The 123,834-nt window shown below is 40.8% G+C and overlaps 7 protein-coding genes across 16 annotated transcripts; 5 read left to right on the forward strand and 2 right to left on the reverse strand.

The window, feature by feature from the left end:
• The first annotated feature begins 462 nt into the window (after positions 1 to 462).
• shc1 (SHC (Src homology 2 domain containing) transforming protein 1) lies at positions 463 to 32,280 on the forward strand. 4 transcript variants are annotated; one of them, XM_042489674.1, is made up of 14 exons: positions 463 to 679; positions 9,936 to 9,980; positions 18,297 to 18,461; positions 18,688 to 18,758; positions 21,005 to 21,068; positions 22,060 to 22,179; positions 25,085 to 25,138; positions 25,510 to 25,561; positions 27,207 to 27,333; positions 27,433 to 27,580; positions 27,878 to 27,935; positions 28,130 to 28,246; positions 28,839 to 29,095; positions 29,823 to 32,280. In XM_042489674.1, the coding sequence occupies exons 2-14, from the start codon at positions 9,969 to 9,971 to the stop codon at positions 29,949 to 29,951; spliced, it is 1,374 nt and encodes a 457-aa protein (XP_042345608.1). In that variant the 5' UTR covers positions 463 to 679; positions 9,936 to 9,968; the 3' UTR covers positions 29,952 to 32,280. The 4 variants fall into 4 exon arrangements, with proteins under 4 accessions (XP_042345608.1, XP_042345609.1, XP_042345607.1 ...); XM_042489675.1 differs by lacking the exon at positions 9,936 to 9,980; XM_042489672.1 differs by lacking the exons at positions 463 to 679; positions 9,936 to 9,980 and having other exon boundaries at positions 16,608 to 18,461.
• Positions 32,281 to 36,388: 4,108 nt separating this feature from the next.
• pbxip1b (pre-B-cell leukemia homeobox interacting protein 1b) lies at positions 36,389 to 49,483 on the forward strand. Of its 6 annotated transcripts, none has more exons than XM_042489893.1 (11): positions 36,389 to 36,472; positions 39,168 to 39,244; positions 39,649 to 39,724; positions 40,446 to 40,513; positions 42,407 to 42,824; positions 43,765 to 44,010; positions 44,187 to 44,210; positions 45,716 to 45,768; positions 46,110 to 46,223; positions 46,377 to 46,611; positions 46,786 to 49,483. In XM_042489893.1, exons 2-11 carry the CDS (start codon positions 39,194 to 39,196, stop codon positions 48,279 to 48,281), a joined length of 2,781 nt encoding a protein of 926 aa, XP_042345827.1. In that variant the 5' UTR covers positions 36,389 to 36,472; positions 39,168 to 39,193; the 3' UTR covers positions 48,282 to 49,483. The 6 variants fall into 6 exon arrangements, with proteins under 6 accessions (XP_042345827.1, XP_042345828.1, XP_042345831.1 ...); XM_042489894.1 differs by having other exon boundaries at positions 46,789 to 49,483; XM_042489897.1 differs by having other exon boundaries at positions 46,377 to 46,467.
• Positions 49,484 to 52,010: 2,527 nt separating this feature from the next.
• LOC121945557 (protein S100-A13-like) lies at positions 52,011 to 55,773 on the forward strand. The gene is made up of 3 exons (XM_042489793.1): positions 52,011 to 52,167; positions 52,336 to 52,492; positions 55,548 to 55,773. Exons 2-3 carry the CDS (start codon positions 52,364 to 52,366, stop codon positions 55,680 to 55,682), a joined length of 264 nt encoding a protein of 87 aa, XP_042345727.1. The 5' UTR covers positions 52,011 to 52,167; positions 52,336 to 52,363; the 3' UTR covers positions 55,683 to 55,773.
• Positions 55,774 to 56,549: 776 nt separating this feature from the next.
• Positions 56,550 to 64,533, forward strand: si:ch211-105c13.3 (uncharacterized protein LOC325758 homolog). Its single transcript, XM_042489792.1, has 3 exons — positions 56,550 to 56,724; positions 63,881 to 64,002; positions 64,103 to 64,533. The coding sequence occupies exons 2-3, from the start codon at positions 63,883 to 63,885 to the stop codon at positions 64,253 to 64,255; spliced, it is 273 nt and encodes a 90-aa protein (XP_042345726.1). The 5' UTR covers positions 56,550 to 56,724; positions 63,881 to 63,882; the 3' UTR covers positions 64,256 to 64,533.
• A 3,699-nt stretch (positions 64,534 to 68,232) lies between these two features.
• Positions 68,233 to 70,002, forward strand: s100t (S100 calcium binding protein T). 2 transcript variants are annotated; one of them, XM_042489791.1, is made up of 3 exons: positions 68,233 to 68,303; positions 69,277 to 69,439; positions 69,528 to 70,002. In XM_042489791.1, exons 2-3 carry the CDS (start codon positions 69,278 to 69,280, stop codon positions 69,690 to 69,692), a joined length of 327 nt encoding a protein of 108 aa, XP_042345725.1. In that variant the 5' UTR covers positions 68,233 to 68,303; position 69,277; the 3' UTR covers positions 69,693 to 70,002. The 2 variants fall into 2 exon arrangements, with proteins under 2 accessions (XP_042345725.1, XP_042345724.1); XM_042489790.1 differs by lacking the exon at positions 68,233 to 68,303 and adding an exon at positions 68,374 to 69,127.
• Positions 70,003 to 73,316: 3,314 nt separating this feature from the next.
• On the reverse strand, positions 73,317 to 104,076 carry chrnb2 (cholinergic receptor, nicotinic, beta 2). Its single transcript, XM_042489788.1, has 6 exons — positions 103,777 to 104,076; positions 89,332 to 89,477; positions 87,564 to 87,608; positions 82,606 to 82,715; positions 77,035 to 78,163; positions 73,317 to 73,488 (listed from the first exon to the last, which is right to left on the reverse strand). Exons 1-6 carry the CDS (start codon positions 103,835 to 103,837, stop codon positions 73,336 to 73,338), a joined length of 1,644 nt encoding a protein of 547 aa, XP_042345722.1. The 5' UTR covers positions 103,838 to 104,076; the 3' UTR covers positions 73,317 to 73,335.
• An 8,209-nt stretch (positions 104,077 to 112,285) lies between these two features.
• she (Src homology 2 domain containing E) lies at positions 112,286 to 122,635 on the reverse strand. The gene is made up of 6 exons (XM_042490490.1): positions 121,735 to 122,635; positions 121,152 to 121,278; positions 117,925 to 118,179; positions 117,341 to 117,689; positions 115,466 to 115,585; positions 112,286 to 113,426 (listed from the first exon to the last, which is right to left on the reverse strand). Exons 1-6 carry the CDS (start codon positions 122,179 to 122,181, stop codon positions 113,234 to 113,236), a joined length of 1,491 nt encoding a protein of 496 aa, XP_042346424.1. The 5' UTR covers positions 122,182 to 122,635; the 3' UTR covers positions 112,286 to 113,233.
• Positions 122,636 to 123,834: the final 1,199 nt, after the last annotated feature.

Here is a 123,834-nt window from a genome sequence, read left to right on the forward strand (position 1 = left end):
TTTTTACCTAACAAAGGAGGTGATTATAATAGCTTATGCTCTGATTTTTGAAAAATCATACTAAATAAATATGCATCACATAAAAAGAAAAGAACAGCCTACCGCTGTCATTACCTTCTTTCTTATTTTACTTAAAACGTTAATATTGAGGTGATGATTATTGCTTGTACTGTGATTTTTCACCGTCCAGTGTAGTCTTGTGGTAACCAAAGAAAACGAAACTTTTCTTCACATGTGGTTGTTATTAAAGTGACTTACGTATTAATGCTTTTGGCTCGCGCTCTGGGCTTTCTACTTTTGCGCAACGTGCGCTGAATGGGCCAGGTGCAAAACAGGGGGCCAAACACACGCACACACACACACACACACACACACACACACACACACACACACACACACACACACACACGGCCAGATGACGTTGCCATTTGTTCGCGGAAGTGGCTTCTGTCGTGACCGTGGATGGGGGGGGAGGCAGGGGGAGGAGGAAGGGAAGGAAAGGGAGAGGAAAGAAGAAGTTTTTAGACTAATCTCTCATGAAGTTTTTGTAAAGCGTGAGGCGCCCGGCGGACTAATTCACCAAACCTTTGCCCCGTTTGATGAAATTAAGCCCGAGTTTGTGCAGCAGCAGTTTGGCGGGCAGGAGGGGCAACTCGAGGCAAAGGGAGGAAGAGAGCTGGTAAGTTCTCGTTAAAGTTGACCACACTTTTTGGGTGGGGGGGGGGTCACGGTTTGTGCTCTGCTGCGTGCTGTGCGTCAGTTCTTGTATCAAAAGTTTGAGAAAATTGTTCACTTAGCATACTGCCTTTGTGGAGGAGCGTTGTTCTGCGTTGTGGTTTTATTAAGACGACGCACTGAAGTGTAGCACGTCGGGTTTACTGTAAAAAATGTGATCACACTGGGCTGTGCACACATTAGCATGAATGTTTAACTTTGTGCTCGTCCTCGCGCTGTCAGACGAGTTTTCAGCTTTTGTGACTTGAGATTTACGTCTCAGGAGCCGCCAGCTGAGCAGCATTGCAGAAATACAGTCACTGTGAAAGTATTGCAGTGAAGTTATAATAAGCGCTGATGTGAAGTCAACTGAGTGGCCTCGAGCTTGTGATTCGTTCAGGACATGATTTCAGAAAAGCTCACTGTAATGCCTTCAGTTATCTGCAAAACACAGGAAAATCCTTAAATTGAGTCGGAACTACAATGTAAGGATCGACAGATTACTGATCTGGCCGATTATTGGCTTTTTTTATTTTAAGTATCGCTGATAAAATGAATTATTAAGTGTCAGCGTGGGAGGAACTTTTACCTTGTAAAACCTCAAGAGGCTATTTTTATTAATCTATTTTTATCTGAATTTTCACTTGACTTTATCAAAAAAGAAGTTGCTGGGAACTTGCTGTATATGATGTTTGATTAAACATCAGCTAAAATCATGTAAACAAAGTTGGTTATATTCCAAATTCTAAATATTGACAGAAATGTATTCATTTTCACTGTAAATGGATACAATATCGGACTCATTAGCTGCTAATAACCTGTATCAGAATCGGCCCTGAGAAGCCAATATCGGTCAGCCCCTACCACAATGATTAATCAATGAATCAATTATAGAAATTACAGTATTGGGCAACTATTAAATGGTGAATTATCTGTTTCTGATTTTCTTTGTCTGAGTCAACTGAATGTATTTGCATCTTGGACTGTTGGTCACACAAAACAGGTCATTTGAATAAGTCACCTTTGAAAAATGATGATTTTTCACTCTCATCTGACGTTTTTATTGATAAAACAACTAAGAAGTAATTGGCAGATTAATTGACAATTAAAATAATAATTATTAGTTTTATTAGTGCAGCCCTTAAAGGGACAGTTTACCCCAAAAACATATTTTTCCTTGTACCTGTAGTGCTGTTTGTGAGTCTAGATTATTTTGGTGTACGTTGCAGAGTGTTGTCTCTTACAGGTGTAAAGATACATCTGACTCAGTGATCGGTGATCCAGTATCATTGATGCAAAGTGAAAACATCAATACATGTTGTCATCCTTAAGATATGCCTTAATTTTGACATTCCCAAAGCATGTTTATGTCACTTTTTTTCCCCAAAAACTCCTCATTTCTTAACATTCAACAGTGCTAGCAGCAGAGTACCAGGCAGACTATGTTACGCAGCAAAGAAAATGGAATTGAATCCAGTCAAAATCATTTCGAGGCAGACTTCATAGTGTTGTTTTCCAAAGAATTTATATAATATTGTATCAAGATAAAAGTTTGGACACACACCCTTACAGGCTGTAGAAATGTGTGCCTCTCAAGTATCACGGAAGTAGATAGTATTCAGATTGTGGTGTTCAAATCTCCAAAAAGAAAAAAAAAAGATTTTAACAGGCACACATTAGAAATAGCTGCAACCATGTATGTGCACGCATCCATGCATTAATGCATTCACAAACACACAACCTGTCAAATACTTTATGAGTTATTAAAAATGGCAGAATGGTGTGTGTGCATGTATGTATGTCTGCCCATATGTGTGTTACTTGTATGCAGATAAAGTTTGTTCATGTCATATATTAACCTGCTTTGAGGTCATGCAACATTTTTGGCAAGCTATGTGCCCTGTTATCCTATTTGCATGAACACAGAAACTCACCTTCATGCGCACACAGTTGACCTCCATGCCAAATTTCAGCCTCCTAGGGAAAAATTGCGGCCGCCCAAGGGTGGGAACATTATTTTTGGATTGACCAACAAACCAACAGAGTGACCCACAGAGCCCCTGGTTGCGGCTAAAAACTCAACGGCAATGTTTCTTTCCAGAAATCACGACCTGTGATTCAAAATAATCCGCATGCCTCGTTGTGAGTAGTTTCATGTAGGAACTATTTTCTTCGTACTGACCTAGAACCACCGGTCGTATCACTACGCGGACGCTGGCAAACATTACAGCTCAGCCGAGCAAGACGCCATTAATGTTCAGGAGCACAAGCCCCTCGTCCATGAGTAGATGCACGCTTCCTTCTGAGAAGTGATGCGGTTGGCATGTTGGTAGAAAGAAAATAGTTCCTAAGTTGGTCTGTGGATCATCTTAATAGATCACGATTTCTCTAAAGAGACATTGCTGTTGAGTTCAACTGTGTGGTTTTTTTTTGCGCTTTCAGTACTACAGGCTGAGTGCCATTTAGTTTCATTATGTAAATGAAAGAATTAATTATTTTATTTCAGTGTCATGGCCCATCCCCCATGGGATTATATGACACCTTTACAACAAAGAGAACAATAATCCTGTTTAATGATACATTTCATTAGATGAAAATAACTTCCAGTGTTGCTTGTCAGATATCACAATTACAGCTGAACAAAACATTCAAAATATTATTAAAAAAAATAAATAGGCAAACATTTTATTTTATCTTAAAGAATGCAGACATCTCTCATATCTCCAACACTCGACAACTCCCACCAAAGCAATATAGACTGATAAAAATCACTAAAAAGGGGTACTGGTTGACTGGTTGAGTCAGAGTTGAGCTGAGTCTCTTCAGGTTGTCATAAATAGTAATTGAGATAAGCAATCGAGCCTATCGGTACACACACACACACACACACACACACACACACACAACTCTGCACTCAATCACACAGCAAACTTATAGCTTTGTTCCATCGTTTCTTCTGTGTCGAGCGTATCCACGGAGACGGATCAGCAAAACACACCTCAGATGTGTTGAAACAGGGTCACTGTGACAGAGTTAAAGTTCACCGCGAGCGAGTGAAGGACAGACAGACTATTATGGAAACAGACTGAAGGGTTATGGGGGATGATTGAGGCGACTGAAAGCAGTGGGCTCAGTGCTCTTATCAGGGTCAGCCACACCGCTCAGACCAGCAGCCCCTGACATGATATTATATGGTGGAAGTTATCTGTGCTGATGAAACGGAGGGGAAGAGAGGGTCCAATCAACAGCTGATCCGAAAAATGGTAGATTCAGACACGTGTCAGGAGCCGGACAAACAAGACACGCGTGCACTTACACACACATACACAAGGACAAAAACAACACAGACGGGAAGGACAGTCCGAGACGCGATGTGTCAGTCAAAGCGCCGGAGCATCTCGGCCACTCTATCACAACACTGGCACAATCCAAAATCCACTTGATTAAAATTGGATCTGTCCAATTCTGCTCAAACCGTATCAATCAGAGGTGAAAGCTTTCGTCCTGATTGACGGCACAGCGTGATGCTTGTGATTGTTGCAGCTTCACTTTGACAGGTGTGTGCACATAGCCATGCAGTCACCAACACACACACACACGTTTTTTATTTTTTCGTAAGCAGCAGGGTTGTCCCGATCAAATTTTTCACCAGTCATTTGATACTGAGTATCTGCAGATACAGAGTCCCAATCCGATACTTGCATTTACTCGGATAATACAGCTGCACAATGCACACTTCAACTACTTTAAAGTTATTAAAAGCAATCCAGTTTTTAAGCTTGACAGTTTAATAACTCTGCAATGCAAGACAACAAAAAACGACGGCATCCGAACAGTTTCTTAAGGGTTTTTTATTTTTATTTTTACAAAATAAAAGTAAAAAAAACTAAAAATATTTTTAAATGGCTCTTATCACAATGCAACCTAGCACAACATAATTTTTTTTATTTATGTATTTTTTAGATTATTTTTGGGGGGCTTTTATTGGCTTTTATGGACAGGACAGTTTAAGTGTGGGGGGGCGAGGATACAACCTCTGTCTGAGCCACCAGGCGCCCCTAGTTTTTTTTTTAAATAACTAAGTCAATGGGGAAGAAATCAAAGTAATAATTTCAGACAGTTTAAAAATATGTTCAAAATGAGATTTTTTGCGAGGTACAGAGATGAAGGCTGGGATGTAAACCACGCTAGTGGTGATATTGTTAATAATGATCGTCTTCTTCAAGTTGGGTTTGTATTGTTGATTATATTCATGAAGAGCGTGAACACAGTGGTGTAGATGTCGGGATTGACACTTGAGCTGAGAGTTGGTTTATGATTGCAGAGACGGCCAGTCAGTGGAAATGTCATTTATTGAAAATCCGTTATATGCTCACTATTACTTTACTTTGTGTTTTCTATATGTATAGTATTTTATTTATTTATTTATTTTAAATGTTCAAAATAAAGCATATTTATTTCAATTCAAAAATAGCCCTAAAATCCGCTTAGTGCAGCATTTATTTTTTACAAACAAAAAATCTGGCGGGGCATGTGCTCAAAATATCCGATCCAGACCAATTAAAAAATGCATTGATCGGGCCAAATACCGATCTTTATGCTACGATCAGCACATCCACAGTTAGCAGTGAATGTGTGCAGGTATTAGCCTTGAATTAGTCTCGTAATACTGGTCTACTGATAAAAACTCAGTGGTGAGGTACTAAGCTGACGGTGTGTGTATCTGTCCATGTGAGCATGAGTTTGTCTGATGTGTGTACTTCATCTGTCTGCTGGCGTCGGGGTATGTTTGTCTGTGTGTTTGCGTCTGGTGTGTGTGTTCTGGAAACAAACTGTGGGAGTTTGTTTTTTTTGAGGTCGTAGCATGTGGTTGTCCGTCTCTACCTCGACACAATGGGACCGAGCCTCAGCTGTGTTTCCTCCTGCGCTGCTCGCTGGAGTGCAACATGCTCAGTGCATGGTACACTGAGTGAACCGCAGATTGATTAAACGCCTGGGCTGTGTGATGTTAAAAATGAGAAGTGAGCGCAGCTCGGATGCAATTTACAAAAAGCAGAACTTAAGACCGTTGATGATTTGTTTATATATATTTGGATAGGCTGTGCCAGATTTGAACATTGGCTTTATCACAAACAGTTTATCAGTATGGATCTTTCGTGTTATATCGTGATGTCTTTATCATTGTGGTTAATCTCGTTTTCTGCAGAAAGCTAAGACTGCATTTTAACTGCACTTTTTTTGCACATCAGGGCTCCTCCACTCATGTCTAGCCTTTGGTAATGTGCTGAGTGTGAAATAAAAGCAGCCCCTCTGCCAAAAAAACGTCACTTCAGGATTAAGTTTACATCAGGTCTGAAGCAGACAAATTCCGATTTCCTGGTCTGTTTCTGGTAAAGCTGTTGTCACCGTTTTATGCTCGAGATTATTACTCATGCTGATTTCAGAGAACAATAAATCACCTCTACACTTATGATCAAACTCTGAAATATTTCACTCCTTTGGCAATACTGAGTAACATAACACTTTAAAGACGCAGAGAGCACTTGATTTTAATTCTGTAGATAAAAATGGACATTCAACAATAAAAAAAAAAAGCAGCGAAAAAAAAACAACTTCGTCACGCAAGCAACTCAAAAAACAGACTTGGAAGCCTGTTTTGCTCAAATAAAAGCTGTGATGCTGCAATATGTGCTCTAAACAGACAGGACTGGACAGCCACAGTTGTCAGGTTGCCATCAGTGGCAACCACTTTGAGGGCTGCATGATGTGCAAGAAAAATCCTGTTGCAATTATTCGACAGATGTTGCGATAGTGATGCAACTCACAATGTTAGTGGGATGTTAATTTCTGCATTTCATTTTCACTGAATAAATATAGTGTGCAGACCTAACCACTTTTTAATATACAAAAACTAGAGACAGCAAACAGCAATATGTGCACCCCAAAACAAATTCATTGCGATATTAAATGCATTGGTGATATTTAAACATTGCTGCTGCAGGTTGAGCTGAATCAACACTGCACATGCATGGGTGTGTTCATTTGTGTGCACACAGGCATTTGGTTTAGAGACAAGGGTGAAGCAGATAAAGAGCACTTAAGATTCAAACTCTGTGAAGTGTCAGTTAAAACACAAATGCAAATGGATGTAGACCAGGGGTCAGCAGCCTATACAATCAAACCAAAAATAATTTGAAAAACCTGTCTGGGGCCGCAAAACATAATTGAGCCTTATAGTTAACCTAACACAGCCTATTAAGTCTAAATAAGTCTATCAACGTTATTTGTCAAAGTATTTATTAATATGTTTCACAACAGTGTGGCTACTCTACAGTGAGATATTCATGATTATTTGATACTTTAACTTTGTTAAAGTACCAAATAATCACAATTGAGTTGGCAGTTAAAGCATACAAATCTTTTTATGTACTGTTAAATTCTCTGTTTTCCTCCGAGACTTTTGGATTTGTAGTACATAACTAGTCTAGCAAGGGAAACTCGAGACAAGCCACCATCAATGAGGTTTGAAATTTAGAAAAAAAGGCGCCAGGCCATAGATGTTTGACACAAATTTTTAGTTCGGTTTAATTTTATTATTCAGTGGGTTTTCTAAAAGTGAAAAATGTAAGTATTTATTTAAACCTACAACAGAAAAAAACTAACATGTGAAAAAAATTTATTTCCATAATTTCTGTTTTTTGTGTCTCGAAGCCACTAGAGAGGGGCTCCAGAGCCACAGGTAGCCTACCCCGATCTAGACTTTGTAATCGTTCCTATTGGACACTTTAATGAGGTGGCGTCCATCAGTTTTCCTTGAGCAGGATCGAGCCTCGAGCTGTGTTAATGTTCACCTCGTCCTCGTAAAGGGAAGCCCGGTTAATAGTTAATGTGAAAGGACGATAGGACTGCGTATCATCTGACATTTTTTATCCTGGTCAATACAGCAAATGTTAGGTGGAACAACAGGTGTTGAGTCGGGCTTAAACTAATGATTATTTTCATTATCGATTCATTTACAGGTTATTTTCTCGGTTAATCATTTTGTCGATACAATGTCAGAAAATAGCGAAACAGGCCTTTTGTAATATTTCAAGGTGACGTCTTCAAATGAAATGTTTTATGCAATCAAAATTCCAAATCTGTTCAGTTTACTATCATGTATGACAATAAAAAGCCTTAAAATTTCACATTTAAGAAGTATGAAAGCAGCAAATGTTTTCCTAAAATGATTATTTGATTACCAAAATAGGTGCCAGTTCATTTTCTGTAGATCAACTAATTGATTAATGGACTAACTGTTGCAGGACAAGTGTTGAGGTGTTTTGGATAAAAACATCTGACAAGTTAAGAAGTGTTCATTAGGGGTTGACAGATTTTCGGCCTTAACGATTATTATTTGGCTTTTTTTTTTTTTTTTTTAAAGTGCAAAGAAATTGTCAGCATTGGAGGAACTTTTACTTTGTAAAACCTCAGGAAGCTGTTTTTATTTATTCATTTTCTTATTACATTTTACTTGACTTAATAAAAAAAAGTTGCTGGGAACTTGAAGTTTTGATTAAACATTTTCTGAAGGCATTTGAACAAAGTTTTGTATCAGAGTTTGTTATATTCCAAATTCTAAATGATGACAGAAAGATTTATGTTTTTATTGTAAATGCATATCGCTTTCAATTATTGCTTATCGGTTTAATTGTAAATAATCAGTATTTGTATCGGCCGTGACAAACCAATATCGGTCGACCCGTGGTGCAAATGCATCCAAACTTTGATATCTATACAAAATCAATACTTGTTTTAGATGCCGTAATTTGAGGTAAACTTTTGTGCACAAAACAGGCTTTTAAAACACACATCTGCTTTTAATGTTTTTGCACAAGCAGCCATACACACAGGAACCTTTTCTGATGTAAAACAGTGACAAAAATGCAAAATTATGACTCAAATGTTGAAATATCTGATCTGAAAAGACATCATCAAGACCTGTCAAAGCATTCAACAGTTTCAGCACTCAGCGCTGGTACTCGCAAAGTTTTACTGGGAACTTAAGTGAAGTAACACAGTGAAATACTACTGTTTATGACAAATAAACCGTTGTACCAAGGGGGAAGTTGTAAGAGTAGAGAGGCAGAGAGTGGCAGCAGGAAGGGAATGATGGAAGGAGATAGAGATGTGGGAGTGTGGTTAGAGGGGGGGGGGGGGGTGGCCCGACCCAAAATAGCCGGCTCACATGTTTGCTGTGTGCATGGTGAGCTATGAAACCAGCAGAAAGGCCTCCTGCTGAATGCCTGTCTAATCTAATGTTCACCCTCACCAGTAATTTTTGAAAATTTGATTGCCAGTTTTCTGTCTGTACGCACGTGTGTATTTGCACGTCTTTTCCAATCACAGAGGCTCTCACTTGTCAGTTACACCCCCCCCCACTCCTCCCGCTGTTCCCTCTGCACTCATTGTCTTCATCATTGTCTTTCTCGTCTCCGTAATGTGAACTGATGTTAGACAGTGTCTCAGGCTGGCAGAAGTCCAGTAGGGAAAAGGTCAGTGACTAGGCCCGTTTACTCATCTACGCTCATTTTTTTGGGCCTAGTGTACGTAAGGGGGTGAGTGAGGCGGGTCAAATCAGATTACACACACATACACACACACACACACAAACACAGACAGTAACAGAGCAGACAGCAGATATGGCCCTGCAGCGTGTGCATTAGATCCAGAGCTCTGTCTCGACCCGTCTCTGACTGTTTCGTCTAATATCCACTGACTAGCCGCAGCTTCCACAGTTGTTTCTTCCTCTGCATGCACAGAAACAAAACTCGCCGACTCGCGTTGGGCAAGCCGAGACACAAGCATCCTACACATGCGGTCCTTTCAGTTAATTCCTTTCATTCCACAGTGTGTTTCAACACGCATGCTGGATTATTGCCTCTCTCCTCTCACTCGTGCTCTTCCATCCTCTCACTTTCTTTTACTTTTCTCTCCCACTCGATCTCGCTCTATCAATGTTGTGTCTCTGTGTGCTTAATCAACCGGGCCGTTTATATCAAGGAGGTCCCATGACCCTCTCCACAGCTGATCCTGGGAGCAAAGCATGCTGGGAGTCAAGTAGCTGCAAGGGCGGCATTGAAGCACGCTGTGATTGGCTCCTTGACTTTTGTGTGAGTGTGTGTGTGTGTGTGTGTGTGTGTGTGTGTACTGTATGCTGATGTGCAGTTTGGTGTTTTTAGGGTTACAGATTCACAGGCAGCCTGTGTTGGCCAATGGAATATATGGTAAGACATTCAAATGATACACTAATCAAAAACGCAGCATGACACAGTGGCAAAAGGGTTGTTTCTCCTCAAATACAATGTAATGTCACATAGAACGGTCAAAACGCTCATATGCAATATTTAAATCAGTGGTTGTAGAGCGATTTAGAGGTTTAAATGATAGATAGAAATCCGTTAACCTTCCTGGAAGTCATCATTTGGCCATTTATCTTCAAAAAGGTTCAATACTGACCTGAGAGTTAATGAATTGTAAATTCAGGGCTGCATGATTACAGCAAAAAAAAAAAGAAGCTCTAAATTAGTTTATTATGACTGCAGTTTTCAGCAGGGGTGTAAACTCATGACTCACTTTCAATATATCACGAAATAAGTCTTCTTGGGACGTTCCCTACGTTTCTTTTTTCAATTTATTCTAATTCAACTCTATTACATTGTGAAGTTTAAGGCTTTGAAATGAAAAAAGCAGAGCTTTGTGTGACCCATTTAGATTGGTTTCTCAGCAACAGCACAGAACAGGACCATTATTCAGCAGATTCTGAACAAAGAACTGTATACATTACAGTGTTGCACCCCTACAGATGATTTGAGGAAACAAACTATTTTAACTACACATTCGGCATCTCATTTGAAACTTTTCCGCCTGCAGCGGTCTCAAATGAATATTTGAATATGGCAAGGATGCCAGTATTAACAGTCATGTGAAACTGGAAGCTAAAGTCACAGTGTGTAGTCATGCATGAGTAATTGTGCAGCCCTGTCAAATTTATTGTGGTTTGAGTGAGTTATTAACAACTACACTCAGTTGCCACTCAAGGCCCAGTGTGCAGGATTTATGGGGATATAATGGCAAAAATGGAATATAATTAAATAAGAATGTTTTCATAAGTGTGTAATCACCTGGAAAAAAAAGAGTTGTGATTTTGTTACCTTAGATTGAGCCATTTATATCTATATAGGGTGAAGGTCCTCGTCTGTGGAGTCCGCCATGCTCCACCGCCATGTTTCTTCAGAGCAGATAAACCAAACAAACCCATTTTCCACCAGATCAGCTCTTGTTTTTGAACCGATTCCACTCAGGACTCTTCAAACCTTGGCGCTATCAAGTGAGCCAGCTGGCATTTCCTCCAGTTTTGCACAGGACCATTGTAATCAAGGATGTGTCATCAACCCAGGGCGTTGTACAATAACAGAAGTGAACAGTTGCAGCTAAATCAGGATTACATTGATTACCTGCAAAATTTTGATCTGTCATTACAAAATTGCAGACATATACAGACAAAGTGCTTACGAGACCACTGCACGCTCTTTGTTTCCCGCCGATTTCTGGCTTTATTCTTCCCAACGCTACCATCATCCTTTATTTCTAATCAATTGTATTTGAGACGCTCACTGATGTCGTCATGGCTGCTATTTTTTGGCTTCAGCTGAGAGCCAACTTTTTGGGTTCTGAACCAAGTTATTTTTGATCCGAACCAGTTCCATGTTGGTGGAAAATGGGTAATACCGGCTCTAGATAGAGCCCTGAGTTTTTGCGTCAGCAACCATAGTTAGCAGCAATGAGCAGTGTCGGAAAAACCCAGAATTTTTCATTTTTTTATTCTTTAAACATGAAACTGCTTAATTCAGTGTTTTTACTGGTTTAAATCACCTGGCTTTGGAGAGGAAGATACCCGTGCGGATAAATCGATTCCTTTCTAAATGCCTGGATCAGAAAAAAGGCGAGCTGCAGTTAGCAGGTGCTCATTGCAAACAGGCTCAACATTGTTAGAGAAACACTGATTTGTAACGTGAAACGTCTTTATTCACTCTACTTGCCGGTTTAAATAACCTGGTCCCTTTTTTTGGAGATGAAGACACCACTGCCAGTAATTTGGTAGTAGTTAAAACCTCCTAAAAAATAACCATTAAAGACTTTCTAACCGGAACAAGTTTAAGTTGGTTGCTATCTGCAGTCTTCACCACTAGATGGCCCTAAATCCCCCTAAATCTTACACACTGCTCATTTTAAGTACACCAATTTAAAACTAATGCAGTCTAATACAAAAGTCCTGCGTTAAACCCTACCTTCACTAATGTGGTAATGTTCGTTTTTTTGTCGGGTCTGTTTTAAAGAGGTGTTGGTTGAACTTTATGGAGGCTGCAGTTTGCAGACTCTTGCATTAGACTGCATTTGATTGATGCATCTAATAAGCTGTCAACTAAGTATTTTTTTTAACTTAAATTCAGGATAACACTTCAGTTATTAATTTACCCAAAAAATATAAAGTTCTTAAAGAAATTTTTTTTTGTCATCAACCCAAAGCCACAGTGTGTTATGCGTTTTGTTAGAGGCATGGTGCAGGCTACAGGGTGGAGGGGTGGCTGTCCTCAACCATCACTTTCTTACCCATCTCTGGGTGGTTTAAGGTGATGGTTTTTACCTCAAATGACACCCCAGCTCTCTGCAGTTCTCTGCCGGTGTAGTGGTCAGACGTAGTACTGCAGGGACTGTATATTGGGGTGTCATTTGAGGACTCCTTGCTATATCCACTTCGCCGTGTCCCCGTGTCACTCTTTGGGTGGTTCCTTCTGCTTTCCGCAACACTGCCTCCTCATCAGATATGCTTGAGTGTCGGGACCTATCTGTGGGATCTCTGCTTTCCGTTTGCTTTTCCAGAGTCACTCGGTTTTTATTGTGCTCGTCTTGTGTAATTACCTGTCCTTTTTTCCCCCTAGAGAGCACTAGTTATGTAGTAATGCAGGGAATGGTTATTATGTGAATGATTTTCAAATATTTGTATTTGTCCACTTTCATCAAGGTTATTTGGAGTGACCTCGTGTCACTCTGCACAGCCCGTAGAATCCCTCTGTGTGTCTCCATCCTCTCTCTCGCTCTTTTTGTCCCCCTTTCACTCTGTCTCTCAGGTTACCAAACATGAATAAGGGAGGAGACTTGAATAACCAACATGGACAACAACCCCCCCCCCCACATGCACATACAAACATACATACCCCCCCCCTCCCCCTCCTTTTCCATCCCCTCTTCCTCTTCCATCTCCATCTCTCCTTGTGTGCATTAACGTGCAGGAGCGCAGCATCTTGCTGTGCATACACATGTACACGGCTAAATGAGTGAGGCTGCAGAGAGGTGGGGGGAAGGGGAGGAAACAGGAAGGAGGTAGGATGGGAGAGAGGGAGGTGGGGAGGGCAGAGGCAGCAGCCGTGAGTGTGAGTGTGTGTGTGTGTGTGTGTGTGTGAGAGAGAGATAGAGAGAGAGAGAATGGGAGGCAGCTTCACCCACCCCAGACTGGGAGGAGGGGGAGGACAGACAGCGTGCGCGTCCCTCTAACAGACAGAGGTGAAAGGAAAGTGGGAATGAGAGACAGACGTGAGGGGAGAGGAGGCGCACAATGAAGGAGTGCCATTGTCCATCCTGGCAGCACTGCCATTTCACCATCTGCTGAGAGAGAGAGAGAGAGAGGAAGAGGAGGAGGAGAAGTAAAGAGAAAAGGAGGCAGCCAAACGGAGGAGAGGATAGATGGAGAGAAGCTGCCGGCAGTGACTTTGTGAATTAATCGAGCGGAAGAGCGGATCAGAGGAGAAGCACGTTTTTCAGGGAGTGGACGGACGGAGCGCCAGAAAGAGGAAGGAGAGGACGGATGACCGGACTGTTTAAACATTAATGTGGTTCTCATGTGAATATGGAGCCCAGCTTTAGATGAATCACCATGGATTATCAACTGTATGCTTTTTAAACCAAAACAAAGGGAACTATTTATGCTTTGCCATTCATTAAAACAAAGAAAGAACTCTTAGGGAAATTAATTAGACTCACTTTATACAAAACAGTTTGACTTGTTTGTTGTTTTTGTACCGATAGACTCTCTTTGTGACTTTCTATTCTCTATGAGCATACTCTGCAGGATGTTATACAATCATTTGTTAGCTGCTGCACAGAATATTCAGGTTGTTTTTATGCAACTTTTCTAAACATCTGTCTTGTCTTTGAAAAGTGACTTGTTCCGTGTAGTTGTTGTCGTTTATACTGTCATTAGGCACGTGATTGTTGTCCTTTTGAAATAATATCAGACGGTTTTACATGCCCCAGGTGGAGACAGTGCATGCAGCCGACATGGGATGTCAACATTGATTGGGTTTTATGGCTGGCGCGACGCCGGTCAAACTTTGATCATTTCCTGAAACCTATTGATCTCTCTAGGAGTCTTTAGTTTTTGCTCCTGTTGGCTGAAAGAAAAATCTCCAAAAAAGGAGCCTTTGATGCAGCAACTAATTGCTGTCTTGTGATTTGACAAAGCAACTATCTCTTTGTCTGAAGATTTCTGCGGCTGTCGGGACTTTTCAGTGTATATCCTCCGCAGGCATCTCTTTTTAATGTCTGTTGCTATAGCAACGAGCAGCAGCCGCAGACTGAACAAGATGTAAAGTTCTTTTTCCTTGTCTTATCTTTTTCAAACTGGTGCTTTTCCATTAGGTAATTGTATATACTTAGTAGATAAGAAGGAGTGGAATTGAGAAGTCCAAGGTTGTGTGCAGTTTTTAGACTTTTTCATCCTCAGACAGGATAGTGTTGTTTTTTTTTTTTGTTTGTTTTTTTTTCTTTACTAGACAGTCTTTGTCTATGCGGAGCTCGGGAGTCTCCGAGAATCAGGGTTGTTTCAGGTCACCTGTCTCCCCCTCCCCATTCTGTGCGTTAGTCTGCGAGGCGGCGCAGCTCCGCTTGTCCTCATCTCACCTTTTATCAACGGCTACTACCATCTTCATCAGTCAAGCTGATGTGCCATTATCAGGAATGGCTGGATAAATTAGATTATCGGACTGGTTTCACTTGTACATATCACTCTGTGCAGCTGCGGGGCCCCGGGGCCACTAATCACCGATCATTAGGTGCGCTGTGTTAGTGACAGTCTGGTCTTTTTGCCGTCTGTGTGGAGGTGACTCAGGATTTCTCCTCATGTAGAGGGTCATTTCCTCTGCAGTCGCCTGACTTGACCTACACTGTGTCCTGTGCACTAAAACATCCCCAGCAGGGCGAGGGTTAACTCTGTTCACTTCAGCAGTGTATGGGAACACACCTGCGATTTTCCCACTCTAGTGTCAGTTTCTGTTGCCTTTTTTTAAAGTGCTAATTCCCTCCCAAGACTTCATTTCTGGTTTTTATTAGGAGTGTGACTGTTTGTTCTGCATGCTCTCTGATTGTCCAAATACAGCGTGTCTTTTTGTGACTTTTCCAGCCATACTTCTTTACAGCTTTTCTGGAGATCATCCCAGCCTGTCTGGCAGTGCGCGAGTGTGACTGGATCCTCCATGGTGCTTTTTGGCCAAGACCAGATGGATGACTAGCTAGAATCGCTAGACAATCCCTCTGTGGTGCTAGACTGGTGTAGGCGACTGTTCCTTTGCCATTCGTCCAGCGCCCACTACAAGCTGGTCGGCTGTACTTGAGACTCAGTTAAGTCCTGAAATGTTAGTGTGTGGAAAAATCAACCTTCTCACTTTGAGTCACTGAAACGTCGGTGCCAAATTTACAGCATTGTGTAAGCTGTCTAGGCAAGGAGTGTGTAAACCTTGCTCTGCTTCGAAGGGAGTAAAGGGCAAGAGATTGTAAATATGACTAGTGCCTGAACAGCACTGAGGCCAGCCAGCTTGCTGCAGGACTGTAGGTGTAGCCTTGCCTCCTCCTGAGGTCAAACCGCTGCAGACTGTTTTATTTGTGGGACTCTGCAAGAGACTGTTACTGTAAACAGACTGTTGTTTGCCTTCTAGGTTGGACTATGCAGAATGCGAGGTGTCATGCGGCGTCTGTACGGTAGTTTGTAATGGAACTGAGAGCTAACCTGCTGCTTGACGAGCCCTGCCTTAGATAAGGAAGAGTATAACACTTGGCTTGTTCATATCATATGGGGCTGTGTCAACGCTCTTCTCTCAGGTAACTGACTACAATCTGGGCTTTGTTATTTGAACCTGGCAGATATAAACTAACAGGGTGAGAGGAGAGATCAGCGTAACAACAGAGTGCAGTTTTAATTGAGCATTTCCAGCTGGGTGAGCGAGATCACGCTCAACTCTGACGAGCCTCCAGCACCATTCAGGGAACCCTGGGCTGGGAGTTCAAACCGGACAAATCAGGTCTCATTACCATCACAACAAGCCCACCGGTAGTCGTCATCAGCCAATGACCTACATTCTCTGGTGTTACATCACCACCGTGCTACTGCAGTGTGTGTCACTGTACCAGACGTAGACAACATCTCAGACTACCACTATCTAATGGTGCTCCAGTAAAAAAAAAACAAAAAAAACCAACAAAAAACGAGGAGGCCACTTGAACCAAGGCAGCCTCGCTTGTGTTAGCCATATCAGGAACTTCAGTCAGGAACGGGCCCCAACTCTGCCGGCCCAGTCTTAACTTTACTTTTTTTTCTGTTTTTCAACTGGTGTCTAAAAAAGGTGACCATGCCTGGCCTCTAGCCAAAATCAAAGTTCGAGAGGCGGACAGACAGGGATCACCATTAATTTATTAGACAGGGGGACTGTTAAACAGGACAGCCTGGAGAACGGGAGAGCAGACGAGGGAGGGGGTGAGGGGGAGAGAGAGATCATCTGGAAGAGGAGAGAGGAAGTGGTGGCGCGGGAGAGGGCGGAGGCATTGGAGAGACAGAGATTGGCAGAGTATATCGTGTGGAGGAAGAGAGAGGGCTTCCAGGAGAAGAGTAAAGACAGAGAGAAGGGAGGCAAGGGTGCAGAGAAAGGGAACGAGGCTGTGCCAGAAGTGATCTGGAAGAGGAGAGAAGACGAGGAAGAGGGGAGGGAGAGAGCGAGGGCCATTCAGAGAGGACATGAAATCATTTGGAGGAAGAGAGAGAGGGAGTAAAAAGAGGAATCCGCTGAAAGATTTGAGATGCCCTTGAGAAGTAGGTGTTTAAGGGAAGCGTGCGACGTTGGATACTAGCCATACGTCAGTAAGCCTCCTCTCTCTTCTTTAGCAGTTCTGGGCTTCATTGAGCTCTGCAGGTGCTCACTGTACTATCGACCAATTGGAGACAAGCATTGTGTGTGTGTGTGTGTGTGTTGCTGCCGTGCTCGTGCGCAGCCCCCTTACGATCCCCTCGTTGGCTGCTAATAGGATTTTTATGGGCCCGTGTCAAGCAGGATAGAGCTGCCAAGGGGAGCCGCTTCACACATGCACGCTTGTGCGCACGTCAGCACACACATACACTGATAATCTGAGAAGCATTGTGGGAAGGGAAGGTTTATACTGCCTCACGCATGTAAACACATCAAGCGCGCACCCCTCAGTGCAGTAGGACACATATGCGAGGGGGGCGTTGAGAGACAATCACTTGTGTTGATTCTCCATGGTGCTGCCAACAGCTGGATAGCCGGCCCTCGCTGAGAGGCTATTAAGTCGGGAGAAGATACTCACAGATATTGTTTTACATTATGGCAAAAACACCAAGTTGAACACTTTCTGGAGAGCTAAGACCGTGACATCATCATCATCAGTCCCTGGGAACACAATGAACTGTGATGCAGATTTAAAAGTGAACTGACGACAACATGATCCGCTCTGGTGCACTACTAACAAACTTTTTTCATCTGCATTCCACCTTTAACTGGGACACCCCACTTTTCCTCTCCGCCTCCCCTCATTCTGCTCTCATTGTGGGTGAAGCCGTTTTTAAAGCAGTTTGGTTTCGGCCGCCCGGTGATGAGCGGAGGACAGACAAGCAGACAGATGGATGCGGCTCTTATGCAGAGGGAGACAGACAGATGGCTGTGTGTCCTTTTCGAGAGAAACTTTGAATACTGAGACAAAGAGACTTTGATTGAATCACTAGAGCCTGTGTGGACTTGTGCGGATACAAAAACTGACGCTGCAGATTCATTATGGAGCTTGTCCCAAAAACCAAGTACACCCACTTTCGGAGTGAATCGCTGAGCTCGACTGATGAAACAAACTCCAATCCATCACCGTTCCCTCCTTCCAGTCCCGCCACCCCGCTCACTCCCTCCCCCGGGTTACCTTCCTCTCTCTCCTCCTCGTCTCTCACTCCCATCTTGCCCCCCTCTTCTCCCCGCCCGGCAGAGAACAGCCCCACCACCCTCTGCTCCTTCTTCCCCAGGATGGGATCCCTTCGCCTGGGTGTCTCTGCCACCCTTCTCCCAGGACTCAAGGCCTCGAGCAGGCCGCAGCAGCCTCAGGCGCCTGTTGAGTCCTCCGGGGACGACCGGAGCAGCTCTAGCTCCTCCCCTCCGTTTCATCACCCAGTTCCCACTTTAACCGCTCCTTCTCCCCCTCCCCGACCTCCTCTGCAGGACATGAACCGGCTGGGAGGGGCGTCCAGGAGGGCACGGGTGGAAGGAGGGCAGCTGGGAGGAGATGAGTGGACGCGCCATGGCTCCTTTGTCAACAAGCCCACCCGCGGCTGGCTGCACTCCGACAGTGTGGTCAGCACCACCGGTGTTTCCTACAGCGTACGGGTAAGCGACTGGCACACTCTCGCTAACCCCCGGCTAGAATACATAATTACACATCTCTCTTTCCAGGCAGTTTCTCTGCACATATACACCCTACTCTCACATTTTTAGAAACTGACACAGACGAGAGGAGAGGCTTTCTTTCATCTGTTGTGCTCCATCTGTCCAAAGGGACTGTGATGCAGGAAATGTCTCATGCTAATGTGTTGCCTTCCTGTTTCCTGGGCAGTACATGGGCTGCGTGGAGGTGCTACAGTCAATGAGAGCGCTGGACTTCAACACCAGAACTCAGGTCACCAGGTAAGATTACACACTGTGCACTCTCTTAAAACGATAACGTGTAACAGTTTTTAATGGCTGTAAAACAATTTAGATGGTACGTTGACTTGTAATTAAGGGATCGACCGATATTGATTTTTCAGGGCTGATACCGATTATTAGTACCTAATGAGACTGATAGCTGGTATTTGGAAGCGATATGCATTTACAAAAACATGAAAATCTTTCTGTCAATACTTTGAAATATAGAATATAAAAAACTCTAACAAACCTTTGTTTAAATGCCTTTAGCAAATGTTTGCTCAATCTGAGACTATTCAACATCAGATACAGCAAGTTCCCTGCACCTTTTTTATTAAGTCAAGTAAAAATTTAAATAAATTAAAACAGCTAGAAAGGTTTTATAAAGTAAATACTTTCTTTGCACTTATTAATTAATCCATTTGGCAAAATGCCAAATGCTAGATATTGACCCCAATAATTGGCTAGACTGATAATCTGTTGACCCCTTGCTGTAATACAATTTAGATGGTACACTGACTTGTAATAGGGAGCATGGCGCCTCTTTCATTCTCCATGACCTGAGCGTCTGCTCTTGCACGATGTAATTTACATCGTGCACAATGTAATTTACATCGTGCAAGACTAGCTTAAGTGTCTCAATTAAATTGAGTGTAAGAAAGACAGAAAGAAACAAAGCTAACATAAGCTCATTATTCTCGGTATGAACATCATGGCAGAGGTGAAGAAACCAAAGAGGCGTCAGTGTTGCTTTCATACTGCCCCACACAGTCACCACTTCAGCAACCAACTACATGCAAGAGCGTTCCCCTAAAAAACCCGTCACTCCGGGTAATCAGTCACCAACATTATCAGCTTTTCCATCTTGTCTTCTTTCTGCTTCCATGATAACAGCTTTTTATCAGCTATAATCAAGTGGCAACAGCCAGAAGTTTAATACAGTGAATTCTGCATGGCAGAGCAAAATCTGTGCACGTTCACGTGGGCGGCGACTGTTTTTTAACTGCCACGTCCGAAATCGCTTCCACTCTGTGGCCTTCCCTTCATAGAAATCACTGGAGGCAGCAGTTTACCGTGAAAATGCCTCATAACTAAAGAACCGTTGTTGTCAAAATGTAAACCTCACACACCACTAGTAATGCATCAATTATACCTTGTAATTAAGTAAACTAATGCACGGTTGTACTGCCCTGATGCAAGCTGCAGTGATCTATTTCATGGCTAACAGGAATACAACAACAATGCAGAGGTACGTTAGTGCAAATGTTGTTTATGAAACATTACGACATAAGCTGCATTCTTATTGCCGTCATCTCTGTCTCACAGAGTTTTGCAGTTTATCCAGTGTCAAAAGTCACATACAGATTCTTAGTAAACTAAGTATATGGACCGACAATGCTAGCACTATTTCAACAAAACTAAAACTCTTCAAAGTCATTTTTGTTTTTATGTTCATTTTCAATGCCACAATTAATTAAACTATGCAGATTTGTGTAATATCCTGTAATATAACTCTCCCCTGTCAGTTGACAGGGGTCTGTTATGTCATAATTGTCGGGTACAAATCCTTCAGCTTGTCAACAAATGCATGTGCAAAGCTGTCCACGAGATTCTGTTAGACAGGAAAGACACCGGTAAAGTTACAGCCTACGTCGCAGTCTTGCATAAATAACATCAGCAGGGACATACACACTACTGTCGGATTGTTGTTGTTTTCTCGTTAGAGGTGACACAGATCACTACAACGTCAGGGCAGTGTAAACAGTTTGCCACCCTGTATTTACGAGACTCACCGAAGGGGCACCGAATAGAAAAAATACTAATTCATGCATAATGTTGCTTACATTTCTCACTTGTGCATGTGTGGGCGAGATGATCAAAGTGCGGTCAGATTTAGAGAAGCACAGTTCACCTCTCACTTATTTCTTTGTCTGTTCGCTCTGTCACTTGCACTCTCTTTTTGTCTCACTGTATCAGCTTATATATGCATGTGTGTGTGTGTGTGTGTGTATACACGCCTGCAGCTCTCCCAGCCCCTAAATTAGAATGTCCTGGAATCCTGGTGGTTTCCTTCTGGTTTCCGTAGTGATGTTTGTCTCTGTGGTAAAAACGAGCAACAGTTAAGGGACGATAAATTCAATCACCCACTGCCAGATCTCATTTATTCCGCATAATTGCGAGTCCGGGAAGGTTCAACGGTTAATGACATGCTACTGCAACTAACTTGCACGTTGTCACTGTTTCAGGGAGGCAATTTCTGTGGTGTGCGAGGCCGTGCCCGGAGCCAAAGGAGCCCAGCGCAGGAGAAAGGTACACAGCACACACACGAGCACACACCCTTACAGTGCATTATTTATTTATACGGCTTAAGTGGGCGGCAGTGGGGAGGGTTTTCTGCATAAGAGCTAGATTTAGCTTGATTGTCCACTCTGTGGTCAGTTGGCTATTCAGTCACACACACGTATACAGATCTTGATTTAGGCTGATTGTACACTTCTGCGGTTAGTGGGCTACTCGCAGGTAATTACCAATCACTCTCTGGTCTCTCTTTTTCCCGCCCTCTTATCACAAGGGAGGCTGGAGAGGTGGAGTAGTAGCTTGTGTGGAGCCAGTGTCGGGCCAAAGAGGCACTACAGATGATCAGACAGTCTGCTGTGTAAAGCCTGCGTGTGTCTGCACACAGTATTTCTGTAAAACTCAAAACATCCTCCCAAACACTTCATAAAACAGGTGGCTAAATCCAGCGGTCTGTTCCTGTTGCAGGGGTTGACCAAGGAATGTCTGGCACAGCAGACAAAACACAGCTATAGCATGTAAACTAGAATAGATTCAACTAGTCTAGTCCCTCTGATTTGGCTGGACTGAGGTTAATGTGGCTGAGTATGTGCATCCTGCCCCGATGCAGTTTCTCTCACAGCTTACGCCAAATATGCCGGAGTAGACATGGACGAAAGCCATGAGAACAGGAGGAGGATTGGGATAAACGGGCTGGCACAGTAGTGCTGGCGTGGTCCGCCTGATGCTCTTGGCCCAGCCTTCAGTATGCGAACTGTCCTGTCTTCTCCCCATTGGTCACAGTTGGCCTTGGAGACAGGATCACTTTCACAATTGCAGCTGTTCTTCCACTCCCACACACACAGGCATTTCCACACATACGCCCACAGGCTCATGCGCAGGCCGGGAGGACTCAATGGACTACCGTGCCTTGTTGAAGTTAAACAAAAACAAACAAAAAACCTTGTCTTGTGTTTGTGCACCCTGTTTGTTTGTTACTCATGGACTTTATCTCCGTCCCTCACAGCCCTCCTCTCGCTGCATGACCTCCATCCTTGGGAAGAGTAACCTGCAGTTTGCCGGCATGACAATCAGCCTCACCATCTCGACCAGCAGCCTCAACCTGCTGGCCTCTGATTGCAAACAGGTTAGACTGAAAACCAGCTCTCTCTCGAAGCCGCTCTCGTCTGTGTATTTTTCCTCCAAAACTCTGTGTTTGGGAGATTTGTCCCTGACCGCCAGAGATTTGACTGTGAGTCAGAGATGCATCTGATTGTCAGAGCTCTGTTGTAGCCAGAGGTATGTTTGGTATCCAGAGTGCACTTAGCCTGTGCAGTTTACTGGAGCAGAGTAAACCTGAGGATCTCTCTGCTTGAGGGATTTCATGTGGATTTAAGGATTACACAGACACACTTTTTAGAGATTGACTTAAGGATGCCAGTTGTTAATGAAATTCCAAATGTTTTTGTTTGTGTCATCTAAATTTTTGTTTCATTTTAGACCGTTTAAATCTTTAATTCTAAATATTTATATTTGTCTTTCAAAGCTTGTTTTGGTGTGTAAATTACATAGTTTTTGCTCATTATTAATATATCTATGAAGCTGAAGTACTTGTCTTGAGATTATTGGCAGGGTTCTTACAAATCCTTAGAAAGTCTTAAAAGTCATTAAATTTATTAATCTAAAAATAAAGCCTTATGCCATGTTATAGCATGGAAAGAAGTTTTTTTTGTTTGTTACGATGCATTATAAAATCTCAACATTTTTGGTAACATCTGTTGTTTTTTTTTAAAGTAATTTACCAAATGTTTCTCACATTAACGTCACGCAGAGCAGGATAGTGGAGCTAACAGTGCTCATTTTGTCTCCAGCTGGGATGCTCAGAGCAAAGGACCCACAAGGCAAACAAACCATTGCAACGGCTATCTGAACCCTGCTACAACGCGATTTTGCAGTGAGAATATATTAGGCTAAATTGAGCAAAAATCCACATTATAAGTAATTTTATATGAAGAAATGATTTACATCACAAGTAACAAGATTTATCATTTACCCTAACTTTAACCGCCACTTCATAGCTTTAGAGCTAGCTAATTGCTAACTTAGCATTTCTGCTTCCGCCTCCGGGCCAAGGGGTGAACGATATGGCGTACGAGTCATGTAGCTGGTTGGCCGGTCACACAGCTGTTCCGGCTGCAGCTATGCCCTCTAACAAATTATACAGAAAAATTGGCTGTTAGACCAAAATTTTTGGCTGAAACTGGCACATATGATGCTTATGAGGCTCCGTCATACATAGGGAGGTCATACATAGTCTAAGGTTCAAAGGGTAAGTACATAAACCATTTCACATATAAATTACATTATGAACACATAATGATGTAAACATCATTCAGATAAATGTACCAATCCATTTGGCAACAAGGCTTTCCTCCCCTCTATTTTTCTACCTTTCATTTTAGGCTTGGTACATTTTCCTGCAAAAAGTTCTTTAAATCTCAACATGATGTGAGTCAAGACAGTGAAATCCCACAGGCTGGTTAGAAACACAAAATTGGCAAGAAAATATGTCAGGTATAAATCTCTTCTCTGGATCTCCACCATGCCCAAAGTGCTACATTTTTTTTCAAAATTTGAATTAGGTCATCTAACTTTTTACTCGACCAAAAAAGTAATGTTTTATGTTACAATAAACATTTGAAAACCTTTAGTATTCTAATATCGGTTCTTTTTTCTGCACCAGTGATAGCCAAAGCCAGCGGCAGTATGTTTTCTTTTTCTTTACATTTTGGTGGTCATAGGTCAAGGTTAATATCACTTTGCATCCATCTCAGTCTTGTGTACATGATATCTCAAGAGCACCTTGAGGGAATTTCTTCAAATTTGGCACAACCGTTCACTTGAACTCAAGAATGAACTGATTAGAATTTGGTGGTCAAAGGGCATGGTCACTGTGACCTTGCGTCCATCTCAGTCTCTAAATTCAAGGAGGCCTCTATAGAGTTTCCTCAAATTTGGCACAAACGTCCACTGGACTTAACAAACACATGATGATGAACAATTACATGATTAGAATTTGCTATTGTTTCCATGTAAGTGCAACTTGACAGGTTTGCAGTAGCGTACAACCACAAGTCGGTAATACTAGATTTTTTTCTAGGTTTAATTTGGCTATTGTAAAATTGGTTTTAAATTTCATTCCAGGTGGCGTTTTAAAAAATCTTTAAAAGTCTTGCCTTAAGCAGTAGGAACCCTAATTGCAACAGACATCAAAATTACTCCTGCTCTTTTCACTCAATTAATGATGTAATCAGATTTAAGTCAGCTGAAATTTTACAGAAGGTTGGACCTAAATGATATGAAAAATACATTTTAAATTGACTCTGACATCAAGGAAATATCTTAACAAACCACTACCTAATTCAAGGTATTATTTCTTGTGATGTGATCATTAGCGCACTGTGCCTTGTGACCTTCTGGGGATGCCCAGATAAATTTAGACCTCCTCCACTTTGTTTGCCTCATTTATTCTGAATGCAGCGCAAATCACTCCTAACCATCGTCCTCATTTCCACATCGCCACGGGGCAGAATGTGATCCTCCTCCTATGAGTTAATAGCTGCTGAATGATGTTTATTTCTTTGGGGAGATGGTACACAGCAGTGCAGTTCACCCGCATTAAGACGTAGTGCAAAGAAGCGTGCCCCTTGCATATATCCATTCACAAATAACGCCTCGGATTTAGACCACACATTGTGCACGGGGCATTAGCAAGTGTTGATGGTGTTATTGATCCGTCGCGGGCGGTTGTTGCAGACTGTTAAAAAGGTGTTCCATCCATCGTCCCACTTAGTTTTTATCTCCGCTGCAGTTGATGCCGCTCAGTGGAGGGGAAAAAGCACATTTCTCAGTAATGATTCCACATTTGTCTCTCCATCCACATGCTTTCATCTCACTTCCCACATACTTCATGTCACCCACGTGCTCTCCTTCTGTCTCTCTCTTCCTCTCTCTCTTTTTCTCTCTCTCTGTTTCTTTCTTTTTCTCCACAGATAATCGCCAATCATCACATGCAGTCCATCTCCTTCGCCTCTGGAGGAGACCCAGTGAGTCACTCTCTCTCCCTCTCAGCCCAGATCTCACTCTGGCTTTTTTCCATCTTTCTTCAGCCTGCATATCCTTCCTTCCTGTCTTCTGTCATTGTCTATTCCTCTGAATGCCACTCACTCTATCGCTGCCTCGCTGGGTTTGCAGTCCGTCTCTTCCAAAGCTCGATCTCGTTACTTCCTGTCGTTTCTCTTTCAGCTCAATGTACGTTTTTAACTTCTGTTGTGACTTTAAGACTGAAGCTTTTGCTTTATCTATCTCTCCTTGTTCTTTTCAACTTCTCTATCCTAAACCTCCCTTCCTATTTTTCTTCCAATCAATTTTCTCCCTTCCCCCTCCTCCCCTGACTGTCTTACCCTGTCTCCCTCAGGACACGGCTGAGTACGTAGCATATGTGGCCAAAGACCCAGTCAACCAGAGAGGTGAGCAGAAACAGCAAAGTGACACCTTCACTCAAACAGGATCTGACAAAATACACTCTTTAAAAAAAAATCCTGTCCAAGTGATGTTGAACTTGTTCAGCAGAGCTCAGACTCCGATCTTTTGGTACATAAGTTACAAGTTTTCTCTCTTCATTCGGCCCCAATGGATAGTGAAACTGCAAATACTGCAAATACTGTAAATAAATAAACAACTTATTTTATTAAAATATAAATGAATCCTGTTATATAAATGATATGGCTGTTTTTCATTTTTGTACCCTTATTTGAATTTGACACATCGCCCACTGGAGCTGAAACATTACAGACCCAGTGTGCAGACCGAAGGAGGAAACAGTTCATTTATCACTAAATAGGCATAGCAAGTAACAGCACTGTTTTTAATTGTTTGGCTGATGCTGCTTTTATTCATGCTTATGTGTTAACTATGTGAACATGTGGGTTGATTTTCCAAGCAATACTGGAAAAAGGCACAGTACTCAGTTTTGCATTCACAGAGCTCAGGAGCAGCTGAAAAAATGCACTCAAAACGTGATAACGTAGAAAATTCTATCAACATGTAAAACCACTTTAAATATTGTATATGTTCCCCATGTGATTCTGCTATTTAAAGAGCACCTATTGTGTTCATTTTTCAGGTCCATTCTTGTATTTTGGGTTTCTACAAGAACATATTTACATGTTATAATGCTCAAAAAACACTTTTTTTCTCATACTTTCTGTGCTGGTACACCAGCATTTACCCTCGGTCCGAAACACTTCTGTTCTCTTTAAGCCTCTGTTCAACGTTTCTGACGCTTCCATAGAAACGTTGAACAGTGGCATAAAGCAGCAAAAAATCACCAATTAAAGTTTCTAAATGCAGCTGCAACATGATTCAATATCAGGAGATATTAACGACATTAGCAACCAAAATGACACGTTCCCTTAATGTTAGCATAAAGCTACAAGTAGCGTTGTACTCGCAGCTGGGAGAATGACTTTAGTAGTATTGTGGCACTTCTTACTATGATAAATCACCAATAAAAGCTTCTAAATAGAAATTCCACATCAAACCTGCACCAGCAGAAATATGACCAGAATCAGGAGAAAAGTAACAAAATCGGCAACCAAAATTACATGAGACCCTGATGTTAGCATGTAGCCACATGTAGCAGTGTACGTAATGGAAACACTTGCAGTAATGGACCTGGAGCAGATGACCATATAGAGATATCCATCAAACGGGCACATTACTTTAACATACATTTAACCCATTGTTTGAAAATTTAGCTACATTTGATATGAACTTCTGTAGCATTGTAATATGTATATATATATATATATATATATATATAAAAGAACCCCCCAAAACTTTATGACAAAAATGAGAAAGAGCATGCTCCACCTTTAAGGGAAAACTAAAGTGGGTAAAGTGAATGCACTCTTTCTTTGTCAGTAATTGCTCCCCATATTGTCCTGTAGCCAGGCACATGTAAATGAAAGTATTGCTGCTGAAAATGCACATGCATACACAGTCTGATGCTTTGCCTGCAGGTCGATATATTTGTCTGAGTGAGTGCATATTTAATTCAAGCGCATAATTCTGTAGCTTCCTTATCAGTCATGTGTGCCTCCTCTCCTTCAGCATGTCACATCCTGGAGTGCTCAGAGGGTTTAGCCCAGGAAGTCATCAGCACCATCGGCCAGGCCTTTGAACTGCGCTTTAAACAGTACCTAAAGAACCCCCCTAAACTGGTCACACCTCATGACAGGTAAATGTGAAAAATGCCTCTCACATGAGCCGAAAAACACAAGCTTGTGTTTTTTTTGTCACCCATAATCTGTTTCTGCTTTTGTATCTTTTCTCTCAGAATGGCTCCGTTTGACGGCTCTGCATGGGAGGAAGAAGATGATGAGGCTGCTCCACCTCCCGACGTCCCTTACTATAATAATTTTCCCGGAAAACAGCCTCCCCCTGGTGGACTGATTGACATGAGGGCCCGCCCAGGTGCCACGCTGGTGAGAAAAGTGCACACAAACACAACAGGAGGATGAGATACTCATGCTACAACATGTCCAAACATACTGCAGTGAAGAGCTGATACACATGTAAGGAATTTAACAGCTGAACAGTATGTGTCAGAATTTCCTAGTTCTAAGTCTAGACAATTAAAAAGGCAGTAGTAACCCAGCTGGGATTGCTCGACAAATCATCTTCCACCTTTTGTAACCATTTTAATAGAAATCTATTTGTGTAGTTACAGGAGTGTATACCCACATGTGGCTGTGACTCATTGTTTGTTTTTGTGTTTGCAGCCGTATGGACAGCCAGGTCAGAATGACATTCACAAGCAGCCTCTGCCGCCTTTACCAGGTGAGTCTCTGCCCGTCTATCCGTCATTCACAGTAAATCTAGAGACGCTTGTCATCCAGACACAATTTAGTCACACTTTTACCCCACTCTTTGTTTTGTTTTATCTTGTTTCAGCTGCTTAAAAAGCCATTAAATGTACTGATGAGGAAAACGGAAGATGTTCCAAGGTCACTGATGTTTTTCTTTTCTTGTAGTGGGTGCCAAAGAGGGGGGACGAGAGCTATTTGATGACCCTTCATACGTCAATGTGGACAAACCCCGCCCCCCGGTTGCAGCTAATGGAAATGCTCACAGAGATGCTTTTGACATGAGTAAGTGCCTCGCCCGCTCTCTCCATGTTGTGTTGTGAATATCATATTGATAGATAAAGAAAAAAATGGACTGCTGTACAAAAAACACGCAAGTAGTGCAGACATCTAATCAGCTAAATAACTGGCAAAGGTGATTTCTGGTAAATGATAAGATGCGTCATCAAAATGACTAGAATTACTGATAAAACATGTAATTATTTTGCCATGTGGAGGGAGTCGGGGTTAATTATTGACTGAGGAGATGAGCAGAGTAGTGTGTACTGTACATTCCATATGACGGGCTAATTGAAGAGTGGAGCTGCCCGCAGAAGGCTGCCTTGGAGGAAGATAAGGGAATTAGAGTGCCTTTGTCCATTACAGGGGCATTTTATGTAACATGATTGGTTGGCTGCGTAAAGCCTTTCACATTAAAGACACAGTCCACTATCAGTGTGCAGCACGCAACTGTCAATTTATGTGGCTCACTGGGATAAGGTCCATTCATTTTGGGTTCAAACAGGAGGAGGATTCTTCATTTTCTATACAGATATGCATGTGAAGTTTGCAGCAGAGAAAAACAATAATATAAATGTGCGTGTATTTGTTTTTCAAGAACCATTTGATGACGCCCTGGGAGTGTCCGGGCACGGTGGCCCGGGCTCGGTGACAGCAGCGCCCCCTCTGGTGCAGCAGCTGCAGTGCGAGGCCTGGTTCCATGGTAGCTTAAGTCGCAGGGAAGCAGAGAGGCTGCTGACCCGCGATGGGGACTTCCTGGTGCGAGAGTCCGGGACCACGCCCGGACAATACGTGCTCACAGGACAGCAGGGGGGTCAACCCAAACACCTGCTACTAGTTGATCCAGAAGGAGTGGTGAGTCGGGGGAGGACATCCTACACAAAAGAAAGATTAAACAGGGGATGGAGAGGCATGAATGAGCAAATGATATATTTGAAGTAGTGTTTTCCTAACATGTGGTTGTATTAGCCATTTGTTTTCTCAAATGTAGAACTTCTGTATTCCTATGCAGCGCAGCTGATCTGCATCAGGGTTTACATTAACTGGCATATGCTGGCTTTCTGACAGTATCACGTCCATTTGTCTTGCAGATGAAAATATCATTGATCAAAATGTGCAGTTGGAAGCATGCCAAATATATAAATACGTTTAGCAATTGCATATTTATTAGCCTAATGTTTTGTGACCTGTAAGAAATGTAGCAGTAATGTAATTTTAATGAATTTTTAATGAACTTATTCTCATATTGTGGCTCTTACATTATTATTTGGCTATTTAGAAATATGTCCAGTTGTTGATCTGTACGATCGGCATTGAACTGAAATGTGTTACCCTGCCAAAAGGTGTTTCCCTACTGTTAATGCATATTGCTGCCTACGTGGTTAGGGTTAGAGCTAATGGTTTGGCTCTGGTTTGTTTTGTCAGGCTTTCAGCGGTTTATGCAGGAGACAACATATGCAAAAAAATTTTTAAAGAATCTGTGATTATGACAGCAATGAAGAAATGCTGTCAGTCCAAGCTATTCCTTTAAATTCGCCTTAAATTTTATTTATTTATTTTTTCTTTTCTTTTTTTCTTTTAGGTTCGTACAAAAGACCATCGGTTTGAAAGTGTGAGTCACCTGATCAGCTACCACATGGACAACAGACTCCCCATCGTATCAGCCGGCAGCGAAGTGTGTCTGCAACAGCCTGTAGAGCGCCGGGCCTGACATTACACACACCAATGAAATACTCCACCAAATACACACACACACACACACACACACTCCTGCAGCAACTCAACACAAGACAAACAAGCCTCCATTATGCTACGATACACACAGCAACACTACACTTTATGTACACACACATATATACATGAACACACATGTACACACCATTGCAAAGAAAGCCAAAAAAAGAAAGAAGAATCACCAGTTTCTCTGTAAAATCATTCACTTGCTGCTGTTGCCACATATTCCTGTCCTTTCTGAAAGCCAAACTGTGACCTGCAGTCTTCGGCCCCCCCCCCCCAACAACTATCAGGTGCGTCCCTCCGCAACAGAGGAGCACTGCTGCAATTTCTCCACAGCCTACTGTGAACGAAGGAGGAGCCCTTTCAGAATAGGGCAGAAAAAAATACTTTTTTACAGAAAAAAAAATCCTACCATGCAATTTATGAAAAAAAGGAACACTTTATTAAAACATGGAATCTTGTGAAAAAAGAAAAGTGGAACTGAAAAGTGAAGACAGGAGCACAAATGGGACATTGGAGTGAAATTTTCAGTGCTTTTAAGCATGTGGGAAATGATTTCCCTCCTCAGACTGTTGCTGGAGCATATTTGGCAAAACATAAACTGGATGGCGATGGTTCTTTGTTTGAGAGACTGAACTGGGCTCGAACATAAACTCTCCCTTCACTGGAGCAATTCAGCAGCAAACCTGACTTTGAAAAAAAAAATCTGCCTGGTGAATATGCATAAAAGTGTTTGCTTCCAATCTTATCAGGAGGGCCACCCTACCCGCAACCATCTACTCCCCTTTTCATGGACGTTTGGACTTTAACCCCTGGAGTGATACCTGGTGTTGATGAAAGCCTGTATGCAAAACTGGGGGACTGCTATGCCAATGTTCTTTTATTTTTCTGTTATCTTGGGATTCATTACTTGTCGGACATTCTGAGTTTAGGATAACTGAAACAGCTGTATCTCCCACATCCCTCCTTAAACACAGATGCACCTTTACACACACACACACACACACGCGGTCTGCACCACCTGTCATGCCAAAGATCATGAACTCGGGCGCCAACAGCAGAGAAAGCCATGACAATTATCAGCAGTTATCTGTCTTGTGTGCTTACAGCATTGGGGGTTTAGATTTAGAATTCATATTAAAATGGGCCTGTTTTAGAGGGGAGGTTTAAAGTGATTGTGCCTGAATACATCAACAAAAAGGAGGATTTTTAAAGTGCGTCGATGTCACCCACAAACACAAGAACGAGTACGTGTAGAGAGGCAGAGCATTTTCACCTGTTGCTTTTCCTTAGTACGTGTTTGCACTGACAATCTTTGGGTTATATCTTTAAAGAGGATCCTGACTGAATGAAAAGGAGAGCATTTAAAGAGGAGGAGGACCCCTTTAAGCTTTGGCCGATGAGAAATGTTGAAACGTTAAAGGGACTATACATTATTTATCAGAGTGAGGGGGTGGTTGTGGTGGTGGCTGGGGTGTGACTTCGTTTTTTTCTCCCCGGAGCTACAAATATTGTTCTGTGACTCTCCCTGAGTGACTAGGGGAAAATAAATGACCCTTCCTTCATCATAGATAACCATATTTCACTGTGGCTATAATAAATGGTGTGGTATAATTATTTTTAAAGAAAACGTGCATTTAAAACCAACTTGTGGGTTTTGGGGTATTTAAAATAAATACAAAATATAACCATTTTAAGGTGAATAGCCCTCCCCTAAGCTAAATCACAAAATAACTCTCTCCCTAGTGCTTAAAAAAAAGAAGAAAAGAAGTGCCTCCCCTGTTTTGCACAACCCCCTCCCCTCTCATAAATAACAAGCAGTCCCTAAGTGCGATGAATTCCCCTCTGCAAAAAATGATGCAAGATATGTCATTGTAATGGTTAGGTAATTATGTGTATTGTGATGTTGCTTTATTTTTTAATCACTTGAGGGAATATTATCCTTTAAAAAAAATTAAGTGGTTTTGGGGGAACATGAGGACGTTAATGTTTTTGGAGCATTGCTAAGCCAAATGGTGCTCCTCAGTGTGCTGTTTTCACAAACTTTTGAGGATTCTGGGGGGGAGAAGTTCCCGTTATTGTTTCTCCTTTCCTCTTCCTCCTCCCTCAGTTCATGATGTTGTTTTTTTTATATATATGTGTTTTTATTGTGCCTTGTTTCTTCAATGCAGTCACGTCACTTCAATGCAGTCACCTTATGTACTTAATTCAAATGTAGTGGACTACAGGAGAATCTCACACAAGCCTCTCAGTTAAACAAAGACTCTGCAAAAACGACACTCCAATAAACACACACAGACAGATCCAGTGATGGCAATCTCCTCGGATGCACATTCTTGCATTCAGCTTATAGTCACAGATACTTGATGTCACCATTGGGAGGGGGGTATTTCCTCACCATCTGTAAATAACATCGACTTTTTTGACTGGTCATATTAGGATCGGATCATTGTTTTCATATCTTTAATGACTCGTTTGATCAGAAACGCAGCACTGAGGTAGCTCTTAATAAACCAATTGAACTTGTCAAAGAAACTGAGGCCAAATTCTTGAAACATGAGAAGGGACGTTTCAACCTAAACCTGAACTGTCAACTAGTCTGTAGACCCCGAAGTGGGCTCATATGTAATATAACATGCACACACATGCCAGAGTGACAGCTGGGTCAGTCAGGAGCTCATACTTCGCCTATTCAGTTGTTTGTAGGTCAGATAGAAAAACCAGAGCTTTAAAGGGATGCTTCGGATTTTTTTAAAGTGGGGTTGTGTGGGATGCTTATCTATTGTAAGTGTATTATATATAACAGATAGCGGTCAGCGCACCCCCAGTTTGGAGAAGCAGACTGGAGTCCGATACGAAAGCTAAGCAATGTATTGCTGTGATTGGGGGCCAGCAACAAAATGCCTTTTAGCCACCTAAAAAATGTCCGACATGAAAAAATCTATATCAGTTTAGGTGTATGCTAAATCGAGTGTTTTTTCACTACTTAACTTTTCCTTCAGACAACCCGTTCTGAGAAGAAAGTGGCTTCAGTTCCCTGTCTGTGCTCTCATCAAAGCCACCAGACTCCATTGACAAAAATAGCAATTTTACCTCACTGAACATGGGATCTGACGGTCTTTTGCTGCTTGATCAGTAAATTAGTTTTCATTATTGTGTGACTTTGGTTAATCAGACCTAAACGTTTTAAACACTGAAGTCACACAGTAACACAAACAAACCAACGGTTTGAGGCAGCGGTGGACCAGCAGCTCCTGTGTTCAGCAGTGTAAATCACTGTTTTTCTCAGTGGAGTCTGGCCTGGAAGAGAGCAATATAACAGCTTTATTTTCCTGTTGGAAATCACTGTCTGACATTCAGGTTAAGCAGTGAAAATATTCAAATATAGAGTACACTTAGACTGATATTGATTTTTTCTAGGGGGGAGTTTTTTAAAGGCGGATGTAATGCTTTTTTTTTTTTTCAAAATTTGCTGACCTCTTCACAGCATCTTCCATGTCAGGCTCCAGCCTGCTTCTGCCAACTGGCAGAATACCAACTGACATCTACTGTATGTAATATGCTCTCTATTGATAATTGTCCCATACAACCCCACTTCAAAACATCCAAACTATCCCTTTAAGTTCCGTGTATGTGTGCTGAAACCGACCCACCTGACCCTCTGCATCATAGCGAACCAGTCCCGTGTTACCATTCATCACAGATGCCTTTGTTGCATGAAAATCCTTTCAAAGAAATGTGTTGTTTGTCGTCGTCGTCGGTGGTGGTGATAGTGTTGATGATGCTGTTGTACTTTTTAATTTTGTGAAAGCCAAAGGTTACTTTCAAAACAGCGTGCACAGATGTTGATTTTTACTTTATATGTTTCTGTTTTAATACTTTTGTTGTTTTTAGGGAAACATTTCTGTTTACACCTGTATCTGAAAATATAGATTGCATATATAAATACATATATCATTCATCTCTCGTTGTGAGTCCGGCTTTTGATATGATAAGTGTGTGTGTTTATCACTTTGTTGGATGTGTTTTTTCCGATCTCTTTAATTTTTTTTTTATCAAAGTACACCAGAAAACTTTCAAACAACAAAGCGTGCACTGCCAGAAGGTATGATGGCCTGTCACATAGTGTCCTGAACAAAGAGTGGGTTGCAGTGGGAGTTGTATCGGAGCTGCTGGAACTCTCTTGTTTGTGAACAGCATGGGGCTGATTCAGGGATTATTAGAGCCTAGGGAGAGCCTGTGTGTGGGGTGCTATACAACAGAGGGGAACAGTGCACAGCAAAGGTAAACAAGGCCTTTAATCAATCAGCGGATGTTTGAAAGCAGGGAACAGTCGAGAAAAAGCAGGATGTGAATGGCCTGCAGTTCGTATAGGAGGTTATAAGTAGAGGAGCTATCTGTGCCGGGAATACCGAGCAGACCTCAGCTGTTACAGCGGCCCAGTCTGATCCAATTTGTCAGACCTCACCTCTTATTTCCTCTCATCGACTGCCCTCCTTGCTGCCTCTGCCTTCGTTTTTTTTCCCTCTTCCGGAGCCATGCATCCCCAGCGTCCTCTTCCCCAGGCCATGCCCTCTTCCTCTCTGGGACAGCACCTTCGGGACATGGCCATGGGTTTGGGAAGAGGCAAAAACTTCCTGGGAGGAAACTTCGCCTACAGTTTCATCCAGTCCGTCAAAGAGTGCCTGTATTTCCTCCTCTGCTGCTGGTGCATCAAAGAGATCCTGGACTGACAGACTGAAGGAGAGAGAAGATCAAGTGGTCAAACATTGATTTCCCCATTTTTCTCCGTTGGCTCCAAAAGCATAATTTCAACCAGCTATTATTTCATCGGGAATGGAGTGTTTGATCAGCGGTGCTGGCAAAGCTTTGGCAAGTATTAGTCTTGTCTCATATGATAACAAACTACCACTTGAGCACTTAGCGTACTCTTTCTAATGCGATTTTGTATTGTTTAAAGGTCCAGTGTGTATGATTTAGATATATTGGCAGAAATGGAATATAATATAATACGTATGTTTTCTTAAGTGTATAATCACCTGAAAATAAGAACTGTTGAGTTTACATTACCATAGATTGAGCCATTTATATCTGCATAAGAAGCGGGTCTTCATCCACAGAGTCCACCATGTTGCATCACCATGTTTCTACAGTAGCCTAGAATAGACGAACCAAACAGCGGCTGTAGTGTGTTTTTGTGTTTTGCGTCTGCCAGTGTAGTTTGGCAGCCTTTCTGCAACAAATGTGTAGAAAAAATACTGATTTTTAAAATTTTATTTTATTTTTTTTTTACACGAAACTGCTTTATAAAGGCCCATTTTACTGGTGAAAATCACAGGGTCTGTGGCTCCTGGTTAAAACTTCCTGAACATCTGGATCGTGTTACATGGGCGCACACATCAGCAGGTGCTGGGCTAGCTGCCTGTCTCCTACGTGCCAAACACCATAATAGAAACACTGATTTGTAACTTGAAACTGCTTTATTTAGCATTTTTACCCATTTCAGTCACCTGTTGCGTTTGCTTTGGAGAGGAGGAGACCTCTGCAGATAATTTAGCTTCCGGTTAAAACCTCCTGAACACTGAAAGAATTCTAACAGGGAGAAATTTCATCTGGTTGTAATCTTCAATCCTCGCCTCTAGATGCTACTAAATCCCGCAAAATCATACACACTGCTCCTCTTTAATCTTACAAAGCAGCAATTTCAATGAGATGTCCTGAATTTTAAAATTATTTTATATGTTCAAAATATTTGTATCTCTGTTTTTCAGTGTCTGTAGGATGCTCTTCTTGGGTTCCATGAAATACACTTGAACATTTCCAGAAACTACAAAGGTCCGCTGGGTTTTCCTGCCTTCAGCTGAGGAATGGCACCCCTGATGTTCACTGTACAACACAAACTGGTGTGCACTGAATAAAGGAACTCATGAGTAGAAAAAGAATTTCCTTTATGTCTGCATGTTTGTTCATTTTGTTGTGGTTAATCTTATAATTGAGCTATTTTTTAATCATATAAACTATTTGATTTAGCTTTTATGTGACTGTAATGAGACTTTCAAGTTTGCAGTGTTTACAGAGGTCAAATGTGTGATTTGTGTATTGAACATAAACAGGATACATTTTACAAGCTGTTTATATGGGAAATGAGGATATCGTGACCAAAATATTAACCTGGAGTCAGCCCAAGCCTGTGGACTATCACGCTGAGGACTGCTGGTGTTATCATATGTAAGATGCATGTTTCACATCACCTGCGTTTGTCAATCAACTTGGAACCTTTCCCAGCGAAGAACAGTGACGCCGCATTCCTATTGGTCGAGCTGCATGGAGAGGGGCGGGACTAGAGCGGACGCCGGCTGTGATTGGACGAGAGGCGTGTGGATCATGCAAGTTCAGGAGGCACTTTCTAAGTTCGCAAGTTGGATGGTGAGACTGAGAAGTGTCTGCTGTTTCTGTGACAGACTGTGGGGGTCTAAAGTAAAGCGACGGACCACGGTAAGGCTGACCTAAATTTGCATTGAACTTAATATTTTTACTGCAACGTAACAGCGTCTTTTCTGTTGTTTTTTTCTTCCAAAGCGCCGCCAACGTCGTTTAAGTCACTTTTTCCTGGTTGCTCGTGTGACTGTTGTAACGATTGAAAGTTTTGTTTTTACCGTCTAATGTTGACATTTGGCTCTTTTACTTTACTCGCAGTGACATTCAACACGTTAAAAAAGGTGTTTTCAAAATTAAACTCGATTTTTATTTTATTTTATTTATCAGTGAGCCCATCTACATATGACATTTCCTGTCACAGGCGTCCTCCTCTGAGTCTGACTAACTAAGCTAAGTGCTAATTTGACGATGTGTTGTTTTGTTGATGATGCTGTGTGTGAACATGCTGGTTATGGTGCGTTTACTGACAGCCTAACATTGCTGCTCAAGTGGCCTGTCCTGTAGTTTATTCTCTTGACCTTTTTTGGTAATTTTTCCACGCTGAGACCAAGATAATAAGACGAGGCGTGCAGCTTTAATCATACATTTGGCTGTTTTTTGAAGACATAATATGGCCTATTGCAGTTTTATGTGGCACATAAACTAAACTAGGGAAAGGCTTATTGTTTGCATAAAAAGATATTAATAAACTGAGATCAAGCAGGGTGTCAAGTATCTTTTATTTATATGACTGCTATGAGGATATGATGTAACTCAACCTCCCTAAGCTAGAGCTTTGCAGGTTATATTAGATATTTCTCATAAAAATCAGAGAGAAAGTACACACTAGGAATTGGATTTTTATTTTTTCTCTGTTAAAAGCCATCGGCTTTGTGATGCTGTTAAAGTAATCCTTTTAAAACTGTCCTTAGAATAAATTTTTGCCTCTGTTGTGTTCCCCATGGCCATCTTCTGCATGCTCCCTCTTCTGTCTCTAGTCAATCTCATGGTGGCTATATTTAGCTGGTATCTATTTAAGCCATTCCACTATATGCCCCACAATGCTCCTAGGGCCCTAGGCTAGATTCAGTAGACTCCTCTTGGGAGGCACTCGATTAGGAGACCTAAATTGCGGAGCTGGGAGAGAATTGAATTTGGGGAGTGAAGTGTGTCATTACCCAGACAATGTGGTGTTAATATAAGTGGTTAGCTCTTTCTGCATTTGCTGAAGAAAGCCAGACTACTCCTGATAAATATGCATCTTCGCCATGTCCTCCTCTGCTGTTTGAGAGGAAGGGCTTTATACAGCTGTAATGCCTGACACTTGTATCTGACCAGGAGGTGAAATTGAAATGTCAGTCTGTGTTTCCGCTTGAGTGATCTCAGCCTGGAAATTGGTCACTGCTGCAGAGATTCAGGAAAACGGTTGAACCATACATTTATCTTCTTGTAAACTCTATAATTCCCAACCAATGTGCAAAAATGAATATGAATATTTGCTATGCAGTTGAAATTGGGTGATTTACAGAGATGAACAAACCAGTGGCTTTGAAATGGGAAACCCATTCTGCTGTCCGTATCTCCAGAATGGTGCCGGCCTTAGTTACCAGCGTCCCGTGCCAAAACATGTCTCAGCTAGTCAAAAGCCAGGGTGACCAAAAGCCCCACAACACACACAAACTACTAATGAAGAACTGAATGGCCCCTGGGAGCTGGACTTCCTGCACACATTACACACATGTACACACACACACACAGAGCGATGTGTTACAGTAGCTCCTTTATTGGCAGAATGGGTGAGGCTGAATAGCAGAGGCATGTATTCAAATCCTGTGCTTGGGTAAACAGAAAATGTAAATTTCTTTCGGCTGCAGTACTCAGCCTGTCTACCTAATTGCTGACTTGCGACAGGCTGTTGAACAATACACCTGCTCACTTAGGTAGCTGTCGTTTCAGTGACAAGTGCATTGTTAATAAAACAAAATTCTATTTAATCTATATAATTTAGGAATTACCTTGTTGAAAAATCACACAGCCAGCTTTGATGCAGAGTGAAGATATACACAACATTTACATTTATTTTTTTATATAGTTTATTTGATTGTTACGATGTGAATTAACATAGTACAACTTCCACCTGTTAGAAACAAGCCAATAAACAATAGACATTATAGCTACTGCTTGTTTCCAACTCCTGTTAGGCTATTTTTAAAGAAAAAGAAATAAGAGAAAATCAAGGTTACATACAATAATGTCCATACAATAACAGTAATGGTTAAAAAAGACATAAAGGTTAATATTTACATCAAGATTACATAGAATTACAACACAGAGTTACAGTACAAACGCACAAATATCAATATTATGTACAGTTACAACACTCAACTAAAAAACAATCTAAAATAGTTAAAAATGCGGACATCTCTGATTTTCCTTCAGCCAACCTTTAACACTTTTGGTAAAAATCTTAATATCTTGTGTTAATTTTATTTTGGTTGGAAGTGTGTTCCACATATAAGAGCCTTTTGTGGAAAAGGCTGACTTCCCCGAGGACATCTTACAGCGTTTGATTTTACAATTGCTGCTTGCTGTGCCCAATGTTCCTACCACTACTTTGCCTGCCGATAAATTTGCATAAAATATTCGGTGCTAAATGTTGACGGCATTTAAAAAAATCAGATTGAGGGATGAGATTATAATTCTAATGTGACTTCTTTACAATAAACTACTAATAATCATGTCATCTGTTTTGTATGTTTCTCTTATGTTGCAGGAGACAGGCAAAGCCTCTAGGGGGCCATGTCTGGTGGCAGCAGTGCTAACAACAGCTGGACCATCCTCACTCCTGAGGTATCACCACTCTGTAAAGAGCATAGGAAGTCGCTGTGCATGACCTCGTTGAAAAGGCATTATTTTTAAAAAAAGAAAACTCTTTGTCCCAATTGATTTTCTTTTGGGTCACCTGGATATGAAGTAGGTTTCTGTAATAAGACTGTCTCTGTTTCTTTTCTTTTTTTATGGTTTTAACTGTTTTGCAGAGAAGTTAACTGGCATGATGTCTAGACTTAAACAAACACACCCACTGGCTTTTTCAGTGGCATTTTGGCAGGAGCTGTTGTTTAACAGAGTGACAGTCCGTCACTACTGGTGCTCAGACAGAAGACAGTAAAAGACTTCAGGTTCCAGCAGTAATATCTAAACGGTAATATTGTCTGTGTGTTAATGTCCTTTGACTGTATGTTGTTTTGTTCTAGGAGACTGTCGCTGAAACCCTGAGGCCTTTGGCAGAGCGGACAGAGCACCATGAAGAAAGCTCCACATCTGCAGCAGGTGTTTGTCACAATACATTTGAAGATTGTGAGATTACTTATGGCACTTACTGTAGGAGCCAATCATGCAATTATTTGTGTAAATGATTTTGTTTACATGTTTATTTATTTGATTATTTTGGTTAATTAGTCAGGTGGTATGGGCAGGTGATATAGGTCACCGGTAAACAGGAAGTGATGTGACATAGGTGGTGGGAACACACGGTTCTTACTGTAACCATTATCGCAAGCGTGAAGACATTAAACAAGCTGGATTTATTTTCATTTTTATGTCCTCTTCACAGCAAATAATTTACGTTCTATTATTCTGCAATAAATGGGAACGAGAGCCAGTATTCTGGAAATTTGTTTTATTGGATACACGTCAAGACCTTTCCCCACCTATGCAGGTGACTTGAAGTTTGGTCATTTGGACCTTAGTCACTACTCTTGCAAAATGTATTTCTAACACTATTATTATGTTCAAGTTCTTATTTTGTACCTACTTACTGTTTGCTGTCTGTTTGCCTTAACATTTGAACTTTGTCAAAAAAAGGCGTTCCCCAAACCTCTCCTCGAGTATCACTCCTGAAGCTACTTCCTGACAGACTGATCAGTTAATTCAGCTGTGCTGCAGCAAACATGCAGGACAAATGGTACTCAAGGAGAGGTTTGGGGAATACTGTGTTAAACTATTGTTCTTAAAGTCTTCTTGCCTCTTGTTTCTGGGTTTGATGAGCCAGATTCTGGGGAGAACCAGCCTGCAAATGGTGCAGAGTCTGCAGAGGGGCTCCCTGTGGAGGCCCACCTGGTAAGACAAAAATACACATTGTTTTCCATAATGTACTTTTTGTTACACAGCATAGCTGAATATGTAATTAGGATTTGCAAATGTAGGCATTCTGCTGTGCTTTATTTTGTAATTATACCATGCTTTGGTTGAACTGCCTTTAAACTGTTTACACCATAGCCACAAGGGATGCTTGGTTCTGATTGGCCAGTGGGTGTCTAGCCACAGTATCATCCAAGTATTTTTACCTTGAGGATGACTCATGTCAGCTGTTACCAGGCTACAGCTTCTCCAAGGTTCTGTATCAGTTGTTCAGAACAGTGATTTCTCAGCAAACAACTTTCTGCTGTGTAAAGACAAAGTGTAGTTATGGTGTCCTGTGCAGAGAAAGAAGTCACGCTGTCTGTGTGTGTTGTAAACTGAGCTTCTTTGTGGTTTGTTGTCGTAAACTGATCCAGTAGAACGTGCATGTTAGTGCATGTATGTATCCCACAGGCTAGATCATTGCTGTTGCTTTGCACTTTGCTGATAGGTCAGTTTACTGCTGATATTGGGGTGGTGGTGGCGCAGAAGCCTTTTGCCCAACTTCTGGTTCCCCCGTGGTTAACACCGTTAGCTCTGTCAGCCCCGTTGCCATTGTTTAGCACTGTTAATGGAGCTAACACACGTCCATGTTTAGAACTGTGTACCGACAACTCATATGTTCTGAATTTCACATAAAGCCCCTTCAATAGAGTTATAAATATTTTTTCATTTCCATTTAAAGAAATTTTATCAAATGTACATTCTTAATTTTTTATTAAAGGTAGGTACACAAAATGCATAAAATTGCAAACATATCACTTTTACCTTTTTATATATTTTAATTAATAGGAATTTTGGAAAATACACTGGTGTATATTTTGGCAGAGAGTTAGATGAGAATATAAAAACCACAGTAGGAATGTCTGTCTGTGAGATATAAGGCTACAGCCAGTTAGCTTAAAGACCAGAAACAGTTAGCCTGGCTCAGCTAGAAAGTAACAATACCTCCTTGGACTATTGTGGACTATTTCTTGGCTGCGACCGTTCACGTCCTGGAGTCTCTGCTGGATGCCTGGCAACTGGTCCTAGCCAGGAAATAGTCCAACACATAACCCCTTGTAAAATGGCAAACACTTGTTTTACAAAAACTAATGTTTTTACACATCATGTCTTCTACAGATTAAACAAAATAAAGAAATATATAATGCTAATTATTTAAGATGTTGGGATGCTGGTAGTTCCCTTCCCTCTGTTTCCATAGAACTTCTCATCTCACACAGCCCAAAATGTCAACATTTAGGTGCATTTCTTGATTTTAAACCACAAATGTAAAACCTTCAGGAATTTTGTCTAGGGGTCGACAGATTATTGCCTGGCTGATTATTGGGGCCGTTATTTGGCATTTTGCTGATTATCTGTATCTGCGTTTTATTTCAGTGATCGCTGATAAAATCAGTTAATAAAAAAGTGTGCGTATTACACTGAATCAACACCAGGGAAGGCAGTCTGCAATACATGTAAAGAAAGTGTCAGCATGGAGGAACTTTTACTTTATAAAAAGTCAGGGAGCTATTTTTATTCATTTATTTATTTTCACTTAAGTTTATTTTAAAAAAAAAACGTCACTGGGAACTTGCTGCATATGATGTTGAAAGTTTCAGTTTTTATTAAACATTTGCTAGAGGCATCTAAACAAAGATTTGTGTTGGAATTTGTCATCTTCCAAATTCTTAATTTTGACAGAAATATTTTCATTTTGATTGTAAATGCATATCAATTCCAAATATCGGTTATCGGTCTCATTCACTACTGATTATCAGTGTCAGTATCTGTCCTGGTAATCCAATATCAGTCAAATCCTAATTTTAATGACCTAATTCTTTAACCCAGGAAGAAGAAAGACCCGAAGAAAAAACAGCAGAGCTGGGTGAAGACACGAGCGCAGAGCAGCACACCTCTGTGCCCGCTGACACCCCCGACGCCGCTGTGCCCACCTCTTTGGAAGTCTCCGGCAGCTCCGTCCCACACAGTGATGCACTCCTCAGCCAGTCAGAGGGCCTACCTGAGGGCCCGGCACAGTCCAGCCATGACCCGGAGTCATTTTCTGACTCCTACACCCATGTAACCCCCTCCTCTGATGAGCCGCCAGCCTCAACGCTGAGCACAGAGACTCTGGGAGGGGTTGAGTTTACACAGGAGGAAGAGAGGCTCCCAAAGGACGGGCTACTGCATCCGCTAAACGGGGAGGAGCACCAACAGGAAGAGGACGAGTCAGATCTGAGGACGACTGACTTAGGTAAACAGGCAGGTATGGAAACTTACGTCCAGTCATTATTACATTACCATTATAACAATCTCAGCAGCAGTTTTTATTATGTGTGTGACGTTAGATCTCCACTTGGTATTGCCTTTGTTTTGGGAGACTTAACAGTGTGTATTTGTGTTTAAAGTGTACTTGGTGGACCAGCTGGTTATGGAATTGTTCAGTATCTGGGCCAGGAGGTTGTCTGGAGAGGCTGTGGTTGGTACGAGGCAGGGAGCATGATGTGACAGCCAAACTTTTAGTTGCATGACACCCTGCAGGAGTAAATTGGCTTCAGAGGGACCGGGCCTCTAAAGTTTTTTTGCAGTGTGGTGTTTTTGGTCCGCAGTTCTTTTTCTCGCTACAGCATTAAAAAATGAGTCTTCTTTTGCTTTGTTGTGCTTTTTTTTTTCTTCACACACCTTTTGTTTAACAACTAGCTCAGTATCAGAGTTCTCTATAGTGCCACTGCTCTTTTTACGAAAAAAATTGTTATGTAAATACTTTGGAAACTTTGGTGCCAGAAGTTCCAAAATGAGTCACTTGAATCACTTTCCAGACGATTTATTCAAGATTTAAGCCTTATCTATGCAGTTAAAAAGAAAATAAGGAATGGCAACAGAGCAAATTAACCAGCGTGCCATCTTATCTCCCACGAGGAGTATACTGCAGCATCAGACCATTTACAGTGCCGGAGCTGCTGTGCTATCTAACATCTACTTTGTAAGTGCAAGAGCAAATTTGTGCCAAATAATGTGCAACAGCTTTACAGTAATAAATATGCCAGAAAAATTGTCCAGTTTATAGCTACTCATTAAATAATCAGCTGTTTTAGCATATATGCTTTGGGGGAACCCATTAAAGGATTAAAACTGTATATTTCAAAGTAAAAGTCAATATATACTGTGACAGCAGCTTTTCACACTCTTCCCCTCCACTGCTCCAGACTCCCCTGTGGATTCACAGGAGGTTGAGGAGACAACTGAGAAGACGGGAGAGGAGGCAGAGCCAGAGGTGAGGAGACGGAGGTCTCTCTTGGCAGTTCTGGAGCGGATCGGAAGGACAGAAGAGGAAGAGGAAGGAGAGGAAGAGTTTCAGCTGCCACAGCGGGAGGAAGAGAGTGGCTTCTCTGTGAACAAGTGCATCCTGGGTGCCGTCATCCTGGTAGGCCTTGGCACCATCTTTTTTTCAGGTAGGCATCCCCATATGGCCGTATGAAGTGGTAAACATACCATTTGCCTCTTCCTGTGTTAATGAATTTTAGATGAATTTTAAGATGTTAAAGTGCAGCGAGTTAGAAGAAAATGATGTTAGAAGCAGTAAAGTAGACAAAGGGTGCTCTGAGACTGAGGTGTATTATACCTGCAGGTGTCTTCATGGACCTGGATGAGGGTATGTTATGTGTGTGTGTGAGTGAATGAGTGCTTTCCTGCCCACAGCATGTATTTTGTATGTGTGACTATGCATGCAAAAAAACTTTTATGCGTCTGATGCCTTTTTTAAAGGAATACCTCACCCACAAAATGGCCATTTGTCTATCAGCTACTCACTGCATGTAACCTTGAATTCATAAAGAAAACTTTATCTTGCATGCCTCCGCAGAGGACGGAGAATCCAAAAGAGGCAACCACTTTAAAAATGGGCACAGTGTTTAACAACAGGAAATCTATATCAAAACATTGATATAGAGCAATAGACATTTACAAACTCACAGCAACTTGTGCAGTATAATCCAAGTGTCATTTATCCTGTCGTTAACTCGTAAACACATGAATCTTTGTAAAAACATTATGATTTAAAGCATGCCTGGGCACGCACATGTTTTCGAATTATGCTCAGGCTGAGCTCATACACACGCACGTGCCCAGGCATGCCACTTGTAAGCCAAAGTGTTTTTTTATTGCACCAATTTAGCAAAAAAGTATATGTCTGGGAAGCACTGAGCACACAACTGGATAAATGAGACTTGAATTACACTGTACAAGTTGTGAGTACGTACAGAGTTGTAAACACATATTTTTTTTTAAAGATTATTTTTTGGGGCTTTTTGCCTTTATTTAATAGGATAGCTTAAGTGTGAAATGGGGAGAGAGAGACAATGACATGCAGCAAACGGCCGAGGCAGGAATTGAACCAGCAGCCACTGCAGCGAGGACGCAGCCTCTGTACATGGCGCCCACTCCACCAACTGAGCTACTAGGCGCCCTGTAAACAGATCTTTTGATACAGTTTTGCTGTTGTTAAATGCAGTCCCCATTTACATCGATTCATGAAGAAGTTTGCCTGTTTTAGATTCTCCATTCACTGTGGAGACGTGAGAAAAACAACGTTTTTTCATAGATTCTGTGTTCCATGTAGTGAGTAAGTGATATACAAATGGTCATATTGCAGGTGAACTATTCTTTTAAAAGTGAGTTTTAAAAACCCTGCACGCTTCTAAATTTGTGCGAGCGAGAAAGAGAACGATTTATGCACTTTTGCAATGAGGCTTATTTGCTGTTGTTGAATGAACATTGTGCCACATCACCACAATGTAAACCAGTAATTTTGAGCTTGACCACCCAAACCTTTTCCAGTTAAACCCCCAAATAGCTCCTAGCACAGTCTCTGTAAAAACTGTGAAAGAACATAGAAAAAAAGGTTTTAAACTGATAAGTTGCAAAATTGTAGATAAAAGGCTTTCAACCATCAATACATTCACTGTCCATAAACTTTTATTTTAGATATACAGAGTATAAATGGCTTTTATCTGCTCGGGAGTGCGCATTTTATGATAAAAACCTTAATGGTTGTTTGGGTAGGTGGCATTTATTCCATAATATGAAAAGCTTTTACTTGTGTTCTTTGACAGTGTATTTATTCACATGAACATTAAGCTTTGCATAATACATTTGCAGAGAGCGACTATGGTACAGTGGAGCTGAAAGATGCAGAGGTACCAGGAAAACAGGTCAGTCTGACGTCAATTTTTCGCTTCGTTTTTGTCCTTCTCTTCAGTCTGTGTTCTCTCTAAATATTATTCATTATAAATACCATTTGTGTACCGAGTTTACAGCATGATGAGTACCACCGCATGAATTTTTAGTATGATGCCCAGCGGGAGACCACCCACAACACTGGCACCATTACTGCTATTGTCTACCAACTGTGCTACTCTGGACTTTTGTCCTTTCCTGTCTCATCAACATGTGCTGTTCTCTCTCTTCTCCTCTACTGTGTCTCACAATAGTAATTTTGAGAAGTCATCTAAATTTGCCATTGTGCTGTTCTGTGTGTGCAATTTGTTGACAGGAGTGGCTTAATCCAGAGGTTCCTCCACCGCCGGTAGATGCTGACAATACAGAGCTTCTAAATAAGTTAGCCGAAGGGAACGAGCAGATTTATGTGCTACAAGCCCAACTTCAGGTGTGACTCCATTCTGTCTCCTTATCTCTCCTCTGAGTGTGTGCGTGAGGTATACATATTTACATAAATGTGTGTCTGTGCATAAACGTGTCACTGAGTTTGTAATATTCTCACAGGACCCTCTTTTCCTGTTCTTTTTTTTCTCTCAAACAGGCACAAAAAGAAGAGCTAAAAGTAGCCAAGGGACAGGCAGCAGAGGGAGCAAAGGAGCGTCTGCGGTGGGAGGAGGTGGAGGAGGAAAACAGTAGGTTGAAGAAAGAGATGGCATCTCTCCCTGTCCTTCAGAAAGAGAACGAGAGGATGAAGAGAGAGCTGGAGTCTGTCCCGGCCCTACAGAAAGAACTAGAAACACTGAGATCCACTGTGACTGAATTAAAACTCTCCTCAGGTACAAAGGGACACAGGGAGGAGGTAGGGAGGGGGCGTGGAGGAGGGTAGACAGATGATAGATATGAGACAGCCAGGGAGGGTGCAGTGTGTTTCTTCCTTTTGCTCCTTTTCTGTTATTCTCACTTGAATGCTTGCTTCTCATGTTTTTACTGACTTCTTGTGTTTTCTTTAGCAGCCAGTGAAGCACTGGTAAAGCCCTCTGCACCGCCCTCCGGTGGCCAGCCAGAGGACAGCACCCACGGCACAGCCGGATCCACAGAGAGACAGCCGAAGAAGACAAAGGGTGACCAGAGGGAGAGGAAGAAAGATGTGAAGAAGGAGAAAATTAGCGAGAAGACGGAATGGAAAGAGAGAGATAAATCTGAATGGAAGGAAGGAGGGAGAAAGGAGTGGAAAGATGGCGGTAAAACAGAATGGAAAAAGGGAAAGCATGAGCAAGGAAAGTTTGATAAGGAAGGTAAGCAAAAGAAGTACAGTGATGAGAGTAAGCAATGGAAGGAGAAAGAGTGGAAGAAAGAAAAGGGTAGCAGAGGTGATGAAGGGAAGCCGTGGAAGGATAGGGAAAGTAAGAAAGAGTGGATAGAAAAGAATGAGAGAAAAGTAAGAAAGCAGGAGAAGGACTGGAAAAAAGCAAAACATGAGAAAGTGAATGAGGGTAAACAATGGAGGGGGAAGGAGGAGAAGAACGACTGGAAGGTAGGAAAAGATCACGGAGAGAAGCACAAAGGCAAGGATGAATGGAAGAAAGGGAAAGATGGCTTTAAGGAAAGTAGCAAAGAGAATTGGGAGAGGAAAGAGTGGAAGAAAGATGGTGACTGGAAGAATAAAAACGGCAAAGATCATGGTAAAGAATGGAAAGGAAAGGGTGAGAGAAAACAGTGGGAGGAGAGCAAAAATCATGGAAAAGAAAGGAAGGGAAAGAATGAGAGGAAACAGTGGAACGAGTACGAGCGGAGGAGTAAAAATGGTAGAGATGATAAAGAGTGGAAGAAGAAAGATGAGAGTAAACAGTGGGAAAAGAAAGAAAAGTGGAACAGAGGAGGAGAGAAAGACAAAAACCACCACGCAGATTGGAAAAATGAAAGATCGAGCTCCCCGAAACACAAAGATGAGCACAGATTTAACGGCCGCAAGGAGGAGCGCCTGTGGGGTGACGGGAAGCCGCCTCACACACACAGCCGACCCTCCCTGGATCAGCCCGAGTACTGGGCCCAGCAGAGAGACCGCCTCCGGCAAAACCCCAAACCACAACAGCAGTGTGACTCACTGGAGGCCTGCGCCCATGCCGAGGGGCTGCTCCCTGTCCCCTTCCCCGAGTTTGAGGCCATCCTCCAGACTTACCTCGCCAAGGCACAGGAGGCCGGAGTGGATGACTCCAAAAGAGAGGAGCTCAAAAAGCTAGCTGCCGAATTCTTCAAGAATGAAGTGTTCGTCCACGACCAGACGAGCTTTCTGGAGTTTGTGGAGGACGTGGGAGATATTTTAGAAGACATGGTGGAAGTAGACGACAACGGGGAGGAGGAAGAGGAAGAGGACAGCGCTTTAGAGGAAGAAATGGAAGAGTTTGAAAAAGAAGTCATGAAAAAGTTTGCAGCGCCAGCAGCAGAAGAGAAAGTGGAGAGATCCAAAGGAGAGTGGAGGAAGGAGAGCGGACGAGGACGTGGCTGATGATGTGACAGAATTGATGGATCTGTCAAAAGCAGCTTAAGAGCGGTGATGACGGATGAGAGGTTATTCAAAGGGAACATTTCATATTGGACCACAAATGCTTACAAGAATACATTTATCATCCTGTCACTCCTTTTAGAGGATCTTATTTTACCCCTTACATCTGTTGTCCAAGAAGTTCAACTCGTAATTTCATTTCACTGTTTTGGATTGTTTATGTATTTTATCTGCACATGCACACACACATGTTTTTAATAGTCAAGAGAGCATCTAGTGTTCATGTTAAATCCATTGAAAAAGCCCACATCTTTTTTTATTTGTGGCAGAGCAGCTGCAGCTTACTGCAATCTACTGGTGTGAAAGTCATTTCCGCACATGCTGCTTCTTTCTCCCTTTTGCATGAAGGAGATTAAATCTATTAGATTGAGTTGGATGCTACTCTGCTTTGACTCTCATGCAGGAATAGATACTGAAAAGTCTTATCCAGACACTGCCTCTCTTCCTCTGCAAACTGCACTCTGCACTGATGAAGTCTACTATTTTCACTGATCTTACACTGTACGGTATGCCATCTTTATGTATTAATTGCTTTAAGCTCGCTCTTAACGTCAGACAACCTTTAAATCATTAGGTCTTAAAAAGGGTGGAGTGAAATTCTGAAAATGGTTTAGTGGATATTTTGTGTAAAATTAGCTATGATTTTTTTTTTTGTTTTGATTGTTTGTACATATTGCATTGAATGTGTTTTAAGAAGTATGCTGAAATGCAGACTCATAATTAACTTATTTTATTAAGGTTGGCGTAATATAGATACAAATATAATTGGTTGGCGCATAATATATAAACATGTTGAGCATGTATGTTTCTTTTCAGGTACAGAACTCACATTGTGCACTAAAATGTCCTTTTTTTTGTTTGGTCATGAGTGTAACATTTGTTTTTATGGATTAGATTTGTCATGGCACTGAGGTTGTGGCAGGTAGTTAAAAAAAAAAACATGTTTTCCTGGCTAACTTATTAAAAGTTGCAGATTTAAGGGTATGAAGCCACATAGATTAGTTTTCGGACGGTGTTGATGAAGAAGTGCGTACTGCGTGGGTTTTGTGGCAGCTTAGAGAGCTCTGTATGTTAGGGTGTTCATATTTGGCCCTGTTACTGTCACAAGAGCAGAATAATAAATTTGGTGCATCCCTGTGATGAAATAGTTTTTCTGTCTTTTTTTGGACTCACTTTTAAAATGTTTTCCTCAAAGAATTTCACCTGCATCTTCTCATATTACCGGACTGTGATTTCAGGTCTTCATCTGAAGATTTACACGTCCTGATGATGCTGCAAGAAAGAAGGTGAGCATTTGGTTTTATTGATAATAAGTTCATGGTTGTTTGAACAGTTGCCCAACCAACTTTTGTTAAAAGTCAGTGGAATCTGTACCAGGATGCATTTGCTGACAGGTCAGTACAGCACGAGCGATGTATTACCTTGGATTGCCTTTGCCAAAGTGATGTTGACTCCTCTTCTGGGATACTTTCTCTGATGTTCCTTCCTTTTGTTCTCTCTGTGTCTGGATGGGTGGAGCAACAACTTGGCTGATGATGGCAGAGGAAAAGAGGAAGAAAAAGGGGTGAGATTGACTACAATGACTTCACGTCGCTCAGTCACTCAGTGTTTTGTCGGTCAATCATTGTGCCCGTTTTACACTAGAAACTGGAGTACAGGCCTGGTTAAATGTTGAAACTTTTGACAACAAACTCCAGAGTATAAATGCATTACCACACAGATCATTCACAATAAGAATCTCACAGACAGGTGAAGTGAATAACATTGATCATCTTGTATAAATTCAGTGTTCTGCTGGGAAACGTTGGGTCCCGAAATTTATGTGGATTCCACCCACCCAAGCATAGGTGCAGACCAAGTACCCCTCCTCACTGCAATGACACTACCTGTTCCCTCCAGCAAGATAAAGCTTCACAATACTACACTTGAAAATCTTCAAAAATGGCCTGTTGAATGTGACATAAAAGCTCAAGGCGTCAGACTGGCCTCCAAATTCCTCCAATCCCAATCCAATCGAGCATCCAGTGAATATACAGCAACTCCAGAGCCAAGTCTGATCAACTCTGCGACCTCTGGGGATTGGGTTTAGTTCTGACCTGTTGAGCCGTGGACACGGGAGCCGTGGAGGATTTCCTTTGGTGTCTTGTACCAGGGCGTTGGTGGTGGATTGTTTGAGTCCTGTTGATTGTTAGGTAGGGAACCGGCATGTCCTGCAGATCCTCGCTCAAGAGAGCTGAGGAATTTAGAGGCCACGTTAAGGCCTTGAGCTCTTTGTCACATTTCTTGGGTCATTAATGAGCAGTTGTTGCGGCTTGGCATGCATTCAGGAGCTGCTGTTGCCATGAGGGGCTGTAACTTGGTCTGTAACAATGTTTGGGTGGGTGGTGTGTGTCGAGTGGCATCCACATGAATGCCAGGACCCAACCTTTCCTATCTAAAAATTGCAGTGTAACACAATGATCCCTGTCAGTAGCTTTAATATTGTGGCTGGTCAGGTGTAAGATCTAAGAATAATACGTGCAGTTCTCTGCATGTGAAAAATGTTGATAATTAGCCCCTCACAACAAAGTAAGGTGCCATTCCTTCTCCTAATATTGTGAAACTATTCTACTGTAGCTTCAGTAGTAATGTCACACACAAACAGAAACACAACATATACTGCCACCTCTGTGGAAAAGCAACGTCTTCAGCTGCTTCCCCAACACACCCTCTTCTGTAGTGAATAACTAACTCATAAAGTCTGTGAAAGCAGACACTGTAAATCAACCTTGTATACGCAAATGACTTTAAGGACCTCTTGAGTTTTTCCCACATGTTTTTTTTATTAATGTGCATCAAACATTTAAAGCATGCATCTACTGTGAAGGCTGGATTAGTGGCTGCAGCCGGCAGTGAAGGAATTCAAGAAGTATGGATCATGTTTTGAAAAATAGATCAACAAATCCTTAGACACAAATACATTAATCATAAGACAAGTAGCAGCATTGCCCCACAGAAAACCCTGATGCTTTTATACCACTGTATGTGATTTCTCCGCTCTGTAAGTCATTTATTTTGTCTTAGTAGCTGCAAACTCCTCTCTCAACGATGGCCGGGGGAATGGAAGCAAAAGAACTGAAGACTGCTGTTTCAGGTGTATGGGGATAAAGGTGTGTGTGTGTGTGTGTGTGTGTGTGTGTCATGCCATGCAGCTGAGACAAGAAAACTAGGTGCGGGGATATTTGGATGATGAAGTTATTGTGCTTGTCAGCACTAACTGCCTCCCTAATACGCCAATTGTGCACATCCTGTCAGAGCTTCGGCTTAAATGATACGACTTTTCCGAGGTGAAACCCAAGTGCCTCATTCTCAAAAGTTTTTGCAACACAGACGGTGTAATTATATCTGATTTACTGCTTTCTTTTTGCTCTCTGCAGCTTTTCGCGCGCTCGCACTCAGCAAAGGAAAAATGGGAGACTATTGTCCATGCATTGGCATGAACTGAGCAAAACATTAAACTGTTTGTAATATGTTTAAACCGTACTAACTCCAACTGTTAGTCTGTGGTTTCCTGAACGAGGTGATTCATCCAGCAGCCCATATCCTGCCAGAGAGGAGTTACACGCTGAGATTGCATCTGAAAATGCAATTACGTCATGGAAAAAGGTCAGTGGTGTTTGGGAAGCATGGTTTACATTTTTACCGGTTGCAAAGAACAGTGTTCAGAAAACACAAGCTGTAAATAAATAGAGAGAAATTAGTGAATGATTTATCTTGTTTAACAGGAGAGGTCGGCTACAAAAAGACCAGGAGGACTACGTGTCCTCACAATTCATCTGCACCTGACTTGGTGAGTCTCTCTGATTTATGTTTCCAGATTAAATTCTTGTAAATTGCTTTTCCTCTATTCTGTCTTTAACTTAATCTGTACTATTAATTCACTATAATTAGGAAATTCATTATTTATATGACCAACAGCATTTCTATTTTTTACCTCACCTTACATATTGGCCTGAAGATTCTCCCCATCCGTCTCTTGATTTGTAATGGAGTCTGCTGTTGGTGTGCTGGTGTCCCAGTTCAAGGCGTATGCTGGCAGCGACGGTTCCTCTGACACTCTGAACAGGGATGAGTTCCACAAACTGGTCACATCAGAGCTTCCTAACCTTGTCAAGGTAAGGCTCAAAGGTTCAACAAACAACAACACTACTGTAGTGTCGTTGTTAATGTTTATTTATTGCTGTAATACAACGCAGTAAGTGGAGGGTTTTCACTCCAGCATCTGTTGCATCCGTGGTGCGATTCTGAGATAATGGGCCCCTGGGCACAGACATGCAAAGGGCCCAAACATCGCACCTAGACAGGGGCAAAACACAGACTTGTGGTTGGTTTACAACTATTTGTTTTTTGTTTGTTTTTTTTAAATCTTGTTAAGGTAATTTTGTGTCTATTTGTGGTTGTTTTGTGTGTCTTTGTAGTCATTTTGTGTCTTAAAGGGTAGTTTGTATCTATTGATCGTTTTATGTCTCTGTGTGCAGTTTAGGAGTTATTTTGCATCTCTTTGTGGTCATTGTTGGGGGATGACACTTTGGGCCCCTGTACCCATTCAGTTTTGCACTGAAATAATTAGCCAATTTACTATTATCATTATTCTTCTTTTTTATTATTATTATTATTATTATTTATCATTATTTATCATTTATTGATTGCTCCAAATTGTACCATATATGTGCTGGTTTGCGCTGCAGGAATGTTGCCTGTTACTCTGGTCGAGTTGCATTTTTATTTAATTTGTTTATTTTCACTTGAAGAATGATACAATATATGTTTTAGATTCTTTCTTCAGTCAACAAAATCCATGTAAATACCAAACCTTTTTTAAGTCCAAAACCTGATACAGCTTCTTCCTTTGTGCTGTATAGCTCCATTGTTGTCCAAATACACATCGGTAAGCCACATGTTGCAGATTATGACATGGTCCTTCATTACCATAAACATTTGATGCCACAAACAACATCCTGCTGCCATAAATATGCACTAGTGCACCAAATGGGATTCAAAGCCCCTGAAAATACTCCCAAAGTGCACCTTTTTATTCCTTTTTTAATAAAAATGCTAAAGCCTGCAGTGCCAAGCAGTTTAATAGAATAGCTTGTGACGCCTGTTTTTAGGAGTAAAAGTATGTATTCAGGCCTGAAGATCTTTATCTTTAGAGCTAATGGGTCAGTGGCTCAGAGTCACAGAAAACCCGGGGACATTGGTAAAGTATTTAGAGACAAGACAACACTTTGTTTGTCTTTTCATGGGATTCATTGACAACAACAAAAACCACAGAATATCAGCAGCCTTATCTGTAGATTTTGATGAAGTTCTGCCTGTTTTAAGGACAAGAGTCACCTACAGTAAAATACAGGACAATCAGGGGCCGTATTCACAAAACTTCTCAGAACAAAGAGTTGCTCCTCGTGACGAAATTCCAAGGAAAGTCTTGGCAGGAGGAGATGCGTTATTCACAAGACAAAACTGTCAGGAGTAGGGAGGAGGACATTTAAGAGGCCTAAAAGTTTCTTCAGCAGAGGAGAAAATAGTGGAAAGACAAAGAGAGTGAGGACGAATACTCTCTAAATACTGAATGGCAGTAAGTTAATGAAATGCTGATGCTGATGATCTCCCCTGTTAATATCAAATAGATTTAGTACCATAATTACCACCATGAAAAAAAGTAAGCAGATGAATAGAACAACTATCAGAATGTGATAACAGAGGTGTTCATTACACAAAATAGCCACAAGCCACATGTCTTAATAGAGACTAAATTCTGTGATTAGGCCTGTTGTTTTCACTTTCCATTTTACATTATTGAGACACAATCAATTAGGGAGGTGAGAACAGGTGAGTACACTGCAGAACTAGTGAGCGGCAGGTGAAATTAATCAGGGCGGGGCACACAATCAAAACTGGCAAGAAAACACAAGTGCAGGAAGTGAAGTGATCTGGAATGAGAGATGTGAGTAACAAAATATAACAAAGAAGATTTAACATGACTGATGAAGAGAATTAAACACAAAAAAACATGACCTCAAGAAGAAAATGGCAGATCGTGATTACAAGAAGATATACATTAACATGCCGGAAAATCTATCTATAGTGACAAGTACCACCAACGATTCACTCACCCTTGTACCTATGAGAGCTAAAATCAGGCAGAAAGACCAATTCTCTTAGTTTGAAATCTTACTGAAGGCCAAGTGAGGGGAGCAGAGTACTTAAAAGGTTTCTTTCTGAGTTCAGTCTGTACAGGAAACAGACAACAAGACTACGTTGTGAGATCTCAGACTTTAACTACGTTTTTTTCAATCAAAGTGCAAAGGTATGACTGGAATTTACCCATTATAACTTTAAAATAAAAAAAAACCCAGTGACTGAGCCTATAAAGGTCAAAGATGGTCACCCAGCCCTGTAATAAAGCATACAGTGATGAGTGAGGGATAAGTTCGGAGCTCTCTATTCTCCGAGAACCTCTTTGTTTGCCAGGCAAAGAAAATCTGCCTCATAAGGGCTGATTCATATTGAAATCATCTGGATGGCAAATTGGCTCTTTTTGCTGTACCCATATAATTAACTGTTAGTCATACTTGTGTTCGAAAGGCCACTTCTGTTCTTTTACGTGGGCAGTTTTTAATGCATGTGGTCTCACTGTGCCTCTGAGTCAAACGAAACCTTGCATAAGAATATTCCGAATATTTAGCTCTCTAAACTTCTTCCTGAGATCTCATGCAGTTAAATCTCATGTTAGGACAGGATGCAACTCTTAATGTTTCTCTGCGTTCCACAAAAACAATAAGTTTGTCGTAAAGGAAGAGTTGCCACCCTTCAGAGACTCGTATCTTTATGGTTGTGTTGTCACGTTTAACCCGAGCACAATGGCAGAGTAGTTCCTGAGGCCCGACAAAAAAATACTGCCTTTTCCAAGTGTGGAAAATTCCATGTTTCTCTTTGGTTGCACAGCTGAAATAACCTTATTGGCCACTAGATGGTGACAGAGCCACAGCTCCTCCTGCCAAACCACCTCTGCTGACGTTGCATTAATTTTTTAGCTGGCGTACGTGCCAGTGGGGTCAGCTTGCCTCAGTCTCATCGCCCCACACACACACAACAGAGAATATCACAATTGCTCCACACTCGGTCTCCCTATTGTTTTTATATTTGATATTTCCTGTTTTCCCGCAGATTGCCACTGACCACACTGCCATTGACCAGCTAATGAGCTCATTGGACAAGAACAATGATGGAGAGCTCAACTTCCTGGAGTTCTGGCAGCTGATTGGGCATCTTGCGAGCAAGCATGGAGGGTTCAGCCAATAGAGAGTCCTCAGATGCTCTGTTACAGCTTCATGTCTGTCACTGACTTGTCTGAGTGCCATACAGTTTGAGAAAATGGGACCACAGCCAAGTGGAAAACACCCTAAAGTCTAATTCAGCTGCACAATCCTGTGTTTTTGCCAGTCGTCTGCAATTCTTCCCACCTGCAACTGCCAAACTGGCACAGATTCTGTCAGAGAATACTACTGAACAGCACTATTAAAACCAGACCTTGCTGTTTCCCAACACACACACACACACTCACATAAAGCTGCTTGTGCATACAGGTCTAGGAGGGAGTTGAAGAATGGGAATGCACTGTGTGAAAACTCTCTCTCTCTCTCTCTCTCTCTGTGTGTGTGTGTGTGTGTGTGTGTTGGAAATAGCATCTTGTGATATTTGTTATCTCCCTCTCAGACAGACAGGGCTGGAGCGTTGGCAGAGCATTATTTGATGTTAAAAGCTCAAAATAAAATGCAAATAATATCTTTTTAAAAGTGTGTTTCTTGCAGCTCAGGCGTTCATCTGACAGTTTAAGGTGTCCTTTCTTCTGAACACTATCTTTCCATTCTTTGCACAAGTGAGTAAAGTTTCAGGGTGTGGCTTGAGTACATCTGTCTGTTTGGAAAGCTTTGAACACGCGCGCACTTTTGAGCGCGCGCTTGTTTCTACATGTTTCTACAAAAAAAAAATGCAAATGAATGTCGAAACTATAAAACAGATATGCTAAACCAAATCTGAAAATATCCATTCAACTACATTAAAAAGTTTTGTGAAACAACGGAAATGTAACAAAATGTTGAAAAAAAAAAACCAACCCAAACTGCTGTTGCTCAAGCTGCGCCTCTTTCCACATTCCTTCTCTCCCAGGCACACGCCCTATGACAAAGAAAAAAACAGTTGGCTGGAGTGAGAAGTTAAATCACGGAAAAGATATGTGTTGCTGCTTAATCTAGCGCAGCACTGAAGAGGAGGATCTGAGAGAGAGAAAGAAGGAGCGCAGCCGCTGAATCATTTTCTCGCCTTTTGTTTTCCTGCCATATCGGTGAGTCTGATTTATCCTGATTGCTATTTGTGTCTCATCTGAAGTTTATTGTGCTGTTTTCTCGGCAAAACTATCACTTTATCCTCTGCTGTGTCATAAATTTTGCATAATTAGCGAGCGCCCCTATTGTCATTACCAAGCTTGGTGGCCACACGGATCAGGTTCTCCTTCTTGGTAATCTAACCCCAATCCCTTTACACTTCCAGGGAAACCGGAGTCTCGCCTCACGTTTACTTATTTATTTGCTGTGTGTCAGTCCTGCCTGTGGCCGCTCTACAAATTGTCGGGATTAGTCAGGGCTAAATGTAAATGTGGGGCGCGGGCAAGCCCCTGACATCTCCGTTACGCACGGCGCTGACTAGTTTTGGCATATGCGCCGAGGCCGTTTTCGCCCCGTTAAACAGTCATACTGTGCTCGTTATAGCGGCGGTCAGATTTGGCTCTTATCAGTCTGAATTATTAACGGTATGATAAGACTCCGATGGCGAGACTCGAGCTGACGCGCAGGAGAAAAAGCGACCTGGGCGATGACAGGTAACATGCTCACGGAGGAAGTGAGTCAGTCACACCTAGCGCAAACAACACGAGCAGGGTGGAGCTGATCGCTGGCGTTTATTAATGCTCATGAGCTCATGGCAGATCAGATGGCAGTGCTCAATACTGACCTGTGTAGCCTTTGTTTAGTCTGATCAAACCTCAGACTGAGATATGACACACATCAACACTTTCCCTTAGTCTGTTAGGTGGTGACTGGTTGGGCTGGGTGGCCTGCCCGACTTACCTGTGAACTGGTTTGTACTTGTCAGGCCTTAAAGCATTTGGTCTCATATTGTGGGGCGGTTCCCCCTGGAGGGGATACAACCACTACAGGTGAGGTGTGGATGACCAGAGGGAAAATACTCAGGGAACTGATGATGCAATCATGCTGATCTTTATTTTATTAAAAGTCAACATGGATCTTTTATTATCAGTCGCTTTTCCAGTTTCTGTAAAAAAAAAAAGGGTGCTTGAGCTAGTTCAGCTTCTGAAGAGGGTCATGACAGAAATATAACCTTTAATAATAATTATAATCTTTATTGTATAGTCCCTTCATACATAAAATGCAGCTCAAAGTGCTTTACGTGCAAGAATGTTAAAAATGAAAACCTAACAATATATAGAAATATTTCTAAATATAAAAGTAGATAAATAATAAAACTCCCCCAAAATAAAATCATTATGCAGCACGTGGATAGCATAAATCTTGAAATAAGTTGCAGACAGGTCAAAGGTGGAAAACAAATAAATTTTAAACAACAGTTTGAGAACGCCTGCTTTAAATCCGGTTGCAGCCCTGACTGAAGTCTCACCAATGCCTGTGAGCCCAATATGCTTTATTTGATTAATGTGGGAGGTAACTGTGCACACACTATGATATATATTGTGCAATCTAACAGGGCGCTTCATTTTATCTCCAGATCCTTCATGACTTAATTGAAACACACGATACACAGTACGATAAGCTGTAAGACATTTTTATTAATATTTATTTATCCACGTTGAAACAGTGGATAAGTCTTGTTGAGGTTAGAATCCACTTTTGCAAAAGTCTTGGCCAAGACTGAAGCATAAAAAGTTGTAGACAAAAAATGACAAATGAGGAAAACAGATAAAACAAAACAACAACAACAACAACAAAAGATATAGATACAGTAAAGAAATAGCTGTAGATTTTGGGACGACACAGTGTACACATTTGCATCAATATTTATAACTCGTTTATTTGTAGGTGGTGGCATTATGCAACCTTGGAAGCAATGGTTGCTGTCTGCCAAAAAAAAAAAAAAAAAAAAGAGAACGAAGTAGAAACTTCTGAGAAAATCTCCACCATAAATATCAGAAACTGAAATGTTGATGCTCAAAATTCCTTTGGTGAAGACCAACAGACCCCCTGCTTAATGTTATTTTTATTATTTATTCTTATTCATTTAAAATTTATTCAACCAGGAAATGCCTCACTGAAATTAAAAATCTCCTGTACAAGTGGGTCAAGACAGGCAGCAGCACATTAAGCAAAGTTGCATCTGAACAATACAGAGGTCTAACAGTTACAGACAATGAAAAAAACTGGATACATTTTAAGAAAATATTGAAACAAACCAACACCCTTGAACAAAGATGTCATTTAGTGGTTTTGGATTCTGCCAGAGATATCCCAAATAGATATGACATAACTTTTTACCACATTATTTAATTCATCAATTAAGTCGACCTTTAAATAAATCTTAAGTAATAACAAATTATGTCCATAGTACAATTGAAACAGAATTAACACACACACACACACACACACACACACACACACACACACACACACACACACACAATTTAACAAGAAAACCAAACATCCCGTCTACAGATCATAGTTAAAAAGAGCAAGATTTAAGAGGGGAGTATTTTTCTAGGTTTTAAACTGACCTGATGGTACAATTGTGTCAAATTTTAAAGTGTGTTGTAAAATATTCCAAGTGTTTGGCACAAAAACTATGAGCAGTTTTCCTAAATTTACTGTTCTTGTCTTCAAGCATTAGCCGATCACTTGAGCAAGTCAAATAATGATTATAGGACCAATTTATGAAGAAAGCGATATGTGATGGCAGGTACCTGTGGAACAGAAATGAATACAAACTCAGTTCTGTCACGTGTCATTGTTGAAGATGCCCTGACATGAAAAATGACATATTTAATTAAACAAATTAAAAACCGGCTGGTGCAGTAGTTTATGATCTGTGGATCAAGGGGTGGCCAGATTTCTGAGGGAATGTCTGAAACAAAAGCTCTAATCCTTGCTTTTTGAATTTTGGAAATACTGGATAGTTTTCAATTTTAAGCCTCTAAACACACATAAAAAAGTGTAAAATATAAATATATTCATTAATCTGTTAATAATCGATAAAAATATGCAACAGGAGACAATTGGACACAAGAAGTCACATACAGGGTCGTCCATAAAGTTGGAATAATTTAGTTTTCTGCAGTTTGTAAAGGTTAACTGTGGTTTCATTTTTATTGTAATATGTTTGAAAAAGATTGACTAATAAAGTTTTGAGAAGATATACACTTTATCTGTCAAGAATAAATCACATTGTCACAATCATTTCATGGAAAGAGGTAAAAAAAACCCAAACTATTCCAACTTTATGGGCAACAGTGTATTTTAAACAGTTTCAACTTACATGGGCGTGGTGCAACTTTTCAGAATAATACCACAAAAAGGAGCAGAAACGCAAATAAAACAACGCACTGGGCCTTACACAAGCATTCATTACTTTTGAGTCACGATAATCTCCGGGCTCTGAATCTGAATGGAGTGCATGTGCTGCGGAGGCTGTAGGAAAGCTTTGTTTGCACTCTGCACACACTCCCAGTCAGCCCACCTCTTTTCTTATCACACAAACCCCACTATATGTTCCTTTCTGCCCATTTGTTATTCTGTGGCCCCGAAGTCTCCGGTTCTGACCGAAGACGACTTGGTTTCATGTTCATCTCATTACACCCGGAAGGGTCGCTAATGGATGGTGGCCTGTCAGGCATTTTGATATATGGGCTGTACAGATGCAAACACACACCAACACTGGTCCGCCTGCTGCTGTGCTGCTGCTGCTCGTCTTGTAGAGGGTGTTGGGAAGGTGTTGGGACAATTATAGTAACCTATTAAATAATGATGAACAGCATGCTGATGACAGATGCTCACTTGTATGTAGAGATGTGTGTCCACCTCTCTCTCTGTGTGTGTGTGTGTGTGTGTGTTGGCATCACAGGGAGACATGAAACAGAATCCAGGGTTTGGGTGCCTGCTCTCACTCACCCAGTAATTAGGTTAATGCAACAGAAGTCCTGATTGGTGTTGTCCGTCTTCAGATGTGTGTGTTTGCGTGTGTCTTTCTGTCTGTCTGTCTGTCTGTCTGTCTGTGCTGTATAAGCCCCTGCAATGTGTGAGCATTGAGGTGTGACATTAGGGTCAGATGGGAGATTCACCAGCTTCTACAGTTACTCCAACAACATCACTGTAGGCAGTCATCGTCATTACCCATCCCGCGGACACCACTGCCTCCGGGTAGTTTCCGATACACAGTGGAAACCCCGCAGCAAGGCCTCGTACCGCGCGGCTGCGATACTTATCAACTCTACTCAAGTATCTGCTGCATTTATTCAGGCCTTTCAGTTTCTGTGAGCCTCGGAAATGATGTTGTTGAGACAACAGGAAGCTAAATGGAAGCTGAAACCTAGAGAGACCTCTGTGCTGGCCGAAATATATCTCCACACATTAGTCTGCACCTTAACACTGTTCATAGGTGTAATGGTTTAATGTTGCAGTGACATATGACAAAGTTCACAGTATAAAGTCATATTCACAGTCTGCTGTTTTAAGCTTTTAAACGCAAAATCAACAGCTGTGTCTTAATGTCAGATTACATACAAATATACAGTACAAGAGCTGGCACAATGTCAGATTGTAGTGGCTAAAAGACTTCCCAATAACAATATTTTTGCAATATCTGTATAAAAACTAATACAAAAAAATAATGTTATCACTCAAATTCATGTTTTAATTTATTTAATGTGCGTTTTGTCTCTTTTTTTGGCAAATTAATTACACTCAAAATAAAAATGTAGGGGGGGTGGAGACAGTCTGTAACCATAACTGTAAAAAAGTATATTAAAAAAACAACAATTACACTTCATAGATAGTGAAAAGGTAACCAGATGGCAATTCAGAAAGGAGACAAAGCAAGAACAGAAAGAAACAATTGATTGAAGAGGCGCTCGATTATTTACGCAATATTATGCCGGCTGTGGCCCAGAGGTAGAGCGGTTAGTCTGCTAATTTAAGGGTTCTTGTTTTGTTGTTAAAATTACACTTAATTTAGCAATTTTTCCACTTTATAAGTAGAAATCAGAGAGATGTGAAGGAGCTGAATATGACATTTAGAGCACATCTATGATCCAGAATCTGTAAATCAGTGGAAACATTTGTGAGCGTCAAAATCTGCATGAAATGACTCATTTCACCATCAAGATTTAATCCATTCAGTTTGATAACATTTGGAAAGTTGAGCCGCAAGATTAAATTATTTAAACAGCATTCAAGCTAGCGGGACACTAAACTGGAAGTCAGCCGCCTCACAGGTGGAAGTTACCCGCTCAGACCCAGTGCACAGGCTTATTTGGCCCAGTAATGATCCGGATACTTTACCGCGGATATAGAGTTTTTTTAGCTTATTGCATCACTAAGTGAACCCAGCCTCCATGATTGTATCCAGGTTTTTCTAATACATCCATGATTACGCAAGGGCGAACTGGAGGGTGGGTGCTATATGGTTTTGCAATAATGCAGTCGCTGTTATCAGCGGTAACATGCACGCGCAGCTGGACAAGCTACCTCAACAAATAACAGGACATTATGGCTTGTAGTAGCAGGTAAAACACATGTGGTTACTAAGGCCCATGCAGGAACCTGAAACTGAAGCAGCTAAATTGAACTCAGCCATCATTATTTTTATTATTTGTTATTATTGTGCTTAGTCAGCTGTGACATGTCGAAAATGTCTCTTGCAATAGTGGTTTCTAGCTTTTTGTAACTTTTCTAGTGTGTACAACATAATCAGAATGTGTGCAGCATTAGCATGTAGTATCAAACTGGAAAGTAACTATTGTTTGGAAACAATGTTAAACATCCAGTCAAATCATAATGTGTTTCCATCTTATTTCCTTCCTGTAAGGTAAAATAAGCGGTGCATGGAATGAGCCAAACCTTGAAACTGCTTGTCTTAAATATTCAGCCGCGGATTTAGTTTCACCCTGAGATCCTGTCAGTAGCGGCTGCATTAGATGTTTCAGGCTGGCTTAATCTGTTGGTGCTGTGAGACGTTATTCAGTTCATACGCGAGCACAGTATGCAGTGTATTCCTACAGTGTGAGGGGAGCTGTGCTGCAGACGGACAGCAGGCAGTAATCTGAACCTGTGGCCTCCCGCTGGCTTCTGGGGATCAGATGTCCACTGTCAGAGATCACAGCTCCCATTGTGTTTACCTCAGAGACTCCCCTCCTCTTCAACCTTCCATCTCTCCCTCTCTCGCTCTGTTTACCTCGGAGAGCTTCCAGCCTCGGCCCCCCCTCCACTCCTTCTCCTCCTCCTCTCCTATTCTGACATCACTTGTTTGTCTCATGTATCTTGTGTTCAGGGGACATATACGAACACATCCAGTTTGAATACAATGTCAAGAAGACATGTAATTTTAATGGCAGTTCAGTTTGCTTTGATGATCACCAGCGTAATATTTGCAGAACAATGCTACGTTTAACTCTTTGAAACCTGGATCGACGTCACTTTTTTTGTGCTGCATTTAGACGCCTTTTGTTAGTATTACGTAAAGTAAACATATGTAAAATTATATAAAGTACATGTAAGTAAACCTTTGAATTCAGAGCAAAGCAAAAGTAATGTCCTGCAAATAGCAAGAAATTAGTAGATTTAGAAAATTCTTTTTTAAAAAGCTAGGGAAAAAATGTGCAGAGAACTATATAATATTCATAATTATATCATCGTTCTACATTTTAAGTTATTTTTACACGATCATTGTAATTTTTAAGCAGTTTTTTCAAGCCATTTCCTTGGGGTTTTTTTGGGGGGGTTCTCATACTTTTACTGATTTATTTCTTATTTCTGGATTATTTTTTGTTCATTGCCTTTTTCCCATGTGTTTGAAAGAAAAAAAGCCATTTTGCTTGAATTTCAAAAGGTTAACCGAACTCATTGCATTTTCTTTTCCATCGTATCACACATGCCCAGACAAAGTTAGGCATTGTAGAATTACTTGATTTTAATACATTATCATACATAAATTAATTGCACAGAGTTAATAATGAGTCCTTAATCTTGATCAGTCAGCTGTGCACAAGGATTTCAAGGTTATAATTTACTTTCTTCTGCAGTGATCCATAAGCCTTTCATCCACCCAAGACACAATGTAAATATATCTTTGTGTAGATAAAATTCATGGGAGTTCTACCCAACGGCATGATGTCTGAATTTCTAAGATATGGCCGTATCTGTCCTCGCCACTTCCAACTGTCAGTTCTCCCTTTTTGTCTTTGTCTCTCTCCCTGTCTGTAGATATGGAGTCAGCCATTAAGACGGTTGTGACCACTTTTCTCAGCTCCACCCGTGGGAAAGAGAACCTGAACAGCAGTGGCTTCCAGAAACTGGTTGGCAAAAATCTTAGCGGCCTCATGCAGGTAAGGAATTACGTACTGTAGCTTTCTGCTGTTGTGCACATAATCCATTAGTATATTAGAACCATATTCAGTCTTAATCAGTCTATGCTTTTGTGTTCAGGATGCAAACTGCGCCTCTGCCGTTAAGGAGATGCAGCAGGGGCTGGATGCCAACAAAGATGGAAAGGTCAGCTTCCAGGAATACCTCACTCTGATTGGTTACCTGGCCAACGCCCTCAGTCAGAGCAAGTCTGGAGGCACTCAAGAGGCATAATAGATTAACAGCCTTTTTTTGTTGCATTTTTTAATCTTTTCTTGTTTCCAAATTCTCTAACCATCATGTATACATACAGTCCATCATTTTCATTCAGTTAATCAGTCACTTGTATACTGCTCTAAATGTCTGTCCAGATCAACCTGTTTTCCGGTTATACCCTATTGATCTCCACTGTCAAGGAAACACTGAAGGACTCTTAGCTTGGAGTGTCTTTTTTTAAATATCAATGATACAAAAGATACTGCACTTTCAAAATAAAAGCTTTATATGATAAATTGGTATTGTGTATAGTTTTAATTGATGTTCAGTTTTATCAAAAAGGTCCAGTGCGTGAATTTAGGGATCTGTATTGGCAGAAATGGAATACTGTATAATGAGTATGTTTTCTTTCGTGTATAATCATCTGAAAATAAGAATTGTCGCATTTTCATTGACTTGAAATGAGCTGTTTACGTCTACATACGTATACAATAAACACTGGCTCTAGATAGGGCCCTTTACATTTTTGCATTTTTGCCTTGACCACCCTAGTGAGCCCTAGTTGGTTAGCTGGTTAGACTTTTTTTTAATGTGTTTTATTCAGTGTTTTTCCCAGTTTAATTCGGGGGGTCCATTACATCTTGGAGAAGAATAGATCCGTGTGGATAGTTCAGCTTCCGGTAAAAACCTCTTAAACTTATGGCTCTTCAAAATCAGAGAAAAAGTATCAGAGAAAAAAAGATGAGCACACAAGTGCTGGGCTTGCAGCCCATCTCCAAGAAGCCAAACAGCATGGGAGAAAAACTGATTTATGATGTAAATCTGCTTTATTCAGTGTTTTTACCGGTTCAAAACGTGGGGTACGCTTATGTTTGAGAGGAAGAAACCTCTGTGAATGATTTGACCTCTGGTAAAGGCCTCCTGATGGTTGGCATAAGAAAACAGATGAGCACACTTTAGCAGGTGCTTGTATAGAACAGTGTCAGAGAAATACTTTGTTGTTTTGGAGAGGAGGAGGTTTTTTGGCTCCCAGTAAAAACCTCCTAAACACTGGAGGAATTCTAACTGGTGGAAGTTTCAGCCAGTTGCAACTGCAATCCTCACCACTAGATGCCACTAAATCCCTCACACTTTGGCATTTTTTCTTTTCAGAAAGTGTCTAATGATGGATGTTGCCTGTTAACCTCCATTCAAATTCTACTTGGAAATCCGAGGAAATACTGCATGTGTAAAGTGGTTTCCCTGATATGATTTGACATTGTCCCTCAGGCATCACTCTAATGATACCTGCTCCTTCCACAGCTATCAGCAACGCTTGCTAAATATAGCCATGACATCTCTGACTAGTCAAACTCAGCAGCCTTTAGATGCATCAGCTATTGCAACCAGATCCTGGCATACAGTGTACGCTTCCTATTGTGCATCGTCCTCCACTCTGCAACACTATACATACACACATATGGTGCATGCAAGCGTGCACACACACTGTGCTACCCCCACTCACTGACACAATATACTGCAGTGACGGCAGATCAAACATGCATTTTCATGACGACTTGCAGTGCTTGTGCATTAATGTTGATGTTGTTTGCTTTGACAAGTGTGATCTTCTGGGTCATTCATTCAAGCGTGCATGATCATATGTGTTTCTGTCATTTATTTTTGCACTTCGGCTCTCACTGGATGCTTGCATGCTGTGTGTTTCGGAGCTCGAGGCGTGTTTGTGAAAGTGTGCATGTGTGTGTGTCTTTGCATTAACATGTTTGCCTTTGTGTGTGTTTCACAAAGTCTTTGTATGGGGATTTCTCTGCATGGCTGCCAGGTGTGATGGCTCCATTCATCGGTGCTACACTAATCCTTCGGATACTGTATCAGGCGTGAGCCCCCCTCCTCCCCTCCTCCTCCTCCTCCTCCGGTAAACACCCCACCTCTACACATACCCCAACAGTCTTTGCTGCTTAAAACTAGACATATTTAAAGAGCTGTCACATTATTCATCTATGTCCTGTTACTTTAGTGCCACTTATTTTAGGAATATCTCTCTAAGCCTGTCCTTTGTTTAGCTATAAAGTACAAAATGGTTGCACAACAAAGTAGAGAGATAATCCCAAGAGGTTTTGTTTCAACATTGGGTGGGACGGATATAAATAAAAAAAGGGTGTTTCGGTGTCCTCTGCCAGATATTTTTGAGCATTAAATATTTAATTTCATACATTCTGAAGACTTTTATGCACTGATTTGTGCCTTTTCTACATCAATTCATGATGTAAACGTCTTTAATTTTGTCAAATTTAATTACTCTGCTACTTTTATGTTTTTATTCAAGGGGAACAAATGTACATGTTCTACATATTGAGGGAGACATGTCCCCTGTGTCCCCGCCCGATATCTACTATGACTAATCCAATAAGGAGCTGTGACATAGTCAATGATATCTAATTTTAACTGCGTTTCAATCTTTGTTCTATGGAAATGCTGTTGGCCTGGGGTTAAGTTTATCAAAGTTTGACTGTTACTAATTGCGTTTTTCTTTTAAAAACACTATTTACACCTGGTATTTTAGTGGTCAGGACTGTACAATATATCACTTTAAATCCCTTTTTTAAAACTTTTACAGAGTATAACTACAACTATTATTCTTTTTTCAATATTAGTACATTTTACATTTAGTTCATTGTCCATATCAATAAAAGAATGCTGGAAATAATAATCCTTTATTTATTGGATTTAGCAACTCATTTGTTATAATTTAGCAGCAGAAAACTGAGTACACCTCAATGTCTGTTTGTCACAAATAGTAATATCCCGATATGCCATGTATTGCATATCTGCCTCATACTGAGCTGCCTTATTATCTGTCATGCAGACTGACATGTGAGAATAACAAGCCCCGCCGCATTTGTGGTGTGGATTGCGGTCATATTGTGGTTACTTCAATTTACCTAATGCTGTAGTTACAGTGCCATTTCAATCAGGAGAGATGGGTTAGTGAGGTAAAGATAGTTGTTTAACCCTTTGAAACCTGGAGCAACATCACTTGTCTTGTGCTGCTTTGAGATGCCGTTTATATGTATATAACCTTTGAACCCAGGCAAACTGGTGCGATTTCCTTCAAAGACATGGGAAAGAAGGCAATGAACAACTTGGTATGAAATGTTGCACAAATTGCAAGACATTAGTAATTAAAATAATAAAAATAAGTAAACAAAAATGTCTAGGGAAAAAAAATAAAAGAGCAAGGGAAAAACCATATTTCTACTCATAATTACATATCTAAAATTATACTGAAGAATTGTTATAATTTGTGATGCCTTTTCCAGGTCACTAAAAATTTCAGGTAATTTTCTTGTACTTTTTACTAATTCTTTTGCTTATTTTTAGGTCATTTCTTCTTTTGTTGCTCATTGCCTTCTTCCCATGTTTTTGACAGAAATCAGGCCAAATTGCTCATGTTTCAATGGGTTTATACAGATTAACATATGTCATGATTATGATTTGACAGAAAGTCTATGGCTCTTAGACTCCACAGGGAGAATATGTAATGGAGGGGTGCCTGCCCTGAGCAACAGCAAGATAAATCCCCCTGTGAGGTCCAGACGCTGGTGGTGGTGATGACTGGTGACTCTGGTGAGACTGATGAGGCTGATAAAATCTCAATCAGATGATGACAGCAACAAATTATAAGTGAGCATGCAGACGGGGAGTGAATGGCACATGGTTTTAGAAGCAAGTTCGAAAGCATTCAAAAAGTCTTCCTTGCTGAATTTCCATGCAGTGTTTTTTGTCGATGTTATCTGTGACAGAGGGGGGCAGGTGGATCTTCTATGTGTCCATTTCGATGATAGCAGGTGTCTGATGCGTAAACAGAGAAGGAGGGGAGGGGAAGCGGGGGCTGGAAGGAGGAGAGGAGCAACAGGTGGATGGAGGGCGAGGGGAGGAAGGGATAAGTGGGATGGGTGGGGTGAGGGATGTATTTAAGACGTTGTCCTCCTCGTCCTCCTCATCAGTCACTCTTGCCTTCTATTTCTGCACCTGACCAGCAGGCCAGCACTCATCCTCCACTCAGGTAAGAAAGTACGGACTTCAAAGCTTTCCTCTTGCTCTTTTTTGGTTTTTTTTTTACTATCTTTATTTTCAGAAGCAGATTTTTAAGGTTTGCAGCTAATGCAAAGCGATGTCTGTAGGCAGACTTTGTGCAGATCAGAAACAAAGCCAGGAAGACCTTTCTGTTTATTCACTGATAACTTCTGGAACTTTAATCTATCTTGACCGCAGCTTGTGAAGAATGTCTTTCAGATAACATTTTTACTGATTCACCCACTGATTCATGAACATAAGAAACACTGTCTATGAGGAGAAACCGATGTAAGATGTGACTGACAATTAGGAAAAGTCTTCACAGTTCAGAGGTGATGCAGGTTCAAGAAAGGCAAAGACTTACACCTGTCTCTGGTGTTTTCTGCCATCCGGAGGAGCTAAAGTAAAAGCTGGATCAGGTTGCCTCTGCGTGTCCTGGTTACATCTCCTCCACCGTTTCGGCTGTTTCACCAGCTTAGAGTTTCACTCTTATCAGCTGGCTCACATGTCCGGCTGCTGACTACGTTCCTGACTCCCAGAGGTGCTCTCGCTGAGGCAAAGCAACAAACAGATTGAGGATCAGTTTAATCTGTAGCAGAATCTTATCGGGACAACTGGCAGACAGGAAACACTCCTGATGAGGAAACAGGAGCAGAGATGACTCCAGGGGGCTGTGCAGGGTTTCCGACCTCTCCTGACACTAGATAGATGAAAACTAGACTCGACGAGATAGACAGACCCCATAGAAGATCAGTCTGTAGTGATTTGCCGTTGCATGAGTATTTCTCCATGCGGTCTGTCTAAAACAAAAACGTAAGTGTATATGTGCAAGAGAGTGCAACCAAGAGAGACTTAAACGTATTTTGATTTGATTTGACTGCTAAATGCTCCAGAGAGTACTGACACGAGCTGCTCTTGCTTCCACGTCCTCCCACCTTTCCTCTTATTCTATCCCTCTGCAGAATGTCTTTGCCCAACTCAGAGAACAACTCCACCCTGGAGAACGCCATGCAGCTCATGATCCAGACCTTCCATAAGTACTCTGGAAACGAGGGCGACAAATACACACTGAGCCGGGCCGAGCTCAAAGAGATGCTAACCACAGAGCTGGGCAACTACCTGGGGGTAAGGAGATACTTAGGGACGCAAGCGCACAGTTTAATGCCTATAAAAGACAAAGATCTTGCCTATATTTCTGTTTTCTATCCTGCAGAATGCCCAGGACAAGGAGGCAGTGGATAAGGTTATGGGAGACCTGGATTGCAACAATGATGGGGAGGTAGACTTCACCGAGTTCATCATACTGGTCGGAGCTCTTACTGTGGCCTGCAACGACTTCTTCCTGGAGTACAACGACAAGGGAGAGAAGAAGAAGTGAGCACGCCCCGCTGTGTGAAGACATCCACTCTGCACAAACGCTCCAGGGAGGAAATAGTTCGGACGGGAGAGAAGGACATCCTGTCGTGGACTTCAGAAATACACACACACACGTATAATAGTGACACAAGCAGTAAATGTGTGGTGTTTGTGTATTTGTCTGCAATGTCCAATCCATTACTACCTGTATTTACTGTGAAATGAAAACCTGGAGAGTTTAAGTCAGTTGATGATCTGTCTTTTTTTTCTTTTCATGTATTTTGTAATACATTCAAGAAAAGGAATTTCTCCCTGGAAAGAATAAATGTGACCTTTACTCAAATGCTACAACGTGTGTGTCAGTGTACTTTATTACAGAAGGGAGGGGGAGTAAAAACACATGATGGTCACCAGGTGGCAGCAAGTGGCCCTCGATGGAAACCTGCAGAGCATTACTGCATTATTTTGAATTTACTTTGCACATGCAGGTACAGCACTTTTTTCCAGGAGTGGATGTAGATTGGAGATAGCCTGACCTTGAAAAAAAACAGCTTTTTTATAAATGTTTAACTTAACAATGACTAAAGTGATGTTTTAAAACAAATTGCAAATATATTTTATATTGTATTTATCATCACAACTTAACATGTCCCAAATTACTCCTGAAAACATTATGTTTGTGTTTAATGAGGTATAAACCTCCTGAGGATGCAATAGTATGCTTTATAAGCTGACTGTTTCATTAGAAAGTCAAACTAGAACAGTATTTCCCTATTGATTTTCTTGTGACACTTTAAAAATCATAGGTAATATAATATCTCAATTTTACTTTAAACACAGTTAAAACACACGTTATGCACTTTAACCCCTTCAGATCTCCCATCCACTCTAATGGACATCATTTTCCAAGGATATCCAAATCTGTGATCTGCAATCATCTTAGTCAGGCCAAATGCACAGCCTTATTTGATGGGATGTCAAAAAGCCAATCACAGTGTGCCACATCATCTGAAGTGGACTTGAGTAAAGCCAGGCCCCTTTTTTGGTCAACCAAGAAGAATGAAGAACCAGCAAGGCAAGTTTCAGTGTGTAAATCATGTTGTTGGAGTTAATATTTGTTTTATCAATGAAATCTACAATATGTGAGCTTTGAATTGAGTAAGATACCTCTGTTGTGTTATGGATTTCATCAGGTGTATATGAGCAGGTAGCAGCTGCACCTACGTTTCCTGTTTTTGTTTAAGCGTGCTGTTTCCTAGAAGAAGAAAAACCTCTCTGTGTGTGTATGTGTGTGTGTGTGTATGTGTGTGTGCATGCGTGTGCATGTGCGTGTGTGCATACATAAAAAGGAAGCTGCAAGCATCAACATTAGAAAGCCAGGAAACCTTTCTTTCTTTTACTCTATCCTGTGGTGTAAGATTAATGGGAAGTTTTGCTTATACAGTAATTTACAGCCTATATGTTATGTTTGAGTGTGTGAGAGAAAACATGGCACACAGACTTTGATTAATCTGAACCTACAACCTTTATTGGACTGGTTAAGGTGTGCACAGGAGCAGATCTGAGAGTCAGGGAGGGTGAGAGATGGAGGGGGGGAGGGGGGCATGATGAGAGAGGAAGTGAGAAGAAAGGAAGGAGAGTGGAAAGGTCAAAGAGAGAGAAAAAAGAGTGGACAGCAGCACTTAGTTTGTGTGGAGCCGTGCGGGCTACAGTTTTCACAGGTCTCTGATAGGCTTTTCACACTTGTCCGGGATCTGTTGGGGACCCCCCCTTTGGGTAATCCCATCCTCTAGAGACAGAAAGACAGAGAGAAGGAGAGAGAGAGCTCGCAGTCCAGAACTGAGCTGCAGACTTGGCCACACGACCGTAAAAAGCCGGAGGAAACTCACAGCGAGTGACAGTGACTGAGGATTAGACAGCTTTTTTTTTCTTCAGAGTGGCTTTCCGATGGAGTAACAACACTAACAGTCTTTTGTCTCTGCCTATCCTGCTTTATTCCTGCTTGCTATCTGGATTGTGCTTGCTGTGGTTGGATTATCCTGTTATATTTCAATCTGTAACATCATTATAAAGTAAAAAAAAAACCCTTGCATGACTACCTGTCTTTTTCTTTTCTGCTTATGCATCTTATTGCCTGGTGCGACTGCTTCAGCATAGGCCCTCTTGTCATTTTGTCTCTTGTTTATTGAAAATTTAATTCACCCCCCTCAACTCCGCCCCCACTCCCTGCATGCCTGAAAAGGCCTCCTCGCCTGGTTGTCAGAGAAGCTGAGAGGATCGTGGAAAGAAGACAGCCAGTCCGTGATGAAAAGGAAAACTGCAGTAATGAATAGGTGTTACTGTAACTGGACAAAATGTCAGAAGTGTGTTTGTCCGTGGAAGACCAGATAAAGGGGACAGAACTGGAGAGAGGTTGCTGGAGATAAATAGAAAGGAGGAGGGGGACAAACACACAGTATGCTCCTCTGAACATCGTATCTGACAAATGTGATAATGCATTAGGGCGTGGGGGCACGCATACACACACACACGCGTACATGTATACATATGCTCTGAACGTTACATACTGAAATATGAAATTACATATTAATACACATAATAGCTTCATTCCCATGATCCCTTCCTCCCATCAATTTGATTTACACGTTTTCTAATATTGCTCCATATCAGCTGAGCTCTACTCCATCTCGGGGAAATCATGCTCCATCGTATAGGAGGCCCTGTCCACCATCTTGGCTCAGACTCCTCTGGAGCTGAACTCATCTCACTGCAGCTGTGCACTCTGGCACAGCAGGCTGCTGCTGTCCTCTATTTAATGTGCACAACTCTCAAAGCAAAACGCTGTCCATGCATCTATTACTGTTCACCGAATAATGCAACCTGGCGCTTTCTTTAAACCCCCCTCTATGTATTTTCCTTCGCAATCTGTTGCTTGTACAGTGTTAGTGTGCGCATCACAGGCTGTGGAGTACAGTTTATATCACATTCTTGTTTAATCTATACAATCATACAACACACCGTAGCCTCTCTATCAGCAACAGACCCTCGCATGAGCTAACACATAGAGAAATCTTAATAATATATTCCTAATGCTATACTGTGGTAAGCTGCTATGCTATGATAAAATATACTGAATCAGTTCACTGTGGATTTCTGAAAAAATAAAATAAATGTAGAAGAACCTTGATATGAACCTCCCTTCCCTTTCTGATTAGCTCCCTCTGACATCAGTCGATATTGAGAATGAGTAATGTTTGAAGGCGGGCATGTCGTGTGTCAATTAAGCAGTCAGCGTCGAGCGGAAAGTGTTGACAGGCTGGCGTTAAGGTTTCGACAAGGAGAAGATCAGCTCGCTCCCGGGGAGGGACCTTTCCACCAGAAAGGGGAGGTCAGTCCGTTAAACATCTGGACAAAAAACTGCAGGTAAAGAGTATGACGGTGTTTTCCTTTTGTTCCTTGTTCAAGAAAAACCGTTGTTCGTTGCAAAAAACGTTACTATAAAGGTAATGGGCGTGATTGCTTTTCAGTTCCAGTTCTGGTTCCAGTTCGGTAGACACAATAAAACCCGGACGCGCCCCCCCAACCCCACCTCCTGGCCCTTTGTCCTGCTGTGCTGATTGGTCGGGGGAGCTGTCAGGTCAGCGTGTTCTCGGCCTGCGGGGCGGTCAGCCTGGCGGGCTGGTGATGGTCTTGACTGTGTAATTCTGGAAGAGCGGCTGCAGGAACATGCCCATTGTGCCGAACACGCACACAAACACAAAGATCCACAGGAAGAGGCGGTCGATCACCATGGCCACGTACTTCCAGTCCTCGCTCACCTGTGGATGGGGACAAAGGGGACGGGGAGAAGAGCCAGATTAAGGTGAGCAGAATTCTCTCTCTATCTATGCCCCCTGCCTTTTATGCAAAGGGTTAATGGAGGTGAAGGGTTAATGTGAGCGGAGACTTGTTCTGCCACACAGCTCTGATGAGGTCCAACACGAGTCAAGGAGGAGGAGAAGGACACGAGAGACAAGAGACAGTGATGGAGGGCAGGGAGACAGAGGGGTGTGCTGACACTGTAACCCTTGTGATGATGACTTGAGGGAGGAGGGGGGGTGGGAAGGGCTGATGCGCCACACACTGTGCCAGGAGATGGAGGATTTTAAAGCGGTCGGCATGGCAACAGGATGATAACTATGCTGATGATGGACAGAATTACAGAGGATTGTTAATTCCCGTGTCAGTTTCTTTCATTCCAGGAGAGGAGGCTGGTCCCCTAAGATGCCTTGAGGAGAAGCGATAAAGAATGCCACCCTCACTACGCTGTCTTGGCTCCTCTATTCCAGCGCTCCTGCAGTTGTACTCCTTCTCTATGCTCACGTCATGCCGCTGCTATAATTATATGTCTGCGTTGAATATTCAGAGAGCTATGATTGCGTCACCAGATCTGTCTCCTTTGCTTATGCTCTGGTGTAGTCCCCCATGCGTTTCAAATGGCAGAGCTAAACGGGACTGCTGTGCTGCTCCGTCGTCACTTTAACTTGATGTGGCACCGAAAGCACAGATCTGTGCTTCTCTGGATGCTTTTTATGTTTAGTAACATGTGCACATACAATGAGGTGATTTCTGCTTTGATTTATCAACACGGACACAAGATAATAATTAATTTTAACAAGGAGAAAAGCCAGAGCGATACATCTGCAGGCTGATGTGTATTTATCACAGATACATCAGTATTTAAGTGTCTGTTGGCAAGAAGTTGTAGAGCTATAAACTGCAGCAATAAAAGGTTTATTGGAAGCATCACTTTGTGGTTTTGTGTTGAACCTGAAGTATTTTCCTGTTGGAAAGATGGTATTTTTATAAAGCTGTGCAGTCTAGAGCTGCCCCTTGAAAGTCAGAGATTCAAATCATCAGTCCAACACCCTCAATCCACTGAGATTGCTTCCAGTCAAGTAGTTGTTTTTATTTTGTGGAGTGTAGTTCTGGAGAAGTTTTGGTCCCCAGATTTTGCTGCAGAGTGAGTGCTCTTGACTTTCATGGTACTCTTTGGTACTAGCAGCTGCGGACATGCAGCCACTGGTATGGAGGGAGAGAGACTGCACCATACGGTGAAGAAGTGGTGATGTTACAGCTCACAGCAAGTTAATATGATACAATCTCTGGCTTTGTCTATCTATTGTCAGCAAAAAATGTTGTTGCGCATTTGTGATTCGTTATTAGCACCCTTAGCTTGTTTACTACATTATGTGAATGCCACTGTCACAGTCCTGCTGAGTCCATTCAAACTTTTAAACTTTGTATGAAAAACAAAAATATTATTCGTATTGAACAGCCAAATCTGATTAGACAGGCATAATTTTAAGAAGGGTACAGCCCGAGTGCTGTTATTCAATAATCAACTACTTTGGGTGCTACATGACCAGAGCAAACAGAGGAAAAAGAGCTGTGGCATTTGCTTTTGCTCAAGAGGTACAAAACCTGCAACTACCAGGATGCACTGCAGTGCACTGGACCAGTAAACAACCCCACTGGTTGGTGAGATCATGGGAGCTTGTATGTTTTTCCACAAGAAAAAATGTGGCTACGAACAGGTAATAAACGGTTACCACTTGGCTTAGAACAAAAAGCTGTAAACAAACATTGACATTAATACATTGTTATCGAATGGATATGTTGAGTGTATTAGCCAACAGCTGCCTATTAACACATCCAGCTGTTACATGGAAACATTAGCATTCATGTCTCTGGCTGCAGGTCAAATATTTACTCTCAGTTCTGTTTTGGTTTCTATGAAACCTGAAATTTCTGTGTTAAACTGCTCCGCTATGTTCAGAGGCTAATCAAACTGAACAAACTGTGTCTGCCTGTTGTTTGGTGCTGGGTTGCTAACGTGCAGGGGTTAATCCACATTTGTTTTTTTTTCTGAAAACAGTTACGTGGTGTGTCTGGAAATGACAGTGGTGAGGATGGTGACCGAAGCAATGAGCTAAAACAACAGTGAATGTGAAGGTGCGTCACATCGTGTGGGACGGCTGCGTCACCTTGTGAGGTAAGCGCTCTGTTTTCTCTATTACCATAGTGTATACTCTCAGTCCAAAAAACAAAATAGTTTACAGTGTGAGTGAAGGTAGTATATTTTGGGGTCATTAGTCCAGCCTTATGACTGCACAGTGGGAGGGATCCAGGTTCAAACCCAGCATGCAGAGTTAGCATGTTCTCCCTGTGTAAGCGTGGGTTTTCTCCAAAGACATGCAGGTTTGGTGAATTAGTGAACCGAAATTGACCATAGATGTAAACGTGAGCGTGAATGTCTCTATGTGTCAGCCCTATGATAGTCTGGTGACCTGTCCAAGGTGTCCTCCACCTCTAACACAATGTCAGATAGGCTTCAGCCTCGCGTGACCTCGGACAGGATAAGCGGTTATGGATAATGAATAAATAATTCAGCCTTGGGCTGCCAAGTCATATTGATCCCTGTTGTTTATTGTGATTGATTTAAACAAATACCGTTGCTTGACCACAGTTAGGTAACACAGAGGAAGCCTCACAAGATAGCGCCCCATCCACAAAATTCAACACAGCTTGACGTCAACTTTACAGTCTTAATAAAGATGCAGAGTTGGGAGATAATTCTCTGTGGGTTATGATGCCGAGCGACATCTTCCACGCTACATATAGTCACTTGACCTGATCTAAAGTTTCTGTAGAATATCCTGACAGTCAGAGGATTATTGTTGCAGCTAAACACTGATCTATGAAAAGATATGGTGAAGTATTGGCATCTCGAGCAGAGAACGAAGTCACACTACCTTTGTGTATATTGTAATCTGATCTTTTGTGGTTTGTTGTGGCTGTATAGCCACTTCACAAGAGTCCCTTGACCTCTGACCTCAAGATATCTGAATGAAACTAGGTTCTATGGGTCTTTTTGTTAATCCAAAGTTTTTTTCTGTCACTTCATTTCTCTCCTGGTTGCTTTGCCTTGTCACTATGAACTTCAGAACTGTTTTGTAATGAAAAATTATGGAATTGAAAACGTGATTAAAAAAAATGTGATAAATCATGATTAACTATAGAAATTCTGCAATTAATCATGATTTTAAAAATTCATCGTTTGACAGCCCTACTTTAAATAGTTAACATTTAATCAAAGATTACCTGTATTTAGTTATATTTGCTGTTATTGTAAACTATGATAGTACGGTATAGTTTATTGTGAAACTCTGTACACAAATTAGCCAATGTATATTGTTATCTTACCTCTGTTATTTTTGTGCATCAATATCAATATCACCCTAAAAACTCCGGTACTGTTTGGGCTATGACGAGACGTAACTCTAACAGTGTAAATGGTAACATACGGATTGTATAATACTCACACTCTGATCATCATCCTCACTCTTCATGTGGTTGGCGATGAAGCGCACTCCCTCGACAGCCTCCTCAAAGCCCGGACAGGCTTGAGCCAGCAGGGCCTGAGTCAGAGCAGGACCTCCTGCCGCCTGCTTCCCCCGCGGCAGGTTCCCAGAGCCTCCTTCCCGGCCCTCCCTCACCCTGTTCAGACCATCCATGGATCCCCCCCCTGCTCCTCCCAGATCACCTCCAAACTGTTTAACAGACGCTCGGTTCACATAGCAGGTACAAGGGTCATTGTCCTCCTTGCTGAACACCCCTGTGGAGGTCCCCCCTCCGTTCCCGCCAGTGCCGCCCAGCCCGAGCCCCACCATCAAGGCCCCTGCCTCCCCGCCGCGCCCACCCTCCTTCTGCTCCTGGGCCCTCCTTCTTTGGCGCAGCCGCTGGCGCTCGCAGCTGTTCCTGGGCTGGCGCATGAAGAGCAAGGCGGGAAGCTTGTTGAGGAACACCAGTTTAACCCACGGGGGCATGGTGTGTGTGGTGGGCGAGCGGTGGTGTACGTTGAGCACGCACACACTGGTGACGATGGAGAAAGTGACCAGGACCATGGTGAACATCAGGTACTTCCCCACCAGAGGGACGTCCAGTGAGGTGGGCGGGACGATCTTGGAGATCAGCAGCAGGAACACAGTGAGCGCCAGCAGCACGGAGATGCACAGCGTCATCTTCTCGCCGCAGTCGGACGGCAGGTAGAAGACGAGGATCGCCAGTGAGGTGATGAGCACGCACGGGATGATGAGGTTGATGGTGTAAAAAAGGGGCTTCCTGCGAATAATGAAGTCGTACGTGATGTCCACGTAGGTGGGGTCGGCCGGGTTCTCGTTTCGTCTGCCTGGCAGGGCGATGATGTCCCACTCGCCGCTAGGTGTGAAGTCGTCCATGCTGGCCACATCGGCTCGGAGCACCAGATCGATCTCAGTGCGGTCATACGTCCAGGAGCGGAAGCGCAGCGTGCAGTTCTGCTGGTCGAAGGGGAAGTGCTTGACCTCGATCTTACAGGCGGACTTGTAGATGGCCGGGGGCAACCAGAAGATACTGCCATCGTGGGAGACCACCGCATTAGAGTAGAAGGACACCTCGTACACCCCGTCAGCACTGAGTATGAGAGAGAGAAAGACAAAAAAGAGAAGCGTCAGACATAAACATCTGTGTGATTAACCCTTTAAAACCTGTGCAAATTGGCATGATTTCTTTCAAAAACAGGGGAAGAAGGCAATGAGTAACCTCAGAGGGGATTACCCAAATATTAGCAAGAAATTTGGAAAAAGTACCCAAAAAATTACATGAAAATTTCTAAAAAACAGATTAAAGAAACAACCCAAAAACAAACAAAACATAGAAAAGTAAAAAAAAAAAAAGAATACAATTAAAAGTGATAATGATAATGTAAAATAATTATAAACGTCTAATTATGATCAAATAAAATATAAAAAGAAAAACCTAATTCTCTGGATTTTTTTTCCAAAAATCTTTTAAAATAATTTTCTTAGTCTGCTAATTCCTTGCAATTTGCAGGACATTTCTTGTTAAGTTGCTCACTGCCTTTCCCCCCATGTTTTCAAAAGCAACCAATTTGCTCAGGGTTCAAAGGTTTGAATGCACCACAAGAAAACTGATGTTGACCCAGGTTTGACAGGGTTAATAATTTTAAAAATAAGAAATTTGTAAACAAAAGTATAACAAGATGTTTTCCTGAATCCTATGAACAGTGCAACATGACGCATCTCATTATGCAATACGGGTTCATTAAAGAGCGCTAGGACACACACACACACACACACACGCACACACTGGGGGACGTGGAGGCTTTGAGGCGTCTCAGGGCAGCAGGGTCACACACACCTGCTTCAACAAACACCAGGAACAGGATGAACATTAAGTCTAGACAGGAAACACGGCTCACAGGTCAGACTGGGTCCAGTAAAACAGCTCGAATTAGACACTTTGGTCAGAAGTCGGCTGTGAACACTAAAGCTGTAGATTGAATTTCCATTAAACTCAAGCTTTCGACAAGAGAGCTAATTAATGACGGCTGTGAGATGTGATGCGTGTCTGACTGATTACACAATTGACCCGCCTGCCAAAATAAGCTCTCAGAAACACCAACTTTCCTGCAAATTTAGTCACAAAATCTAATTGAGACCTCCAAATGAGCAGCTCTGGTGCTGCTGCGTCCACAGATAATCCTCCTGTTTAGGTGAGTGACAGGAGTTCGAGGCGACGCTGAGGACCGGGAGGATAGCGTGTCGACCCGGGGTTCTTGGGATTAGTGGGATCATTTTATCCAGAGTTGCGTGGGTCAGGGATCTTTTTAATCTTTAGTAAAGTAAGTGCTTAGGCAGGGAAAGAGGAGAAGGCCAGACAGATCACTGTACTCTGATGAGCTGATTTACATACTGTAGGCTGACACTCAGTTTCCATTACATTGAAATAAGTGGTCTGCATCCGTAACTCCCTCAGACATGCAAGCTAATTGTTATTAAAAAACGAACAAAGCAAGTTTGTGTTTCACGCTTGAAGAGTTAATGCATTACAGCTAATTGTACTGAACATATGTCAGACTGACCAGCGGTGCCTTTAAAGGGATAATTTGCATTTTTTGAAGTGGGTTTGTATTGGGTACTTATCAATAAAGAGTAAATTACATACAGTAGATGCAGGCCTTTGGTTTGATAAGGCAGGCTGGAGCCCGACACAGAAAAATAATGCAATTTACAACTGAGGACAGCGTCCCACGGCCACTACGGCAAGGACGAAGCCTTTGTACACAGGACGACTGCTCAATGCTCTTGTCAAAGCCACAAGACACCAATGACAAAAACAGTAATTGTACCACACTGAACACAGGAGCTGCTGGTTTGCAGACTGAACCCTTTTAAACGTCAAAGTCACAAAATAACACAAACAAACTAACTGATGGAGGCAACGGTAGACCAGCAGCTCCTGTGTTCAGCAATTTTAAATCACTGTTTTTCTCAATGGAGTCTGGCTTTGAAGAAATCGATGTAACAATCTAATTTTTCAGTTGGAAACTACTGTCTGACAAAAAGATAAAGAAGTGAAATGGCAATTTTTCAAGTGGATAAAGTACATTTTGTTGCTGATCCCTCCACAGCAGTATGTTGCTCAGCTTCCATGTTGGATTGCATCCTGCTTCATGCTGATTGACATTTACTGTATGTAATGTACTGTCCATGCATAAATACTCCATACAAGCCCACTTTAAAAAAAATCTGAACTATCCCTTTAAGTTTTCACATAGAGGGGCATGGTACAAAGGTTAAATGCTCCCATTGTGGCATTTACTGTCTTTCATTCAGCCATCATGAGACATACCAACACCAACTTACACTAGAAGCAACTAGCTGCATTATATACCCCCCTGCCGCAGGTACTAAGGAGGACAGGGGTACTGAGGGGGGAACTACATCATATGAATTAAAAAATATTTACACCCATACCAAAATAAAATACATATAAATAATATACATAAACATAAATGCCTATTAGTAAGATAATTAACACATGGACTCAAAATAAATGCATCAATCATGACTGTTTGCACCTCTACTCCCCCCTTCACTAGATGGTTTGCTCCTGGAGCTTTTATCAGGTGCTTTGGCCAGCCTCACCTTTTTGTCCCCGCCCCCTGCTGGGGAGACAACCAGGAAGAGGTGAGTACGGCCTTTGTCAGGCTTTTGCTAACTCAGTTTTTCTAAACTGTTGAGGAATGATAAATTAAACTGGGAGCCGCTTGATTGTGCTTAGCGCCTTCTCAGCACAGCAGAGGTCTGTTAGACCATTTTACAAAATGTGTTTTTTTTTCCCAGACTTTGAGTTTAGGCCTGTTTGTTTTGAAACTGTAACTTCTGGATGGTCAAATGTGTTTAAGCAAATGAGGAAAACTGTAATAATTGTAGAAGTCTCAGATCAGAAACAAAAAACAATATGCCTAAAGGTGCGACAAATACTGATAAAGATTTCTTTTTAACCCGGCCAGCCCCCCGTGCTTCTGTAGCCACCCTGTGAATCAACTCTAGCAAAGAAAGTTAAAATTTTCCCTGAACTACAATGAAAATCATTCTATGTCCATCATCAAACATAGAGGCCAGTAACTTTTGATAATTTTACATAAATATTTTGCATATTTGCCAAGTGGTCTGATTAATAACTGGCCAAAATGGGCCAGCCTATAATTTAAACAATAATCTAAACTAGATCAATAGTTAATATATTCCTAAATAAATGCTGTAAGTGAGAGTCAGTAACAGCTGAATGATTTTTTTTTTCTACTGATTCTGACACTTAAACTTGCGTACTCTGTCGGTAGTGAATACCGATCCGATGCTGCTACCTTAAAAACAACAACAAAAAAATTAACTATTTTAGCAGCTGTATACTACCAACCCATTCCCATTTCAAGAAGTCAAAATAAAATGTGTAAAAATGGAATAAAAACGTGTTATATTTTTGGATCGCCAAATGCAATTCAAAAAACACATTGACTTCAAGAAAAGGGAACCAGCTGCTGCATCACAGCCTCTGATTTGTTGACAGACTCCACCCAGTGCGTCATGGGATGCATCTTGCACTCAATAGGTTTTAATTAATGGCTAATTCATTCAGACAGTCATATTTGGATTTATTAATAATATAAAGTCTCTAAAAAAACGCTACTGTTTACGCTTGATTACATTGTTCTGAAAAAGATACACCGTTGCACCGCAGCTCTTGTTTGAAAGCTTGAACATTGAAATATTGAAACATTGAAGTAGCAAAGGTCATTTAAAGAATGAATAGTATGAAAAGAAAAGTAAGCAGAGTAGTTTGGCATCGTACAACATCAATGACCTCAGGTGTTGTAAAGTTTATCATTATTTTATGTGGTATAGGATCAATGCGTAGACTCACGTACACGCTGACACCTGATCCGGCATTTTAGCCAGTATTAGAGGAACCTCTGATACGTGTATCTGTGTCGGAATAATTCTACTGAAAATTACCAAGATAAAATGCAAATACATTGCTATTTTTAAAGCAGCTCTGCATTCAGATATATAGATAAATGTCACATTTTACAACAACCCCAACAGATAGAAGAGTTTGGCTGTGTAAATATGTGCTTTTGTTGGGTTAACTGTATGCATCTACTGTCTCTGCATGTATCCACTGTACATGCTGTATCTATCTGGGTGTGTCGTGCAGATGACTCCATCTTTGAAGTGCCTCAGGAGACTCAGAGGTACTGTATAGTAATGTAGCATGAGTGATATGAGCTGATTACAGTGGACGCATTCAGTCATGTGTGGCGGGCCTGCATGTATTACACAGTAAAACCAGTGGCATTTAATTGATGTTCTTATCCGAAGTGACTTACAATGGTGGCGGCTGGATCGCACCACCGCGGAGTCGGCTCCAGAGCACTATCAGTTCGATTTGAGAACTGCGTGTCTTTTGTTGTGTGTGTTTATGAGTGTGTGAGCCCGTGTGTGTGTGTCCTCTGAATTGAGGGGCAGCAGGGTGAGTGAGTGACTCACTTGTTGTAGAGCACCACGTCAGGCAGCCAGATGTGTTTTGAGGGCAGCCTGACCTTCATCATCCCATCAAACTCCTCAGGGACCCAAGTCAGACGATAGTCCTGCCACTCCTGAGGGCCAATAAAAACAAAATGTTTAATCACTCATGCGCCAATCACACAACAGCAGGGAGACATCTTGAGAGGAGGAGGTTCGTCTGTTGGTGGTCAATATGACACATCACAAACCGGGGGAACATCCTGTGCTGTGTCCCTTTTTTTTTTACTTTAAGCCTTTAGAGCCTGGATCGACATCAGTTTTGTTAATGCCTTTCACGAACATTCAAACTTCTGGGACCTGTGAAAATTGGTTTTATTTGTTTTAAAAACATGGGGGAAAAGGCAATAAGCAACTTGGTAAGAAATGCCTCGCAAATTGCAAAAAAAATAGAAAAAGGTAACAAGAAATTAACTTAAAAAGTAAGCTGTGTTAGATTTTTTTTGAGGGAAAATGTCCAGAAACCTATATTCATAATTTTTATGATATATATAGATGTAAAATGATGATACAGAAAAAAAGATTTATTTTATTTTTAGCACTTTTTTTGCTTATTTCTTATATTATTTTCTTACATTTTACTAATTTCCTGGTAATTTTAGGGCCATTTCTTGTTAAGTTGCTTCTTCCTGTTTTTTTTGGATGAAATCAGGCCAGTTTCCCTGGTTTTAAAGGGTTAAGCCTAAGAGAGAGTGATATGTTGTTTAAACAAACGCAGCCACAAACCAATCAGCATGATTGAAATGGCATCCATCAGTGGACATCGTCATGTCCTCTGCGTAACCTTTCTTAAAATGCAGCATTATCTTGTTCTGCATGCTGTCGGTCAGTCGTTGACGTTACCACACCGAAGCCTCGGCGACCTGTGACGGCACTTCTGTCTGGCTGTCCTATGTTATGGCCATGTTAGAGCTGTAATGCTCGAGGTAGGTCATCTGCAGTAACTGTGATGCATTATGGTCATTACAGTTTGTCTTGGCTCAGGACAGCTGTCCTTGGCTCCCCTGCTTACCGATAGCAGGCGATCTATAGAGCACTGATGGCTATTCTACGCTCCGTTACATGCCATAAATCCTAACTTGCTCAGGTGCAAGTGTATGTGTGTGGACATAGGACAGAAAAATGCAGGAAGCTTTGAAATCTTGATCGACATCAGTTTCTTGAGCTGGGTCCAGATGCATTTTGCTAGTATTTAAATCTTTGAACCCTAAGCAAATTGGTTTGATCTGCAACTTGGCAAGAAATTTTGCAAGAAAGTAGTAGATTTAGATGTTTTTAAAAAATATTTATATTTTATTATAAATTCAGGGGAATACTATATTTATAATTAGCATGATTATTTATTCAAACATTTTTAATCCATTTTTAGGTAATTTTCTTGGCAATTTTTTTTAAACTTTACTTTTTTGTGACTTTTAAGGTAATTTTCATGTACTTTTTAAAAACTAATTTTGTGCTATTTTTTCAGCGTTATTTCTTCTTAAGTTACTCATTGCTGCCTTTTCATGTTTTTGAAAGAAATCAAGCCAATTTGCTCAGGTGTCAAAGGGTTTATCAAAAATGCAGAGGCCACAATGGTGACATTACACACGAAAAGGCTGTTTTAGAGAAAATATCATCTGCTTCATATGGATCTAAATTTACATCCAAACAGAACGTGCCTGTTTAAGTTGTTCTGACACCTGCCCTCAAAAGCAAGCACATATGTTGGCGATGTGTGTGGCCGAATGCATTTGTATACCTAGTGCGTGTAAATGTGTACGTGTCCTTGCATGTTATAGGCCTCAGCTGTAAGCAGACAAAGAGCCAGCCATGTAGAAGAGGGTCACAGCTCAGTCAGGGTCACATTACTCACAGGGTGAGGTTACGGTAGGTCTCATCCAAAACTGACACATTCACTGACTGTGAAATAGGGGTTCGGCATTTGTGTTTTGGGTTTTATAAAAACAAATCTGTCTCATAAATCTCAGCTCGCTTCTCATATTTCTCCTGTCAGGTTTTGGATTTTGGAGGACGCCTTTAGTATGATGTCTCTCTTACTGTCTGACTCTTCACCAGCTCTCTGGGCTGCTGCTCCACGTGAACGGATGCAGGACAAGATGACCAGTGAAACATATAGAACACAGGGATGCATCTGTCCCCTCAGTAACTGGACCACTGCTCATGTGCTAGTACGGTCTACTGGTTTAATAATACTGTGACATGTGATTATATAATACAAATCAGCATGTATACTGTAGTATACAGTAGAGAGGGCATTATTTAATGTCCAAATTCGTCACGAAATCCAAGTCCCATGCCAAAGGTGATAAATCTCTGGCAGTGAAACTGTGAAATCTAACGTCAAGTGTGTTTTATTCAGTCATCACACATATTACACTAAGTACAAACAATACAAGCTATATAAACACAAACAACAGTTTATGTATTAAAAGTAAAAAGGCTCAGGTAGAAGCAAAAGCTTATATATGCCAGTCCTACATTCGTATCAATGAAAACTAACCTTTAAGGAATAAAAGGAAGTCATTCAGACTTGTAACCCTCAAAACTAATTTTCTAAACTATTTTTTGAACACCAAAATTTTTGATTTTATACCGGCTTTGTTTTTTGTTCCACATTTTGACCCTTCCAACAGAAATGCAGTTCCATTTAATCTCACTTTTTTAGCTTTTGGTACAGAAAAATTACAAGAAACTCTCAAATCATAAAAAAATCGTTGTCAAATCTCTGTCAAACGCTTAATTTTTAAAAACGGGATTAATCGCAGAATTTCTATAGTTAATAGTGATTAATAGTGTTTTTAATTGCAGGTTTCCAATTTCATTCTTTAGCATCAAAAGGCAGTTTTGATGTGCATATTGATGACATAAAGCAAGAAAACTGCATGGGACTATCATAAACTGGTCATGTCTGCAAAGGGGAGACTCATTCGTTCCCAAAGAACTAATTTTAATTCAGATATCTTGGGGTCAAAGGACCCTTGTTAAATAGCCGGTTGGTTTTCCCATCACCAAAATTTTGCCTAAATTTGGAGTGCTATTCTGCACGCTTACTGTGAAATGGGCATGACATGGTTGGATTCCCTCGGTCTCCTAGTTTCAGATGATACCAGCATCATCACTCTAGCTTTAAAACTCAACCCTGTACATCCTCTTAAAGAGGGAAAATTTGGTGATTAACTCATTAAAGCAGCCCTACTTTGTACACATTCTGGGAGTGAATTTTCTTTTTTACTCTTAACATTATTTGCATTATTTTATAATGTACCAAATCATTAAATTTCATGGTTTTGAATTTTGAAAAACAGGTGATTAGTGTGATCATAGCAACCAGTCTTACGGCCCCTTTTTTGGTAGTAAGACTATTAAATTTGTCATTATTTTAAAGTTTGACCCCCACAATTACACACAATAAGAAACACGGGGAAGTATAAGTGAGAAATTAATTATATACAGTGTCTTGGAGTTTAATATATTCCTACATTTACACAAGATTGCCACTGACTTTGAAATTTTTCCTTTAATACCGTCAGTCGGTAAAATCAACAATCAAATATTTAATTCATTGTTTGATCTACAATTTCATAATTTTTCTATCTTAGGCCCTGTCTACACTCATACAGACATTTGTAGAAACACACATTTTCCTCTATATTTTGGCCTCTTGTCTACACGCAAACACAGTTTCAGGTCATTGGAGATTTCTAAGGTGCAGATTTTTCGGAGCTGTGGTTACTGTTGATCTGTTTTCACCATGGATGTTTCAAGAGAACTGGACACAGCATTGAACATGGGGCCCCATTAATTCCCATGAGAGCTGCTCAGTAGCACATTAAGCCAATATGGTTCAACTGCTATGTTTAAAATTATCCAGATGATGCCAGGATTATCGACACGATATCCGTACTGTGCAGATAACTGAGCATGCGCACTGGAGACTTACGGCGGCCGAGAGCAGCCGAGTGTGGCTAACTTCGAGTTTGGTACTCTCCTAACTTAAATAGGGATAATTTTATTTCATTTGGCCCTCTTCAACTATAAAAATGTTATTGTACCGAATGATTTTAAGATGTGTCTTTCACCATATAAGTCAATGGAAAAAGGTCTTTTTGGGTCACAGGGCCTCACATGATGGTGATATTACACTGAAAGTCTCTAAAGCTTGTGTTGATTATGGACCTTTTTTAAAGCTTCTGACCAAAAACCCATTAAAAAAAAACCCACTGACTTTGAGACGAGGGAGCCAGAAGAGCTAAAATGCACATTTCCAGTTTTTAGGACTCATTACTGGGATTCTCCATTGTTGCTTTGTGTGATGAGCACACGCGAGAAACAACAATGACAGCAGACTACCACTTTGCATACCTGGTGTTTGCACTGCTTGGTTTAATAAGTACAATATACTTAAAGTTAGAATTGCTGCACCACTTGATGGGTGAATTGTGGCATCTGCTGCATTAAATGTTTTTTTCTCCACCACGTTAAAGTCTCCCAGAACTGCTGGTTTTGGATCAGGCCAGATCGAACCAGCAGATGGTGGCAAACCTTCCAGTAGGATTGTTGTTGATGGGGACTGAAAGGAAAACTTTTGCGTGCCCAGTGAGCTCCTTCATTGAACATTAATCAATGGTGATGAGATCTCCAGTGTGTGTTTTCAAAAAGGTAACGTTACCCTGTGCACTTTACGACCTTTGTGAGCAGGGGAGACTGCTACAGACAGCTAAAGCCGGCAAGCGTTTTGAGTTGTTTTTGTGCTCTGGTTTGGACAGAAATATTGTGTTAAATGAAGGTTGTGTGGACAGAATTATTATTTAAAACAGGAGGGAATTTTTTGTTTTCAAAAATATCTGTATGCGTGTCTGAGTGGCAGAATGTTTACTATGTTAGGATGGTAATATGATGAGAGGAGTGGGAAGTCTCACCTGTGTTAGCCAGACATTGGTGGTCATCACCTGCTCTCTTTCATGCTGCAGAAAAAGAAGACATATACATTACAAACTATGATCAGAGAGGTACCTTGGTGAGTCATTGCAGCACTTCCATCAAGCTGAAGGACGTGTGTGACAGATTTTTTTTTTTTTATATGACATAAAATTGATGCAGCAAAGCAGAGATATCCTGACTCTTAGCGCATATAAGCTGAGTCAAGCTTGCAATATGCAACCTGATGGTGTCTTTCATTGCTTAAATGCACGTCTTGCAAACTCCACATCGCCAGTTTGCAGAGCTCTCTCCCAACAAAATACTTTAAACCCAAGCCAAATTAACCTTGGTAATAATAGGGGTTAATTTCCCAGGCGTTAAAAAACTCCTACAGGACCATAAAAGTTTATATTATAGATATAGATTTTTAACACCTTTTAATAAGCATAAATGAAACATATTGTCATACATAAAATGAAACCCCACAGATTAAATCCATTAGTATAATATATAAAAAGTTAATGGAGTGAATACTGCAACTTTAAAGGACAGTTCATCGAAAAAATAAAAAAGCACGTATTCCCTCTTACCTGTGGTGCTTTTTATCTACCTAGATCGTTTCGGTGTGAGTTGTCGAGTGCTGTCTTCTCTCCAATATATTGGAACAAAATGCACTCGGCTTGTGGTGCTCAAATACATCTGAAAAACTCAACAGCAATGTCTCTTTTTACAAATCAAGATAATCCACAGATCTTGTTGTGAGCAGTTTCAAGTATTTTATTTTCTTTCTACTAACTTAGACTTGCCAAACGAATGACTGTACAGAGGGAAGTATACATTCACTCATGGACGAGAGACTCGCACTAATGACAACACAAGATGTAAACACTAACGCCGTCCTCCTAAAATGAGCTGTAACGTTAACCAGCTCAGTGGTGCCAGGTGAGCAAGCAGTAGATGCATGCGTCCTTCTCTGTGGTGATACAGTTGTCGAAAGCAAATAGTTCCAACATGAAACTGCTCACAAGAAGGTCTGGTTATTATCTTGAGTAACCAGGTCGTGATTTATAAAAAGAGACATTGCTGTTGAGTTTTTAAAATGTATTTTTTGGCGCTTTGAGCACCATAAGAGCTATATAGTTCCATTACATTGCAGAGAAGGGCAAACATCTCTGCAGATGATATCTCCAGCACTCTGCAACTCACACCAAAATGATCTAGACTGATAAATAGCACCACAGGTTAAGAGGAAAATACAGTATGTAGTTGTGATTTGGGGATGAACTGCCCTTTAAGTGTATTTTTAGATCATTACTTTTACTTCTGTGAATGCAGGGCTTTCACTTGAGTAGTATTTTTTTAAATTGTGCTATTGCCACTTTTACTTCATCTTAATACTTCTTTATCACTGCCTGTCTTCAAAAAACTATTCTCAAATTCTCAGACGAGGCCTTGAGCCAAGGACTAAATGATCATCAGACTGACTTGAGGTTTCCTGGGATTTACATCATTAAACAACTTCATTTTCAGCTCTAACCATGAGACATGAATACAAATCATTTCAGTTAAGAGATCAGGAAGAACAGCATTAGTCAGCATTAGAGCAGATTTTGCACTAATACAAATACCTTTTTAATGCAAATTATTCCACCTTTTTGGGGTCTTTTTAGTGCATAATCAAAACTAAACAATAAGTAACGCACTGGATTGTCCTCTTGCTGTTAAACGAGCCCACAGATTCAAACACACAAGCACGTGCACACTCACCACGCTGATGAGCTGGGCCAGCGACACCATCAGCTGCACGGTAACCAGCTCAGAGCCATTAGTTGCAGGACGGATCAGTTTGTTGTAGTGGGCCGGGTTTAAGAGATGCTCCACCAACCGCTCCTCTGTGTCTGCCCCGAGGCCGCCTGTAATGAGAACACATTATCATCATCATCATCTGCCTCTATCATGAGACAACAACAAAAAAAAAATGCAGCAGCCATCTGTGTCTCTCTTGGCGCTTTTTTAAAAAAGACTTTTAAACGTATCGTTTTTATATGTAGTGCAATCACACAAGAGCGGGAAAGCAGCGGTGCTGTTTGGTTTCCCTGTTTGCCCTCACTGCCAGCATTGAGAGCTGGCTATCCATGTGTATCGAGGATGCAAAGCCTTTGAACCATGGCATTACTCATCACTGCCGGCTGGAGCACGTCAGCACAGCTCGATACACACTTTTTACAAGATCTGACATCATAAGAATGAGTCAACCAGTCTGAATGTCTCTATCGCTATCCTTTCTGTCTCTATCGCTCTCTTCGTGCCTCTGCTCTGTCTCTATCTATTCTTCTCTGCTGTGTTGCACTTCTCCCCAACTGCCAGTCTTTTGTAGCTTTGGGTTATTTTCACTCCCATCTTTTACGTCCTTTCCCCTCTTTGCCCCCCCTCCTGTCTGTCACCCCTCCATCTGTAAGCAGACTGTAGTCGTATCTGTGTGAGTGGTCGAGTTTGGGCAGAGCTGTCACAACAGCACACACAGGAGGGGAGGCGTTTTTTACTGAGAGACACGGCGCATAGAAGAATAACAACTGCTCAGCACCTCCTTCCTTCCTCTCCCTCGCTCCCGCTACTCACTCCCTGCCTCTCTGGCATCTGCTTGCTCCTGCTCTGCATCTTTTCCCTCTCACAATTCCCTCACACGTTCCCCCTGAAGATAAACACAGGCTGGCTGCTCACCGTGAACTTGGTACCAACGTTGTCATATTTAAACCTGCTATTTTAAGAGACTATTAAGGGCAAAGCAAAACAAACACGCAGAAGCTGATGTGGGCAAAATTCACACGTTTGATTTATATTTTTTTCAAAATTTTAGTATGAGGCTTGAGGGGAACTTTTCAGCTGTCAAGAGAGTTCTTCCAAACATAACATGGACTCTAACAGACAATAAAAAAAGACTATAAATGGTTGATCAAAATAATTTTAACCCTTTGAAACCTGGAGCGACAACGCTTTCTTTGTGCTGCTTTCAGATGCCTTTCACAAGTATTTAAACTTTTGAACCCTGTGCATAATCATGCAATTTCTTTTAAAACATGGGGAAAAGGCAAAGAGAAACTTGGTAAAAAAAAAAAAAAAAAAGGAAAATTAGGAAATAGAAACAACAACAAGAAATTGTTGTAATTTTTTAAAACCTTTTTCAGATATTTTTTTAAACCTTTTTTCTTTCCTTTTTTTAAAAAAAACAAATTTTCAGGTAATTTTCTTGTACTTTTAGATATTTTTTTGGTCATTTCTTCTTTCACTGCTCATTGCCTTCTTTCCATGTTTTTGAAAGAAAACAAAGACCAAAACAGAATTATTATTATTACCATTTTTACATGTGTCATCTGCACAAAACTAGAGGCTAAATTTGAGTGAAATTTAGTCAGTAGTTGAAGTCAATAAACCAACAAAATTAAGATGATTTTATTAATCAAGCACCAATGCTAAACAGTCCCTGATTCCAGCTTCTAAAATTGATTTTTTTCTTCTGTTTTAGATCATTGCTTTCACCAGGCATAAGCCCGGGGATTGTGCATTTGGGCAGATGTGTGTGTCTGTGCGTGTGAGTATTTGTGTGTATATTCACTTGTCCACAACTATCTGACAAACTGCTGCAGCCTCATATTTTGTGTGCACATGTATGACTGTGTGCTCAAGTTGTGGTGATTCATAATTGTTGAAAACCTGTTTTATTGTCTTTTGTCATTGACTGCTGACTCCTAACTCCTTATAACCAGCTGATAGTTGACAAGGCTGCATGTTTTGCAGAAATTTGTTTCCTGCCTGTTACAGACAACATTTTGGCCTTCACTGCTGAAAAGCTGTCATCCATACAAAGTTTGGTCTAATTTTGAACCAAAGCATCTGCAGATTAATCTGCAGGACCCAGTATGCTGTGATCCACTAAATTTTGGCACGATAAGAGATGAATTAGTCCCTGTTTTTGTTATCTTTGCCGCCATCTTGACTGGAGCCGCAAGGGACTATTCCACCAGGTGCAGTCTGCCTGTGACCCAGTTTTGCACTGTCACTGCACGGTGTCTTGTCGCACCAGCAGCGTTTCAGAGGTTTACCTGCCCAATAATGCAGAGCAGCAGATTTTGTTGGTCATTTTTCCTTGATATTTGTGCTTCTACTATATTTAAGTAAGCAGGCGTTATAGTTAAATGTTCAGGAAGGTTTTTTTCGTCTATTTTAATTGTGTTTATTGTTTTTTATTTCATCTTTGTTGTGCTGTAGTTTACAGACAGAGTAAAGTTAATAACATTCAGAGTGGCTGTACCCAACTCAGAATTATGCCAGTGGAATTGGATTTGCCTGCAAAATATGAATATTCAACGATTTGTTTTCCATACAAAGTTTTGAAGTTTGAATGAGCCTCGTGGGACAGCAGCATTCATTTAATTTAGTAAACAAGCAAACTGTGCAAACTTTTTTTGCTGACGCTAGACATCAAACAAAAACCACAGACTGTATCATGGTAAGTTCCTGTGAGCTGTAAAGAAACCCCCTCTGAGCAGGTCTCCCCCTCTTTGGGCCATTGCCTTCATGTCTGCAGCTCCCTGTACCGAAGAGTAGCACGGAAATCAAGAGCACTCCTTCAGCAGCAAAATCTGGGGACCAAAACATCCCCAGACGTACACTGCACAGAAAAAAAACAACTACTTGACTTGAAGCAATCTCAGTCTACTGCAGGTCTCTAACTGAGGATTGAAGTCCCACTATGAGCGGCAAAGATTTTTGGTTGTTTTTTAGTCATTAAACAAACAGTCATCCTTTAAATTATTATGTATCTATCTTCAACATACAGCACCTGTTAGCAGAATATATCAATCGGCTCTCCACAATGTGCCAAAGCTCTGTCAAATATAGAAAAGGTGTGGTTTTTAGTCGTTTTTTAGAGGCGTCTGAAACGAGCTTCCAATGGAATAACAAGAACTTTCTAGTGTGGCCACGGTCGTCTCCGGGGAACGCGCAGCCATCTGGTGGACGTCTGTACTCTACTGTACTGAATTCTGTATTTATACTGTAGTATTTTTTTAGCTGTAAATTGAAAAGACTTCTGTAATGGGGTTTGGGTTGTTGGTCAGACAAACCAAGCAATTTGAAGACATCATCTTTAGCTTTTGGAAATTGCGATAAACATTTCATAGACCACACACTTGACTGATTAGTAAAAAAATCACCCGATTAATCGAATAAGCAAAAATAATCACGAGTTGAAGCTCCGTTTTGTATTCAGAGATTAAATGTATAAAGACAGAGAGTGAAAAAAATATTAATACATGAAGGGAAACACAATCAAAAATAAGAACGAGTACATTTGAGATGGGATGTTGGGATTTGTTGCATTAGTGATGTAAAAATGTGAAAATGGAAATTAAGAAGCTATAAACAAACTAAACATACTCAGCTGATGTTATTTTTGCTGTTTTTCCTCTGAATGTGTTCCTGTGCTCCTCTGACACTCTGTCCTCCCCCCTGATCTCCACCTCCTCCCCCCATCCCTCTTGCCCTGTAGCGCTGCTGTGTTCACTGAGCAGGAATGATAGCCTCTGTCTCTGGATCAATGAGGACTCTATTCATGCCCCGTAAACTAAACACGCAATTCCTCCCCCCACACACCATTTTTTTTAATCTCCTGCTCTTTCCTGCGTCCCTCTCTTCCGTCTCATCTTCTTTTACACTTTCTCTGTCTCTCCATCATCCGAGCCGGCCCGCATTTTCTCCTCACTCCCCTGGCTGTCTCCCTCCCTCTCATCCTTCCTGTTATCTCCATCTCTCTGTCGCTGACAGCCACTGTCCATTTATTGCCCTTTCTCTCGCTAATCCACCATCATCAATACGCTTCCTGTCAGCACATGTGTGTAGCACTCGGGTTGTTTATTGCGCTGGTTTTATTTTTTTATGCGCATATGTGTGTGTGTCTTTTTCTGTGCACATATTCATGAGGGAAATAAACACTACTGTCTGTGCTGAGGCCATATGAGTAATGTATATTATTCCCAGAAGCACAAGGCAATAACACTGTCGGATGAGACAGAAAGCTAATACAGTTCACTTAAACAATGATGAAGCAGAAAAGGACTGCATTTCCATCAGCCATACTTATAATGCAAATGGAAGTTTCCTGCTCAAATTAACTAGACAATACATTAAGCTGTGTGCTAAAGTGTTAAAATGATAAGTTCTTCATTGTAAGCACAGTTTGTGGAATGTCTTTATATTTTATATTATGTTCATATTACAATTCCTGAAACATGTGTAGACTTATCTCTGAAAAGAAGATTTTAAAGCAAAGTCTTTGCTCAATGTTATTTGAGTAGCTGCATTGGGAAAAAAAATATCTGGATTTACGGGAAAACTCCTAAATCAAAGACCTGAAGATGACTAAGGCCAACTTTACAAGACACCAAAACAGAGTCTATGGAAAAATCAATTCACTTAACTGGATGCAAAAGAACTATATTGTGCAATGATTACAAGTTTCAACTCAAAAATCATCTGACAGCTTTTTTCCACTTCTTTCTTTGACGTTAAAAATGATATCTTAATAACTTGTTAACAAAGTTCACAGGCAGAGGGGTCTTATGGACAGATTGCTACAGGCCCAGAGGTCCAAATAGTCAGGGGCCCCTCAAGCCTTCACCTACAAAATATCACTCAAAATAACACCCCCCTTTTCACCCAAATAAGCTCATTTATGCAGGTTTTTTTAAACATGGGAACACCCACTGACAATAGGCGTAGACTCCTCTCCCATTGCCAATAGAGTGGAGCCATGTACACATGTCTACAGTGGGCAAGTTGACCGTTTTTTTCAGTGGTGTGTCACGTTTGATGACATGTTCAGGCTAGAAAAAACAGGTTAGCAAGCAAAAAAGCAGCAGGAAGGCCAGTTAAAATGTTACAGTACTTCTTTTTTTTATGTATATCTCCCACTTATTAAATCTCTTTTGCAAACTTGGTGCAGACTAAATTCGCATCAATATTCAAGCTTGAAAACAATTTAAAGAGACACAAATCGACAGAAAAAAGATGCAAAATTATGTCAGAAACATAAAATTACCTCAACGAAATGAAGAACTACTTCAAAGAGACACAAAATGACCAAAAAAGACACTTCATTACCTTAAAGACACTCAAAATTTCCTCAAAGAGACACAAAACCACCGAAACAATGCACAATAACTACAAAAAGAGGCAATACAACCACAAAGTCTTTGATACTTGCTCTGACGTAGGGGAGGTGATGGGGCCTTTTTCATGTCTTTGCCCTGGGGCCAATTGTCTCATAATCCGCCCATGCTACAAATCTATATATATTTTTCCTTGATGGTAACATCGTGACAGAGGCTGATAAAATGTTTGAACAGTTTCAATATTTCCGTATCAACTCCCACACTTACTAGAATAAAAAAGTCAGGAATATGCATCCCACTACATGTGTGTTGACACAAATCTGAATGGAGACGCAGATTAAAAAAAGGATCATGCAGTCTTGGCTCTCTGAGTCTTCACATTTTCTGCTTATTTTTTACTAAAATATTTGCATGCAGGGGCTCAGGATGAAAGTCTAGACTAATATTTCACGACACTGAGACAAATTAGAGACCAAAACAGAGAGCTTTGCTGGTTTATTCTTATCTAGATGACAAGACCGATAAAAATATCCGCACACTGCAGCCTGATCACGGCACAAACATGTTAACCCGGCTGCTCATCCTCAGCACTTACTAATGCTTCTAAACAAAGACTGATCTCCCTCTTCCTCCATCTCCACATACGACACGCTGTCATGCTAAAGGCCGAGCTGAGTGGTTGTAATGTTGCTGGTAGCTCAGGTTGTATTCTGGTTGTTTTCCATTGCAAATATTGCAAACTTAATGTGACACTATGAATATTTCAGCAGGGCTCCCCATTAGACCCTGGAGCGAGGGAAGTTACACACCACCACGCACATGCAAACACACACGCGTCAGTGGCACAGCACAGGAACAGACGAGATGGTAGCCATGTTCAGCTACATCCGCTCCTCTTTCCTCCTCTTAAACAGCCAATGAGCTTAGCACCCTGGTTAACCTCAGTGTGAAGCCTTATTTTTGGAAATTCACTGCAAAACAGCCACAAAAAGACACAAAATTACCTCAAAGTGACACAAAATTACCTCAGAGAAACACAAAATTACTCAGAGACACATAAGAGACACAAAATTACCTCAAAGAGACACAAATTTCCCTCACCGAGACACAAAATTACCTCTAAGAGACACAAAACAACCAAAAATGACAAAAATCAGCTCAAAGAGACACAAAATTACCTCTAAGAGACTCTAAATTTCTTCAAGCAGACACATAAGAGACACAAAATTACCCCAAAGAGACACTAAATTACCTCACAGAGACACATAAGAGATACAAAATTACCTCTAAGAGACTCTAAATTACTTCAAAGAGACACAGAAAGACACAAAACAACCAAAAAAGACACAAAATAACCTTAAAGAGACACAAAATGACCTCTAAGAGGCACAAAAATGACCAAAACCACCCATAATTACCTTAAGGAGACACAAAAGTACCCCAAGGATACACAGGATTATTTATTTGATAATTTAAAATCATTCAGTTGTTAAAATCTACAGCATGTGTTATTTGCAGTTTACAAAGCTACTTAGAGGCCAGAGACCACACACGCCGTAAAGACAACAGTATGGTTTATTTGGTCATTTAAAATCATTCAGTTGTTAAAATCTACAGCATGTGTTATTTGCAGTTTACAAAGCTACTTAGAGGCCAGAGTCCACACACGCCGTAAAGACAAATGTGGGGAAAATGAGGGCGAAGCGAGAGCTAAATTGAATTATCCCGCTAAGACTATTACTGTGATGATCTCTATTTATACAGCTTGCTCAAATGAGAAAAGGTTGGAGGGAAAGTAGGGTCGCTCTCTGCTCTGCTCTCTGACGCTCTGCCAAAGAGGCTTTTTGGCCGCAGCTGGGACCTTTTATGCTGAAATATTCTTAAATCAATAATGGAGAGATCCATTGATCTACTGGCAACACCCAATTGGCACCGTAGTGCCCATAGAGCTGAGATATTAATATTGATCCTCCATCCAGCCGCAATATCACAGCACTCCAAAAACAAAGCCATCCCGCTGTGGACTAACTGAGAGCGGAAGAAGCTATATTGTCGCCAAATTTGACAAACTCCACAGTCGAGAAAACAGTGGCCAGTAGAGGTTTTTTTTTTAAATTACAAATGATAATGAGATGTACTTTTCACAATGCCAATAACGTATGAATCAATCATCAAGTCCTGTGCTTAATTCTCTTCTTATAAACAACACCATTAAACAAAAACTGTTACTACTAATATAAACTTAATCACAAAACCATTATTAGATACAATCAGATTTTATGTTGTATGTGCAGGAATTAAAAACAAAGAGGGAAAATAAGATGCACACAAAGGAACAGGATATAATGTCACACAAGAGACACAAGATCAAAACTTGGCAAGTACTAAACTTAGACGTCAAACTAAAGAGTGTGAGTGTGCTGTGAGATGAGAGATAAAAGGAGTATTTGCAGATTGTCTAGCATTGCATCTTATAGGCTAAAGCCTGATGGCACAGATACATTTTTTCAGTATTAGAGGTGAAACAATTGATTAGTTGACCAAAAGAAACCTATTTAAAGAATAAAATAATATTTTAAGTTTTTTTTCTAAGCAACGATGCAAGATATTCACAAGTTTTTCTAAATGTTTAGACGTTCTGCTTCTGTAAGGTTTACATCATTGTAAATGAACTATCTTTGGGTTTTAGACTGCTGGCCAAATAAAAAGAGACATGTGAAGATCACCCAAGTGGCAACCTCCAGGGCTGAAAAATGAAGCTAACGCTGAAGCGCCAAAAACTGCAGTTCCTCGAATGGCCACTTGGGACTGGCTCCAAAGGTGAGTCAATCCTCATAGACCCCCATGTTAAAATGCCCAAATATACAGCACAGATAATACAGCCTGGTACAAAAAACAGTTTTGGTCTCGATAGCTGATTTTAACATTATGACATATGATGGGTGAGTTTTTATTTTTTTTAAAAATCCACTACAGAAGAGACTTGATCACTAAAATAAGTCAGAGAAAAAAAGTGGATATATCAATATCAATATTAGTTATCAGTGAAATGATTTGTTATGTATCAGCATATCAGACATCGGTAAAAAATCCAATATCGTGCATCCCTGGTCATTAAAATAATCATTAGTTAAAATCCTGATAAAGATTAAGATACAGGCAGAAACAATGACAACAGATCAATTAGAATAAAAGATCTGAATAAAAGAGACATCAGTCAGTGTTTTTCTTCAGTAAATACTTCAGTTCATATCTTGGATATCTTTGCAGTAAAAGTGTTTTAGCAATAATGTATCATGATAGCTTAATGCTAAAAGGTCTAACAAAACTCCACAGAGACTTTTTCAGGCCCATTATCACAAATGTATTCTGTGGGGCCAAGCATTGATCCAACCGTCCATAGTACAAACCTAAAACACTCTTTTCTGTCTCTGGTCAACATGCCAAATTTTCAAATTATACCAAATATACAGATATTTATTTAATAGTGCAATTCAAAAAACTGCATCTAAGGTTTAAAGTTGTTTTTTTTTTTTTTTTAATATCCAAGGTATAATCAAACAGAAGTTGAAAAGCTCAGAAGCTATGAAATCTGCAGGAATTTGCAGTATGGTTTATTTGTATTATTTACTGCCCAAGAAGCTCAGCTGTTGGATGACAGACGGTATGGCTTTCTAACTGTAGTGGAGCATATTTCAGGGACTGCAATAAAATACATCATTTCAACTGCATAATGCCTCTCATAACACCTATTATTGGAGCTATTATTTGGATACCCGTAAATCCTGAGGCCATGTTATCACCACGCCGAAGCCTGCTGCCTGTAATTTGTATGAAGAGATAGCAGGTCGCCTGTCTGAAAGTAGCACATGTATCTACATCACATCTGATCCTATCTTGCAGAAGTCCTAATCAAAATCATAACAAACAAGTATTTTTTCTCTAGTTTTATTGCACTTTTCCAGGCCAGTGTGGATCATTTGTTCAGTTTTATCTGTCATACATGTTATCACCGTAGGAAGGTTTATCTTAAAATCAATTCTGCACACATCTACATCAGAGCGACATAACATAGCTTCAACATAAGTTCACCTATTCCTTTAAAAAAAAAAAAGACACTTGAATTAAAATTCCTAACTTTCCAAACATTTCTTATCTTCCTCTTTTTCTCCACTGCTTAAGTTTCCATTAAACCTCTGTGCTCTCCCTCTGCTTCTCTCTAATCTCCAGGGCTGCACACTGCTGCTGTGCTGCTGCTACTACTGCTGCACATTCATTCACACAAACACACACTCGCAATCTTGCCCAAATCACACATGAGAGCACACAGTTTTACACACGGGATCACACACGTTCTCACATACAAATGCAGACCTCTGTTGTGTGTGACCGCCGCTGTGCATTTCTTATCGCAGATGCAGCCCCTATGCTCTGATCTGATCCTGTTGCTGCTGTGTGTTGGGAGTCGGTCCAGAGAGATAGAGACAGAGGAAATGAGAGAGCGAGATAAAGACAGAAAGTGACGGGGTGAGAGAGAGAAAAAGAGAGCGAGACAATAGCAGGGCTGTTGTAATGTGCAGGTTGAGATGCTGCAGGGATCAGTGGGCTGGAACAGTGCAGCAGAAAAGTGATGACAGGCTAAACTGACTGAGCAGAACTTTCTAGACTGTAGCACTGCCAAGGAAATGGTTAGTTGATATTCACTAAGTGCATTCATAAAGCGGAGGACAAAAGATTATGGCGCATGCATAGACTCACACAGTCACACATGCAAAAAGACTTGGCTGCTCGTCAAACACGTCCGCTTTCAGATGCAGCCGATAAAAAGTGCTGAAAAAACTAATCCAAGCACTCTTTACGTCCTTGGGTGATGAGACTGTCGCACACAGTGCTCCATATCCAGTAACCCCTGCATCAGGTCAACTCAGCACCACAGACCTGTTTATTATGCATGGCCTGCAGGGGAAATGACAAGAGACATTCTCCTCACCCAACAGGACGGCCACATCCTCGCAGCAGCGTCTGAGACAGGTGGTGAAATGTCCTTGAGCGCCCTTGCGCAGCCACCGACTGTGAGACTGCTTTTACGTGTGCATGTTTGTCTTATGTAACAAAGTATTGTTGCGCGTCTGGAGGTGTAATGTTATGACTTTTCTCCCTCTTATTCCATCATCACTAATCTGCACAAAATGCATAAAACTTCCTCTGTGCACATGTCTTTTCAAAGTGCACGTTTGACAATTACGTGCTTTCTTTGTTGGGAGTCTCTGAAGTGTGTTGATGCCCAGGTGTGTGCGCGACCATGTGCTCATTTCTTGCGTTTGCGTGTGGTTTAAGTTTACAGTCTCTGAGGATGATGCTAATCAGATTTTCTCCCTTAAGGGAAGATGACTCATTAGTACTCCACTGCTTATGAAGCTCTTTTAAAGTGATATTTCATGTTGGTTGTGTTTTCTTGTGCACATACCTCTTGTTTGAACTCAGGGACTAATCAACCAACAAAAGTGAGAGCTTGGGGGGAACCAAATATTACGCAAGTTCAGAGCAGCTTCATAACTCAGACATACTCTTGTCACAATTGGTAAGTTAGGTCCTATTTTTTTTCCTTCAGAAATACAAAACTCTGACTATTAATAGAAGCAAACAATGCTTGTTCTATTGTAATTACTCCAACAAAGACCTATTTTTTAAGGCCACACTCACAAGTAAATATATTTTAAGAGTGATGAAAAAATACAATAATTTTACAGCAAAACGTGCCTGCTGAAATGCAAAGATGCATTTTTGCTCTATTTTTTAAATCAAATCTGGCATTCTTTTAAATCCATAGGCGTATATTTCAAGGAGGGATGCATCTGACATGTCTCTATTAATATTTACCACGTATAAATACCAATTACCAATAAAAACATGAAAGTAGCAGGGTAGTTTATTTTGGTGCATAATAATTCAACAAAATGCAGGAAATCAAGTGTTTGATGCTTACATATTTCTGGTGGAGGACCCCCAATGTTAAAACAAAACCTACACCCTTGGTTCTATTTGTAATTTTCTTTTTCTCTTTAATTTTCTTTATTTTACTGCTAATTTTTACAGGGACAGCACACAATTAAAAGCAATTGCACCAGAGTTAGCTAGCAGCTACTTTCCATCTGTCTTCCCTCGTCAGGTGAACACAAACACTTTTTTATTTACTAGATCTTTCTTTTTTGGTTAATTTGTATTGTACTACTAAGAGAGTTAATTTCACTCCTGTACACTTCATAATTTTTACATATATTTATACATTTTTGCATTCCTGAGAGTATTAATCTTTTTCTTATCTGATTTTATATCTGTAAAACTTCTTATATTTTGCATTTTGTGAAACAACAAAATCAGACATGAACTAAAACCAAATATTAAAATATTGAGTCCTTTTTTCCTGTATGTGCTCACGCTAGTGCTTGTCCCTTGAACATAACCTGGCTCTTCTTAGAACGTAACCTACCAACAAAGTTATACTTGTTATATCTCCATGTATGTATCTGTTATGCAGTCTTTTCCCAGTCTCAGCTGCAATAATTCACAGTGAAATAATTAAGTGTACACTCATTCATAGTGTGCATTTTCATAGAATTTAGAAGGAGTTCCTCTTTTATAAGAGTGTATCTTTTATTTTATGCAGCTCTTTGAAACTGCCTTCCTAACCACTCCATTGTCTTGTGCAATAATTCATAGTGAAATAATTAATTGAACATGAATTCATAGTGTGTATTTTTACATAATTTACAGTGTGTGCCTTTATTATAAAGTATGTATCCTCTGTTTTTATGCTGCTTCCTTGACCTTTTTTTTATTGTTTTCTCACAAACTGGCTTTGAGAGATATGTACAAAAATCTAACATACCTGTACTCTCCTGTTCATCTAATCTAATCTATAATATCTCTCTTATATCTGTAAAACACTTTGTCAGTGTGTTTTAAAGAACGTAATACAATGGAATGTTGTTGATGAAAAAACATTTTTTTTAAATGTTATGCATGCGTGTATGCGTGCGTGTATGCATGCATGCGTGCGTGTGTGTGTGTGTGTGTGCGTGCGTGCGTGCGTGTGTGGAGCTTGAGCTCGAACTGATCGATGTCATGTTGATGGAGGTGAAACTGATCTTTATCTGTATGTCTCTGTGAATGCTTCTCTGCATGAATTGTGATTTACTGCTTGACGTAAAGGTCTGCGTGTGCGTTTGTGTGTGTGTTTGTGACAGAAAGAGCAGGAGTGTGTGCCAGAGAGAAAGCAGGAGCATGTTGTCGCCATGGGTGATGATGAACAGTTAGTCAATACAAGGCAGATGGCCAGGCTTGTGTGTGTGTGTGGAGGTGTGTGCGTGTGTGTGTGGAGGTGTGTGTGGAAGTGTGTTAGTGCGTGTGGGTCTGTGTGCTGCTACACAGCCAGTGACAAACCAGTCTTTTTTTGCTTGGAGCCACTGAGCTGACCTCTGCCCTGTCACTACTATGGATTGGCTGGAAATATTAAGGCGGCTGTAATTTAGCCAATCAGCTGATGTGTTTGTTCCGCTCTGCTTTGGGCGAACCCCTCGCTGAGCAGAAATTAACACCAAATTAGAGCCAAGTTACAGAGGTAAAATATGTCCAAACACCCTAATGGCTTTACACTCAGCCCATTTGCTCACTGCAAGAGCAGCGTCGTAAATAAGGCTGTCTGCACAGTGCATGAAGACAAAAAGACCATCTATCTGTCTGAGCTGTTATACTGAGACAGAAGGCTTTTCCTGTGCTGCTGCATGACACATCATTTGTCCTCTGATGACAGGATGTAGAAGTTGTTTTAGCTCAACGTGCCTCTCATTAACCTGCCCACTCAATGCAAGACCCCAGTGTTAATGAGAGAGAGGGAGAGAGAAGAGGGGTGATAACATAATTTCTTCCCCTCTCTCTAATGCATATTTAGAGAGAAGGGATGCTACAATGGCCTCAGAGTGTGGTTGATGTTTTGCAGATTGAATGTTCATTCACTAAGACTTCTTTAACCCTTTGAAACCTGGATCAGTTTTCTTGTGCTACGTTCAGATGCCTTAACAAGTATTTAAACCTTCGAACCCCAAGAAAATTGGCTTGCTTTCTTAAAAAAACAAAAAGGAAAAAAAGTGTTCTGCAAATTACAAGAAATTAGTAAATTTAGAAAATTATTTATAAAAAGCTAGGAAAAAATGTCCTGCAAAAAACTAGATTTATAATTCTCTAAATTATATATTTTAAAAAAACATTACAGAATTATTAGTATTTTTAAGCACATTTTCCAGGTCTTTTCCTTGTTAATTTGTTTTTATTTTATTTATTTCTTTGTTTATTTATTGTTTTTGGTCATTTTTAGATATATCTCTTATTTTTTTACTTTTTTTGGGCTAATTTCTGGGTAATTTCTTTCTAAGTTGCTCATGTTTTTGAAAGGAATCAAGCCATTTGGCTGAACAAACACAGTGTGATGCAACATTTAAAAGCTTTAAAACCTCCTAAAATGTGTCATATTCTGTTCCATAGATTGTTGCCAAAGTGCTATTTAGCCCCAAGATAAATATAGTAGAAGGGTATCTAAGAAGTTCATGCAATAATATCATTGCGACCACAGAACAACACGATGTTAGTTTATAAAAGGCCTTTAAACGCACCACACTGACAACAAAAACCCAAATAAAAGGGTTTAAACGGGTTTAAACGGAAAATCATGCAACCTCATATGTATATATATTTGTGTTTCTCCAGTGCGCATGTGATATATGGAGTGGGCAATATTTTCTCTACTACATCATTCCGTCGCGCTCGCTGCTGTTATTATGAGAAAGATGGTGACACAGCAATGAAAGAGTCCTCTTCTTCACGTCTGCCTCTCCTCCTCAGCCTCTAAACACTCGTTTTTGCCTTCACACTTTCCAAGAAACCTATTCAGATCCCCCTGAATGCACGGTGCTTCTGGTCCTGTAAAGGTGACGATGCACACAAAAGCACATCGATGGAGCCATTATGAGACGGACAAGTTACTCACCTCCCGCAATGGCGAGGAGAGCCAGCAGCAGCAGCAGCGACGGCGGCCGGCCGTCCATCATCGTACGTGCGTCCGAGCAGCGCGCTCCGAGCCCGAAAGGTGTTCACCGCGATGGAGATGCCACCCCGATCACACCCGCAGCGTTAACTCCCCTCCTCCTCACGACCCCAAACGGTTCCGCTTCACTCTATACCTGGCATGGTGACGTCAGGGCTCTCCGTCGGTATCACACTTCTTCTCCCGGTAAACGGGGGAGAAATAGAAATACCTCAGCGGGGGCCAGGTAAGCTCTGCGCTAGGTCGTGCCGTCGCTGGCTGTCCGCTGCTGAAACACCGCTCAGCGATGCGACGCGCGCTGGAAGAGGAGGCGGGGGCGGGGCGGGGGGCGGGCGGAGGAGCACGGTGGGGGGGAGGGGGGGAGGAGGTGCGTTGGGAGGATGTGGCATACCTCAGAGGCTCCGCAGCTCAGCTCGCGATGCCAGTGTCTTCCCCGCACAAAGTCACACATTACCATATAATATTCAGTGGTCTCAGGCGCGCGCAGTGTTTATCGTGTGACCTCGTCAAACTTAATGACATCTCTGTCTGCTTCAGCTTTAATATCAGCCTCAGGACGGTTGATGTGGCAGCAGTGAAATGTAACAAACGATATTTACTCAAGTACTGTACTTAAGTATGAATATGAGGTAACTATACTTTATAGTATTTTGTTTTCATGCTGCTTTATTTTTTATTCTACTACAAGGGAGGGAATAGCCCATTGTTACTTTTTTACTTCACTATATTTATCTGACAACTTGAGTTACTTTACAGATTTTTATATAAAACACAATATGAGTTTATAAAATATGATGTTTTGTTTTAAATTTTAAAGTTCATATGATAATTGAATCGGTCAATTCACAGAAAATTAGTTGACAACTATTTTGATAAACATTATAAACAACCTTGAGGTCTGGGGTGTTTTTTCCTATTTCTTTTTTAATTTTGAAGTTTTCTTTATAATTTTGACTTTTTTGACATTCACATATATTGCTATCTGTTGCAAAATATTATCTTTTTTTTTCAACTGCAAATTTATCCTTAAAAATTTGAGCAAATTTGCTTAATTTCTTTGAGGAAAAAAAAGGCAATGATCAAACAAAGAAGAAATCACCCCCAAATTAGCAAGGAATTCATAAGAAGGGAAAAATAAGAAAAGGAAAAGAAAGATAAAAAACAAACAAGAACTGGAAACAGTGCTTAAAAAAATAAGGATAATTCTGTAACATAATTTTAAATATGTAATTATGATAATTGTAAATATGTATTTTTCCCCATGTTTTTTTATTCTTTCCCTAGATTTAAGAAATTAATTAAATCTAAAACTATTAATTTAATGCAATTTATGGAAAAATTCTTATTAAGTTGCTCATTGTCTTTTTCCAATATTTTGGGGGTTTTTAGGGTTCAAAGGTTAAAATACTTGTGAAGGACATCTGAAAGCAGCACAAGAAGTGAGTCACTCAGGTTTTCATCTCGCTTCAATCATTTTTATTGCAGCAACATAGTGGAATGAAAAAACACTGGATTTTATTACTCAAGTAGGCTACCCAAAGTTTCATTTTTATATGCAATATTACACATTTATATAACAGAAAATCAATACTTTGCATCCCCTTATCAGTGCAATATTTCCAAGCAAAATATTGCAATACTATGCTGTTTTTTCCCCTCACTTAGCAAAAACACATTTTAAAATATCATAAATTAGAATAAAACATTCGGTTTTGGACATGTACAGTATAACTGCAAATATTATAGCTTTTATGCTGTGGCGTGTCTCCCTGCTCTAGTTTCCGTGTATATCTGACCCAACTCGCATCTGTGCCCATTAAAATAACCTCACACCACCTTTCTTTCCAGGACTGCCTCAGCCTAATGTAGTCATTATTCTGTGAATAATCTCCACCCTCTAAAAGCTGGAGGGGTATGTCTCGCCTGCTCCTGTGTGACCTCTTCTTTCATTTTTTCCCCTTTCCTGTCGCTTATCTTTTATTAAATGTCCCTTTTTTGTTTCTGCTCCTATAGGACACTGAAGCGACCTCTAATTCTCAAAGTCAAGCACGCAGGAGTCGGGTAAGTAGATGGAGAGGGGAGAAACACTAAACAGGTAGGGGGATGGAGTTGAGGCAGGCAGACATAAATTGAGATAAGCGTATAAAAGCTTACAACTTCTGGATGTTGAAACACAAGAGCCGGCAGCCTGATGATAACAAAAATAAAACAACTGTTTAGGATGATGAGGGGCGGAGGGAATGCAGCAAATGAAGAAGGGTACAGGAGGAGTCAAAGGAGCGTGGGAGGCAGGGAGAGATGGATGGGGGAAGAGTAAACTTAGTAAACAGGAGTGCAGGATGGAGGGAGGAGGCGGTTGCCGTGGTGACTAACAGAAACCAGAAAGCTTCAGGAGGAAACGACCTGTTTCTCCTTCATTTTGTCTATTTTCATCACCGGCACACACACAAAGAACACACACAGCTGCCGCACAACACACTCATGCATAAAATACACACAATGCACACAGACGCACATAGGCATGCACACACACGCATGCAGGCTTCCACAGTAATGTCTTCCTCCTCTTCTCATGCTATCTTTATGCACTCTCATCTCTCCCTCTCTCTCCCTCTCTTTCTCCTCCTCTCTCCCTCTCTACCTCTCCTCTGCAGTGAATGAGCTGACCTGACAGTGCTCCTCCTCTGCACTGAGTGCTGTGAGTCTCGCTTTCTGGTGCTGCAGTTATCTCTTGTGGTTCTGTCATATCTGGCAACACTTTGATTAACAGCGCAAAAATCGAATCTATGAATCCGGATTAAATTAAAAATGTAAGACAAAGTATAAGATATGAATATTTTTACATTACATCTAAATTTAGGTACAGTTTTGAAGTACTGTATACCTCCTTACTACAACACTCGTGCAGATTATGAGACAATGGGTGTTTGGGCACAGACATGCAAAAATCCCCACCACCTCTCCTACATAGGAGCAACACACACAGACTCTGTGGTAGTTTATCCTCATTTGTTTGTTTTGCATCTGGTTGTAGTCTGTATGCAGCATTTTGTGGTTTTGTGTCTTTTTTTATTTTTAATTATTCAACATAAAGACAACACATGCAACACACAACACAAAGGAGACGTTCACAATAAATTTGCATATCGACGTTGTCGGGTGCAAGCCTCGTATCTCCACACTCACTCACTACTTTCGTTTTTTTTTCATAAATTAATTCTATTGGTCCCTCTCTACGTCTATCAGTGGGTTTCACCATTTCGCTACCAACAAAATGTAATTAAAAAAGTGTGGACCTAAATCTGTCCCCATTGGATCCTTTTAAAAACACAGCATTTTTTCCAATTCCTAAAAAATAGCAGTTTTGGAGATAGGAGGTTTTTGCCCAACAGCAGTGAAAGTTATCATACTTTTGGCCTTTTCATGTCCATATCACAACGAAGTACATATTCAGTGGTAATATTACTTCACAGAAGGTTATTAATTTGGCATATACCTCCCACTTTGCCATATAAAAGAGCAGAAAAAGAGTAAAGAGCAGAAATATGCAAGTATGGCAAAACAGTAATAATAATAAAATATAAAATAAAGTAAAAAAAACAAAGAAACAAACCATTACAAACAAACAAAAAACAAATCAAGCTAACTTGATTTCTGGCATCACCTCTATTAATAAGGACCATTGTTTATTAAACCTGTCCATTTTCAACCTTAACCTTGCTGTGATTTTTTCCCCATATTAAATACATTCTTGACGTTGTCTCTCCACTGGTTTATATTGGGAGGCTGCAGCTTCAGCCCAGATGCTGTATTTATTATTTTTTTTATTTTTTTGCTGTCAAGAGCAGAATCAGTAGTAGACTAATCATTTTTCTCTTTGTCATATTATCCAGCATTAATCCCAGTATGAACAGTGCTGGGTCTAATATGGTGTCAATACCTAATAACCTCTTGCTTTCTCTTATATTTTTTTTCCAATAGTCCTGGATTTTTTGGGCAGTCCCAGAAGCTTTGTGTCTTTTTGATGTTATTTTGTCTCTTTTTTAGGTCATTTTGTCTGTTTTTGTAGTTATTTTGTGTCTCCATGCAGTTCCTTCATATCTCTTTTTGGTGGTAATTTTGTCTTTTTGGGTCATTTTATGTAAATTTTATGAATAAGACTTATGGAATTTTCCATATGTAATATTTAGAAGGTGGCACTTCTAATTATATTTTAATATTTTTGGTATTGCCACTATTGCCTACAGTTAACAAATGATCTGACTACTTCTTTGATAACAGATACTTTATAATTTTGGACGGATTACTGAACAGCACCCAGGGGCCCCAAGTGTTGGGGCCCCCCATGGCCTTCACCTATAATGTCTCTCCAGTCAACATGTACTGACCAGAGGGAGACTAAAAATACCATAAGAAGACACACATGGATAAAGCACAAAGAGCTGCAAAGGAACTGCAAAGACATATGAAATAACTACAAAAACAGGCAAAACAACTCACATAGAGGCACCAAATTGACCACAAAGATACAAAAAAAGCGACCAAAAATAACCTCAGAGACTCAAAACACCCAAATAACTGCAAAATAATTAAAAGACACATAAAACAAGCACAAAGAGACACAAAAAAACCAAAATGATGCCTAACAAATAGACAAAGTTAGTATTGCTGCTCTGTAGGATAGGTGGTGGGGCCTTAGGCTTTGCCAGGGGCCCATTATCTAATAATTCGCCCATGTTTACAAGCTCATATCCAGGGTGCAGGTGATAGAAATCATGCATATGATCACTGTCTTGTGAAAATCGAGTATCTTCAAATAATTTATTTTCATGTGCTACAAAGACGGCCCTATGTGACGATGCAGTTTTTACTCCAAAGGATTTGAAGGAAGTTATTTTCTCAGCCAATAAAGACACACATAAAACTTCATTTACTAAAATAAGAGAAAGCTGGTTTTCTCTGGACAGTGATGATATGTAAAACCAAGTTGTGGGCTGGACAGTTACCGAACTCAGCATTTCCCAAAAAAAAAAAAACCCACAGACTGGCGAGCTTTGCAAGAATCATGTGTCCAGCACCCCGGGCCTCTTGTTTGTTTTGACCTACTTTGTGATTTAATTAAGAGAACATGGAGGACTAACCACAACAGATCACACGGATGGAAGGAAGGGTGAGATTTAGTGGCGTCTGTTGTTGTGTAACATTGCCATTTGTGACACGCTGGGTACAGCAGGATGGGCCAAGATTAGAGACGGCTCCTCGACCGGAAAGCCTAGGTTCAGGTCCGTATTGAAGTCTGGCTTGTTGAAGTGACACATATCCGGAGTGGCCCCCTTCACTTTGAGCCTTTGTGATCAATTAAGTGCTCCAAAATCCAAGCCGACATTGTGGAGTGTATTACTTTTTTAACTTATTTTGGGCACTGCTCTGACATTACATGTTGCTGCTCCCCATTCACAAACCAAGCAGGCTATTCTGTGGGGGAGCTACATTGCTACTATGGCACTATGGCCACGGTTATTCATAGCTCTTTTTATATTGCAGCCTGTCTCTCCTCCCTCTTTCTCTTCCTCTCTCCTCCCTCTCCTCGCTCCCCGTAGAGATGGCCCTACCTCACTCTAACTAATCACCATGGCAACCTGGTAATCCCTGAACAGAAAAATTCTGACTCCCTTTCGCTCTCTTTCTATCTCTCTTTCTCTCTCTCTTTCACACACACACATAACAACCCTGCATGCACACACACATAAAAGCACACATGAGTGCACACATGGGCACATTCACGCTTGCACGCACTCACTCACACACAAACACACTCTTAAGAGATACTCATGCAAACCAATACACTGGTGTTTACTGGTTCGACATATCTTACTGCAAACACACGCTTCCATGCATCATTGTGAGGATAAAGCTTCTCTGTGTGTTTTGTCAGACGCTTCGTGTGTGTGTTGGCAAGGATTTAAATACACCACCTTTCGGGTTGTGTGTGACTAAATGCTGTTTGTGCGTACACTATTTATGTATGCATTTTTTGTGTGTAGCTCATGTGCGTTTGTGCTCGTGGTGGTCTGTGTTTGTTTGCTGCAAATAGGTGAGCGCATGCATGTTTGTGTGTGTGTGTGTAACTGTAATTGATTTCACGCTCAGGTCAATGGTTTTACAGCTACAAGAGAAAAGCACACAGATTCACTCTGGTTAGCTTCTCATCTCCATTTTAACCCCCCTTTTTTTCCTTGAACCTTGCTTTGACTTACGCTGCCGGCAGTTCTATTAATAACTGTGTTTGTCTAAAGGTGTATATGGTAAAAAATTTAACTAATAGATGCCACCATAAAACTTTCCAGGCTGATTGCTTACAGAAAGGCATTTATTTTTTATATATATATTGCAAATTTTCTAAAATTTTATATTAAAATATGCAAAAGATGCATGATCTAACTAAGTATGTACTGATTTGGGTACATTTTATATAAAAATCTGAACATTGGTTAAAGCCAGGCCCAAAATCCTTGTGTCATATTGCCATTTGTTTATTTATTTTGATGAGTAAGCTCTATTTTGATGTTTTAAAATGTGATTTAGCACCGTATTTACCCCAGACTTTTTACATTCATGAATGGAAAATAATTCTTGATATTTTTTACATAATACTTCACAAATGCTAATGTAAAAAAAACGATTGACCTGTCGAGGGAGAAGAAAGGGACTGGAGCACAGCGATCAGTTTACAGCCTTTAATAGTGCAAACAGACTAACGTTTCAACACCACTGTGTCTTCAACAGAGTCAAACACAAGCAGGCACACTCATGTATTGTCAACCTACATTAGGCGAGCAGATCACGCTGGATAATAGCTCAGGATTTCAAATCTTTTGGACAATACACAAGTGGGAGTTACCATTGTCAATGCCACACCCCATATTCCACAATCCCATTTCAACAAATTTTACTGGAGGTTTACTGGATTCACACTCTGAACACGGTTGAGCACTTTAGCTTTATTGAGAAATTGTACCTTTAATGTTTTGTACTTTTTAAACTTGTAATTTTGTACTATTTGTAACTTTTAGAGGTGTCTGTGTGTCTCTCTCATGGGGTTTGGCATTGACAACAGCAACTCTTTCTCGTGTTTGTCCAACAGATTTGAAATCCTGACCCACCAGTTATCCAGCGTGAACTGCTCGCCTGATGTAGTTTGACTATAGTATATGCGTGTGCCTGTGAGTCTTTGCCCTCTTTGACTCAGGTGAAGGCACAGTGTTGTTGAAACGTTAGTCTGTTTGCACTATTAAAGAATGTAAACTGATCACTCTGCTCCAGTCCCTTCCTTCTCCCTCGGAAAGTCTCTGTCCTTGAGCTGAGAAGCACCTGATATGGGCGCATGCTGCTGGATGACGCGTGGGGAACCCTGTTTCAACTTAACTATTGAGCAGTATTAGAGAAATAGTTACATTTATGTATTTATATTAATAGTAGTAGAAAGTTAAGTGCATTTATTCAAGTACAAGTATGAACAGAATGGCAAAGTAGATCCAGTGCTTGGTTAAAATTATTATCAGTTTGTCTATTCTTCATTTAACTATATTTAGCATATATATTTAGATCTGTGGCTAAGATAATTAGGGCTAAAGCTTCAGACACCCAGGCCTTTTGATGCTTCTGCTGTCAACAGCCATTAAAAAAGTGTTATTTTTACTTGAATTAAATGTTCAATAAATCAGGCTTTGGATATAATATGAAAAACTGGTCTATTAAAATCTTCAGAATATAGGTAGGAATAGAAATGAGAAGTTTGGGGCAATTTTTGGAGAAAACAGCCTTTAAAGATATACATTGTTAAACTCATACATTTTAAGACCAACAAAATTAAGACACAATGAAACTTCCCCATCCGATTACTTATATTAAGGCAATTCTTTTTCATATTATAAATTAGATGTTTAAATATGCAAATGAGACATTCTTTATTAAGTATTAGCTGTTTTGCATATACAAAAATCCAAACATTGTATATTGCTGACATTTTAGAACCAAAAGTTTTTACAGAACGGATTTTGAATATCTTGTTTAATTACTCCACAACTAAGAAGCAAGTCTGTGGGAATAAAATGTTCAATAAATCAGGCTATTAATGATATATGCATAAATCCCTCTGTAAAAACCTTCAGAATATAGATAGGAATAAAACTGCAGAGTGTTATGTATTGTAAAATCCCACAAGTCTACATGTGGATAAGGTAAAATTTTTAACTAGCAGACAGGGAAACTTCCGTAGTTGATTATTTATGTCAAGACAATTATTTTTGTATGACAAATTTTTCTGAAATCTTATGTTTAGATATGCAAATAAGGCACTATCTGAAATAAGAAATGTTATACAAAGAAGCAAATTGGCTCAAAATCTCAAAACTGACTGATGCATGACAAAAATATTTCACTCGGGTGTCTCGCTTTAATATGAATTTTATTTTATTTACTGAATAAAAGTCTTACAACAATAATATACAGCTCACATCATTGTGCGATTGATGTTATTAGAAAAATCACTTCACACATACATCATTTAGGTACATTTTAGGGTACAGTTTTTAGTTCACTCACAATACAGTAAGATAGCTTTTTAAACACAACCTCATATTTAGATTACAGCGAGGGCATGTTCATGGACATGATATTCACATATTTATTCTGCACGCTTACACACACTCAAACAAATTTCGCTGACTGGGCACAGTAATGTTACGAGACCCCTCCCACTACACTAGTTCTAATCATTTAATCGATGAAGCTCTTTCTCTTGACAGGCAGAGTGGCTGGCAAATGAGCCTGATTTTCATGATAGATCAATAGGCTGATTGACATGTCAGATGGATGAATGAATATACTCCAATCAGGTGTATTGATCTCATAGTCCAAGCCTGACTGGATGGCATGGCGATAATTGATGATGCCAGCACCTTTGTGTAAAGGGACATTACAGATAACAGATTACTTCAAATATCAGATTGGTTACAGTAAGTGCATTGTTTGAGGTATTAGAGAAATCTATTTGGTTTGCTTGAGACTGAGTATCATCTGTAAGGCCAATGAACGAGACAATGAGGCAACGACAAACGGCTGGTTTTCCTGTAGCTGTAAATACATTCAGCAGGGTTTTTAGATTGGTAACAATTACCACTATAACAATGTGATCAATGATTATTGTAATGCATTATTTTGACCACTAGGTAGCGCATGGAGGAGATAAAAACATAAACTTTTAGGGTGGTGCACAGGATGATCCAAAGCAGCATACCTTTGACTATGTGTGTGTGCACATGTATTAACAAGTTTATGTGTGCATGTCTCTGCGCATGTGTATTTATGTCCCAGTGTTTGTTCATTCTCCTGTGCATGTTCAGTGTGGCCTGGGCACAGGATGCTGCAGGGTCATGTGCTCTGCTCCAGTGAAAGGCAGTCTGTGTGTGCAGTAATGGTGGACCAGCTCTGGGATACTGGAGAAGACGCAGCTGCTCTGGTCCAGTGTGAAGCCCAAACCCTTAACGCTCTTCGTCTGGGCCACGATGATGTGCACACAACTCTGACTGGTCCTGATGAAGCAAGACAGTGCGAAAGAAACACAAAGACATATTGTCAGTCAAGTAAGAGACACACAGCAACAGTTAGAGTTAAGAGTTATTAGATGTTGAACAATGTCTTAGCAAAAAAAAAAAAAAAGTCCTCTCTTATCTGTCTCTGCCCAAATGAGGCTGTGCATTTTCTGAGTTCAGTGGATGTGTAAATGGGGTTAATGATGTGGACTCTCAAATGAATGAGCAGTGTACAACAAATGTGCACTCGGGCGCATGCACACACACGCGCACACAGACACACACACACACACACACACACACACACACACACACACACACACACACACACACACAAGCACAACAGCACCACAGGATTTCAGCCTTTATCCTAGAGAACTTTTTCCTGGCACGTTCATCGGTAGTGTCAGTTCTACAGATGACACAAAAGAGCTCATGTTTTGGCTGCCACTACAATGCCAGTGACTGTAACTTCTTAGTAATTCTTGCCAAGCAACGGCTCAATCATTGTTGAAGATGTCAGTGGGTACCAACACCTAAATATATCTTTAGTATAAAATATACTGTACAACATAAGATAAATGTGCCATGCACGGTCGTTTTTTAAACGTATACTTCTTCCACAAAATAATTATTTGTATATCAATAACTCACCCTGTGTTACCTTGAATTTCTAAGGAAACTTTGTTTTTCTCCTATGCCTCAACGGTGAGTAATGAATCCAAAAACTGCAAATATTCTTGATTAATTTAAAACAATGAGTGCCACATTTAACAACCACAAAACTATGTTGAATCATCGGTTCACAAACTCTCATGCAACTGGTGTGGTATAAGTCGAGTGTCATTTATCCTGTCGTATGCTCAGTACTTCCCAAACGCATACATGTCTGGATAAGCATACATTTGGACTCTGCTTGTAGGCTGTAAATGACTTTAAATAGAAAAAGAAGATCTATGAATAAGGTTACTGTTATTGTTAATTTACTTCCTGTCAGCTTTTACTTTGGTAGTTCCATTTCCTTTTTTAATTTTGTTTTTGATGCTTTCTCCTAACGGAAACAGGATGTTGAAGCAGAAATGTTTGAGATCAAAAGAGGGAAGACAGTGAAACTTTGCATCAAACTCTGTTTCTTGTAAAGCAATTTATACTTATGGGTATTTATTATATTATTTATGGATATTGGTTATGTTTGCATAGAGCTCATTTTATTTATTTGTGCTTTTGCAGCTCTTACTGTGTTTTTGGAAGAAAAGGTGAAGAAAGAAAGGTTTAAGAGGCTAAAGAAAATTAAAGACTTTTGAAAACGTTTGTATGCTTCACCATCGAGTGGCCTGGGGTTCGCTACATGCATTCCATTTTTTAGTGTTGTAAATAGTAAGGTTTTTGCAAAAATGCATGCCTTTGAGAAGTATTGAGCATACTACAGGATTATAGGTGTAGAGAAGCAGAGAAGACTTCTATCATGACAAAATTAAAGACATTTTCATGGTAAACTGATGCAGAAATGACATAAAGTGGTGCATAATTTTCTGCATTTTGGTGAATTTTAAGTGTATGATGCTCAAAATGTTGTGGCAGTTGTGAGTTGTTTGAGAGTTTGTAAAGACATTATTTTGATATAGTTTTGCTGTTGTTAATGGTGGCCCCCATTTACTCAGTTCATCGAAAATGTTGTTTTTAGATTCTTCGTTCACCGTAGAGATATGTGGTAAAATCAAAGTTTTCTTTGCTAATTCAACGTAACACAGGGTAAATATTTGATATACTTATTATGAAATTGTGGGTGAAGTATTCCTTTAAACATGACTAAGAGCCAAAGCTGCATTATAAAAACTAAAAATATTAAAATTCAGAACAGCATATTTGATTTTCAAGCATAGCTGTAGCTCCATCGCAGAAAACAGGCTGCGCTGCATCAAAACAAATGAGGATAAAAATAGTGCTATAAATAAATATGTACATTTTCCATTATATTGCGTGCCTGTACCTTGTCCATCAAAGACACTTAAATGAAATACACGCATCTGCGGACTTACTTCAGTGCGATGGAGTACTTGCTGGTTCCTGATTCGCTGTCCCTCACCAGGAAGCTGGCTTCCCTGCAGCGCTGCAGCTGAGCCTCAGCCTGTTGCCGACTCACACTGCCATGGTACCAGCTTGAAAGGGGCGGGGGAAGGAGGGGGAGGGGGAGATGCAGAGGGAGAGAGGGAGACAACAGATCACTGACATATAGCGCAGCAACATATGGTGATAAGTCAGATGTCAAGATAATGATAGGTGATGATGGCGAGAGAGGGAGAAATGAGAAGGAGACTGACAGGAGGAAGGAAACGCACAGACAAGAACAGAGACTTACAGTCTCCGTAAATCAGAGCGATGCACGTGTTGGACTGAGTGGCTTCACAGTGTCAAAGGTGAACTTGAGACGGCAAAGAAATAAATAAAGCGGACAAACAGAACGTATGTGGCTGTGCAGAGTGTCCGTGGAGGCCTATTAGGATGCAAGGTGATGCTGACAGTGGCTACAGGCAAGAGCCATATATAAACACTGTATGTGGCATTGAGGCAAAACACACTGACATTCAGCCACAACATGAGAGGAACAAATGCTAACATGCTCTGAGCACATTCACCACATGTTCCCTCTGTAAAGAAAGGCCACGCTCAAAGACGAGGAAAGAGGGTTTACAGATAAAATTCTTCTTTTTGTGTCGATTCAAGCCTTACCTCGAGGGTGCACCTTCCTTTAGCTTTTATGTGAAGCACCTTATCATGAGTTTGCACTCAGGGGATGCTGCTGGCTCCGTCTCTCAGTGATAAATACCAAATTTTACTTAAAACTGTCTAATGTGCCAAGTTTAAAATATATGTGAGATGTTGGCCGAGAGGACTGGCAGCCTCTGCTGTATTTGACATTGTGAGTCACCAGATCAGATGTTGAAGGAAATCTGCTTGATTGCTTTACAACTTTTATTAAAGGAAATTGATTTTCAGCCAAAGCACAGATGGTAAGGTAAAGGCCAAAAGGAAAGGAGAAAACTGTCCAAATAAATGCAAGCAGAGCAAAACAGAAAGCAGACCGGGGTACAGGAAGTGCCATTTAATCTGCAGAGTTTATGAGAAATGCGAAGTTGATTTTGATAAAAACTAATAATACACAGACATGAGATAAAGGCGGCCAAATGTCTGAACCCTCATCTCATTTGTTTAATTCCTTCAATCCATTAATCCTGTTTAAGGTTGAGCATGCAGTGGGTGAGGGATTACAAGTCTGTAATATTTAGACAATCCTAATATGTTTGATACGTATTTCTCCTTGTAGCTGCTATTTTTTTTGTCAGTGGGGTCTACCAAATTTGGCAAATTATTATCTATGTCATTATTTGGTATAACTACAACAGTGCTACAGAGTGTCATGTTGACAGCCCAGTCACTAGAAGAAAATGCTGGAATTTTTGGTTTCTGCAAGTTTTTATATGTATCATACCAACATTTCTGCATTATATGCCTGCCAAGTGGCAGACCACTGCAGACCACTCATGGGTGTTTTTAAGTGACCTGTGGCTGTTTTTCCTACGGTGACAGAGCCACAAAAAGCATTTTTTTACTGAAACATTGCTGCGTTTCCTGTTGGGACTATGCCATGAAAAGTGGTTGTTTTTCGAAGTCTTTTTTTTTTTAATCATTACGTTTCTTTTTTTTTTAAGCCGTAATATGATTTTTTCCAAGAAGCACAAGTTTCTTGTGTTGTAGTTGAATTTCCATACCATAGCCAAGTGATGTTGAACCCTAAAATTTCAACTTATCTATATAATAATGTACAAATGTAACATATTAGTGGTTTTCAGACACGTACAAGGCCATCATTTTTCTGGCGATTGTGTTAAACAGCCTGTCTCTTCCCTCCTTACCTCTGCTTCTCCAGGGGCAGGCTGGGGTCCACTTTGGCTGCGTCCCCATCCAGCGGGGAACTGGGGGAGGTAGGAGACGGAGGGGACAGTTTGTTGGGACTAGAGGAGGGTGAGAGGGGTGAGAGTTTCAGGGTGGGGAAAGAGGGAGATGGGGGTGTGAGAGGGGAGAGTTTGAGAATGGGCGACGAGGGGAAGGAGGGAGAAGAGGAGGAGGATGGAGAGGACGGTACGAGTATTTTATGGTTCCAGTTCTTCTGCCTCAGGGTGTGTTGTTGGGGCTGCTGCTGCTGGCGGGTGGAGGTTGAACCGTTCTCTTTAGTGGGAGAACAATCAACTGCCTCGAACTGAGCTGGATGAAGCAAGAGAGACATTATCAACCTTTCATAATAAAGTCCTATGAAAGCATGCCAGAGCTACCAAAGTAAACACATCACTGGAAATTGATTCATCGGGATTGTTTTGTTTCCTCTCTAAAGCAAACACAAAATTGTTGTGGCATAACTGTACAAATAAAACTCACTGCATCCTTCCTCCACACCCTAAACTCCCCACCCTTCCCATCATCCCTCTCTCCCTTTCTGTACCTGACAGCGCTCTAACAATGTCCTCCTTTCTCCACTCCCACGGCAGTTCGTACTCTCCAGCGGGACGGACGTCAGACTCTGGCCGTGTGACAGGGATCCACACCCCCCCACTGTCACCCTCCAGCCCGCCCTCGTACGGTGTGTCGTAGATGTTTGGGGGCGGTGGTTTTCCTTCTTCGTCCTTCCCCTCTTTCTTGCCTCGGTCCAGCAGAACGCACACTTTCAGGAGGTCTTTGGAGCCCCGTCTACGAACCTCTGCAGCAGAGCGGTCATGTGATTAGTCAAGTTGGTATAAGATAAAGGATTTTCACTAATAACAGACAAAGTATTGTATCTCCCAAAAGACACTATCCTGGCATCTGTTCTTGTTAAAAAAATCTTTCAGTAAAGTGTCTGTTTTGAGCTCAAATTGGCTCTTATGTGTTTTGATACTTTTTTAAATAATAATGTACTTGACAAAGAGCCAATTTGGCCTCAAAATGTCATAAAAAATTTGTAACAAAGCATTGATGCAAGTCCTTGGGGAGATACAAAGATCAACTGTTAATGTCGTTGTGCTGACAGCACTTGGACAAGATTATGTCTGTATTGTCCTACAGATCATAGACAAATCAGTCATCACCATGATGTCATATCACTGTTTGTAGTGGATGAGCTGCTTTCTGCAGAGACTCTGCACAACAATGCACAATTGATAGCATCATGCAACTCTCTTAATGGCCATAAAGTTTAGTCAACATTTCTCCTTCATAGAATAAGTGGAAATGAATCCTTCTAACCTGCATTAAGATACAGTTTCTTGCATAGCTGTTGTTCTGGGTACACCTAGTCAACTGACAACTGAGTGTATTTTATAATGAGAAAAAAACAGTCAGCCATACACTTTCTGCAAGCTGTTCAGTAGTCCTTGCACATTTCTCTCCCATATCCACAGAGATGAGGAATATTTGATGTTTATGTATAAGTCCCAATCTGCTATATCAGACAGAACAGGAAATTTTATAGCAGGAAATAAAAAAGAAGGCTGAAACTGCCAGTTGTGCAAAAAAATAAGTAAGATTAAAATACACTTTCTCATAACACATTTATGACTTGGCTTGGTAAGTTTTTTCATCAACTCCAACTAAGTGACATGCTTACTGAAGATTTGTGTGTGTGTTTTTTTTTAAGATATCTAATACATTAACTTAATGCATGGTTTCCTCAGTTTTAGTTGTAAAGGTCTAGTGTGCAGGATTTAGTGGCATCTAGTGGTGAGGCTGCAGACTGCAAACAAAGGAAAGTTCTCTGGTGTGCCAAGCATGTAGGAGAACAGGCTGTTTGTATATTTTCCTAAGAAAAATTATACACTAACATTCGTTCATAAACTAAGCAATCACAAGCCTGTAATTTGTGCATAACCTATGTATTGGGAATGCAGTGATCATGTGACTAATGCGCAGATAGGAGCACAGAAGGATGCAATCCCGAAAAGTGGTAGGTTACGGTGGTGGATGGGTCACAATACACAGGACCTTTGCCAGCAGACTGGTGTTTGTCAACTCTGAGTCATTTTAAGGTTCATTGTCACCATGTTTCTTGCCTAAACCGAACTTTTGTGACTTTACATTGAGTACATAACACCGTTGATGGAGCACTAATATGCAGGATATTAAACAAACCATTGTGTGAGGATACGCTGAGCAGCACTACAGTGGCTGCTTTGAAAGCGCAAAAGGCCCAAGAGCCAGCGTTTCGTTTGTTCGCACTGGGCTACTAAAGAAACAGCATGGTGTACTTCATGGAAGAGGACCCACTCCGTATGTAGATGTTAATGGTTCATTCTAACAAAAAACAGTGATTCTTAGTTTCAGGTGATTATACACTAGCAAAAACATAATAATTGATATTATTGCCAATACATATCCCTAAATCCAACACGCTGCACCATTAAAGAAAATTTGTGGGCTAATACTTGTGTTCATTGGGTCAGTTTGATCAACCAAATCTGTTTGTGTAGTTCGATTTGCTCTCTAAATTAAGTTTATTCTGACACTTTGTTAAATTTTGGGGGAATTTCACTTGTTGTGTTTCTTTACTGTCTGACAGGTAGCCTGTGTGTCTGCACTATTGTGTGACCAAACAATGGAGCTGCAGGAAGAAAAGGTCAACACAGCCGCTGATTGGCTGGCTGACCGGGGCCACTTCCTGGCTGCTGGGAAGTGATTGGGCGAGACCAAGAGCAGGGGGAGACCTGTACATTTTGGGAAGGAGTGAGGATGGGGGGGGGTTCAATTCTTTTCACACGTAAGGGACCATAAAGAATTTTGTGTATGTGTGTGTGAGAGGGGGGGCACTGAGGCCAACTTCCTATCAAGAGAATGGGGCAAAGGAAACAGAGTCAGGAGACAGGAAGTTGGAAGAGGAAGCTGCGCCCATTGTCCCTGCACAACACTGTTCCTACGGCAACCGCCAGCGGGGAGGGAAGTCAGCAGAGAGACTGGGGGTCTAGTTTGGCCCTTTAAAATGACCCTTTAGCAAGAATGGGACATAGTGTGCGTTCAGAAAAAATAAATTTGTATTCCTTAGCTTGCATATAATTTACAAAGCTTATCCAGTAGTCCAGATTATACCAATTTAGCACTTTCATAATGTAATGACTGCACTGTCAAATCTGACAATTTGACTTTACTTAAAAAAATCTAGGAGACTGAATGCCTTAAAAAATTAAAGATATAACTATTACTATTGAATTATGTTAATGTGATATGTCATTGTTACATTTACTTAAAATGTATTAACAAGTTTCATTGAATCAGTCTTTTTAAGTTTTAGTGTCTATTCAGTAAACCATGTATACTGTGCTATATATCTGTATTCCTCTAGCTGCAAAATAGTCAATTAATTTGTATTTTGTTAAATAAACAGAACTTGCAGATCTCCCAGCTTTATCATTGTCAAAATCATCTTTGTCATGACCAAGTCAGACTAACTTGGTTTAGTGATGTTGCGAACACTTAGAAAGAACCAGGAAATTTCAAAACTTGTCATTTTTAAGTTGCAACAACTTCACAAAATTAAGTACACAGCTTAATTTCAAGTAAACTTAACACTTAAATATAAAGTAAACATAAATGAAGATATATAGTTATCTTTACTTTCCTTTTTCAAGACATTCCAAGATTATTTTAAGTAAGATCAACTCGGCAGATTTTATTGTGTGGGATTGAAAATGAGCCTAAACTCACCTGTGATGATGACCTGGGCATCGTAGGGCTCCATGTACCCATCATTCACTCCTGCTCGCTCAGCCTCCCTCTGCTCCTTGGTTTTCTCTGCATCAAAAGGATCCGCATAGTCCTCCAAGATGATCAGCTGTGAAAAGTTAAAGTCATGTCAGAAAGAATAGTATTCAGATGTAACATTTACCTGGAAACAACACATGGAGAGGGATCTGATACTGTGTGTGTGTGTGTGTGTGTGTGTGTGTGTGTGTGTGAGAGAGAGAGAGAGAGAGAGAGGGATAAGCAGAAAAAGTTGCAAAGAGGTCAGCACTTTGTGTTTGACTGTTTGATCTAACACAATGTAGTGAAACTGCATTGTGTTCTCATGACAGCGATGGAAACTGAATACAGGGTTATGAACTGAGGTGGGGAGGAAAACACAAAGGAAAGCATTGACCTCAAGCCCACAATTACATTAACTTTTGCACTTTTTATCTGCATGCTGCCTGTAACCAATTCTGCCTGTGTGAGTTGATTCTAACAAAATAGAAGATGATTTATGAAGAGAATTCACAGGGAGTTAGCTTTATCTCTAGAAGTTACTCACCGTTGTTTTAATGTCAGATTTTCCCTTTTCATTCTCAAGCTGCTTCTGTTCAATTATCCCGTTCAGTTTGGGGGTCTTGTCTTGTTTGTCCACTTTAATCATTCTGCTGATATACGCTTGTGCCAAACTGGTGGTCCTGACCTGGCGGTTCTCATCTGACGTCCCAGTCTCGATCTTGGAGTTCTTGCGACCTTTTCCAGATGTGAGACTGTCCCAAACCGTCCCCACTGAACCAGCATTGTTACGACCCAATTCTGTGGCTGAATTTTTCCTATTTCTCCCTGCCAATAAACCCCCCACTCCGCCGTCTTTGCGCTGATTTCCCTTCAGACTGTCGCGAGAAAACGAGGGTTTGGGTCGAGTTTGTGGACCAGATTCAGAGGCCGAGCGGACCCTTTCGGTTCCGTTCTTCAGGTTGATGGGGAAATCTCTGAACCATTTTGCCATGGCTGTTAAATTTTGACAGAATTCTCACCACAGATTAAAAGTTAACAAATCGTTCGTCTTTTGTGCGTTCTTGCATTAGGCGCCCCCAGTGAAGCTAAATTTGAATCGTGCGCAACAGCTCCAACTTTACGCACAGATGTTTTACGCACGCCTCGGTTGGAATAACTATGGTCTCAAATTACCAGAATCTCCTGGTCATTGAATTCAGACAGCTCACCTCGTGATGTCAAACGGATTCTTAGCGTCTGAAACTCCCTGACAACTTCTCGTGCGTCTTGGACGTCATTGGCCAGTGGCTCTCCGCTGCTGTCACCCTGCGCCTGCAGTAACAACTATCCCTGTAGTTTGAAAAGGAGCTTCTGCAAAGCGTAAATTCGAAAGAACTCGAAGTTTTTCTTTGAACCCAGTAAAGATCCCATTCCCGGAGCGTAAGATAATGCGTCCAGTCTGGCGAGGTGATGAGATGGAGAGCAAAGTTGTGCGCGCAGACTGTGGGATGTCGCTGGATTTTTGGGGAGGGGCTGTATGTGTGAGGGGCGGAGGAGAAGTTTCACTGTAATAATTTTAATGGGTACACAACTGAACTCTTCAACCTTTAGCAGCGGTTGGCCAAATGCCAGTAGACGCCTGGCAATGAGCGAAATGTGGGATCCAACATGAGAAATGCATGGAAAGTTATTTTTTAAAAAGTCCCTTTGAAGTTTGCTCTTGTGCACTCCAGCACGAGTGAAACCATAAATGTGACCTCTGTCTTTATGCCCCTTACTCTGGACCTTGATTTTGGCGTTTTTTTAAAAAAAGAATAATAACTTGAAATTGTTATACATTTTTGGTTTCTTTTTAAATTTTTATCCCTGGTGTATAGTTTTTAATTGCTTAATTTTTGTAGAAATGTATTTATTATGTAAACATTTTAATGTTTTATTGTTGTAATTTTCTGATCTTGCAAAATTGCACTTGTTAATTGTCTCATTCCTTATTTTTTCTGTTTTGTTTGACCTTTGCTATGTGAAGCATGGGGTGCATTGTTGTATGAAAGGTGCTATATTATTTATGTTGAGTTGAATTGGTGACAATTTGGAGACATTTGCCTTATTTTTTTTATGCTTTGAATTTTGCGATTTGTACTCATAATCTATGCACATAATCTCAAAATTAGTACTTTTTAAATAGCCTATGGGAAATTTGTTACAAATTCAAAAGTATGTTTTGGCCAAGATATGCAGCAATAACAATGGATTACAGACATCACACAAAATGCCATAATATCAGAAATAAACAATTATAAAATCATGAACAGAATTTCTCAGACCAATCATATAATATATTCCATTATAGAAACATCCCAACAATCACTAACTTGAAAAATAAAAATAAAAATAGGGCATTGCATGAACTCTTTTAACTGCAGTGCTAAGTTATTGGAGGTAATGCACTTGAAGCGGAGTTTTTTTTTTTTTTTTTTTTGAAGGGTCAAGGAGGAGGATGATGATGATAATACTTAACCACCAGCTTGTTGATAATTGCGCCATCTACTGGTATAATGGAGAGAAAGATACACAAGAAGCAACAGCCTATATTCACCTTCGACCATCACTGGCACTGCAAATTTTGTTTATGTGTCTCATACCGGTATTTTTCTTTTTCTTGTTT

The sequence above is a fragment of the Plectropomus leopardus genome, chromosome 7 (genome assembly GCF_008729295.1).
Source record: "Plectropomus leopardus isolate mb chromosome 7, YSFRI_Pleo_2.0, whole genome shotgun sequence".
In the NCBI taxonomy this organism is placed as follows: domain Eukaryota; kingdom Metazoa; phylum Chordata; class Actinopteri; order Perciformes; family Serranidae; genus Plectropomus; species Plectropomus leopardus.

Bases quoted from the DNA above. Each gene is read 5' to 3' on its own strand.
- shc1 (XM_042489672.1), top strand. From the start codon at position 17,868: ATGGAGCTTGTCCCAAAAACCAAGTACACCCACTTTCGGAGTGAATCG. The intron at 22,180-25,084 runs GTTAGACTGAAA...TTTTCTCCACAG, and splicing joins TGGCCTCTGATTGCAAACAG to ATAATCGCCAATCATCACAT. The intron at 25,562-27,206 runs GTGAGCAGAAAC...CCTCTCCTTCAG, and splicing joins AGACCCAGTCAACCAGAGAG to CATGTCACATCCTGGAGTGC.
- pbxip1b (XM_042489893.1), top strand. From the start codon at position 39,194: ATGTCTGGTGGCAGCAGTGCTAACAACAGCTGGACCATCCTCACTCCT. The intron at 40,514-42,406 runs GTAAGACAAAAA...TCTTTAACCCAG, and splicing joins TCCCTGTGGAGGCCCACCTG to GAAGAAGAAAGACCCGAAGA. The intron at 44,011-44,186 runs GTAGGCATCCCC...TTATACCTGCAG, and splicing joins TGGCACCATCTTTTTTTCAG to GTGTCTTCATGGACCTGGAT.
- LOC121945557 (XM_042489793.1), top strand. From the start codon at position 52,364: ATGGAGTCTGCTGTTGGTGTGCTGGTGTCCCAGTTCAAGGCGTATGCT. The intron at 52,493-55,547 runs GTAAGGCTCAAA...GTTTTCCCGCAG, and splicing joins AGCTTCCTAACCTTGTCAAG to ATTGCCACTGACCACACTGC.
- si:ch211-105c13.3 (XM_042489792.1), top strand. From the start codon at position 63,883: ATGGAGTCAGCCATTAAGACGGTTGTGACCACTTTTCTCAGCTCCACC. The intron at 64,003-64,102 runs GTAAGGAATTAC...TTTTGTGTTCAG, and splicing joins ATCTTAGCGGCCTCATGCAG to GATGCAAACTGCGCCTCTGC.
- s100t (XM_042489790.1), top strand. From the start codon at position 69,090: ATGAGTATTTCTCCATGCGGTCTGTCTAAAACAAAAAC. The intron at 69,128-69,276 runs GTAAGTGTATAT...ATCCCTCTGCAG, and splicing joins GGTCTGTCTAAAACAAAAAC to AATGTCTTTGCCCAACTCAG. The intron at 69,440-69,527 runs GTAAGGAGATAC...TCTATCCTGCAG, and splicing joins AGCTGGGCAACTACCTGGGG to AATGCCCAGGACAAGGAGGC.
- chrnb2 (XM_042489788.1), bottom strand. From the start codon at position 103,837: ATGATGGACGGCCGGCCGCCGTCGCTGCTGCTGCTGCTGGCTCTCCTC. The intron at 89,478-103,776 runs GTGAGTAACTTG...TTCTCATTACAG, and splicing joins TCTCCTCGCCATTGCGGGAG to GCGGCCTCGGGGCAGACACA. The intron at 82,716-87,563 runs GTGAGACTTCCC...ATTGGCCCTCAG, and splicing joins CCAATGTCTGGCTAACACAG to GAGTGGCAGGACTATCGTCT.
- she (XM_042490490.1), bottom strand. From the start codon at position 122,181: ATGGCAAAATGGTTCAGAGATTTCCCCATCAACCTGAAGAACGGAACC. The intron at 117,690-117,924 runs GTACAGAAAGGG...TGCTTCATCCAG, and splicing joins CATTGTTAGAGCGCTGTCAG to CTCAGTTCGAGGCAGTTGAT. The intron at 115,586-117,340 runs GTAAGGAGGGAA...GCCCCTTTCAAG, and splicing joins CTGCCCCTGGAGAAGCAGAG to CTGGTACCATGGCAGTGTGA.